Raw genomic sequence first — 142,040 nt, 5'->3', positions numbered from 1 at the left:
TCCTTCTCGTCTTTTGGACGCATGTACAGGGCCTACTGTACATGTATCTGTATGTATTACGAGCTGTGGCAGCAAGAACTTGCTGTTGTGGTTTTATTTGTTTAGGTGTTGGCAGATGGTACTAGCAAGTCTCACTTTTGTCACCCCCAACAAAAAGGGTGATTAAAACTTGTTTGAAAAGCTATCACAGGCTTACTGCAGCAACATCAGGTCTTTCCGGAATGCATTGCTGGCTTAAATAAGAATCCTCCCTGCTGATCACTCTCTCACCCACCTGAAGGCACAACTGGCAATGAAAAAGTGTTTGGTAGATAGAATAAATAAACACAAAACGTGTCCTGAAGAAGCACTTTTTTTTTTGTTTCAGACCTTTTGTAAAAGAAAAAAATGATTCCAGACCAAGTTGACATTATATGAAATGCCTCCAGTTCCTACTTAGGTGCTGTCACTAACCATCACACTTGCTGCCCGAAACATCAGTTGGTCTCGAACTATTATTGAATTATACAGTTGGACCGAATTCCATAATCCACACCACTGATTGAGGTCAGTGGATCAGATATCCTGATCGAAGACCTTAATCTAGCCACATATACATAGCTTATTCTAGGGTGGTTCGAACTAATTAAATTATAGCCGAACAAATTTGGATGCACCACGAAGCATGTATGTATGGTGATAGAATATAATCGTTTGTTATTTGCCAAATCATCATCAAGTGGTATTTAGTTTAGGAGAAGCAAGGAATAAAGCAGCTAGCGGGGCTCTGAGAGGTGAGAGAAGAAGAGAGCATCAAGGAAAGCCACCTCTGTTGAACTGGACTGTACGGAAGGGAACCAAACTTGGGTGCTTAGGGTTCAAGCTCACTTGGACATTGTCTACACTAGGCCCTATTAGGCTTGCTGAATCTTGGCTGAAACTAGCTGAAAAATACTGTTCTGGCTGAATTATTGTGAGAGAAAAACACTGTTCCGACAGAAAAAACAAACCGAACAAACCGAATATGAGGTAAGCCGAACGAGACCTAATTAACAAATCGCTCACTAGGAATGCTTTAGTTTAACAAATGCATGGACAGGAAGTGCCATCTGTTGTTAATAAGAACGGAGCAAGTACATGAATGCTCCTATTTTTTTCTATCGGATTTTAGTATAACCATCTACAGTACACACACTTTTTTCAAAATTTGTTCCAGAAAAGTACATTAAGTCGCAATCATTAATGCAAAGAGTCCATCTAGAACCGTCAACAATCTATATCTATATCTATATATGTCTTCAAATAGTAAACTGCACAGAATCAACATACAAACTATCCACTTAGCAACCCATAATTATAGTCCAGTAGCATGCGCAATTTTGATATACATGTTAGCACGACACATAATCCACTAACATGCATTTAGGACCTGTTGTGAGCTGTGCCAAACAGACCCTTAGTTATCCACATCAGCGCAGTACGCGCATTGAGTAATTATATGTATAGTTTTCTTTTGAAACAATAATTATATGTATGGTCTAATTTCATTTGAAATCATCTGCAATTCTCGCAGCAAAGCATGAGGTATGTTTCTTGTAGCACTACTACAATAAACTTAATGGAGGCGGTCGTTTTGTATTTTCAGAGGCAGGCAAGGCAACCGCCTCCGTCGAAAGTTCACGATTAATCCGACGGAGGCGGTTGCCTTGCCCGCCTCGGTTAATTAGTTAGCGGAGGAGGGCGGTAAATCGATAAAAAAAATCCAAGCCCGACGCCGAGCCCACTCTCAGGCCCAACACTGAGCCCGCTTCCAGGAACGTCGTGCCGCTGTTGGTGATCGGATCCACGCCCACGCCGCCGCTAGTTGCAAGATCCGTGTCGGTGGTGGCCAGATCCGCGCCCTTGCCGCCGTTGGTGGCCGGATCCGCGAGCCCTGACGCCGGATCTAGCGGATCCGCGAGCCTCGACGTCGGATCTAGCGGATCTGCGAGCCTCGACGCCGGATCCGCAGCCCAGCCACGCGCTCGGGCGTCGGAGCCCCGCGCCACTGTCGGAGGACGGGAGCCGTGCGCCGTGCCGACGCCGGAGAGAGACGAGCGCCTCCAGAGGCCCCTCCCCGCCGCCGCCGCAGCCTAACACAAGTAGCCCGTCGTGTGCGAGCGCCTCCCACCACCTCCAGAGAGCGCCCAATGCGAGAGGAGAGAGGGAGCGCCCGCCTGAAAGAGATGAGAGAGAGGGAGGGAGCGGGCCATATGCATCCACGAGAGAGACGAGAGAGAGAGAGCGGGCCATGCATGTGCGAGAGACGTGAGAGAGACGAGCGCCACCTCTCTCGTGAGGACTGAGCTGAGAGAGGAGAGAGAGTGGTGTGCGGCGGCGGGTGAGGGAATGAGAGATCGCTGTGGATAACACACACACACACATATATATATATATATATATATATATACACACACACACACACTATGAGTGTTGGGCCGAGATGGGCTGCTTGCTGGGCCACCATTTTTTGAGGCGGGCCTTACTACGTAACCGCCACGGTTAATCGATTAACTGAGACGGACGTCTTATAATAACTGCCTCGATTAATATCGATTAACCGATGCGGTTATGTTAGGGTAACCGCCTCAATTAATCGACATTAACCGAGGTGTAGGCGGTCGCATTAGGTTGTCCGCCTCCGTTGATGATTAATCGAGGCGGTTGCTGGGCCGCCTGCCCGGCCATCGAATAACGGACGCGGGCAACCGGCCCGACCCGTCTCCGAGCCGTTTTGTCAAACGCCTCGGTTAAGTTTTATTGTAGTAGTGTAGTACTCTAGTTTAATCTCTAGAGAGGGAGGAAATTTTCAACGCTCTCGAGACATATACATACTCCTTCCGTCCAAGGAAAGAATGCAATTATGGAATCCGTGTCAGTCAAAGTAACTCAAGTTTAACCAATTTTATAGTAAATATTATTAGCATTTATGTCTTCAAACAAAATTTATTATAAAAAAATATTCTATAACTAATCTAACGGTACGTATTTTATATCATAAATGATAGTGATTTTTTATTCAAATTTAGTCGAACTTTAAACTGTTTGACTTTCTCGAAAACGAGAATTACATTTTTTTTTTTCGTGCACGAAGGGAGTACACAGTACACATCTGATATTCTGATGTGCCGGACAACGTTGTTCTTCCCTTGTCCAGGGCACGATCTGGCGGACCACCTGATCGATGGATCGATCTTATATTCTCATCCGGCCTTTGGCAAAAGCCAAGCAAGGAACAAATAAAGCCTGCTCATCATCAGCAACGGCAATGGCGCTTCTCGAGCAAGCTGCGCGCCGCCGAGAGCACACAGATACAGACAGCTTGTAAAATGCAACGCCCATGCATGCATGTAAAGAGCCACGGACGGAGCGAGCCACCCGTTGGGCTGCGTCAGTAACGCTGGGATTCCGCTAATCCCACGTGATTTGGACAGCAGCGCGCGGGCAACCCGCAGCTCATTTAGCCCCTGCATAACCAGGAGATCTCCACATCGGTCGGTCGGTCGCGGATGTGCGTCGGCAGGTCGGTCTCGTCGCCCGCCGGCAGCGCTGTTGAATGCACGCAGCCTAGGCAGGTCGCGATCCGGCAGCGGCTTCGTTCGTTCACCTGTGCTGTGCGGCCGCGCCGCCAGCTGCAGCTGGGCGACAGCGACGGCCGGCCGGCCGTCGATGTCTCGAGGGCGGACAGGGCAGGGGCCAGGGATGTGCGTGACGGCGACGGTGATGGCTCGGCGCGCGCGGTCGGCGGCAGAGTGTTGCCCTCAGCGGTATGGCGGCGTATCCGCACTCACATCTACAGTAGCCTGCGCTGCGATGTACACAGCACAGCACGTATTCCTGTTTATTGGTACTCGTACATCTCTCCTGAGAAAAACGTTTCCTGGACAAGTTGCATGGCATAAGCTGATTTATTTACGGAAATGCCAGGGGAGAGGAGGAAGATGAACAGTTCGAGGCTGCCTGCCTGTGCTGTACTCCTACGTGATGGCGGCAACCTCGTGGTGCTGTGACTGGACTCCTGGCGCGTCAACGTGATCCGCCGCGAGGAGGCCAGGTGACGTCGACCGCTTGCTTGGTGGGCGGCGGCGCGGCGGGCGCTGGGCTCGGCATGCAGAGCAGAGCGGCAAGAAGGATCTGGATTCTGGAAGGCAAACAAATCCGCGCAGCGCACGCACTTTCCCCCCAGCCCAGGAAAAAAGGGGCAGGCAGGTCCACTCTACCCGTCCTTGCGAGACGACCCTGATCCATGACTATACTGCGCTTGTTTGTTTCTGGTAGAGACTCTTTTCCTCTACTCCTGCAACTTTTTAACCGTTTGGTGAGTGTTAGTAGAAGTACTACTACGAGTAGTAGTTAAAAATAATGCTACTACGACTCTACGAGGACCAACGGTTTGGTAAAAGACACGATGCTTCCCCCACCTGCCCTGCTCTGCGCCTTTGGAACCACTGTTGGGCTTTCACCACGCCTGGGCTGATCTGGATCGGGCAGGTGGTGGCTGATCATCGATCGATCTGGGAAATGCATTGTTTACACCAGGAGGACGGACGGCCCGAGCCGTGTGCCCGTATCCACTGCCCATGGCCAAGTGCAGCTGGATCGGGGAACTGGAGCACCTGCGCCAGCGTCGTCGTCGTCAGGTCTGGACATTTCTCAAGGCAAAACTCTTAAAAAAAAATCTCAATGCAACCAACCGTGCCTGCCGACGCTCGAAACTGTTTCACGGGACACGGAGGGCGACGTCTTTTCTGGACCAAAATAAAGCGGGCGTAATCGTAATCCAGACGGACTGGCCAAAAGGCAGCGGGAGTTGGAATGATTACCCCGAGCAGTGCAGGTCCCCGGTCCGGCCGCGAATGAGGATGCCGGGGCATGGCGCGCCGCGCACGCGGCACGCCCACTCGCCTCGCCACCAAGGTTGGGTTGGGTGTGGTCGGTCCAGTGGATTGGAATTGGAATTGGAATTGGATTGGATTGGACCCGTCCCTTTCCCTTCCCTTCGCACTTCGCAGTCACACCTGCGGGAATGTCCAGTTTCGTGGAGTGCCACTCGGACGGTCTGTCAATTGCTACGAGTTTTAACGGCTTTGTAGTAGTAGCATTTTTGGGAGCTCAAAAGGTGGAAAACGGAGGAGTACGTCGCAATCCTCGACTCTTGATAATGCAAATGCATAGTCAAGATAATGTAAATTGTCTTTCTTTCTTTCTTTCTTTTTTTTGTTTTCTCGTAGGAAGCCTCCTAAGATTTAGGCCCTCTTTGGAATCTACGGACATTTTAAAACATGTTTTTTCATCTGAAAATCAATTGATTATTGTTAGTGAAAATTTTGTGTTCCAAAGGAGGCTTATCTTTCTTTTTATCCATAGAAACATGCATTGTTAGTGTCAGTTTCGTTTAAGAAAAACGACAACCTGAACTTGTAATAAATACATAAGTACTCGATCATCAAACTTTTACTACTTCATTCACTTATGCTCAATGTATTAATGTATATATAGTAGCACGTGACAAAACCGGGAAAAATTCCAATAATCCAATTTAGATGAGATCCACAGGCGTCGCGCCCGCCGCTGGCCTCCCCTCCCCTCCGGCCCTCCCCCCATAAATAGCCGCGCACCCGCTCCGCTGCGCTCTCGGTCCATGCCCATCGCCTCCTCCTCTCCTCCCCATTACTCACGCCGCGACGCCGACACCAGCTCAGCTCGCGCTCGTCCCGCCTCCTCCCCTGCCGCTGCCAGCACCCACCCTCTCTCTACCGCCCCGCGCCATGTCATACGGCCACGCCTCGCGGCACCGCGGCGGGGGCATGCCCGCCACGACGGTGCTCGCGGCGAAGGTGGCCCTGGCCTCCGCGGCGCTGGCCGCGGCCGCGGCCCTGGCGCGCCTCGCCGTCCCGCGCCTCGTGTCCGTGGCCGGCGCCGTGCTCCCGCGCGCCTGGGCCGTCGCGCGCCTCTGGCTCGTCCCACCCTACCTCTTCGTCACCGTGCACCTCATCATCCTCGTCATCTGGAAGCTCTCCGACCACAGGCACTTCCAGCAGGCCGCCCAGCACAAGGATCCCTGGCCGGTCGCGCAGCCGCAGCACACGGCGCTGGCCGCTCTCCACGGCCACGCCGCGGAGGTGGCTGCAGCACCGGCCGTCAAGGCCAAGGAGGACTTCGGCTCCCCGGCAGGGTACAGCGAGCCCCTGGAGGCCGAGTTCTCCCCGGACTCCGGCGGCGGCGAGTCCTGCGTCACCACGGAGTCCGACGAGGACGCCTCTTCTTCGCCTTCCCCGTCGTCATACGTCGCGGACGTGCGGCGTAGCCTGGCGCCGGCGCAGGAGCACGCCGTCCTCCTGGAGCGGGAGCCCTCGCTGCCGTCGCAGGCCGTGGACGCCGACGGCGACGACGATCTGGACGCCACGTGGAACGCCATCATGCAGAAGACGCGCCCCGCTGCTACCCCTCCCGCGCAGCATCAGCAACCGCCGCAGCAGCTGCCTCCGCCGCCGAGGGCCCGTGACCCGTCGGTCGGCGCGGAGGAGATGAACCGCCGGTTCGACGACTTCATCAAGAAGAACCGCAACTCCTTCGGCCGGCAATAGGCGACCTACGATCCGACCCAGCCTCCCCGCCGCCGCCGCCGTACGATACGTATATAGTAGAAGACACATGCATCTTTGGTTTTTCATCTTGGTGTGCCGCCGAAGAGATCGCCGGAGCGGAGGGAGGTGGGTCATTCGAATCGCCATGCTTAGGTAGGTAAATTAGTAGAGTATCTCTTTTGGTGGAAGTGAAACAGCACAGTAAAAATCCGTCCTTGATCAAGATTAGTCGGCTGCTTAGCCGTGATGAGTTGTCGTTTGCGTGTCCGGAGGTTGGCGACGCCTTGGCGTGGCTGCTTTCCGTAAGAAAGCAAGAAATTGGTCGGCTTCTGCGCTAGCAGTCCGGTCCACTTCTTTAATCTTTCCCTTTCGGTGCCACCAAGATCTAACTGTAGATGCATGCTTGCTTAGTGCTGACTACTAATGCTCTGAATATTTCTGCGAGTGCAAACGAACGACTAATTGCAGTCAAAAGTAAAATCCTCTGACGAAGGTGTAGTCTGAATCTCTGAATTTTCAGTGCCAACACACTTGTTTTTCAGTAAAATATAACATAAAGTGATTCTAATCACAGAAAGTTATGCAAGTCACTGGGTGGAGACTTACATGTCCCCTGAACCCTGATTGCGCTAAAACAAGATGCCTGCAGTCAAATTTCTCCATGAACAAGCGGCCAAAACACTGGAACTGACGAATTTGTTTCGACCCTTTCAGGAATTTGCAGGCTGCGAAGGTTCTGGATGGATTATTGGATGGTGGTGACTGTGGAGAGTAGCTAGATGTACGTTAATGCGCTGAAATGATGGTTTGGGTTGGTACCTGGCTGTTAGGTTCTCCTTTTCAGTTGTTGCCCTTGCTCGCCTGGCATTTGTTCTAGCTTTCCTCTTTCTTTCTTTCTTTCTTTCTGCTACAGCTGTTTTACTGATTATAACAGTGCTAATTGTTCAAGTTCATATATATAATATATGGTGCTAATACTGGTGAAGTTGTGGGTGTGCCTGTGATTACTGATTACACATAAACTGTTGCTGCCACATGGGTTGTGTTTGTGTGAGTGTGGGAGAGGGAGAGGGAGATCCACAGGTTAATGGCCATGCCACCACCTTGTTCCATGATTCTTTCTTATTTTTCATGGAATGGTCAGTAGATGCCTCCCTGTTGTATGTTGCTACAACCTACAGCGTGGGTATGGCCACTGTTTGTCTGACAGTCAGCAATTCTTGACAGCAAAACTTGGGTGCATGTGCTACTGTTGGTTAAAAACACACACACACACATCACATATTCACATATGCATCATGTGCAGATGACAAGACACAGCTATCATCAGGATTCAGGAAAGGTTTGGTTTTGCCCTGCACGCTGTTCCTCCCCCTCTCTCTCTCACACACACTATTCCTCTCCTACCCTCCTCCCGTGTGTAACGAAACGGTTAACGACAAACCAATCATCGTGGTCAAAAAAATCATCGAGATGCAATGAATCAGAGACTCCTCCCTTGAATTGTAAATGCTGCAAATAAACCTGATATGACAACCAACTTGTAGAGTCCCTGTCGGTTGGGCGCAGGCATGATGCGCAGAGAACATTTTTCAGCTTCCAGATACTCTGCAGTCTTGCTTTTCAGGCATGAGAAACAGTGGTAGTACTACGTCTGCGTACTTTGCTGTGAAAACTCTGCAGTTTTGCTTTCAGTGACACATGCAGAATCAGTTGCTGAGTAGTACTACAAGTCAATACTACCTGACGTCATGTTCGAGTACTAAATTCAAAATTTCTGAATGTTTAGAGTTCTGACTAGGCAATAAGTTACTTGCCTTCTGATAATTATACCTGAATATCAAAGGATATGCTTGTGCTGTACTCCTACATGGCCAATTCTTACTGTAGTGAATTTTCTGGAGATGAGACTGAAGTGGAGTGTGTCCCCCCTTGTGCTCCTGAAAGTGGCATCCGAGCTGCTTCAACAATCAACAGGATGCATGGCTCTTCACATCGCACTGCGAAAAGGGCCATATACTGAACCATCCCGGCCTTCCACTACTCCCAAACACAGCTGCATGATTGTGATCCGGCCGGTGAAGCAGGGAGTGCAGGGCAGGGCATCGCGTTGCTTTGCGTGAAAGGCAGCACCAGCAAGTCCCAAAAAACCAGCCCTTCGGCTCTATCGCAATTTCGAAAGCGCATTTCAGGTTTTATCCTCGTCATCCACAATCAACTTATCAATCAGAGCTGAGATCTGTATGGTGGATTCTTTCCTCTGCTGCTTCCCTAGCCTGCATAATGTTATGGGCTTGCATCCATCTCAACATCGAAAGGGGGTGGGTAGATGCACTTAAATTTGTAAAGGCTAGCTACACCCCTGGGTGTGAGTGTGAGTTGCTAGTTTCCTACCTCTGGACAAGAGATGTCACCAAGCTGTGATGGCCATGCATGCTGGCAGGATCAGGGTGCAATGCAACTTAAGACATCCAATCTGGCAGCAAAACCTGTGCCATCCGGCCTTGTTTTGTGGCTGCTCTTTCGTTTGAGACTACTAGCTAGGGTCTTAGCACCTCCTCCCTAGGCTTCAATTATGACACCTAAACTATCCATGAACAGGGTCTAATCACCACTTCCACTGACCCTGCAACAGCACCAGGGTATTGTACTGTTGTGGTGGTTATGCATGGTGACAGGGCAACAACCACCCCCATCTCCATGCATGGAGTACTTGCAAAACATTTTTGCATGCATGGACGATGGCTTGAAGTCTCTTCTTCACCTGTGGCCTGTGGTCCTCATGCCACTCACCACACACAAGTGTATTTTTGTTGTATATATATAACACTATATAGGAGTATTAGTATATGCTGATCATGATCACCACAATATAAATGCCTTGGCAATCTACCGTGCTTCTTCTTCTTGTATATGTGCTTGCCGCGCCTATATATCCTATCCGGCTGAAAAAGACGGGCGCGGCAAAGTGCAGCGAACAACGCCGGTCGCGAGCAGGCAGGTACATGTACACATGCGCAATGGTGGACGCATCGGGACACAGCAGGAAGGGTGACGTGAGGTGAGGTTGCTGAGAGGAATCGGCAAAAGCGCCGTCGCCGCCGGCCCCCACCACCGCCGGCCTAGCTAGGCTTGTCGCCGTCGACGCCCCCGGAATAAGAATCACGGTGGCCCGTAGTCGTCAGCAGCAGCCATCCGTCTTCCGATCCACCACCGGTCGGTCGGGGCGTCGGGCTCATCCCGCTCGTGAGCAACTGAGCACGTCGTGTTCGTGTCACAGGTCAGTCGAAAAGGCATTCATGCGTCTCTCTAGCTGTCGGGTCAGCACGAAGGTAATCTCATTCTCAGGGACAGGAAACTGTTAAAAATGGCACAAGATGAAGGCTCTAGTGGCATTATTTCAGCTCTTCCTGCACATTCTCCAAAGATTAAAACAGAAGGCAATAAATAATGCTGTGTGAGTTTTTTGGAGGTAGGAACATAGGCCTCGTTTAGATTGCGAAAAAATTTCAACCCGATGAATAGTACCACTTTCGTCTTATTTGATAAATATTGTCCAATCGTGGACCAACTAGGCTCAAAAGATTCATCTCGTGATTTCCAACTAAACTGTGTAATTAGTTATTTTTTTTACCTACATTTAATACTCCATGCAAGCGGCTAAAAATTGATGTGATGGAGAGAGAGTGAAAAAACTTGGAATTTGGGATGCATCTAAACAAGGCCATAGTGTGTACGTCAAGAGCGGTGCTATTGTCGTACGTACGTTTGGTAGGCGTATAGGCCGGGGTTGTCGTTGTCAGGCCAGGTTTGTGTGATGGTAGCCCTGACAACATCATGGCGTACTTGTCAGGTTAGTAGTACCTGGATTAGATTTTGGGTCACCAAGCAAGCGTCAGATTTTTCTTCGGCTCCACCTCTTAACAGCTAGTCAGGCGCCCTGGTCCAAATGCAAGGGCTGATGATCAGGGGTACCATAACTGTAGGATCGGAGGTCACTGTTTTTTTTTAAAAACTTAAGAAGGTCATTGTTTTATGTGAGCTTTGCTGGGACTTGGGTCACTGTACATTTAATATACCTGCAGAGATCGCTGAAATGCCGTTTGCCAACCTGAAATGGCATTCCATGTGTGTTAACTGTCAGCAGATTAGTTGGTCACCGAGGAGGAATAATCAGCTGGAGTATTGAAGGTATATATAGTGACAGCATATATACTACAGCATTGAGGAATAATCAGCTGGGAAAGTTTGGGTATGTTTTGTAACACCCCAGGTGTTTGTCACCAGTTAAGCAATGCGTTTGAGCTCAAACATGACATGTTAAGTGGTGATGAAAGTGTCAAGATCAAATCTACAAGAGTGAGCTCCAACTTAAACTGGGACAACACACCTTTACTTACATGTGTACCCTTGTTAAGATTATGCAAGAGTAATATCAAACATGCTTATTTCATGTACATTACATCAACATGCATCCATCTTGACCAGTGAAAAAGTGTCATGAAGTTTGGAATCAAGAAGTCATATGAAATGATAAGTTATAATCTTTCTTGAATTGCTTTATTAAGTAAATGGGAATATGAGATATCGACCAAACCTTGCTACCTTACCCAAATGACTCTAATTGAACTCTACCATAAAAGTCATGAAGGGTTCGCATTGAGCAGAAGTCAAGAAAATGCCTCAATCGGTCTAAAACTCTAATTTAAGCTTTATCGTGATGCTACTTTGACTTTGTTTGAACTATAGCTGAGAGTCTTTGCATGGCAGTGTAACCTAAATAAAAGTTGAATTTTGAGTGTAGAACAAACTTTGTTTTTGTACCAAGAGCTAGATCAGCTTGTAAGCAAGTCAAACCGAGCCCTCAAGTTGGAATCCATGGCTGTTTTGGGAGCTCGAAATTTTGCTAAGTCTGGGTTAACTGAAAACTGATTTTTCAGTTTCATGAGCCCTACTTTGAAGCTCTCTATCTTCCAATATAATCCTAGTTAGACCAAAAACATTTAAGAAAAGTTTTAGTACTTATATAGATATACAACATTTGTTACTATCGCTTATGCCAAAATTAAACGGATTAGGAGATACGAAGGGACAAAGATTGATGTTTAGTCGCATTTTTTGGGTAGAATTTGAGTTTTGAATCTGATCGAACAGAACTGACCGTGTGCAGGACCGAACGCCACGTGGTCTCGCGCGCTCGCTGCATGTGCGCCACCTCGCCGTCACGTGTCGTTTTGGAGAGGCTGAGCCCGAGCCCTGCCCCTGCCCTCTCCACTCTCTCCCTTCCCCTTCCCTTTCCTGCTCTCTCCTGGCCGGCACCATGCCGCCGGCCAGCTTTCGCTGCCGCTCGCGCAGCCTGCGGCCGGGCCGCTGCTACCCGCGGCTGGCCGAGCCAGGGCCCCGGCGCGGCCACGGCCCTCCTTCGCAGCGAGCCAGCCAGCCAGCCGGCCAAGCCCCAGCGCGTTCGCCCTCGCCTGCTGCCACCGGCGCGCCGCCCTGCCGTCATCTCTGGCCGTTGCCGCCGCAACCACGCCGCTGCTGGCTCCAGCCGGCCGGGCTAAAGCCACAGACGGCCACGGCAGAGCCGGCCGGCCCTTTCCCTGCCACCGCTGGCCTCCAGCCAGCTAGCCCGGCCACCTCCCTGGCGCCTCTGCCGCGTGAGGTTGAAGAAGAAGAACCGAATCATAAATAGAAGCTTTTTCATGTGTCCACTTTGCATAAATGCCAGACACATATATTTATATATATGCGCTTAGTTGGTTTCTGAGATCTCCAGGGTTCCCAATGCAAAAGTATTTCTTTTTTCGGTTTAATCTTTTCTTTTGCAGATTTCGGTGCTGAACTTTGGAAAATTATAGTAATTAGTATAAAAATCTTAAAACAACAAATATAGACTTTTTGGAATCCTTGTGAAATTATCTATGCAGAAGATCTATAATATGACATGTTTTAGTTTAATTATTTTGCTGTAAAAATAGATTTACGTAGGTTAGGTTTTGAATACTAGTTGTACTTGTCTTTTTCATAACTGCAGTTGTATTGCTAAAATAAATGTGAAATTTTTATGGAATGCTACTCAGGCGATGGTTGATGTTAGGTAAAAATTTCAGGAGTTTAGGATTGATAGTTTAAGAGCTACAAAAATAACAAATGCCATATGTTGCTTTACTCCTATTCTGAATAGGCCTGCATGTTTGTATTAATTGGCTCAGTTATGTTATGAATAATGCCTTGATGATAATAAATGAGTTGTATTACTTTTCTTAAGCTTTTCAAAAAGCTAAAAATCATAATTTTTGGTTAAGTTGATTTTTAGTTATAGTTGCTTAAATGTATGTGACTGTTTCTGCCTAAACCCAAATAGGGTTGCCTTGTTGGTACTTTTGGGACTTTTAATAATATAATTAGCTCTAGGTGTTTATAAAAACGTTGTTTAGAATTTGCTAAGCTTTCTAAAAAGTCTACAACCATATTTATTGGACATGTAGAACTCTAGTTATAGCTATTTAAAGTGGCATGACAGATTCTGTACATGTTTTGGATAGAGATACATTCATTGGATTAATTGACCTTATTAACTATAGAATCATCTTAAGATGAGAATAATAAAGTTGTAGGTAACTTCATAAGCTTTTCAAAAAGTTATGATTCATATTTATTGGAGGTCTAGAACTCTAGCTATGCTTCTCTGAAGTTCCTATCAGTTTTCTGTTTGGGCTTCATGTGCAGTTTTGCTTGTGCAATTATTTTCGTGGTGTAAATGATGTTTGATGTGGTTTTAGTGAATACCAAAGTTGTAGCTAATTTCATAATCTTACTTGTGTTCAAATTGCATGACCATAGGCCTGATAGTTTCGGAGTTATGAATTTGACAAATGATCTATCATGTTTGGTCTATGCTCTGTATAGATTTGAAGGATTTCATTGTTTGACCTAGTTAAGTATGAAATCATGTATTAGTGATAATATAAGTGTTATAGTGATTTCCTTAAGATTTCCAAATTATCCTAGATCACCCCTTTTGGTGTTGTAGAGCTCCAGTTACAAGCTTGTGAAGTTGCATAGCAGAATCTGTCCAAGTCTGGATAGAGGTGCTCAATTGTGTTTGATTGACCTTGTTAATTGTGGAATCACCTTGTGATTATAATAAACATGTTTTAGATAATTTAATAAGATTTCTATAAAGTTAAGTCTCATGCTTGTTGGATGTATGTAACTCCAGTTATGCATTTTTGAAATTACTACTACTTTTCTGTCCTAGTTCTATGCATATCTGAAAAATGGTATGTTTGATCTAGTTAGCTTTGGAATAAGCTTTTGGCGATATTAACAATATTGTAGTTAATTTCATTAGCTTTCTAGAAAGTCTAGGATCACCTTCTTTGGATATCTGGATCTCCAATTATGGATAAAACAAGTGACTACTGTGCTGCTATCCAGATTTCTATACATGTGCTATGTGATTGCTTTAGCTTGCTCTTGTTTTGGCTAAATATGTTGGTTAGTTCTTGATCAATGCATGAGTGCAATATCTGAACTTAAGTTCACTTGTGTGCCATACTTAATATGCTTGCTATCCTTTTATAATAGGTTGTGTGATGTTTAGTTAAATAACTCTAGGTGTCTATGTCTTACATGATCTTATGTTTGCCTTGAATGCTATTATGTAATGCATCTCATATTACCATTCTTCATGTTCATGTACTTACATCTTACATCTCATCTAGGTATGCTAGATGAATCACGTGAAGGACGTGATGTTGGAGCCAAACCCAAAAACGGTGTATGGTGGATCTATCCTGAAGATGGAAGGACTAAGCAAGTGTCGAGATAGGAGATACTCGCCTAGCGAGTGTCATCTAACAAACACTGACCTAGTGTTGGATCTCAGGCAAGCTCCAGAGTATTCTAAGCCTCCTACATTTTTATAAATATCACTTGAGTTCTTTATGTTTGATGCATTAGGTTATAAGAGTTGATTGGAACCACTTGATGCCTAGAACTACCTTGTCTAGAAATATACCTTGAACCCTATGTAGGTCCAGGATCGAATGTATGCTTAGCGATGCTTAGATCGATAGAAGTCGGGTGATTTCCTGTCACCTACGAGATATAGGTGGATACCAAAGCACGGTTTGCTATATTTGCTATCGTGGAAATAACCATATGTTAATAATGAATGGAGACCGGGCGGGATGTCGATAGAGAAGCAATAAGACATTGAGGTCTTGAGTGTGGATCTATCCCCATCTGTGTCGGTTAAGGACCGATTCGCTGTACGTCCTCATGTCATGTTGAACGCATGCCTATCACTTAGTAGGCCGGATAACTCGTTCCACCCGCGAAGCCGAGTAGCTCAACTCAGGCCGAAAGCCAGGAAGTGAAAGTGCGCACTCTAGCGGTAGTAAGGATGTGCGGGGAGCCATTAGCGTAAGTCCAAAGGGCAGATTGACGTCCTGGCAGAGTGGATTCCCTGAGAGTGCGGCACTGTTCAGACCCACGAATTTGTTCCTGAGATGTACCAAAGGTGACCCGAGGCGACCACTGATCAGGTTGCTTGGATGTGTGTTAGGAATAATTCCCTAGCTAGGTAGGAATCAATTCAAATCGTCGTCTCTTTCGGATAGTGAGAACTTGACTAAGCAGCGGCAACGTAGAGTAAGTTAATGGAAACTTGATGGTTATGATGATGATACTCACATTACTACACCGGCTATGGTTACTATTGCCTGTTACTAAATGATATTCCACATGTTTGGCACAGGTTAGTTGCTAATCAAGAGATGGATAGCTATAATTAACTTGGCTACCGAATTATAAAATGTATAGCTCAACTAGTGGCTTTTATGTAAAATTTTGCCAAGCTAGCTCCACCTATAAAGCCTTGCATACTCTTTGGTGTTACTTTATTTCTGTTTTATGACGGGTAAGTCTAGCTAAGTACATTCGAGTACTCAGGTTTTATCCCACCATATTGCAGGTTGAAAGGATCAAGATGCCCAAGAGGAGGGGTGAATTGGACTAATTTTAAATTTTCTTGCAATAATCAAATCCTACGGATAGCCCAATTAACCCCTTGTGCCTAGAAAAGTGTTTCTATCAAACTAACGCACAAAGGACTTGCAACCTATGTTCCAAACTTACTCTAGCATGGCAATTCTATGAATGTAAAGACAAATATTGAATTGCTCAAAGTAAATACTCAAAGTAAATGCTCAAAGTAAAGAGAGAGAGGAACGCGGCGATGTTTTGCTGAGGTATCAGAGAGTCGCCACTCCCCACTAGTCCTCGTTGGAGCACCCGCGCAAGGGTGTAGCTCCCCCTTGATCCACGCAAGGATCAAGTGCTCTCTACGGGTTGATTCTTCGATACTCCGTCGCGGCGAATCATCCAAAGCCGCTCACAACTTGAGTTGGGTCACCCACAAGCTCCGCCGGGTGATCACCAAGCTCCCAATCACCACCAAGCCATCTAGGTGATGGCAATCACCAAGAGTAACAAGCACGAACTCTCACTTGACCACGCGAAGCCTAATGAGAAGATGGATGCACACTTGGCTACTCTTGATTCACTAATGAGGTTACTCTCTTGGATTCTCAAATCTCAATCACCTCACTAGGACCTTGCTCTTCTTGGCACTCACAAACGTGTTTCTCAGATGTTGGAATGAGCAAAAGTGACTCCACACACGAGTGGAGCTTCTATTTATAAGGCAACCTGAAAAACGAACCGTTATGAGCTTCTGCGGGGTGACCGGATGCTCCGGTCGTGTTGACCGGACGCTCCGGTTAGTTCAACCTGTGAACCAATAACAATGAGTTGATCAGACGCTGGCAGGGTTCGGTCAGCACTGACCGGACGCGTCCGGTCGCATAAAACCCTTACTGGTACCTTACTGGACTCGACCGGACGCTGAACCCTCAGGGTCCGGTCAGTACTGACCGAACGCGTCCGGTCGCAGATTCCCTTCTCTGGAACCTTATTGGAGTCGACCGGACGCTGCCTTTCAGCGTCCGGTCACTTGACCTCTTCAGCGTCCGGTCGCACCGAACGCAGACTGCTGATCAAATGAACTGACCGGACCCTGCGGCCAGCGTCCGATCAGCATTTGACCCTCCATTCACTTCCAACTCTCGATCATATGTGAATGAAGTTTGCTCCAAAGGATCTTAGGCATTCATAGGAGCTACCTAGAGCTAGTTTTAACAAGTGTGCACCACACCTAACTCACTAGACTCAACTAGGTCAAGCTACCCGTCCATACCCCCCTTAATAGTATGGCCAAAGGAAAAACAAAGTCCTAAACTACTCTAAGTGTCATTTCAACTCCAATCGACACTTAGAACTAGTCATCCTTAACCTTGTCGTCCATCCTTTGAAAACTGAAACGATTTCCATCGTAGGGGCATGACAACTTTGATTGCCCAATCGATCTCCATTACCATGACCTAACTTAATTGCATCTGCAAAACACACGTTAGTCATAGTAATCTTATATTGTCATTAATCACCGAAACCCAACTAGGGGCCTAGATGCTTTCATAGGTGAAGTTCTCGGCCTGCTGAAGATGGTGGCTAACCACCGGTAGGCTCGGTGACTCTATATTTATTTCTCATCTATATGCTTTTGTCAGAGGATGTCACTTATGCTAGCAATGTATTTGAAACTTATATTAATGTAATCATTTGAAAGCTATGTTGTTTTCATTAATCGGTTTTGAAACCCAAACTTGTACTATTATTTGTGAACCCAATTGTAATATTATTTTCGCTACAACTCTGCGTATGTGATGTGTATTTGCTTAATCATACGATCTTGGTTGTGATGTTGATTTACCGAGGTACTTCGTGACACTCGGCGGACTACCGGGTTTATATAAGTGAAAGTATGCGTATGTCAACGTGTTAGCGGTGACAACCATACTTGATCTTGTATACATTGGGCGGTTCTGTCACATGTTTTATCAGAAAGTGATGGTCTTTAATTTAATTTAATCCTACTACCGAGCAAGGATAAACCTTCTTCACTCAGGTGTCTCCTTGAGCAGTTCAATTATTTTTCATGTACTACAGCTGGTGGCTAGCCTTTTTCTAGACCAACTAGTTTTCCGAAAAAATAAAGTAAACTAAAATACAACTCCACATTTCCCTTATTAGAAAGATGACAACAACACATACATGATTGGTTCTGATCATAGATGCTACTGCAGGAGTAGGTGCGTAGTCTCTAGGTGGTGTGGGATAGATTATAGCTCCAGGGACTGATGAGCATGCTTTACATGCTTTCCCATGTCCTCCCATGATACTTTTCATTCCGTGCTACTGCACCTATGTGTCTCGTGTTCAAATAGGTCGTGATTAGGTCACAACAACTTCAGCTAGATCTCACTAGAAGTCTACAACCTTTAGCCTATTCCTGCTGGACCGAAAAGATTTAACATACTAAAGCTACTAGGTCCAATCACAACATTAGCTGTCCTGAATAGTGAGCCCACTTGATCTTGATGCCTTCACCAATAATAACCCATGTTCTTACCTGCTTGTCTGATATGAAAACCTTCACTGCTCAAGTGCTTTTCAGGACCGTCGGTGTCGTTGCTTCAGGAGGCGCAAGAGCAAGGACACCTCTGGACCTTGGCGGGAGCTAAAGATTAGCATGCAGCCCGCGTGCTTTCGGCCCGGTCCGAAGCACGGTTGCATGGCCCGGTCCGAAAACGGCCCGGCCCGTACGCGACCGTGCCTCGTGCCGGCCCGGTGCCCGCTGCAGGCCGTGCTTGGGCTGTCAACAAGGCACGCCGTGCGGCACGGCCCGGCCCGTTTTTCTAGGGTTGGCCCGGTAGGGCCCGGTAAGCCGGGGGGCTATATAAGCCAGCCGGCCGTCCCCCCGCGCGGCCGCGCCTCATTTCCCTCCCCCGGCCGCCGCAACCGTTCCCCACCGCGAAACCCTAGATCCCACCCCACCTCGCCTGCTCGTCCCGCCTTGCGCCGCCGCCCACCGCTCGCCGCTCGACGCCGGCAAGGACTCCAAGATCCACCGCTCGCCGCTCGTCCTGCACTCCGACAAGGTCTCCACCGCCGGATCTTGGAGATCTTGGAGCTCTCCCTTCTGAGCCGTCTCCACCGCCGGATCTTGCTCTCCTTTCTCGTCATCTTCCTAGTCTCCGGCCGTATCCTGAGCTCTCGTACTGTCTTCTTCCTTCTCCCTCCCTCTCTCTCTCTGACCGGCAAGGTCTTCACCACCGTGCAACTTGTTTGTCACCGTCTGTCGGGGAGTGGTGCCGCTGCCGCTCGTCTTCTTCTCCGTCTCTCCGGCGCCGGGCTCCGGCTCCATGCAGGTAAGCTGATCTCCACGCCTCCAGCCCTCCACCTCCACTCTAACCCTAGATCTAGCCCGTAGCCTTGAATCTTGATCTATTCTAACCTCTCTGCTCTCTCTCTCTCTCTCTCTCTCTCTCTGACTCTCTGTTTTCTTTTTGCATTGCAGGTCACCGGCGTTAGCTGGTGCCGCTAGATCCGTTGAGGAACGGTGCCGAGAGCTGAAGAAGAGGCTGTGCGGTAGCCATGGCCGGCTCTGGTGACGACGATGGTCCAACCACCAATGACGAGCTCAGGTCGTTGGGCCAGATCCCCGACGACGAAGACGACATGGGCGATGCTGCTCATCTCTTGTTCGGTAGGAGTGCTCCTCCGACCAACCGAGATGATGGTGCTGATGGTGGTGCGCCGGCGGCTAGTGCTGCTGCTGGTGCGTCGGCGGCGGCCCCTAGTGATGCAGCTTCACTCGCTTCGTCCACCACTGGTACTGGTAAGCGGCGCTCCCCTGTGTGGGCTGACTTCGAGGAAGTCAAAGAGGTAGTGGATGGTGAGCAGGTTGTTTCTGCTATTTGCAAGCTTTGTCGTCATCGTTTGTCTGGTAAATCTGCTAATGGCACTGGTCACTTAAAAAGACATCTAATATCCTGTAAAAAGAAAGTTGATAGGGCTAATGCTGTTCAAAGTAGGCTTGCTTTAAACCCTGATGGATCTTATAGAAACTGGGAGTATAAGCCTGATGTTGCTAGGCATGAGCTGATTCGTTTGATTGCTAGATTGGATCTGCCTTTGTCTATTGCTGATAATGATGCTTGGGATGATTACATTCAGCGTGCTCACAATCCTAGATATAAGAGGGTCACTAGATTTAGCACAGCTAGAGATCTGTCTAAGCTATACAATGAAAAAATGTTGCACCTTAAAGCTGCTGTTATGCCTGGTGTGTCTTCTGTTTGTTTGACATCTGATATCTGGTCTGGTAATGCTAAGGAAGATTATATTGCTGTTGTTGCTCACTACATTACTTCTGATTGGGAACTTAAGAAATCTATTATTGGTTTTAAACTGATTGAAGTGAGTCATAATGGCATTAACATTGCTGAATGTATCTCTGGTGTGCTTAGAGATTGGGGCCTGCTTGACAAAGTTTTCTCTGTTAGTCTTGATAATGCATCTTCTAATACAACTGCTATGCTTGCTTTGACCCCTTTGCTTGATGGTTACCTGGGCTATGATGTTGATCCTTCTGATCATACTAAAAAGGTGTATCATGTTGTGCATCAGCGATGTGCTTGCCATATAATTAACTTGATTGTTAAATCTGGTTTGAAAAGGCTTAAACCTTGCATAGAGATTTTTAGAACTGCAATTAACTTCCTAAATTCATCTAATCAGCGCATTGCTCAATTCAAGGAATACTGCCAAGCTAAGGGGATGCGTCCTCGTAAGTTTTGTTTGGATATGGATGTTAGATGGAACTCAACCTATCTTATGCTTAAACATTTAATGCCATATAGAACTGTATTTTCTGTGTTCATTAATCTTCAGTTTGGCTATCCTCTGTTGGTTGAACAGCACTGGTACATTGCTGAAAAGGTGTTGCAGTTTCTTGAATTGTTCTATGATTCAACTGTTGCTCTGTCTGGTGTTTATTACCCTACTAGTCCTTTGGTACTGCATCACATACTTGAGATTGCTAGCCACCTGCATGACTATGAACATGATTCTAATCTATGTAATGTTGTTGCTCCAATGAAGGCTAAATTTCTTAAATACTGGAAACATGTGCCACTGTTATATGCATTTGCTTTTGTTCTGGACCCAAGGGCTAAGATGAGAGGTTTGCAGAATGTGCTTGACTTGCTTGCTCAGAGTAACAATATGAGTTACATTGATTATCTTGCTGAGGTCAAATTTGAGTTGCATAAACTGTATGACAAGTATGAATCTAAGTTTGGTGCAGCTAGGCCAGCTAGGACCACCCATCCATCTGGATTGACAGGTAAGAGGAAGCAGGCATGGGGCAAAATATTTGGAGGATCAGTTTCTTCTGGTCCTTCAAGTACTGCTGGATCATCTGCTGTGCCTCCTGGTCTCTCTGAGCTCACTGTTTACCTTGACAGTGACAATGTTGTGGCCTATGATGATGATTTTGATGTCCTGAATTGGTGGCATGAGCATAAACTAACCTTCCCAGTTCTCTGTACAATGGCTAAAGATATTATGTCTGTTCCTGTTTCAACAACTTCTTCGGAGTCTTGCTTTAGTCTTACTGGCAGGATCATTGAGGAGCGTCGACGTCGATTGGGACCAGACACTGTGGAGATGTTGATCTGCGTGAAGGACTGGGAGCTTGGTGAAGAGAAGGGACAGCATACAGTGGAGGATGAGGAGTATGAAGACTACTTCAAGAATCAGTTTCTAGATCATGACTCTGGTGCTAGTGGAATAACCACTTAGGCAGTTAGTGAGAGTGAGGCATTGAGTCTGAGTGAGAGAAGACATTTGAGACACTTGGTTTGTAATAACTTTGAACAATTGAACCATTCAATAATGAGCTGGCCGTACTCTTTTCCTTTGTAGGGTTTTATCTCACGAGGTGTGAGTTTTACCTACAAAGGTTTTTAATGAGGCGGCATTGCACGAACAGCTCAAGTTTAAACATATTTGGCTTCCATTTGCTCTATTGTGAACTGATGAAATGTGATTATGTGAACTTGTGACTTGTGAGCTATAGCTATGATATCAAGTATGAAATGTGAATTCTGAAATGTTTTTGTGATTTGTGAACTTGTCAATTGTGAAAATGAATTTGATACATGTCCTGAACTGTAGATCTGTTGAAATGAATTTGAAAAAGGTGTTTTTTAAACAGCGGGCCACGGGCTGGCCTGATGTCTTAATGGGCCCCGTGCTGAACGGGCTGGCACGGCCTGTAAATCGGCCCACGGACCGTGCCTGGGCCTGCAAGCAAACACGGTGTCCCATTGGGGCACGGCCCGGCGGCACGCCGTGCCAATCAGGCCCGTGCCCTTACGGGCCGTGCCTAGCCCGGGCCCGGGCCGGGCCGTGCCGGGCCGGCCCGTTGCTCAACTTTAGCGGGAGCTAAACCGCTAGGCTTGTTATAGGGCCACTGAGCGGCAGAGGCTAGGTTTCTAAAGGTTCAAGGAAATCACACCAAACCATGGAATTGGACCGGCCATTTTCTATCTATCAGTGAAATGAAAAAAGGCAACGACTTCAGAAATGAAAACAAATATATATCTACGGTGAAAGCATCTAGGCCCCTAGTTGGATTTCGGTGATTAATGTCAATACAAGATTACTATGACTAACGTGTGTTTTGCAGAGACAATTAAGTTAGGTCATGGTAATGGAGATCGATTGGGCAATCGAGGTTGTCATGCCCCTACGATGGAAATCGTTTCGGTTTTCAAAGGAATGGACGACAAGGTTAAGGATAACTAGTTCTAAGTGTCAATTGGAGTTGGAGAGACACCTAGAGTAGTTTAGGACTTTGTTTTTCCTTTGGTCCGTACTATGAAGGGGGTATGAACGGGTAGCTTGACCTAGTTAAGTCTAGTGAGTTAGGTGTGGTGCACACTTGTTAAAACTAGCTCTAGGTAGCTCCTATGAATGCCTAAGATCTTTTGGAGCAAACTTCATTCACATATGTTCGGAAGATGGAAGTGAATGGAGGGTCAAACACTGACCGGACGCTGGCTCCAGGTGCGACCGGACGCTGGCCGCAGGATCCGGTCAGTTCATTTGACCAAGGGGATCAAGTCTGGTGTGACCGGACGCTGGGAGATCATGTGACCGGACGCTGAGGGCCAGCGTCCGGTCGACTCCAGTAAGGGTCCAGACTTGGGAAAGAGTGACCGGACGCAGTCCGGTCAGTGTGACCGGACCCTGAGTATCCAGCGTCCGGTCGTTTACAGTAAGCATCCAAGAGCGACCGGACGCGTCCGGTCGGTACTGACCGGACCCTGACAGCGTCCGGTCATCACTTGAAAACTGGTTCACGGGTTGAACTGACCGGAGCGTCCGGTCATCACGACCGGAGCGTCCGGTCATCCCGCAGAGTCTCATAACGGTTCAGTTTTTCAGGCTGGCTTATAAATAGAAGCTCCACTCGTGAGTGGAGCATCTTTTGCTCATTCCAACAGCTGAGAAACACGTTAGTGAGTGCCAAGAAGAGCAAGGTCCTAGTGAGGTGTTTGTGATTTGAGAATCCAAGAGAGTAGCCTCACTAGCAAATCAAGAGTAGCAAAGTGTGCATCCATCTTCTCATTAGGCTTCGCGTGGTCAAGTGAGAGTTCGTGCTTGTTACTCTTGGTGATCGCCATCACCTAGACGGCTTGGTGGTGATTGGGAGTTTGGTGTTCACCCGGCGGAGCTTGTGGGTGACCCAACTCAAGTTGTGAGCGGCTTTGGGTGATTCGCCGCGACGGAGTGTCGAAGAATCAACCCGTAGAGAGCACTTGATCCTTGCGCAGGATCAAGGGGGAGCTACACCCTTGCGCGGGTGCTCCAACGAGGACTAGTGGGGAGTGGCGACTCTCCGATACCTCGGCAAAACATCGCCTGCGTTCCTTTCTCTCTCTATTTACTTTGAGCACTTACTTTGAGCATTTACTTTGAGCAATTCAATACTTGTTTTTACATTCATAAGATTGCTTGCTAGAGTAAGTTTGGAACTTAGGTTGCGAGGTTGTTGTGCATTAGTTTGATATAAACACTTTTCTAGGCACAAGGGGTTAATTGGGCTATCCGTAGGATTTGATTATTGCAAGAGAATTTAGAATTAGCCCAATTCACCCCCTCCTCTTGGGCATCTTGATCCTTTCAATTGGTATCAGAGCCTCGTGCTCACGTTTTTAAGCTTAATCGCTTAGAGCAAGATGTCTCACGGGGATGGTCCTCCTCCTATCTTTGAGGGAGATGATTTTCCATATTGGAAAATCCGCATGGAGGCTTACTTAGAAGCTCTAGATGTTAGGAATTCTTAAAGTCGCCTCTCAAGGGTTCCCAGCACCTAGGAATGCCGCACAACTTCAAGGCGATGAAGTGAATTATGAAAAATGGAATGCAAAGGCTCGCAACACCATCTTTAGAGGCCTTTGCAAAGATGTGTTTAATCGTGTAAGGAACCACAAAGACGTCCATGCACTATGGTCGGACGTTTGTGCACTCCATGAGGGAACCAAGAGTGAGCGTGAGGAACGCTATCATCTTGTGATTAAAAAGCTAAATTCTTTTGAGATGTTTCCCAAAGAAAGTGCTAATGAGATGTATTCTCGATTAAATGTTCTTGTAGAGGAAGTCAATGGGCTTGGACTCACTCAAATGTCACCATCCGACGTTGTGAGAAAAATCTTGAGTGTCCTCCCCATTGACAAATATGGGCACATTGTGACCGTGCTACATCAAGGTGATCTTTCCGCCGCTACACCGACACAAATCTTGGGAAAGATCAATGCTCATGAGATGTACATGCACATCACACCACAAGATGGCTCATCCTCTACAAAGAAGAAAGAGAAAGACTTAGCATTCAAAGCTAGCCAAGACAAGGGCAAAGCAAGACTTGAGTATGAGAGCTCAAGTGATGAAGATGATGAAGAAAGCCTTGCCCTCATGGTGAAAAAGACCACCAAGATGCTAAAAAGGCTAAACAAGAGTGGCATCAAGTTTGATGGCAAGAAGAAGAAGTTCTTCACTAGCTCAAGAAGAAAGCCAATCTCCGAGATGGATTGCTACAATTGTGGCGAACTTGGTCATCTAGCTCATCAATGCACAAAGCCCAAGAAAGACAAGTTCAAGAACAAGGGCAAGAAAGATGATTCAAGTGATGAAGATGAAAAGAAGAAGAACAAGCCATACAAGAAGAGAGATGGCAAAAAGAGGGAGTTCTACAAGAAGAAGAAGAGTGGCAAGGCCTATATTGTCGGTGATTGGCTCACGGACATTGATTCATCAAGTGGATCATCCGATGATGATAGTGACGATGAAAAGGTGGCCGCCATTGCTATTGATCTTGCATCTTCACCGCCATCATCGCCATCATCCTCTACACACCTATGCCTTATGGCCAAAGGTGAACGCAAGGTAACTAAGAGTGATGATAGTAGTGATGATGAACATGCTAGTGATGATGATAGTGATAGCGATGATGATGACTCACCTACATATGATGATCTTGTCAAAATACTAAGAAAATATACTAAGATCATTAGAAAAAGTAGAGCTACAAATGAAAAACTTGATGCTAAAAATGATTCACTCTTAGCTAAGTGTGATACATTAGAAAAGGCTAATGATGAGCTCAAGGAAACAAATGATTCTATATCATCCAAACTCAAGGAGCTCAAATCTTCTAAGAAAGAGCTTAAAGATAAAAATGATAAACTTGAGTGGGTGCACAATGAGCTTATCACTAGTCACAATAAGCTAAAAGATGAATATGCAAATCTAAAGATCAATTATGATACTCTTATCATTGCTCAAGAATTCTTACCAAATGAGCCACATGATGCTACTAACCATGTTGTTAAGATTGATATAGCTACCTCATGTGATGATTTAATTGATGAAAGCATTGAGCATGGACCTAGTAGCAAGGGCAAGCAAGTGGTTGAGTGCAATGACTATGATGAGTATGTCAAGCTCAAGAGTGAAAATGAGAAGCTCATGAAAGATCTTGAAGAAATGAAAAGTCACAACACCATTGTGCTAGAAACTCTTGATCATGACAAAGAGATGATCCTTGAGAATGAGAAGTTAAAAGAAGAAATCAAGAAACTCAAGGAGGAGAAGAACAATGATATTCTCAAGGAAGAGAACAAGAAGCTCAAGATGGAGAAAGAGCATCTCAAGGTGGGATTGAGCAAGTTTGCTAGAGGCAAGCATCTCCAAAGTGAGCTACTCATGAATACCGTCATGAAGATGGATAGAAGTGGCATTGGATATATAGCAAGTGTAGAGAAGAAGAAGGCTCAAGCTCAACACCAACAATCAAAGCCAAAGCTAAAGCCAAAGAGATGTTTTGAGTGTGGACAAGAAGGCCACTTTGCTCATGAGTGTCAAACTCCACCACCACAACCCTTGCCCAAGCATGCTAGACCCTTTGCTTTCAATGCTCACTACATGCTTAGAAAAGATTCGAGTGGAAAGATGAAAGTCATGTTCTTAGGTCCCCCCAACAAGAGTAGGCCTAAGAAAATTTGGGTGGCTAAGTCACTTGTTGAGAAGGTGAAGGGCCCTCAACAAGCTTGGATCCCTAAAGCTTGAATCTATTGTGTGTAGGTGAACTACAAGACCGGTGGAAGTCATTGGGTTATTGATAGTGGTTGCACTCAACATATGACCGGTGATCCTCGTATGTTCACCTCACTAGATGAAGAGGTAGATGGACAAGAGAAAATAACATTTGGAGATAATTCAAAGGGCAAGGTCAAAGGATTGGGCAAAGTGGCAATATCAAATGATCATTCCATCTCAAATGTGCTCTATGTTGCTTCATTGAGTTTCAACTTGCTATCCGTTGGACAATTGTGTGATCTTGGCTTCCAATGCTTGTTCACCGAGAAGGAGGTGGTTGTATCTAAGGTAGATGACAATCAAGTGATATTCAATGGATTTAGATACAACAATTTATATCTAGTTGACTTTACCTCCGAAGATGCAAACTTGAAGACTTGCCTATTCACCAAAACAACACTTGGGTGGCTATGGCATAGAAGGCTTGCTCATGTTGGGATGAGCTCACTCAAGAAGCTTATGAAGAATGATTTGGTGAGAGGATTGAAGGATGTGAAGTTTGAGAAGGACAAACTTTGTAGTGCATGTCAAGCCGGCAAGCAAGTTGCAAACACTCATCCAACCAAAGCTTTCATGTCAACCACAAGAGTGCTAGAACTCCTACACATGGATTTATTTGGACCAACAACATACAAGAGTTTGGGAGGAAATCTCTATTGTCTTGTGATTGTGGATGACTATTCAAGATATACATGGGTGTTCTTCCTTCATGACAAATCCGAAGTTGCATCTTGTTTCAAGAAGTTTGCCAAGAGAGCTCAAAATGAATTTGAAGTGAAGCTCAAGAAGATAAGAAGTGACAATGGCAAAGAGTTTGACAACACAAACATAGAAGCTTATTGTGATGAAGTTGGAATCAAACATGAAGTCTCCGCAACCTATACTCCTCAACAAAATGGTGTAGTTGAGAGAAAGAACCGGACTTTGATCACTCTTGCAAGGACAATGCTAGATGAGTACAACACCCCCGAAGCTCTATGGGCGGAAGCAATCAACACCGCATGTTATGCATCCAACCGCCTATTTCTTCAAAAGTTCCTTGTCAAGACACCATATGAGTTGCTCAATGGGAAGAAGCCGGACGTCTCCTTCTTTAGGGTGTTTGGTTGCAAGTGCTACATCTACAAGAAGCGGCAACACCTAGGGAAGTTTCAAAGGCGTTGTGATATAGGTTTTCTTGTTGGTTACTCATTGAAGTCCAAAGCATATAGAGTATTTAATCATGCCACCGGCTTGGTTGAAGAAACATATGATGTGGAATTTGATGAATCTAACGGCTCCCAAGGAGCACATGAGAATCTTGATGATGTAGGTGATGAACCATTGAGGGAGGCTATGAAGAATATTCCGGTGGGAGACATCAAGCCAAAAGATGATGAAGATGATGTACAAGTCATTAACCAACCCTCTTCATCAAATGTACCACAAGATGGTGATAAAGTTGGGAGAGTAGAAAATGAAGATACCCATATCTCCCATGAGCAAATGGTGGTACAAGCACAAGATGTTGATGCTCCACAACCTCCTCCTCAAGTGGTCAATAGAAGAAATACACCTCTCCTACAAGATCATCCACAAGATCTCATCATAGGGAGTCCAACAAAGGGGGTGATGACTAGATCTCAAAAACTTACCTCATTTATTGCTCATCACTCTTTTGTCTCTTGCTATGAGCCTACCAAGGTAGAAGAAGCTCTAAAAGATCCAGATTGGATCAATGCCATGCATGAAGAGTTGAACAACTTCACTCGCAATGAAGTTTGGAATCTTGAAGAGCGACCAAAAGGTGCAAGAGTGATTGGAACAAAGTGGGTGTTCCGCAACAAGCAAGATGATCAAGGTGTTGTTGTGAGGAACAAGGCAAGACTAGTGGCAAAGGGGTTCTCTCAAGTTGAAGGTTTAGATTTTGGAGAAACCTTTGCACCGGTTGCAAGATTAGAAGCCATCCGTATCCTTCTTGCATATGCATCACATCATGAAATGAAACTATATCAAATGGATGTGAAAAGTGCATTCTTAAATGGCTTTATTAATGAACTAGTCTATGTTGATCAACCTCCCGGGTTTGAAGACCCTAGATATCCTAATCATGTTTATAGGTTGTCCAAGGCACTATATGGGCTTAAGCAAGCCCCAAGAGCTTGGTATGAGCGCCTTCAGGATTTCCTTATTGAGAAGGGCTTCACCATTGGGAAGGTCGACACCACACTATTCACCAAGAAGCTTGATGGGCATATCTTCATTTGTCAAGTATATGTTGATGATATTATCTTTGGATCATCAAATGAAGACTCATGCAAAGAATTTGGTGAATTGATGTCTAAGGAGTTCGAGATGTCAATGATTGGTGAGCTTACATTCTTTCTTGGTTTTCAAGTCAAGCAAATGAAAGAAGGCATCTTCATCTCTCAAGAGAAATACACAAAAGATCTTCTCAAGAGATTCAAGATGGATGAATGTAAGCCAATCAAGACCCCAATGCCTACCAATGGACATCTCGACCTAGATGAGGGAGGTAACTCGGTTGATCAAACTCTCTACCGTTCTATGATTGGTAGCTTGTTATATTTAACCGCATCTAGGCCCGACATCATGTTTAGTGTGTGTATGTGTGCTAGGTTTCAAGCTAGTCCTAAGGAAACACATTTAATTGCCGTAAAAAGAATCCTTAGGTATCTTAAGCACACGCCAAGCATTGGCCTTTGGTATCCCAAAGGAGCTTTATTTGAATTAATTGGCTATTCCGATTCGGATTACGCCAGATGCAAAGTTGATAGAAAGAGCACATCCGGAGGGTGCCATTTGCTTGGTAGATCACTTGTGTCTTGGTCCTCCAAGAAACAAAATAGTGTGGCTTTGTCCACCGCCGAAGCGGAATACATTGCCGCGGGTGCTTGTTGTGCACAAATATTATACATGAAACAAACTTTACTAGACTATGGAGTAGTTCTAGAGAAAGTACCTCTTTTGTGCGACAATGAAAGTGCGGTAAAACTTGCAAATAATCCGGTTCAACACTCTCGCACCAAGCATATAGATATCCGCCATCACTTTCTAAGAGATCATGTAGCTAAAAATGATATATCACTAGAAGGTGTAAGATCCGAAGATCAATTAGCAGGATATCTTCACTAAACCGCTAGATGAGGCTACATTTTGTAGATTGCGGAACGAGCTCAATGTACTTGATTTTAGTAACTTCACAAAAAATTGAGCTTGTGTTGTCCCTTGCATTCATTGTAATTTACAACATGTTTAATTTGTGGAAATGCATATAGGGCTTGTCTAACATGGTTAAGATAACCGCCGAAAAGCGTGTGAAGAAGCTTAACCTTGGATCAAACTTGACAAGCAACTAGATTTACTTACAAGTATTACATATGCATGAATTTTGTTTTGTCGTTTTGTTCCATTTGCCTTCTTGTTGCCTATTTTCTTAAAAAGAATTATAGCCTAAGGCAAAATATTTTGAAAAATATGAGGGTTTGAGAGAGGTCACTCACATCAGTCCCAATTGGTGTTCATTTGGATCTTATTTCAAGTTGGGACTTGATTGGGAACAGGCAGCGCGAAGGAAGTTTGAAGATTTGCTGGAAAAGGTGCACCGGACGCTGCACCGGACGCTGCTGTTCAGCGTCCGGTCAGTTCACAGGAGGTGAACTGCTGTTGAAGGAGTGACCAGACGCTGCGTCTGTGCGTCCGGTCAGAAAGGGTTCAGCGTTCGGTCGATCGGAGGAAGATCAAATTGTACTGACCGGACCCTGCCTGCGTCCGGTCATGGACCACCGGACGCGTCCGGTCCCGATTCCAGAGGATTTGGACCTCTCTTGAATCGACCGGACGCTGGGTGGTAGCGTCCGGTCGCTACCACCGGAGCGTCCGGTCAGTGGATCTCGCGCTGTCTTCAGAACTCTTTTCGATTTCCTTTTCTATCGCGTTTGGGGGGTTATTTATCCGAACCTTTCCTCTTCCTTGACCTAACCAGCGCCGCCGTGACCTAGCCCAAGCCGCCAAGCCACGCCGCCGTAGCCTCGCCGAGTCGCCGCCGTCCCTTGCGCCACCATGCTCGGCCCCCTCGCCAGCCACGCGCCACCGTGCGCCTCTGCAGTGCCCCCGAGCCCGCAGCCGAGCTAGGCGCCCCAGCCTCGCGCACCACTGAGCCTCGCGCTAGCTCATCTCGGAGCACCATCGTCCCGCGCGCCACCACGCCTGCTCTGCACCTCGCTGGCCTCCTCGCGCCCAAGCTCGTTGCTCCACCGTTGCCAGGGCTGCCAATCTTCGCCAAGTGCTCTTGCCCTATCCTCCCATTGATTGGTAAGGCAAATCTTGTGTTTCACTCTTGATCTCCACAATTGTGACCTTGATCATATTCTAAACGCACTGATTCCCAATTGCATTTAGGGCGTTTGACCTAACCCTAGCCCGGTTCCGAGGATCCCCCGCGTGACATCTTATCTCTTCTTGGTTCGCTGATCGTTAGGTAGAAAGCCATTCGATTCAATTTCGCATCTACATTGCTTTCTCTATTAGGATTTCGCATCTATTAGATATATGGTATTTATTTGTATATCCATCTATTCTTTCGTGCAGCGAGTCGGTTCTGTTGTGTTTCGTCTGGCAGTTGGCAGTTAACTCGGAGCCAAGCTCGCGAGTAAGGATCGAGGCCAAGCCTCGAAAGCGGCAGTTTGACAGTTGATCTTCATCAGCGGCAGTTCACCATCTTGTCAGTTCAGATGGCTCGCACCAAGAATAGTTGGTGGTGGCCCAGGTGATGATGATAGGAGGCCCCCGCCTCGCCAGCCAGATGGATCTAAAGGCAAGTCAACCAAGCAGGTAACTATCCAAGAAGCGGAAGTACCCCGACGCAGAGACAGCGAGAGCAGTAGCTATTGCAGAGGCCGTAGAGCGTGCCGAGAGAGGTGGTACCCGCAGCGGAGTTGTCATTGCAGATCAGCCAGTTTCACCCGCAGTCAGAGCTATAATTGAGGAGGTTGAGCGTCATCACGGTAGTCCAGCCGGGACTGCCACGCTTGCAGGACGACGGGTTGCCATTGAGGAGGGTCCGTCAGCACAGCAGCAGCCCCCACCAGTAGAGCCTCAGCCAGCCCAGGAGACTCAGGAGAGTCAGGAGACCGAGCCGGCACCTCAGCTACGCCGCTCAAGTCGTACCAGTGCTGTAGTTCCACCGAGGCCAGTTACACAGCGCAGGGGTTCACGCCCTCCGCCCAGACCATAGGGTCTGCCTCCAGTGGTTCACCTCGACTTGAGGGCCGCTACAGCGAGGCAGGTTCAGCAGCTGCGGTTTGTTGAGTTTGAGGTTTGGTTTCCTCTGAGGAGGGATGAGAGAGCTGCTGAGGGGTTCTACACGCCACTGTAGGAGGATTTCTACAATGCATATCTTAACAGTGGGGCAGTGTTCAGATCATAGAGGGTCTATCAGATAGAGTCCATTGTGGCAGCAGCCGGAGAGGGCATTTGGCAATACTTGTCATATTTGCCAGGACTATCGGATCTGATTAGACGGACAGGAATATATGTACCTTCTTGGGTCCGTCAGTTTTATGCCTCACTCTTCTTCGATCCACATCACAGATTCATTCACTTTGATTTCAACGGCAAAGACTATAGAGTGACGAGTAGCAGGGCCAGAGAGATACTGAGACTATAGGAGCAGCCTGTAAAGATGCATGAGGTTTGCTATGGACATCAGGAGCCTCCCAGGCGTCCTCATGGAGGGCAGGTGCCCCCTACAGATTTAGTGCGGCATTGCTTTAAGGAGCCTTTTGGTGAGGGGTCGAGCAGGAACCCCAGTGACTTGACTCCCACAGTGAGGATACTAGAGGCCATCATCAGGAGGACACTGCTTCCCAGGTTGGGATACAGGGAGGGCCTAACTCGCTTACAGCTCTGGCTTCTCAATGCCATCATGCAGATGACAGTGTTTGACATCTGGGACCTCCTTCTTTCAGAGATGGAGGATACTATAGCTGAGGGATTCAAGGGTCATAGGCAGCTTCCCTATGCTCACTGGATCACGTTCCTCATCCGCAGAGTTGTGATTGATAAGCCCCCTGGCATGATGGATGAGTATACAGGTGCCACTACAGAGTTCCCAGCTTACAACCTGTCACAGAGGATCAGACACGCCACTCCTCAGGCACCCAGACAGCCTAGCCATCGTCTCGACGTGCCAGAGTCCGCAGCTCAGCAGGATGAGATCATCAGAGGGATTGCAGCCACTGAGGAGGAGGAGCTAGAGGCACAGCAGGAGGTGAGCGAGTACAGTGACAGCTCTGACGACGACTACCAGCCTATACCTCAGATGCCTCCACGAAGACACGATGTAGAGGCAGGTAGCTCCAGTTCTGCTCCACCTGCTCCACAGACAGACCCCGCTCTCATTGCTATTCTTGAGCGGATGCAGCAGGATCAGACACGACAGGCACAGGAGACAGCTACAAACTTCGCACAGTTTCAGACTCGTCAGGACGAGTTTCAGCGGCAGCAGCAGCTCCTTCAGCACCAGCAGTTACTTATGCAGCAGTAGCTCATGGGATTCATGCAGCATGTAGTGACAGCCATTGGGATCCCACTGCCACAGACTTCGCCCCAGCTTACACAGCCTCCTACCACTTCGACGACTCCAGCAGTACAACCCTTCGGGCTTCAGAGTCAGGGATAGCCTCCAGCTCAGTTTCCTTCACCTCCTGTACAGGTGTCCTAGTGGTTAGCCTCACCTGGTGTAGCCCCGCAGTTCACTCCTTATCACACGGGTTTCTCACCAGAGCAGACTTCCTCACTATTCGTGCCTGAGTCGTCAGTCTCCAGGAGTCTTGGAGCATCATTCAGTGAGTTGACCGGCATGCCTACTCCGCCTCATATGCATACTGCCGGTCCGTCTACAGCAGCTCTAGCTATCATGACTACTCAGAGGCTCCCCTCGTCTGTCGCCTCGTCAGATCCTACGACAGACATACTTGCAGCTTCACAGGCAGCACCAGCTCAGACCCAGACCGCTTCAGTGACACTTCCTGCTTCAGAGGGTCCGTCAGTTCAGAGCTCAGGGTCAGATGATGATGGCGCCTAGTTCCATCTTGCTCCACGTACTTCAGCGCCTGACTCGTCCGCTGCAGCCCCGCCGTCCGACCCCTAGGTTTTGGTGTTTGACGCCAAAGGGGGAGAGGGTTTGAGTATGTAGACTTAGGGGGAGTGAGTTTTAGGGGGAGCTAGTTATCTAGTATTAGCTTATTATATACATTTGGAGTTTTATTTGTGTGATACACTATTACTTATGCATTCGTGTGTCTACTTTCATGCATACTTTTATATATATGTGATAGTGCTATCTACGTGGTTGTGATATTTGACATGTGTGACTTCTACTTTACTTTATCTATATGTCATATCACCTGTGTAATGCTCATTTGTTTTTGCTTCCGCGTTTACACTTCGAAGCAAATGAGCTTTATTTATTTGTACTCATGCTTAATTCATATTCTTTGAGTACATTGTGTTGGCTTGGGTCATATAAGCGTGACTAACTCTTTTGTTCTTATTGACAAAAGCTTATATGAACCAAGCCCGTCAAAAACCTCACTCCATAACATACTCGAGGTGGTATTGTCATCAATCACCAAAAAGGGGGAGATTGAAAGCATCTAGGCCCCTAGTTGGATTTCGGTGATTAATGTCAATACAAGATTACTATAACTAACGTGTGTTTTGCAGAGACAATTAAGTTAGGTCATGGTAATGGAGATTGATTGGGCAATCGAGGTTGTCATGCCCCTACGATGAAAATCATTTCGGTTTTCAAAGGATGGACGACAAGGTTAAGGATAACTAGTTCTAAGTGTCAATTGGAGTTGGAGAAACACCTAGAGTAGTTTAGGACTTTGTTTTTCCTTTGACCGTACTATGAAGGGGGGTATGAACGGGTAGCTTGACCTAGTTAAGTCTAGTGAGTTAGGTGTGGTGCACATTTGTTAAAACTAGCTCTAGGTAGCTCCTATGAATGCCTAAGATCTTTTGGAGCAAACTTCATTCACATATGTTCGGAAGATGGAAGTGAATGGAGGGTCAAACACTGACCGAACGCTGGCTCCGGTGCGACTAGACGCTGTCCGCAGGGTCCGGTCAGTTCATTTGACCAAGGGGATCAAGTCTGGTGTGACCAGACGCTGGGAGGTCATGTGACCGGACGCTGAGGGCCAGCGTCCGGTCGACTCCAGTAAGGGTCCAGACTTGGGAAAGAGTGACCGGACGCGTCCGGTCAGTGTGACCGGACCCTGAGTATCCAGCGTCCGGTCGTTTACAGTAAGCATCCAAGAGCGACCGGACGCGTTCGGTCGGTACTGACCGGACCCTGACAGCGTCTGGTCATCACTTGAAAACTGGTTCACGGGTTGAACTGACCGGAGCGTCCGGTCATCACGACCGGAGCGTCCGGTCATCCCGCAGAGGCTCATAACGGTTCATTTTTCAGGCTGGCTTATAAATAGAAGCTCCACTCGTGAGTGGAGCATCTTTTGCTCATTCCAACAGCTGAGAAACACGTTAGTGAGTGCCAAGAAGAGCAAGGTCCTAGTGAGGTGTTTGTGATTTGAGAATCCAAGAGAGTAGCCTCACTAGCAAATCAAGAGTAGCAAAGTGTGCATCCATCTTCTCATTAGGCTTCGCGTGGTCAAGTGAGAGTTCGTGCTTGTTACTCTTGGTGATCGCCATCACCTAGACGGCTTGGTGGTGATTGGGAGTTTGGTGTTCACCCGGCGGAGCTTGTGGGTGACCCAACTCAAGTTGTGAGCGGCTTTGGGTGATTCGCTGCGACGGAGTGTCGAAGAATCAACCCGTAGAGAGCACTTGATCCTTGCGCGGATCAAGGGGGAGCTACACCCTTGCGCGGGTGCTCCAATGCGGACTAGTGGGGAGTGGCGACTCTCCGATACCTCGGCAAAACATCGCCGCGTTCCTTTCTCTCTCTATTTACTTTGAGCACTTACTTTGAGCATTTACTTTGAGCAATTCAATACTTGTTTTTACATTCATAAGATTGCTTGCTAGAGTAAGTTTGGAACTTAGGTTGCGAGGTTGTTGTGCATTAGTTTGATATAAACACTTTTCTAGGCACAAGGGGTTAATTGGGCTATCCGTAGGATTTGATTATTGCAAGAGAATTTAGAATTAGCCCAATTCACCCCCCCTCTTGGACATCTTGATCCTTTCATACGGCGCCATGGGGATCAGAATTATTAAGAAGACGGCACAACGCCCATGACTTGTTTCTCACCGAATTATCCAAACACGAAATATGTACAGGTACAAAGCAAATTCATTTATCTCAAGCTACATACCTACATGTAAGTATGTAACAGCATAGTTGCCAACAACAAGGGAAACAGTACAATACAGTATAGTACAGGCCTAGGCAGGTTCAGGGGGAATTCAGTTTCGATGATACAACCTCGATCACAATAGTTTCCTTGGCTCCAGGTTCATCAAGCGGCGATTCCCGGTGTGCTCCTGCACGGCAACAGCCTACACCATACATTTCTGATTTTTTTTCTTCTTCTGACGCTCAGATTCAGGTACGAAGCTCCAACCATCTACGTGATAACCTTCTTGATCGAAGGACTGACGGAGAAGCCACACTCTTCTCTGGGGTTGCCTGCCTTGATGCACTCGCATCCTGGCGCTGGTATGTGCTCAGCCTTCACCGCGCGGGCAACCTTAGCACAGAGAGGAGAGAGGCATGAGAAGATAGAATAGAGCTGTCAGGAAAAGAAAATGAGAGAATACATACATATTACTCCGTACAATGGAAAGTAACTCTTAATATGATCATAGGTGTCAGGATGCAAGATGGATATGATCAGAGGAACAATAATACTCCGTGGAATGTAGCTGACAGAAGGAAGTGGGTAATATAACTTTTACATACATATCTGCCAGATTTCTTGTTCCTGTAAATGATGAGGATGTCCTTAGCTTGAAGTCCATGCCTCTTAACAAATTCACCTGAGAATAGGACATGCAATTTGTTGACATCTATACAGAATTCCTAAGTTCAGAGTTACTTTTACTCTATTATCAACTTACCAGTAGTTTCCAAGATATACATCCTACTCTTATTATTAGGCCAGTACCTGAAAGAAAATGTATTGCATCAGCATGATAAAATTCAATAGCCGAGCAACAGGCAGATATATCAATCCTCAAAGCTGAGGCTTGCACAATGTAAGCGTTTTACTTTTTAGGCATCTGGAGAAATTACAGGCAAATGTTCACTCTAAACTGTTGATCGTCAGAAACTCTGGCATTTGAGCAACCAATAGTAGTACAATATGGTGAAGATACCTGTACTTAAACTTCCATACAGCTGGGAGCTCAAAGTCGTCCATTTCCAGTATCAGGCCATCCTTATCTTCCAAGATTGGAAGATTAGGCTCTGCATCTTTCTACAGAATTCAGAAAAAGGTGAAATTGCAAGATGACTTGCAGCTCACAGTTAAAAATTTACTTGCATTATAGCTGGGGTTCGTGCTGGAAATATAATGTAGAACACAGTAAACATACCAGAGAGTAAAGCCCAATTAACAGGATATGCAAGTGCAAGTATCTACCTTTGGCAGCACAATTCTTCCAATGTTTCCAACGTCACTGTTTGTCAAGTCCTTGCGCAAGACCATACGGTAATCTTGACAGTTGACCTTTTGTATGTAACAGATTGGCATATGAGAAAAAAAAGGGACTTAGTTCAGGAGGCAGCCATCAAATATGATAGATTGTTTAAGTGGTTAGCAATGAATTTTGGCATACCAGTAATACCTACTGGAGAGTGATACCTTCTATAGTACATTTAGCTACTCCCTCCATTCCAAATTGTAAGTCGTTTTGGCTTACAATTTGGAAAATAGGGAGTACCTAAAATCATGTTAAAATTATTTTAACATGAGTAAAATTATTTTCTTGAGTTAAATAATGTGTTAATCATGTATAGAAAATACTAATAGTATCAACAAAGCACATGATGCATTAAAATGACAACATACTATTTTATTTGTAACATTAATATGGCCATTGCCCTGGATTAGGTCTTCCATCTCCACAGCCGGAGTGGGGTCTGGTTCCTCACTGTTGTTGCTTTCGTTATCCCCACCTCCAAAGACTCTTGAAGAGTCCTGGAGAATCATGACACCATAACTGCTCATATGAACAAAAAAACATTTTCACCATACTCTGAAAGAGTCCTAATGTTACCTCTAAGTTGTTGGTTTCCTCGAAGATTTGAGTGGAAGTGTAGTTGGTTGAGCTTGGAGACATAAGTTGAAAAGGGGATGTAGGTGTCACTGATGGGCCCATGTTAAAGCTATTTGAAAAAACTGCACCTGCGCACCACCAAGTGATAAGTAATGAAGCAACACACAGTACATTTCTCCTTTTATTTCAAACCATATATAGCTGCATGACATGCATATATTTTTTGTCAACGAAATGCAAGGTTTAGAGACTAGGATTCTATATTAGTATCACATATTTATGAAACATGCACTTGGATGCATTGGAAAAGAAATCTTTGGTTGCTGAGGATGTTTATAAATCTATATACTCTTATAAAGCTAAATACCAATGGATGTTTTCTCTCTTCATGCAAGCTGTCCACATCATTCCTCGCTAAGTGTCCCATTAATTTGCAATCCTTTCATGATCATGCCATCCCTTATTAATTACAAAAAAAACATCCATATCGTCTCTATTATGTGCAATACTTTTATCTCTAATCTATTAACGTAAAGTCATTTACATATGCTATTTGTTTCATCACCTATTCTTATATGATGTGATCAAATATTCTATTGGTTTTTCTTCTATTAGTTTACTGATTTTTTACCAGATCCGATACAATAAAATAACATGCAAGTCATATTCATATATACACACACAGTATACATAATACCATATAGTAATACTATATAAAAAACATATTTATTTTAAAAAAAATCCCGCGACAACGCGCGGGGTATGCTAGTTAATCATAATGTAACCCGCACTTTCTATCGCAAGTAAATTAAATGTTCCTTGTTCTTCAAGGAAAATAAAATAAATCTATCTAGGTGCTTCTGGATTTCAATAAAGAACAAGGTGCGGAGCGTTTTTGACTTTCGAGCTGAACTAATTTTGAAATTCAGGCTGTTAGAAATTAACCAGAGTATATAATGCCCCTCCCCCACCAACACCAACCCACTCGTCCCCCAAAACAGCAATCGAAACCTCTCATAGCTGTCCCTTTACATTCTTACAACCCATAGCGTCATGTAATACTCCATGCTATGCCTCTAATTCCCTATGAATTAAGCTCCTTGACCTAATGGACCCCAAACCGTTACTCTAACTTCTCTGAACCATAAAGATAACCCTATCAGACCTCCGCTTCATTTACGATTTTTTAACCAACAACTTATATAACAAATGAAGAAGCATGGTGCCAAGTACTCCCTCCTTTCTAAATTGTAAATCGTTCTGACTTTTCTAGATATATAGCTTTTACTATGTATATAGACATAATATCTAGGTGCGTAGCAAAAGCAATGTACCTAGAAAAGCTAGAAAGACTTACAATTTGGAATGACTGGAGTAGAATCCTTGCAGGGGCTCGTCGATGGAAAAACTTGCATAAGAGTTAGAAAAGAGGTGAGCAACTTATCTAAAATTTCTGCATGTCCTAAGTGGGCTTGTATTTACCAAAAACAGCTGATGAATCTACCTTGACATTTGTAAGACTAAGGGGGGTTGACACGTCTAAATGAGACTGTGGTCTTGGAAGGAATCTCCTAAGAGAAATAAAGACCAATATGCCCCTATTTGACATATATCACTACCCTACTTCACTGTGGTCAACCCTTACGCTATAATGATGAATGTGACAAACCATTTCTACTCCAAACAGCTTCACTCGTAACGTACATTTTCCCTCAAGTTCTCATAAGTTAAAGCAAACCCTTAAGATAGGGTCCCTCCACTCCAAGATAACATAGTGCCAAAATCTTATGTGGGTTTGCATCTATGGTGGCGCCACAAGTCAAACTACGACCACTCAAATAAGAATATTGAGCTAGTTATTTTTGAATCAAGGTAGATCATATCATTAGACAAAATTGTCTTGTTGTGATCAGAAATTTGCTTTGTTAATTTGTTAGAGGTTTTGCTAGAGCCAACAATCTCAAATAAGGAGGAAACGCCATTAATGAATACAAGCAAGCAAAATACTACTCCTATCTCCTTTCTTTATCTACATCATGGCCCCGAGTAGGGGCAACGGATCCATATAGGGCAACATGGGTGCGGGCGTGCGGCCACGTCCACACCAAAACAAAAAATCAATTATTGCTATCAATTATTCACCATATTTGTACCACAGGCCCATCTCTATGCACCCAAAGGTAGGCCACAAGCGCCCCTCCCCACCACCACCACCACACACACACACACACACAATTTTTTTTCTGTAGCTTTGCACTAGCTCCGAGGTCCTCTAACTGACTAGCCCCACTACTTAGAAACAATCCACCAGTGACCAGTCCACTACACAAAGCAAACTCATGCAGATATTCCATTTTTAAGTGCCAAATGTACACGCGCATATATATACCTGACTCTTTTTCATGGTTGTTGCTGTGAAAGGAAGGAGTTTGGAGCATATTCATATTCATTGTTGCAGGAGCATAAGCAGTGTTGTAAGGCCTCTGCACGTAAGTAGTAGTCCATGTATGGGTGGTGTACGGGGATAAATTTTGATGTAATAATCCATTGCTGTTGATATTGTTGCTCCCGTTGGCAAAACTAGTGGCATGAGCCAAGGACACGAGTGCATTGCTGTGCGCTCCCCAGTCTGCAAAACCCCTTGCTGCTGTGTGCTGCAAAGATGCAGTGTTGCCATATGGAGAATAATCCTGGTAGCATCCTGGAAAATATGGGAGCAAAGCTTAATTAGATTTTTACATAGTAATGAAAATGATGAAGAGTGAAGAAGAAGATGAAGTAGCAAGAATTGATAAGTGTAACATAGTAAAGATGCTGAACAACGACATGATCCCTGCAGGAAGACGATGATGCTAATCATATCTAGTAGTACATACATGGTTATCTATCAGAGATAAAAAAAGAATCACTATATGAATGGCTAGATATAAATGGTAACTGGTTGAAAGATTTTCTCAGTGATCGATCACTACCACCTGAAGTGAGATTAAAATGGCAAATGGAGATCTTAGAATTGCGTGAAAAATGGCTCTGAACCCGTAGAGCAGATAACTTCAACGATGAAATACAGCTGGCCAATCATAAGTTTTTATCAAAACCGGGCCGGGAGCTAATTATTACGAGACCATAAAACCCGCTAATATAAGAACAACCGGGGACAGAATCAGATCGCCCCACATGTAGCGCGAGCCGACGCACAGATCCGAGCGCGCATCAAAACCCTAGAAGCATCATCGAAGAAACCCTAATAAACTACAAGATCACGGAGACTCCAACGCGTAATTCGGCATGCGCGTCGTCCGGGGTACTGACCGGTAGGCGGCAGGGAGTGCAGGCGGTGGTCTGGTGGTGGGATGAGCGGCTGCGGCGGCGGCACCGCGATCTGGGCGGAGTACGGGGTTTGTGACACCGGTACGTGAACCGGCATTGCCACCGGCGCTGGGATCAGGCCGGCGGGGTACTGGTGGAAGTGCTGCTGGTGCACGTTCGCGGCCCCCGGGGCGGCCCGGTGCACGGAAGCCATCATGAACGCCTGGTGCTGCTCGTGAGAAATGGCCCTGCCGAGGTCGGCGTGGCCTGCGCCGGCGGCGCCGGCGGACGAGCCCTTCGCGTTGGCCATGCGGAGCAGCGACGTCTGTGTATGGCCTGCAAGAGAAGGGAGGGACGGGGCCAGGTGGTGGTGGCCGCGGCTGTGGCCTTGAAGAGGTCGTCTCTCTGTGGGTGCTGCCTGCTTTATTTCGGGCTTTGGAGAATTTTCCTTTGGGAGATCGAGGACGGGGTAAAATATCTTGTGACAAAAAGAAAGCTGTCCTGCACTGCCAAACAAAAACTATAAATGGAATGGCAGCCGAAAAATATGGCATCTGTTACATGCTTATAAGAAAGTGATACTGCCTAGATTCTACCATAGTTTAGAGTTAAATCATGTATTGGAAATTGTGATAGACACCCTCTATGTATATATCACGTGGAATATCACTACGTCAGATTTGCATATCGTCAGATTTGCATATCACTGCCGGCATCATCACTGCTAGATTTGTGAGAACCGTCGGTGATGTACTTTCACTGTAAGTTATGAGCTTCAAAATAAAAAAAAATGATTGGGGCTGGGCTAAAACCGACAGTGAAGGACCACATCATTGCCGGTTTGTGGCTTGAACCGACGGTATTTTGACGGCCACTCATCACTGCCGGTTTAATCCAAGAGCCGACAGTGATTAGGCTCTATCACTGTCGGTTCTAGCCAAGAACCGACGGTGATAAGCCTACAACATAAAAAGGCTGTAGCCGTCCTCTTCTTCCTCCCCTCTTTCATCCCGAGAACATAGACGTGCGTTTGGACCCTTTCCTCCATTATTGTGGCTGCTCTTCACCATGAAGCTAGTGCTTGGATTTTAAAGAATTGCTTGATCTTTTTGCTTTAAGGTTAGTAACAAATATCCACTCTTTTGACTTTGTTGCTTAATTAGCTTCGTTTTGATAGCTACATTGCTTGATTCTCATTCTAGTTCTTTCTCCATTCTAGAGAGCACTTTTTCAATTGAATATTTATGCAAGGCTCAAATTATGGTGAATCCATCATCCAAACGGTTGGTGTCTATGAACACATTTAAATTCCTAGCTAATTATTCCATGGTGGTCAAGAACATCATTGTTAGTATGTGATGTTATAATTAGTTCTTAGAAGTAGAATAGAATAGATGTTCTTCATTATTGCGCAATAATTGTTTTTTACTATGATTTTTAATTTACAGGGCCGGGGCTACCAATTTTAATTTTTCAATAATTAGTGTACAATAATGTTTTCCAAAAATGGTACTTTCGAGCTACAATTATTGTTCACGAAGCTCAATTTCTTATTAATTCTTTGTAATTATTGTCTCATTATTTTTTTGTGCAGAGATGGATCCAGAGTGGATGCATCGGTCCCGAACGGACAAGCGGTACATGCATGGCGTCAGCCAGTTTATCATCGATGCCAAAACCCATGCTGGGAATGGGAACCATGTCTTCTGCCCATGCAAAAATTGCAAGAATCATAGGAACTTTCGTCAAATTGAGTCTATACGATCGTACTTGATTACCAGGGGGTTCATGCCAAACTATACGATATGGACTATGCATGGCAAGGTTGATGTGAATGTTCTGCAGGAAAACGATGATGATGTGGACATGCCTGACGTAGCCATCCACGATGCTGACGAGGAACCCGATGTCAATACGGAACCTATGGCCATAGTTAATAATGTGTTTAGGAACACGCTAGCTGACGGCACCGAGGATAACGATGGTATTTCTCAGCTGCTACGTAATATAGAGACCGGATGTCTTAGTGAAAGACAGCTGAGAAAGCTAGAGAAAATGAGACAAGATGGCAAAACACCATTGTATAGGGATTGTCCAATGAGCAAACTGGAAGCTGACATCATGCTATTTGAGTTTAAATCGACAAACGGATTGAGCGATAAATGTTTCGATCAGTTGTTAGGTATAATAAGAAAAATGCTCCCAGAAAAAAATGAGTTGCCAGAAAAGACATACTTGGCCAAGCAAATAATCTGCCCCATCGGCCTCGATGTTGAAAAAATCCACGCGTGTTCCAATGATTGCATATTATACCGTGGAGAAAAATACAAAGACTTGGACAAGTGCCCCAAGTGTGAAGCTCCACGGTACAAGGAAGGGCTGTCAGATGAGGGTACCAAGACCAGAGGAGGTCCTGTAAAGATCGTTTGGTATTTCTCTATAGCTCCCTAGGTGCATAGGCTGTTTACATGTGCAAAGTCAGCCAAGCTGTTGCGCTGGCATGGCAAAGAGCGTAAGAAAGATACAATGATGAGGCACCCTGCCGATGGGCATGACTTGAGGACTATCAATACTATGTTCTATAAGGACATCGGTGGAGAGGTAAGGCACCTTTGGTTTGCTTTGAGCACAGATGGGATGAATCCTTTCGACCAGGTTAGAAGCAATCATAGCCCCTGGCCAGTGATGCTCTGTATATATAACCTTCCACCTTGGGTCTGTACGAAGCGGTTATATATCTAGATGCCACTACCGATCCAAGGGCCAAGACAACCTGGGAATGACATCGATGTGTTTCTAGAACCTATGATCGATGAACTAGTAGAGATGTTTGAAAAGGGTGTGCCAGATGTTTGGGACGAGTACAAAAAGGAACATGTCACGATCAAGGGAGTACTTATCGCTACAATCACCGACCTGCCAAGTCGAGGTTCATTGTCTGGAGAGAAGACAAAAGGCTATACTGAATGTGTCGAGTGCTTGGACGACACCGATGCGGTAAATCTACCAAATAACTCAAAGATAGTATATATGTGACACCGTAGGTTCCTACCTAAGGATCACCCTTACCGTAGGAACAGAAAAATTTCAACGGTACTATTGAGAAATGCTTAGCTCTAAAATATCGAGACGGGCCTGCGATACTTCGAGAACTCAACAAACTGGAGGTTGTCCTTAGGAAGGGGCACAATGCAGTAGCAGCGCCTGATGGGAGCGTTTGGAAGAAAAAATCTGTATTCTAAAAACTACCTTACTGGCCATTTCTGAGTGTACGCTACTGTCTTGATCCCATGCACATCACTAAAAACGTGTGCGCTAACACTCTTAACACCTTGATGGACACCAGGAGGGCATTGAAGGATTCACTAGCCACACGTCTGGACATGCAACACTTGGGAATCAGGAAGGAGCTGCATCCTGTGGAGCTAGAGAATGGCCAGTTCAAACTTCCGGTTGTGTAATGGACATTGAAGGAGGAAAAGCATGCGCTTATTTCTTTCTTCAATGAACTCAAAGTCTTGATGGGCTACTGTGTGAACCCAAAGAGGCTAGTGAACATGAGAGAACTCAAGTTCAACTATGGCCCTATGAAGGCCCATGACTGTCATGTCATTATGACTCAGTTGCTCCATGTTGCCCTATGTGGTATCCTTTCCCCAAAGGTCTGTGCCCCAATCATAAAGCTTTGCTCGTTCTTCAATGCGATCTCAAAAAAGGTCATTGATGTGTCCATGCTGGAGTAGCTATAGCGGGACATAGCCAAAACTCTCGTTAGGCTTAAGATGCATTTCCCGCCAACTTACTTTGATGTCTCATTGCATCTGCTCATTCATCTTGTTGACCAAATTAGAGCCCTTGGCCCAATGTACCTGCATCAGATGTTCCCTTTCAAAAGATTGATGAAAGTTTTCAGGAGATATGTTAGGAGTGGTTTAGGCCAGAAGGGGGCATGGTTGAAGGATGGTCAATGAAGGAGGCCATTGAGTTCTGCACATATTATCTGGACATCAAAAGGGTTAGTGTTCCAGAATCTCGTCACAAGGGAAGACTACGTGGCAAAGGAACAATTGGAAAGAAATCTGTTACAGTAGACGACCCTGTTTCTTTCAGACAAGCACAGTTCATTGTTCTCCAGCAAGCCGAGGGTGTGATGCCATACATTGACGAGCACAAGCAATCGCTGTAAACTCTATATCCGAGCAAGTCACAGGCTTGGCTGGATAAAAACATAAGGAGGAATTTATCAACTAGTTGCGACAGTCGCTTGCTTGAAATAAAGTTGGGTAATCAACTGGATGCCTTAGCCAAGGGACCTTCGAGTACATATCTTAAGTACCGAGGGTATGAGATCAATGGATTCACATTTTACACAAAAAAGTAAGATGGAAAGAGCACATACCAAAATTGTGGTGTTCGTTTTAATGCTGACGATGAAAACAGCAATGTGCAGGCGACATACTATGGTTTCATAGAGGAGATATGGAAGCTAGCCTACGGTCCATTGAAGGCAGCTCTTTTTCACTGCTAGTGGGTCCGGCTCGAGGAAATCAACACTGATAGCGAAGGGTTCACTACCGTTGATCTCACTAAGACCACATACAGAGACGACCCCTTCGTCCTTACAAGAGATGTTATGCAAGTCTTCTATGCAAGGGACAACAAGACAAAAGGAAGGCTAAAAGTAGTCCTAGAAGGGAAAAGGAAGATTGCCGGTGTCAATGGAGTGACGGACGATGAAGACTACAGGGGCTATCAGGAAATACCTCCATTCGGAGTGAACGTACCCCTACTTATTATTCAAGAGGGTGACGAACCTGCTTACGTATGGCTTGATCACAATGAGGCCCTCATTGTTGATGCACCTAAAGATAGTTAGATTATTGTTAACTATGTAATCATTATGCACATAACCGTGAAGGATGTTTGATCCTGATGAAACTCTTATCTCCTCTCTCCTCCTCGTTAATACTCTGTCAACTCAGCAAATATGCCAACGTATCATTTCTAAACTTTACTCTCTAAATTTAAACACCAGCTAAATATAAATATAAATATATATGTCTCGACTTCCGATAGAAGGACATTGGGGCGGCCATTCTCTTCCGAGCTACTACTAGTAGTAAGGGATCCATAGCTCCTCAGCGCCATTGGTCCCCAACCAGTTTGTAGTCCCTGCTCGCAATACTCGAAGGAGCTCAGCCCGACGCCGAGCAGTTGTGGATCCCTCACTACTAGTAGTAGCTCGGAAGAGAATGGCCACCCTAATGTCCTTCTATCGGAAGTCTAGACATATATATTATAAAATTGAAACAAAAAAATTAAAATTTGGGTCGTCTAGGACTCGAACATGGGTCTCGGGGGCTAAGTTGCGGAGTCTTAACCGTTGAGGCAGTCGGAGGAATTCGAAATGAAGGGAAAAGTTATACTACTTAACCCCTAACTGGTATAGCCACATCACTGCCGGTTTGAGGAATGGCCCGGCAGTGATGGTTCCTCATCACTATCAGTTTAGAATCACAACCGACAGTTTGGGCCGCCTAGGACTCGAACACAGGTCTCGGGGGCTAAGCTGTGGAGTCTTAACCATTGAGCCAGTGGGTGGTATTCGAAATAATTGGAAAAGTTATCCTACTTAACCATTTACTGCTACACCCACATCACTACCGGTTTGATGATTCACCCGACAGTGATAATTCCTCATCACTGTCGGTTTAGAGTTAAAAACGACAGTGATAACTCCATCCACTATCGGTTTTTAAACTAAAACCGATAGTGATGTGTAAATGCTCCTCACATGCCAATAGTGCTCCCACTGACCACAACAGTTGGAACACTGCTCCCACCTACCCCGACAACTTTAGTTCAGAAATAAAAATGTACCACAACTGCTAGCCCCTATAAAATGGCCCTTGGCTAGGAGCTAGCCTCTCCATGCATTTTGGTTTTAGCCAGGCCTTATCAGCCATGATACAATATTTTTCTCTCACAGCAAACCACAGATACCGTTATGCGTCGTAGTCCACCAAAATAGTGCACACAAGAGGTACTAGAAGAATGCTACTGAAGATAGAACAACGCCAAAGATTGAAGATGCCACGAGGTTCACAGAGCCATCCGTTGCGGTGCACATCTGGAAAAGGCCATGTACAGACAAGGCGGATTCATCGATGTCACCTTGTCATCTCCAACCGGTATAGCTCGTAGACCACCTCAGTGCTACTATTTTCTCCTAGTTGGTGCTAGAAGAATGCTACTGAGGTGGTTACATTATAATGTGTTGATACACATTGATTGTAACATTGACCTGTACGCAAATAGGTCTTTGTTATCGTATATGTAATTTATTTCTAATATTTTTGTTATTTTTTGATGTATTTTATTACTATCTAAATAAATATATCGTTGTTGTTAAAACTTTCCCACTGTACTATCTAAATAAATATATCCTTTACATATATGCACCTTCACTGTTGGTTCTACTTAAAAACCGACAGTGATGTCCATGCCCCCTATATAAAATAAACCATCGGCCACATACATCGATCCTACCCACCCACGAACTCTCACAGTCTTATTTCTCACGTTTCACTCTTACTTCTCAAGAAATCCACTCTCTCTACGTGATTTGGTCATGGCTCCTGCATTTTTCAATGGTATTGATATATTGTCTTCTTCAATATTCTATCTATATTCATTTGATCTATATTTATATTCATGTTTCTTTGCATTCTACATTTATATATATTCTTATTCATTGCATTCGATCTATATTTAATTATGTTGCCACATTTTACTTGGAAGAATTTTTTGTGCATATATTTTATGTTTATATTTTTGGCATTTTATCGATCAGGTGGTATAAAAAAATGGATCTCCCCCACCACAAGAACCAGGTTTTCACCCTGGCGATGAGCCATTCGCTCCTAATATGGCCATTCCACGGTTCCCTGTTTTAGCTATTGTATGAAATATTTTCCAACATCTTTTGTTTTTTTATACTAACAAATAAGTGTAATTAGTTTAATATCATTATTGCATACATATATGTCGCGGACTATATCTCCAATAGATTGGCTGCGAACATCACTTAGCTGGTTCTTTATCTCGAACATCGTTGAGAACACAACATCTAATGCAAGTGGTCGACTATGGACGTGTGAACTCAATTTTTCCATCCCTTTGAGGGATGCAAATCATCAGAATCATATCCACGAGACGGGAAGACAGTCCGGATGTGATAAGCGCCCAATTCAGTGTCGTGCGCATCTGTTTAGAGGCACTTTGATGTGTTTGCTATGATATGCCTGATTTCTCACACTTTAAGGCACTTGCTTTGAATGTTGGTGATATCCCCGTCCCACAAGCAAGTGAATGGTTTGCGAGCTACAACCGTGCGGATATGGTAAAATAGTCATTTATACCTGAGTCATGGTTATTTATTGTTTATTATTGTAATAACATTCTCTAATTTTTTTTCTTTTTCTTCGCACGCAGATTGCACTCCAGGACCTTACCTATGCTGCATGTGGCTTGTGGGCCGTTCTAGACCAAGCTACGGAGTAACTCGGGTACGATTATGACTTCTACAATGGTAACCTTGGCTAGCTCACTGTAGAAGGACGCCAGTACTGCATAAGGATTACTAACAGGGGCAGTGGTCGTTCAGTAGGTTACATCTATGGCCGACCATTCTTTCGGTATTGTGAGGCACGAGAGAATGCACTCATACGGGCATTGGACTTCATCGATACAAGCGGATACATAATCTGTGACATCAATTACCATATATGGCTATAGAGGCATGTTAGTGTGCATGGCCCGATCGAACCCGGCAGTGATTCCAATAGTAATTAATGTTTATTAGGTTGATTTCAAGGTTGTAGTTTAATTGGATTCTAATTTTAATTTGTACGGCGTTGTGTGTTTAATTATTATCATGCATGTAATTCGTGTAATATTTGTTGGGCAACTAGAAATATGCATTTCGGTGTCGTATTCATCTCAACCTTTTTTAGGCTTCCATGTGCCACATGTGAAGAAAATACCAAGTTTAGGATTTTTCGGAGATGGTTTGCTACTTTCTGAGGTTTAATTGAATTTCTGCGTGACGACACCGATTAATTATAGGTTGAACTGAATCTACCCACGAAAAAATCTGGAATGGTGCCAAACTTTTACATAGGCTCTAATGTGGCCTAGGGATAATGATTTTGTGGAGGTGGATGATAAAATCTATTGTGTCTAAGATGAAATTCATCCTCTTTTGTCTCATTCGGCACAGAGAAAAATATAATAAATAAATAAACTGATCAGAAAAACCTCAGATCTTGTGTGGGGTCTTAATTTAGGTGTACATGCTTGCTAAAAAATTTTTAAGTCATTTTGATATAGGTGAAGTATACATGCTTCACAGAGGTACATGTGCCTTTTCATCGAACCATGACTATACACATAGGTTATCAAGGTTTCTGTGGTACATAGGCATTTCGGTGTCGTATTCGTCTCAAACTTTTTCTTAGGCTTGCACGTGCCATGTGTGAAGGAAACATAAAGTTTGAGATTTTTCGGAGATGGTTTGCTACTTTTTAAGGTTTAATTGAATTTCCACGCGACGACATCGATTAATTATAGGTTGAACTGAGTCTACCCACGAAAAGATTCAGAATAGTGTCAAACTTTTACACAGGCTCTAATGTGCCCTGGGGATAAGAATTTTGTGGAGGTGGATGAAAAAAATCTATTGGGTCAAAGATGAAATTCACCCTTTTTTGTCTCATTCAGCACACAGAAAAAATATAATAAATAAAAAAACTGATCAGAAAAACCTAAGATCATGTGTGGATCTTAATTTGGGTGTACAAACTTGCCAAAAAAAATTAAACCATTTCGACATAGGAATACATATGCTTCTATTTATTCAGTATATAAAAGAAATTTTTTAATATATATAAACATCACTGTCGGTTTCAAAAAACCGGCATTGATGAGAATAAACCGTTATCACTGTCGGTTTATTTTAAAAACCGGCAGTGATATATAAAAAATTAAAAAAAATTATGCCAGCCCTCGAGTTCGAGCGCGGGTCTCGGGCTGCAGATTTGAGAGACTTAACCGCTGCGCTAGTACAGGATGTGTGCGAAGGGTTATTTACTTTTTTTTGACCTTTAGGTCGCTTAAAAAATTATAAAATAGAACAAAAAATTTTGGGCCGCCTCGGTCTAACCATCACTAGACAAAGGCTGGTGATCTAGAACTATGACTGCCATGTTGAGTTAGTCTCCTACAACTAACTACTATGGAGCCTGTAGGTCAAACCATCAAGCACTATGATGTGGCCGAGGTTCTATCCTAGGATTGCCGAGAACGAATTGGCCAACGGATTGTTAGGGTGGTGGTTGGTTTCTACATGTAGTGAGGAAGGTCTAGAGGGCATCTAACCACACACATTTCTCAAACAAGGGGCTAACTAAAATCTAGTTTATCCATGGCTATCCTTTTCAATAGCTCTGATAAAGGGTTTCAACTTCATATTAGGAAGGATTCAAAGTAGATAAGGTCTACCATGAAGTGAGTAAGCTTGCTCTAGGGCCCTAGGTTGGTATATAGGGGTGCTTGTGTAGAGCTTGCCTTTGTTCTTGCCAAACTTATAGAGATACAAGGAGGGATCTTAGGATTATGGTTATGATCCTAATCCCCTTACATAGTGAGTGTAGGGAGGAAGATCGCTAGGGTGGTGGTGCTCTCGTAGGTCTCCTTCATTCTCCACTTTCTTAGAGTGAGAGTATTAGCTAGTGAGAGGGGGTTGGGAGGGAGTGGCGAGTTGAGGTTCTGCTGGATGCAATGTATGTCTAACATGTGGGACCATCCAGGATAGGAGTGTTATAGGTCTCGAGATGGCTTGGCGATAGAACCACGAGAGCTTGTTGTCTAACCGCCAAACACTGGTGTGACTAGTTTGATTGGTCAAGCTGGTTGAAGTTAGACTAGATGACCATTAGAAGCATCAATCTAACCGTCAAGCATGAAAATGCTAGGATTAAACATATTTCACTGTTTGATTTTGAAAAAAAAAAGCATTTTGATGAATGCAAAAACTATATGGTTCTATCCCCTTCAACCAAATCCTAGTCGGGAAGGTCCCATCTCAAAAATCAAGGATATGGAACCATTCCATCTCATTTTATCTCTAGACTAAAGACATGCTTAAGAACTCACTTAGGTACTAAATTCAGTTGTTAACATTTAGTAGTCACGAGTTATAGAAAAACATTGAGTAATTGCGCGTCTAAGAGCGGGAAACAATTAGTTCTTTTTGTGTGGGGTAGTGGATCAATGTTTTTTTCAATATTTCCACAGTGGGCAAAATACTCCCTGTTCAAAGCACATGTCTTCTACTCTCTGCCTGCTTAGAGAAATTGAATTTTATACTTCCTCCTTCAAAATACTTATCACATTTCACTTTTGCATGGTCTTTGTTTTGTTAGGAGAGGCTACTACTCGTTGGTCATTATGGTTAAATAGAAATGACATTGTTTTATAAAAAAGAAAGAAATATTGTTCTCCTACATAGGTTGTTTACTCAATTATTCATTGGCCACGCGCTTGGTTTATAGTTCATAATCACTAGGGTTTGGTTGTGGCAATCTCATAACTGTTGGGACATGTAGCCAGTTTTTTTTAAACACATCAATGATGATTTTATCTATGGATTTATAGCCATTGGAATGTGTTGGTTCTTCTATTTTTAAGAACATCTTTTTTTAAGAAAAATGCTTCACATATATGTCTACTTTTTTTTGCAAATGTTTAAAAATCCACTAACTTGTTCTATAATATCATTTTTAGAATTATTCAAGTTTATGAAATTTATGGTTTTTCAATATAATCCTACAAATGTAGCTTGCTTGTTTTCAACTAAATAATTTAAAAGTTATTTATTTTTATAGTTTTAAAGGTTTGATTAAATCTTATCCTATATAATGTCTTTAGGACGAAAGAAGTATACTTTAAATAATGTTTTACCATACAACCCTTAAGGCCATTTCGAGTGCTAGATTTGATTATACAGTTTCTAAGAGTGAGGAATGGGTGATTGAAAAAAAAAACTATAAGACCTACAACGCACAATTTCATAGGTCTACGCATTTAATTGTTGCCTGGTGTTAAGAAATGAAATGTTTCTAGTAGACTTTCACTCAGTTTCCAACACATGGGAATGAAACAAAAGTTTCACTTAGTTTCTAGTGCAATGGAAATGGTGTGCGCTATGACTTTCATCTAGACACAAACACAACTCATTTCCTCTTGTAAATCCTGTTCCTATACCTTGTCATTATTTTCGCTAACATGTCACCTCATTTAAATAGGAACAAAATTCCAACTGTAAATGTCACATCATTATTTTTATTTACTGATATGTTACCCCATTTAAATTCCCACCAAAGCAAGGCTACCGATGTCAGAAATGAAAGAGCAGGCACACGCTAAAATCCGATTTTGAGTTTCTGAACGATAAAACACGTCCAACAGTCTAAAATCCCGGGTCTTCTATCCCGGCTTTCTCGGTCGCTAGAGAAAGCGAGCGGGCACCCGCTCGCCATCCGCTACCTGCGCGTACTTCGCGCATCCCACGCGTGCGGCGCGAGTACCTGGGCCTTTGCCCCCCGCGCGCCGTCATCCGATGTTCACAGCTATGGCGGAGAGGGCGCCGAGGATGACAACCAGGAGGAGCTTGAATCTTGCACCAACAAGACGGCGTATGACGCGCTGGCGCGGGACGTCCCCGAGCAGCGACACGCCGGTGCGGGCTAAGCTCTCGTACCCTGCTGCAAGGTGCGCGGACCAAGAACGGGGCAGCGAGGCCTCCACCTCGTGGAAGCGGCCAGAGATGGCGAAAAGCGCCCAAGCAGCACGACGGCAATGTGCGGGGCAATCCAAGCTCTCCTTGTGCTGCTTCATGTACATTGCTGTCCAGGTAGGATTTACAGGCTTCAGTAAGGTGTGGTATGAGGCTATGAGCCTTGCATTTCGAGTTGGCAAAAAGGAACACGTGATAATCAACAAAAATAAATCGGATGTGTTTCCCAGGTTAAATCTTTTGACTGCTGAACTTCAGGCTTTACCCATCGCCATCTTCTCAGCCTCAAGAAACCTTCACCAATTTCTTCAGAGCAGCTCCGTAGGTGGCTGCGAGGCGATGGAGACGGAGGCGGCACGCACCAAGGCTCAGAACGAGGCGCACGAGAAGAACGAACGGTGTTGTCCCAAGCAATAGATATAGGGAATGAACAGAGAATTGACTTAATTTATGGAGAGGCTGTTGGGGGTATTATAGTTTTTTTTGGAGGGTTATCTATTTTGAAGATCCTCTAAATCCTAGTTTTTAGAGATCTTTTTTACAGAGACTCTTGGAGATGCTCTACCAACACTTAACTAGCTACACAGTTTGGTAAAATGGACATGAGAAACAGGGGGTGTATCTTACTCTTGTTGCAGCTGGTATACAGTTACAAATCACAGATACTGTCTGAAGCGCAAGCTCCATCCAGCCTGAAACGCTGCCACACCAAGACACTTGGCAGCACCAGTCCTGAAACACTTGGATTTTGGAGCAGGTGTAGATGAAATAGTTTGCATGCAACACAAAGTACATAATCTGCAATGTCCTCAATGCAACATGTAACAACAGTTTGTAATGTACAAGGGTTTATTGGTATTGCTTTATTGAGACATGGCAGCACACCCGCTAAACGCTGATATAGGGAGATTATGGGCTTTGTTTAGACGCCACGCAGCATTTGAAATGTGTCCCTCACCCATGAGATGATGGGGGTGGCATTGGATAGGGCATCAGAGCAATGTTTACGGGAGCACCAGGCACTACGGCTCCCGGTACCGGGGCATGCATGCTATAGGCCAGATGAGGTGGAGCAGAAACAGGTAGTGTAACGGGAGTTCCAACAGCTGAGACAAGGGGGCCACCAACTGGCTGTCCAATTGTTGTGCCATAAGCATCAACGCCTGGCGGTGTATTCACTGGCTGTGGGGATTGCTTAGATGGTTTCCCAGGATTTGCAGCCTGACCATTTGTTTGACCTGTGATTGGACCCTGTGCAGTTGATGCATCTCCATTGTTCACACTGGTGATGTCATGTATACTTGAACGCCGCCTCTCTCTGTTCATTGAGTTCAGACGGATAAAGTACTTCTGTGCATGACTAGCTACTTGAGTTGGTGTCCTTGAGATCACAAAGTTCCGTGAGATGCTCCGCCAGTCACCTTTTCCATACTTTTCAAGTCCAAGGAGAAACAATCTGCAAAATCAAAATCAAGTTAAAGAGTATTCCAATAGCAATACAAACTCTGGGTGGATGAAGCTTTTGAGAGTAAGTTATACTGTATTTCCAGTCTCCAGAAGAAAGAAGCAATGGTTAAAATAAATTATTCAACTCTTGTATACAAGTTACTTGAAGGGCAGGCCTGGTGCAGTGGTGAGAGCTGTCTCACTGAGTCACCAGGTCGCGGGTTCGAAGCAGCCTCTCCGCAGATTTTGCGGGGGGAAGGCTTGCCTCGGTTTTTCCCTTCCCCAGACCCCACTCATGTGGGAGCCTCCGGCACTGGGTCTGCCCCTTTCTTGTATACAAGTTACTTATGTTAAATAGTCACCTAGAACATTGAGATTTCAGGAGGAAAAAAATATACAAGTTACTTATGTTAAATATAGTCACCTAGAACATTGAGATTTCAGGAGGAAAAAGAAAGCTGAATGTGTCATCTATGATATGTCGCCACTTGAATTGTTCTTGAAACATAATACTTGATGGTGTGCCCATGTCAGTGATAAAAACATCTCTTTAACTTTATGCATGATATCAGATACTTGGGAAATAGCTGCATTCTCAAGCCATTTGTTTTTGAACGTAACTACTATTTACTACGACTACTTCCACCCAATGCTTCTGCTTAATCATTAGCAGTATGTATTTTCACCTTATGACATTGGCTCAACAAGCTAATTACATTCAGATGCAATTTCAGTCATTTAACCATTAAAATCACAAGTGTTGGACCCATCTTTTTTGTTTGAGAAAAAGGAACCCATCTTTTGCTCTTTTTTCTGTCACCCTTGCTCACACAAATGTCATCTTTATCACTCACACAAAACGAGGTATATTGAATTGAATTTATCATCTACCTAACAGAAATACTATCAACAAGCCAACGACAATGGGGTCGTACATAAAAACAGGACTACTTGTAAAAGGTGCCTATAGCACCAACACCACTACACGCACATATGAATGCATGATAACTTCAAACTTAGCAAGTTAATACTGAATAGAGCATTCTCTAAAAGGTGCCACGTAGCAAATATCAGAAGGCGGTAAGAACAGCAATCAAAAACAGAGGGAAGAAAACAGGAGTATATACCAAAAAGCATGAAATCATGCATATAGCAGAAACACCTAATTTCAAACTTTATAAAAGCAAGTCAGGTAGAGGAAAAATAAGAGCTATATTGTACTTGACTTTTCCTTTCATTGGTCGTCTGGCACAATAATTTATAATTATATCATGGGCGACTAGTTTATTAAAGTTCATTTAGCAAATGTAGGAGGACAGTTTGGTCCCCAAAAGAAAATAGTGCACTGGAACAAGATAGATGTATCCAATATGCTTTTGTTGTCGAAAACTTTGATGCTTATGTAAATTACAACCAATGTTTGGAAACACTGATTTTAATGCAGAAGTAAAAAAAAAAGTGCCACTAGTACCATCCATCACCTATACAATTAAAACCAGTACATACAGAGGATGTAATTCCAATATAATACAGTACACTTATTCAGCAAACTATCAATGTATAGATTACAATAATTGCAAGCGTTGAGTCAGGCAAACAGAGCTCACAGTATATTATCTAATCCACCCAGAGGGGAATGCCAGCTGAAAAGAATCATGCACAACATACCAAAACTGCCAAAACGCACAAACCGACACTCGTCCCTGCAATGAGCTTACATGTTGAACAACAGAAATTGACTATCTAAATAACAGAATTCAAAATCTCCAGGCCACCCAACAGAGCATGCACCAATTCTAATCCACCAATAGGTGAATAACAGCTGAAAGAATCATGACACACATACCAGAACCGCCAAATCGCACAAACGGACAGACACTCCTCAGGGCACCCAGCTTAGCCATTTAGCAGCAACGGCTAACTATCTAAGTAACGTATATCCAAGTCACCAACGGAATATGACAAGGGCACAAATAAATGAACATAAACCCAAAATAAGGTTGTAGGATCCTAGCTCCTAAGGCATGGAATGCACCTGCTGAAATGTAATTTGACCCTACTCGTGTGCGTCACCAGCCCAACCAATAAACATTCATGCAGGAGGAAACAGCCTAAACCTAGTTACCGGACATACAAGGTGCGGTGTTCGCATACCCAGTGCCCTACCCAGTAGGCAGTACTCACACCCAGTTTCGCTGCCAAGAGCATCAGGTAAACTACCTAAACAAATAATTTAAAAAACTATGACAGCTATGCAGAATAATAAATTAACATAATCCCCAATAAAACAGTAACGTTCAACATAGTACCAGCTTTCCCCTACGAGGAAACACAGGCAATTCAGCAACCAATTATCAAGCATCACTGCAATTATGGAGAATCAAAGCTGGAAGTAGAAGTCAACCTGTGCTCGTCCTCTGTCCAGGCGATGCCCTTCCTGCGCTCCTGCTCGGCCGACTTCGCCGACCCCTTGTCCCCGTGGGTCCCTCCTCCCCCACCTCCCTTCTTCCCGCCGCCGCCGCCACCCCCTTCCTCGGCGGCGCCGTCAGCCGCGTACGTCGGAAGCGGCACGCGGCCCGACTCGATGCCGTCGACGTCCTCCACCAGCAGCTCGTAGTGCCGCCTGACCTCCTCCGGCGTCTTCCCCTCGACGGCCTCCGCTAGCTTCTCCCACCTCGCGTCCCCGTCCTCCTCCCCGCCCATCGTCGTCGCCACCGCGTTCTCGAACGCCTTCTCCTGCTCGTGGGTCCACGCCCCGCACCCCTCCTCCCCACCGCCGCCGCAGCCGCTGCTGCTCGCCTCCTCCACGGCCATGGGGTGTAAACCGTAGTGGATGAACCCTAAGCAAGCGGCGGCCCCCGCGGAATCCCGCGAGTAGGGTTTCGAGGTTTTGGGGGAGAGCGGAAATGGAGCGGCGGCGGCGCGGCGAGATAAGAGGAGTACCAATTTGGCTTCGGCAAGGCTGCGGGATTACGGGGAAGGGAATAAATTGGGGGCTTCGAGAAAGGAAGGCGGAGGAGCAAGCGGGGGAGATCTACCGGCGAGGTGGTGAGCTGTTAACCGCGGGGGATATTTTTGGTTGAGAAAATTGGCGGTAGCACCGAAATATCACTATCTGCGTAAAATACCTTACGTTTTTGTCAAATATCATCAAAAGATTAAATTATAAACTGAAAATAGCATTCCTATCCGTGTGCCCGTAACCTGTGTGGGATGAAGAAGGAGGAGGAGGGCCCTACAGCGAGACGTCCTCAACCGCATCGATGACATCAAGGCGCTTGGCAGCTGCGCCCTCGTCTCGCGCGCGCTTCCACGCGCTCGTGCTGCTCGTCGACTCCGTCTTCGTCCGCATCATCCCGACGACCCGCCGCCCTCCTCCTCCGCTGTACCGGGCTCCCCGCCGCACCAGACGCTAGCTGCGGGCGCAGCGCATTCGTGCACATCGCGCGCGTCCTGGTCGGCAGCATCGCCAAGCGCTCGGCCTGATCCTGTCCCCTGCCACGGCGGGCGTCTCCTGACGCTCTGAGCCACTGCCCGCGCCCATCATGGACGTCTCCCACCAGTCCACCACTCGCGCTCCGAGGTGCTCCGCTCAACTGCGGCGCCTCCACATCGAGCTGGCACTGACGATGGCGTGCTCCTAAAGTGGAAGGCCGACTTCGACTCCACCCTCGGCAGCTGCGTCATCCTCGGTGCCTCGTCGGTCTCGTCCAAGCCACCGACAGGGTCATGGTTCGGCGGTGGCGAAAGGCGATGCGCTGCTTCTAGCTGTCGGAACCTGCCGTTAGACGCGTGCTTCCGACCGCTAGACCTGCTAGCGCTGGTGCAGCGGTTCTACAAGCCCACGTCCTAGCGCGTGCTCCTATAGTTCTATCTAGCAAGGACGTGCGCAAGCACAACCTGCAGGTGCTGCACGTGGTGGAGGGGTGCCGCAGGCTTTTGTCACTCTCATGACTTCATTTTAACAGAATGCTACTCTCAGTTCACGGTTTAATTTTTCAGTAGTATTTTATGAAACGAAAAACTTTCGGTGGCATTTTACGGCGATCTTTGAATGCCACGCAACTCATTTTCTCTTTTTGTTTAACCACGCGGCCGCGTCTGCGCGAGAGAGGCACGGGGGCTGTCGGCCTCGGCCTCGGCCACCCTCCCCTCTTGTGTTCTGTGTGGAAGGAGGGAGGAGGCATGGCACCGTGCTGGCCGTGGCCGCCGCGGCCGCCCGTGTCCTGGCTCCGGACACGGACCCGCTGCCGTGCGTTGGATGGTCGGAGCCGGTTAACTGGTCTCCATCGCTTCATCGGCCGCTAATCATTGAGCTTTACCAACAAATTCCTCTACGTTTTCTTACCTTTTTTATGACATGATTTGATTTTCCATCATATCTGCAGCCGTGATCCGTTGTCCTCAGCTAATCTGGTTGCGGCAAGTTCCCACTAGACTAGCTTAGCAAGTCATGGGGCAAACACAATCATAAAAAACTAGCACTATAACTATAATACCGAGTTTTATATGTAGCCAATCATAAAATGAGCGTCAATATTTAAATAGACTTTTCCCTAGATAATGGAGATAATGATACAAGCCTAGTTTGCTATCGATGTTATGAACGACACAATGAACTTATAGAATCAACTCAATAGTACGTGAGACTTAATCGTGGTATAAATTTGTCTAGTAGTTTGATCATCAACCGGTAGCACCTATCAATCACAGTATAGATCAAAGACAAGTTGTTCTAGTGTCGCTTGGTAATTACATATAGCAAATATGTTAGTGCTGCCCAAACCCTCTCTAATAATATATTGATATAAATCTAGACTTTGCTATTACTACCGTGCTACTGAATAAGCAACATAAGAACAAATAATAGATAATAAGAAACATACGCAAACACATAAATAAGTAGGTTTCAGTTAGGGAGACAAAAACTACTAACCGGACACGTTATGAGTGGACTGAATTATGATCTTGTTGCCTTAGTTTTGTATAATTCAATATAATCTGGTGGTGACTCTGGTATGGGAGTGTTGGTAGAGACATATATCAATCCCAATCAAGTGAGATCATGTTGCGTTGTTAACTGGTGTATTAGCTAAAGCAATGTGCTTCGTTTGATTCCTTGAAGGGTTTTATCTCTTTTAACTCAATATTAACTAACAGCACATCTTGTTTCATCCTATACTTTTCAATAACACTATAACGTCAAAGCAATAGGAAAATATAAATGTTTTTTCATAGCACGAGAAAAGCTAAAGTTCCTATCACACTTGTTCTTACCAAACTCAAAACAACATGGAAAACTTATAAAGTAAAACAAGTTAAAACAAACCTAACAAAAATACAAATTTATATAAAACATGTAATTGAAAAGAAATATAAGCAAACGATATTGCCGTCATCAGTTGCCCTCTCTGATAGTCGTGTCATGTTTAACATAAAAACAAGTAATAAGGTTATCTATTAAAATCACACTACAAACATACCAAGTGGTGTGGATTTCAACTTTTTAGCCAAATGAGAGGTTTCACCGCGCGTGTCTGTATATGAGAGAGTCGTGGGTTGTTCCTCCCTCTATTTTTTTGCGTGAGGAGAGAAGCATGTCCCGTGTTGACCACCGGTGTCTCGGTCTCCGTTTCATCCTCTAAGTAGCCATTAAAGATGTATTTCTTACCCTTTCTGTATATGGTAGTTTTATATACTTTCTATGATAAGACTTATTTCCCATTATCGTCAATAATTTTTAAACAAATGATTTATATTTGTTTATTTTTTTAGCTTATTCGCTAATTCGTTCTCTACCAAACCACTAATGAAATTGGTGTGCACCAAAAACAACTTTCTCAAACATTGGCCCACCTAAGTTAAACACTTCCAACTCGATCATCAATACCTAAATGATTATAACACAAGTTTGATTACTATTAGATTTATTTAGAAACTATGTATTAAACTGGTTGATGTGTACTTCCTCTATCTAAAAAGAATGGAATCATAGAATAATGCAACGTCAAAGCTTATCCGGTTTGATCAAATTTACATAAAAATACTAATATTTATCATGCTATGCTAAGTAGGCATTATTAGATTCATCATGAAACCCTCATATATTTGTATAGTAATCGTTATTGGGTGACGTGGATTTCAATTCGTCACCCAAAAAGCCTGCCTCCGAAATCCGGAAAACCACCCGGCAAGGCAAAGCTAATCAAGTTCGGCCTTCGGCGCAGGGAGCCGAACGCCCGGAGCCCCCGGACCGTTGAGGAGAGCAGAGCCGAGAGCACGTTCCGATTCCGCTCAGAAATCTCCACTCCAATCTCCCTCGCCTCTCCGCCCTCCTCACCATTTCGCCATGCTGCCGTCGCACCTCAACGGCCACTCCGCCCTAGGGCGGCGCCGCCCGCGCCTCTCCGCCGCCGCCGCCGCCTCAGGAGATTCCGCGGCAGCGGGGGTAGGGGCGGCGGCTCCGCTGGAGGAGCACGACCGCATCTACTTCCAGTCTTACTCCCATCTCGGCATCCACGAGGCTATGATCAAGGTAAGCCGCTGCGCCTATGCTCACATCCGCAGCTGCGTACCCTAAACCCCTCCTAATAAACCCTAAGTAGCGCAGCCTGTCGACTCCGTGGGCGCCGCGTTTTGAATCCGAGCAGTGATTCGGTGAAATGGCGTCTGTTGACGTTTTCCTTTTGGCAGGACCGCGTCAGGACTGATGCTTACCACACAGCGATCATGCGCCACCAGAAATTTATCGAGGGGAAGGTGAAAACTGCTAGCCAAACCGAGGATGTACCAAGTGCTTCACATTTTTTTCAGAGATCTAAATTTAGTGTCGGGTTCTGACATATTGCAGGTCGTGCTGGATGTCGGGTGTGGGACTGGAATACTCTCTGTGTTCTGTGCTCGTGCTGGTGCAAAGCGAGTAAGCTATGAGAATGTTTTGTGGCAACAACTGCTCATTGGTAGTTATTTACTTCAGGTTGCTTAGATAATGTAAAAGGAATTTGACATTGCACTCTGTATCAATTGCACTCTGTATCAGTTGAAGGAACATAGCAGTTAACATTTCAAATTCTATTGTACAGCTTACAATGTATTTGATCCAAATGTAGTTTACACTTAGTTTTGCTTGCAAATTAGCAGCTTAATCCAATTGCATGTTCTAACTGAAAGTACTAAAAGTTGTAAAATACGGCTTATATTTTGTTTGTGCTATCGGAAAGGTAGAAACAGTTTAAGTGTATGTGTTCTGTTCCTTTTTAGCATACTAGTTCTGTTTTTCTGTTTGTCCTGATTATAGTGGCAGGAATCTAGGGTAACTAAAAATATTGATAAGAGTTGCGAATGTTGTATCTAGCAATGATTTGTTTTCACTAACCCATTAATTTGGCACACTAGCATTGATTTTATCCCCCTCCCTCTTTGTATACTCTTTCAGGTGTATGCTATTGAAGCTAGTGAAATTGCTGTTCAGGTAATATGTCACTTCTGAATATATGTTCTAATGTCAACTTGTATGCTTTATTTCTTTTTCTCTATTGTGGACGTCTATAATTTATGTTTATACTGTTCTCATTGTGGTATCCAATTTGGTTAGTTATCCACTATGTGAACATAGTTTCAATTGACAAATACATGTTTGGAAAGTTACATACTTGGTAGTAGCATTTAGTTAAATTTGTCAAGAGGTCCTTGAATGATCATTTACCAGTTCATATAATCAGGCACGTATATGGGAGTTGAGAGCATGGGTATGAATAACATATTGATCACTGCATATAGTATGACACCTTTTGGAGGTAGTTTTCTGCATTTGATGTTGTACCTACTTGGTGTTAAGTTGTTTGTCGTTAATATGTCTAAAATGGCCCAATTTAAGGTGGTTGTTCTAGAAATGTAATATTATTTCCATATTAAAAAATGATTAAATTCCTATGCAGGCTCGTGAAATTGTAAAAGCAAACAACCTAACTGATCAGGTTGTGGTCATCCATGGACGTGTTGAGGTGAGGTTACCATTTTATGTTTATTCTCAATTATTATTGCTGATTGCATTCTTCAATATGTGATGTCATGTTGGTAACTTGGCATTGTTGTTTTTTCATGTTTAGAACAAGTTTTTCACCTTTTCTATTACGTTTAATTGTTGTTATCTGCATTTGGAGTGAGCATATTGTTTTTTCATGCTTTAACAAGCTTTTCTATTCTGTATATTGGTATGGCGTAATCTCTTCTTCATTAATACCACTATTGTCTAAATAAAAAAAGGGCAGCCCCAGTGCACGTAGCTCCTGCTTGCGCAGGGTCAGGGGAAGGGTCCGACCACTTGGGTCTTTTGTACGCAGCCTTTCCCTGCATTTCTGCAAGAGGCTATTTCCAGGACTTGAACCCGTGACCTCATGGTCACAAGGCAGCAGCTTTACCACTGCGCCAAGGGTCCGACCACTATTGTCTAAATGCATTTAGTTTTTTATTCCATACACTTTTGCTCTTCTTCATTAATACCACTATTGTATAAATGCATTTATGTTTTTTATTCCATACACTTTTGCTTTTGATCTGCATTATATTTTCGTTGCTGTTGAACTGACAGTGTAGGATGTCGACCTTGAGGAGAAGGTTGATGTGATAATATCAGAATGGATGGGCTATATGCTTCTCTATGAGGTTTATATTTCAATGCTGTTTCTTTTCATTGCATTTCAATGTTCTCTTACTTTTATCAGTTCTAAATTCTTCTGTTTTTTTTTCCCTGTAGAGTATGCTGCCAAGCATCCTATTTGCAAGAGATAAATGGCTTAAGCCTGGGGGTCTTATTCTTCCTTCTCATGCTACGGTATAATTAGCACACAAAAATGTTACACTGCTTTTACAGGACGTACCTCATCTATTTGCTTGTACAAGTCATTTACTAATTTTTAGTTTACATAGGCAGAACTAATATCTCTGATAACTCTAAATACTAAATGTTTCAAATATAAAGGCCATATCATGTGATGTGAGCCATTAATGGTTTCTGGCTCAAAATCTTGATTTACCATTTTATGGAATGAGAACCAATGGTTTATGATATATCATTGTCCAAAGCTGAATACTTGTCCATGATCCTTTCCCATAGCTCTTCATGGCTCCCATAACAAATCCCGAGAGATACGAAGGCAGTGTTGATTTCTGGCGTGATGTCTATGGCATAAACAGTAAGCTACTGCCCTATCTATTCTAGAGTTTCAGTATGCATTGTGGGTACTGTCAGATACTCAGATCTTGTATGGTGGCTTCTGATGCTATATTTTGATCATAAACCTTTTCTGCTGCAGTGTCTGCTCTTGTGCCACTTGCCAAAAAGTTTACATCTGAGGAACCTTCCATTGAAACAATTGGCGGAGAGAATGTTATAAGTTGGCCAGCTGTGGTGAGTCTTGGTAAAGCTTTTCTGAATCATAAAATGTCGAGCAATAATCATATTTACTCATTACAGCCTTTTGTGATTGAACTCTAATTGCATTTGTCCCATTCTTTATGCCCTGGGGTGCACACTGTGTACAGTTCAAGCACATCGATTGCTATAATTTTACAGCTGAGGAATTCAAATCTATCACCACGAAATACAAAGTTTCGTCAATGATGTTAGGTGAATTCTGTGACTTCAATCATAATCTCTATCCCGTGTTCTGAATTTGCTATGTTAACTTCTCTGTATTATAGTATGATACTATCTGTTTTTTTTTTCAAGGACTGTGATATGTTACCTAATGCTGAATGACATGAATCCTTGTAATACACAGCATCTTTTCTATTTTTGAAACTACTATATCGACGTTCACACGTGCTCCTTTCTATGACGGGCTTTTAGGAGCAATATTGGCCAATTTGGCAAATCCCTTAAAGAGAATTAAGATGGTTCACTTAATGGGCGGTGCAGGATTATTTCACTAATGTAGTTTTTCAACTATTATATATAGGGAACTAAGCTGGTTTGTCAACTACTCAGCTGTAGCATGCTTTTAGATTCTGTTTAAACTGCTTTTCTGTAAATATCAAGTTCAACCATAGGTAAAACTACAATGTCAACTGTTTGGTAACGATATTTGTTATCACTTATGACTTTAGCTGCGAAACAAAAAAATGTGGGTTGATCTTTATCATACTACGATTGGTGATAGTTTTCCCATGCCCCACTCTTAGTTTGTTCTATGTTGGCAATGGTATTTTGCCATTAGTTGAGTTAACACCTATTACAAACACTATTTGCTCATTAATTATACTAAATTAGTTAGTCTCTATGCACTATATGTTATGCTGTCAACTCATTTAAAGCCTAATTTCTGTCTGCTATTTTTATTATGTTACTTGGTCCATTCTCACCATATTCGGTCCTACAATGACAGCAGTTGTTAAAGTTGAATAGATTAATTTCCATATCATTTTGTAGACCGTTTATTTGCATCCTCCTTCATCTAAGACTTAAATAAACTATAGGAGACATCAGCAACCTTCTGCTATGCCTTTATTTACGTAGCATTCTTATAAGCTTGTGCCGAGTAGATGCACAATTTCTTAATCTATCTTTTAAGTAAAATAATACTTAAATTTGTACCAACTGATGTCTGATTGTTAACCATAGACAAAAGAACTAGAATTGATCTATACAGGAAATTGAGATGGCACCATTTCTCCCTTTTTCTTAAAAAAGGGGGCAGACCCAGTGCCGGAGGCTCCCACATGAGTGGGGTCTGGGGAAGGGAAAAACCGAGGCAAGCCTTCCCCCCGTAAAATCTGCGGAGAGGCTGCTTCGAACCCGTGACCTGGTGACTCAGTGAGACAGCTCTCACCACTGCACCAGGCCTGCCCTTCCATTTCTCCCTTTTTCTTATGATCATTAATTGTTTCTTTCAGTTCAATCTAAAGTTTGCAGTTGTACTTGTTTACTCTACTTGCAAAAATATGTGGAGTCTAGGATTAATATTTTTCTACTAAATTCACATGATAAATGTCTTATATAAGTTCCTGAATAAGAAGTCTAAAATTTCTGTTTTGCCTGTGTGAAGCTCCTATTCATGGCTTTGGTTTCTGGTTTGAGGTGGAGTTCAATGGGCCTGCAGAGTCCTCTCATAATTTTCCTTCCAATTTGGATCCACTTGAGATTATTCAGAAGAAAAGGAGACGATCATCAGAAGATACAGTTTTGTCCACAGCCCCAGAGGATGAGCCAACCCATTGGCAACAGGTTTGATTTGTAATAATGGCCTTTTCCATCACGAAAGAACTTATTTCAGTTTTCTTGTTCTTTTAGAGTAATAATATTGATCTTGGGTCATCTTCTGCAGACTATTTTGTATTTCCCAGATCCTATAGAGGTGAAGCAGGATCAAATTATAGAAGGTTCTGTAACAGTATCCCAGAGCGAGGAGAACCCACGTTTTCTGAATATTCATCTAGAGTGCACGTAAGTTCCTCTGTCATACTTCGGTAGTTCCATCCAAGTTATGCTGCTGCTTGAATGTTGTTTATAGCAATAGTTGCTCAGTAAAACTGTCGCTGTCTGATTTTTTTTTATCATGGATAACTTTGTCCTCGCAAGAAGAAAGGACAAACGAGTATGCTTGGATTGCAAGGTGATACCAGGGGAGTGTGTTGTTTCTCAACATAAGCTTTTGGTGACAGATTTTCGTTTTCAGGTGCGTGCCCGTAGGGATAAACAAGCTTAAGATTGAAAGAACAAAGTGGTGGAAACTGAAAGGGGAGACGTCAGAGGTATTTAGGGAAAGAGTTATCAAAGAGGGCTCTTGGAAGGAAGAAGACGACATAAACAACATGTGGGACAAGATGGCAACCAACATTCGGAAGGTAGCCTCAGAGGTGTGTGGAGTAACCAAAGGAAGGGGACGCGAGGCTAAAGATACTTGGTGGTGGAACGAGAAAGTCCAAAGGGCTATTAAGGAGAAGAAAGAATGTTATAGACGCTTGTACCATGACAGGAGTGTGGACAACATAGAGAAGTACAAGGTGGCAAAGAATACTGCAAAGCGAGCTGTAAGTGTGGCAAAGGGTAGAGCGTACGAGGGTCTTTACCAACATTTGAGTACGAAGGAAGGAGAGAAGGACATTTATAGGATGGCTAGGGTTCGTGAGAGAAAGACACGGGACTTCAACCAAGTTAAGTGCATTAAGGATGAAAGGGAGCATCTCTTGGTGAAGGAGGATGAGATCCGACATCGATGGCAAGAGTATTTTGACAAATTGTTCAATGGTGAGAATATGGACACAACCTTTCAGTTGGATGACTCTTTTGATGACACCAATAGGCGCTTTGTGCGAAGAATCCAAGAATCTGAGGTTAGAGAGGCGTTGAAAATGATGAAAGAAGGTAAGGCGATGGGACCGGATGGTATCCCAATCGAGGTGTGGAGATGGCTCGGGGACATAGCTATAGTATGGCTAACCAAGCTGTTCAACCATATTTTTCGATCGAACAAGATGCCTGATGAGTGGAGAAGTATATTGGTACCGATCTACAAGAATAAAGGGGATATTCAAAGTTGTACGAATTACCGGGGAATTAAGTTGATGAGCCATACTATGAAGCTATGGGAGAGAGTTATCGAGCATCGCTTGAGAGCAATAACACGGGTCTCTATGAACCAATTTGGTTTCATGCCCGGAAGGTCAACCATGGAAGCCATTTTCTTAGTAAGACAAGTTATGGAGCGGTATAGGGAGAAGAAGAAGGATCTACACATGGTTTTTATTGACTTGGAGAAGGCTTATGATAAAATACCAAGGAATGTTATGTGGTGGGCTTTGGATAAACATAAAGTCCCAACGAAGTACGTCGGGCTCATTAAGGACATGTACAACAATGTTGTGACTAGAGTTTGAACAAGTGATGGAGACACGGATGACTTCCCGATTAGGATAGGACTACATCAAGGGTCAGCTTTGAGCCCTTATTTGTTTGCTTTAGTGATGGATGAGGTCACAAGGGACATACAAGGGGGCATCCCTTGGTGTATCCTTTTCGCGGATGATGTAGTGCTAGTTGATGAAAGCCAGACAGGAGTGAATCAGAAACTGGAGTTATGGCGGGAGACTTTGGAGTCCAAATGTTTTAGACTCAGTAGAACTAAAACTGAGTATATGAGATGTGACTTCGGCACTACTACTCGGGAGGAGGAAGATGTTAGTTTGGAAGGTCAAGTAGTACCTAGGAAGGATACCTTTCGATATTTAAGATCAATGCTACAGAGGGACGGGGATATTGATGAAGATGTTAGCCATAGAATCAAAGCAGGGTGGATGAAGTGGCGGCAAGCGTCTGGTGTCCTATGTGACAAAAGGGTACCACAGAAGCTAAAAGGCAAGTTTTATAGGACGGCGATTAGACCTGCTATGTTGTATGGTGCAGAATGTTGGCCTACGAAAAGACGACATGTTCAACAGCTAAGTGTCACGGAAATGCGTATGTTGCGTTGGATTTGCGGTCATACAAGAAGGGATCGAGTTCGGAACGATGATATACGTGAGAGATTAGGGGTAGCGCCAATTGAAGAAAAGCTTGTCCAACACCGGTTGAGATGGTTTGGACATGTGCAACGGAGACCTCCAGATGCACCGGTGCGTAGTGGAATCCTAAGTCAGGATAGTAACGTGAAGAGAGGCAGAGGAAGACCGAAGTTGACTTGGGTAGAGGCAATAAAAGGAGACTTGAAAGGATGGAATATAACCAAAGACTTAGCCTTAGATAGGAGTGCTTGGAAGACAGCTATTCACGTGCCTGAACCTTGATTGCTTCTGATGGGTTTCAACTCTAGCCTACCCCAACTTGTTTGGGACTTAAAGGCTTTGTTGTTGTTGTTGTTGTATGGATACAGTTTGGGTGTGGTTTATCACAATAAGTAGCATGTATCCTGTTCCGAAGTTGTCTATTGCCAGTCTAGCATTCCATATAGGCATAGAGTTGCAAGGATGAACAGCGACATAAGCTGCCTAATCCATGGAGCATTCATGCATGTTTAGGAAGTTCCAATGTTTTGGGACATAGGAAAAGTCAATCGGTAAGTCCTTCCAGTCGTTCATGCCACATGTATGGTTTAGTTTGGGAACAGGATAGGTCGAAGTCCTTAGAATGAACCACGATTTGATCCAAAATGTCCATGCATCAATCTAGCAATTTGCTAGCTGGCATGTGTTATAGAGGACGTGAAGAAGTTTGATACTATCAAGTTTGCATTCACGCCACTTGTGCTGCACTGTATATTGATATCACACTTTTTAACACTAGTTTTGCATTAAGATATGAATAATCTGCGCATAACCTTTGTATCTTGGTTATAGATTAATCAGAACTCTTGCTTCACTTCCTTATGCTCTTGTCTTGGTCCAACAGCACAGGAGGACAGACATTGGTGAAGGACTGCGCCATGCGATGAACTGGTGTTTTTATACTTTTATAGTGGCTCGAGTTCCCTTCCAAAGATCATACAACTTGCGAAAGGGCATTGGCAGTGAGGAGCTGAAGACAGGATTTCAGATTTCTTTAATGGAAGCGGAGAGTTTGTACTATTTATGCAATTTTGTCGTCTAATATGAGGGCAGGATTTCAGTAATTGCACTTCGTCTTACTCTGTAGAGTATATAGACTGGTAGTTGATTTTGCATCCGAACGCTGTGATCATGCCTCAGTCTCCCTGTCTAGGAGTTTGGGATGAGTTGAGAGAAGGATAAAGTAGAAAATGGTGGGATAAACTGAGATAACCAGTTTTTCCTCGTCTACCAAAAAGGATACTTTTAACTGCTGAGACATTGATGATTGAGCCTTTTCTTTGTTGAGAGGATTGTACTTTAGTCATGGTGGAAAAGCCTGCAGAAAGGCGAGACTTTGTTGATGGTGTTCTCCAATTGCGAGTCAAGTGAATCTCTTACCGCTCCTTTTTGCTGCAGTAAAACACAGATTTGGTGTGCATGATATTAGCAGAAAGTAGCAGGCGTACATGTCGCCATTGCGGTTCCAGATTGCTTTGAAAAATGGAACCCTGCATGTGGCTGAAACTGGCCTTACTTTATGATGTTTTTCCAATATGTTTCGCTTGAAACATTCATATAATGCTAAGGGAGAAATGTGGGGGTCATACATATCCTGAAGCCGCATTATTGGTCCCTGGCACTGTTGCACAAGCCAAGTGAAACATGTTCATTGCATCGCAGCCTTGGCTCCTTCCACAGGCCAAGTGAACGTGTTCATGACATCCCATCACAGCGATGCACAAAGTGAACATGTTCATTTTCCGCTCTATGCAGAGACCATCACCCACGGTTTCAGTGCAGGCGCACGACACCGATCATGGTGCTGGACAGGCATCTCAGTGGTATGGCTACTGCCTACGCACACTGCCTTGGAAGGTGAGCAGGTGCGTGCAGGTCAAATGCTGAACTCAACGTCTCAACATATATGATATATGTTCTTGCCAGGACCTTTCTCCTATAACTAAAAAGAATAAAAGTAAGACTATTTTTTCGTGCGACTTTTTTTGGATCGCTCCTCCTTCCCGTCCGTACGATATCGCGTCCCCCGCCGTCAGCTCCCTCCCCTCCCCTCAAATCACGCTCCATTCCCCTACAATCACGCTCCCTCCCTTCCCCATACGCACACCCAACCCGCCGCCGCCTCTCCCATGTTCCCTCCCCCTCCCCTCCCCTCCGCAACGCCACCGCCCGCTCCCTGCTCTCCCGATCCAGTCCGCCCTCCGCGGCTACGCAACACGGCCGTCGCCCCTCCGCGGCCACGCAACTCGGCCGTCGCCCCTCGGATTTTCGCACTTGGGTCCTGGCGCCCGCCGCTGCTCGTCCACTGCCACGGCCTTCCTAGCCAGCCAAGCTACGACGCCGGCGGCCGCGGCGGCCCCTTCCCTCCATCCGTACTCCACAGAAAAAGAGCAAGAAAGACGGCGATGGCACCGAGGTCCTCCACCGTCCCTGCGACCTCCGCAGGCTGCGGCGTCCCCCCGTCGGAGTGCAGCCCCTCCTGCGACCTCCGGCCGCCACACGCCGCGGCTGCACGGCCCCGCAGCAGCACCACCGCACCCCTCCCCCTGGGGTTGCGACGCTGGCGCTGGTCGCTACGACGCCGGGAAGCCGCAGCTCTGCCCGCCTCGACTTGCTAACGCGCTTCGTCTCTCCCAGCAGGTTCGCTCCACCGCTCCCTCCTCCCGATTCTGGAGGCCCGATGCTGTGCCACGCCAGCACAGGAGGCCTGAAGTGTGCAAACCATAACGGCGCACCCCGGCTGTCGGCGCGCTCGATGACGGCCACGTCAACCTCTAGCATCCCAGCCCAAGCGCAGGCGACCCAGCAACCAGTTAGCGCGTGCGACCTAGCGACGCAGCCCAGGAGCTGGCGACCCTACCACCGGCGGCCATGATGCCTCCAACCCGAGCAGATCCAGGTATTGCTTATCTTAGATAGAGTTATGGTCAACAGTTCCCCTCATGTTGTACACTCTTCTTCACAAGTTTCCTCTGTCTTTCATTAAATTACTATGTGCTCATTTGCTGATGGAGAAGACCAAAGGGAGATGATGCGTGTGTACAAGCTGCTACCACAGTCGTCAAAAAAAAAAGATCAGTGCTAGGTGGGGCTTCTCGGTTCTCCTTCCTTGATCTATTCCATAATTTTGGTTACTTTTAAGGTTAAAAGATACACATATATCACAGTCAAATTAGTTCTTTTCATAAGTTATTGAAAAGATCATTGCTTGCATATGGCGTGCCTACCTACATGTCCTCTAACGAGGATCACATAATTCAATTTTATACGTTCTTGAATAAATTAAATTTGGCGTAGTGCTTACGGTTTTCCTTCATTTTTAGAGGTGTACTTATTCAGGGTTTCATATCCAGTTATGTCAAAGTGTGATCATCCAATACCGTCACAACATACCAAGGTAAATTATCTAGGTGCAATATAGATTTAATTTACTGTCATAATTTTGTATTGCACAGTTTATCTTTACACAATTCCTACTGTATTAGGTTCCTTACTATATTTTAATATGGGCTATAAGAAATTTGTGCAGCCTTAGATTCCACTCAATCTCCCAATTTACAAATATTTAACTTACTGCCATAATTTCCGGGTGCGTATTCTAACTTTTACATAATGCTTCGTGTATTAGGTTTCTTGCTTAGTCCTTCCATGATTACAGTCGCATCACGACTTCATTTCTCTGGTAAAATGCTTACTGTTAATAACAGTTGTTGTTCAGTTCATGTAATTCCTGCTGGTGTTAGCTTCTGTGCATCCCACATAACTCTGATAGGTTGTGCACTATATCATCTACCATGACATTTTACCTTCTGCCAACCTCTTCCTATACTAGTTGTCTTAGATTGGGTTCACAGTTACGAGAACCTCTTCCTATATTGATGATACAAATTATACGAGTTTATGATACTTTTCTCAATTGTGTTTACTTGCTTAATACCAGTAAGCGGGATTCAGAATGATGCAAATTAGATTCTATCCCCGCAACTTCTAGGGCTCTCATATGAATATGATGTTTTTTAGATTATTTGCTTCAATTTTTTATATGATTTGTACGGATTTTAGTACGATGCAGAGTAGATTCTAATATAAATCCTACCGATTCATGGATTTTCCCTTTCTACATCTAATTATGACACTATTGTTACATATACATTTCAACAACCCCTTCATATCAACAATACATTTCAGATTGGCTGCCTATAACTTTCTAAAAGTGTGCTGGTGCTAATTAAAAAAGGATATGCTGTTGTAAATCTAAAAAAAGAAGATATGCTAGTGTTACTTAAATAGGATATTACATATGGTTTCCAAATTTCAATGCCATGCATACACTAAATTCAGCAGGCTCTTCTTACTAACAATATATTTCAGATTGGCTGCCTATAACTTGCTGAAGGTGTCCTGGTGCTAATCCTAAAAAAGGGTATCCTGTTGTTAATCCTAAAAAGAAAGGTATGTTGGTGTTACTTAATTAGGATTTGGCTGTGCGATTTGTATTTCTCTATGCCATGTCAATCATCTAATTTGTGTTTCTTAAATGTACCGTAGTTTCCTGACCCTCAAACTCTATACGAACCCAGCTAGGCTCCATGGTACAAGCCAGGTATCCATGCTGACCACCTCGCTTGAATACGATTTATCAGAGCCTTCTCATGTGGATCAAAACAACAAAACACATGTAGTTTAAAATTTGGTTCTACGATGCCAGCTTACCAATGCTTATACCTAATAAAAGCATGGATTCCTTTCCGCTGTCAGGCACCATTTTATTGTGTAATTAATAAAAACAATATATGTAATTGTTATATGTCCCTTTAGTCTGGACATGCTTGGTACGAACATAGTTCCCTTATGCTGATGTCCACCTAAATTCACCTAAATTCTTCTGCAAATGCTGCAAACAGTAGTAATGCCTAAATTTGCACAGGGATGGTAGCCCGACAGGTCAACATGTCAACGCCCATCGCCCACACAAGACATAACAGTAAATGATATCCCTTTACTCTACTATGTTTTCAAACACCTACTGAAACGTTTAATTTTTTTAATTCATCTACATGTACATCCAAGCTAGCCCGACAAAATGATGAGAGGACTAATCCTTTTAATTTATATTGAGCAGCTCATTCACTAAACTTCACCCTGTACAGAAAACATTGACAGTACTATAACCAAATTGTTATATCAGGATTTAGAGAAATTCTCCATGGGACTAATGCCTTCTTTGTGGGAAACAAGCTCATGTGTTCCATGCCAAAATATTCCGTGGACATTGAACTCTTTGTTTGACCTTTATGCCACTCCATACTTTAGTGCAATCTTCATGTAAAAGTTGGAATAAATCAGACATATTTGTAGAAGTTGTAATGCTCAATTGAAATTTCAACCATCAACATAGTACTTACAATATGCCATCACACTCAAACATGACTGAAGTTAATAATCAAATATCATTTTTTGCATCTAGAACCAATTCTACAGCCTATGCAACGATACAAGGCTGGTGGTGCGGGGGTTCCGAAGAAATACAATCGACGCTGAAATCGTGGTGGGGCAGCATGCTGGGAAATGGGTATTCCTTCCTCAAATACCGCTATGCCCGTCTGATGACGAGATGTTCCCGTTCCAGTTTAAGAGGAAGCAGTTTCCTATCAGGCTTAGCTTTGCCATGACAGTCAACAAGTCACAGGGCCAAACTATTCCGAACGTGGGTGTGTACCTACCCACACCGGTGTTTTCTTTCGGTCAGTTGTACGTTGCGATGTCTAGAGCCACGTCAAGAACCAATATTTGTTGTTGTTCTTAGGTATTTTTAAATGGTTTATCAGACTGTACACGGAGATGTTGTATATACACTTGTGTGGTGGCATAATGAAAATTGAACATGTGTTATATTATTGTTATAAAAATGACACTTTGAGTGTTTTGTTCATAATATTTCGTTTTGTAACCATTCATAACTATTACACGTGTATGTTCTCAAAACCATGAGTTTTGTCGACTTTTCCTACTTTTCTCATAGGCCAATGTGGGATCAACCGAATTAGCACCTGCATAATTACCAACATAAAATACTTGAATAAAACCAACGAAGCAAGTTAGCGATAATAATGAACAATAGTGCTAAACAACACCGTACCAGTGGTCGTGGGATAGCACGATCGTAGTGGCGTTGGTTCCGCGCATTCAGGAGGATAGCTCTTTTGTATTTCCCATTGTTGCACCAGGGTCATTAGTTTGTGAGCACGAAAGAAATGGATATCGTAGATTTCTTCCTGCCAATATAAAACATTATCTTAGCCGCATCACGGAAAGGTCTATAAAGTAGAGTTTGTAAGCCTACGATGTCGCGTACTCCGTGACTGTGTTAAATTCATAAACTTTGCTTTTTGGATTAAATGTTATTTTAACGTTGGTATTTAATTTTTACAGTATTGTTATCTTATCGTGCGATCCGTGTGTTTTTAGTATAAAATGTTAGCTATCTCGTAGTAACGCACGGACACACTCCCTAGTCCTAACACAAAGGAAAGACATTTTTCTTCTTGACACACTCTCTGTTACCTCTATTTACGTACTACTAGGGGGTACTTCCGTACTTGTGTATATACATTGTCCAATACATTCTCATCCGCCTACCGCCTACGTTTAAAACGCAACGCATGCATGTGTACGCCCGCCACTAAGCAAAGTAAAAGCAAAGTAAGCTTGCTTTTAGCTAGACAGATTGATCTAGCAGGTGGCGGGTCCAAAACCAATGTATCCGTTGGCCGAGTCGACGGTGATCTGGATCCCTCCCTGCTGTATGTTTCCCAAGATGGACAGGCCCGACGACGACGGCGCGAACGCGAGGCAGTATATGCCGCCGTCCACCTCCAGCAGCAGGTTCCTCGCCGTCAACGTCAGCGTGGCGGCGCCGTCGAAGTAGAAGGACACGGTGGGCACACGCACGCTGGTGTACCCGCTCAGGTCGTAGCACGTGTCCAGCAGCGACACGCCCAGCGCGTGTTAAAATATGTTTGTTAGAGGGCCATGCATCCGTGCATTGTAATAGACATATATAGATATGTATATTGGCTGTACACTAAATATAGATAGACAGATCTTTTTGTATAGCAAGTATTGTAACTTACCTATTGTACAAGCCACACCAGGGGCGTTTCCTGGACTATATCAACATGCAGCCTAGAGCCCGAGAGGGCAATCTAGTTCCTCCTATTCTTTCATGGTATTCAGAGCCGTCATCCTAGCAGATCGATCCCATGGCTTTTCACGCACTCGCATCATCCTCCGGTGGCTCATCTGCTCCAGCCATCATCTTCCCCATCACTGAAAAACTCACGAAGGGAAATTACCCAACATGGCGCATGCAAGCCCTATCCACGCTTCGCGGTGCTCAGATGGCATTGGTTATTGAGGGAACGGCAGCGCCGCCGTCGCCGTTTCTGGCGCACACCAAGGAGGAGGAACAGAAGGGAGAGACCAAACCGAACCCTGATTATGAAGGGTGGTTTGCAAAGGACCAGACGGTTCTCAGTTTTTTGTTGAACTCCTTGTCCAAGGAGGTTCTTGGGCAGGTGCCTACGACAGTCCAATCTGCAAAGGATGCATGGGCTGCGATTGAGGCCATGTATGCCTCATCTTCGCGTGCTCGAATTATTAGCACGCGGATGGCGCTCACGACGGCAACAAAGGGGTCGTCTACCATCAGTGAGTACTTCGCCAGGATGAAGAGTCTTGCGGACGATATGGCGTCTGCAGGGAAGAAGATAGAAGATGATGAGTTCGTGTCCTACATCTTGAGTGGACTCGATCTCAGCTGGGACGCCATCGTGACCGCCATCAGCACAAGGACGGAGCCCATCACGGTGAGCGAATGTCTGACCCAGCTTACTGCTTTTGAACAGCGTTATGAGATGAAGAACGGAGGCTCTAGTTCCTCTATCAATATAGCGGCCCGTGGTGGCCGTGGAGGAAACAACTACAACCCATCTCGTGGCCACAATGGTGGTGGCCGCGGAGGTGGGGGGCGTGGAGGATTCCAGCGAGGAGGAGGTGCCCGTAATGGTGGCGGCCGCGGATCCAATTTCCAGCCAGGAATTTTTTGCCAAATCTGCAGCAAGGAAGGGCATCCAGCACATCGGTGCTTCAAGAGGTTCGATCAGAACTATTCTGGTCCTCCACAGAAGACTGCAGCATCAGCAAACACCAACTCGTATGGCATAGATACGAATTGGTATATGGATACAGGAGCAACAGATCATGTTACTGGAGAGTTGGAGAAGCTCACAACTCGAGACAGATACAATGGACATGATCAAGTTCACGCAGCAAATGGTGCAGGTATGGACATACATCATGTTGGATCTAGTACTTTGCATTCTCAAAACAGTGCTATTCATCTTAAGAATATTCTCCATGTTCCTAGTGCACATAAGAATCTATGTTCTGTGAATCGTCTTACACGTGACAATAATTTCTTTCTTGAATTTCACCCTGATAATTTCTTTATCAAGGAACGAACCACGAAGAAGACAATTCTGGAAGGCAGATGTGAGAGGGGGTTGTATCCTCTCAAGATTGATCACAATAAGCAGGCGCTAGGCATCACCAAGGCGTCTTCTTCCATTTGGCATCATCGTTTAGGTCATCCGTCGAGTCAAGTAGTTCAGCAAGTTTTGAGTCGTCACAAAATTCCTTTTGTCAAAGTTTTGAATAAACACGGTGTCTGTGATGCGTGTCAGAAAGGGAAGATGCATCAGCTTCCTTATTCTAGATCATCTAGTGTGTCATTGAGTCCTCTCGAACTTGTTTTTTCCGATGTATGGGGACCTGCCCCAACATCAGTCGGTAGACATAATTATTATGTGTCTTTTGTTGATGATTATAGCAAGTTCACATGGATCTATCTTTTGAGACACAAATCTGAAGTTTTTGAACGATTTCGTGACTTCCAAAACTTAGTTGAGAGACAATTTGATAAAAAAATCCTATCACTCCAAACCGATTGGGGAGGAGAGTACCAAACACTAAATTCATTCTTCAACCGCATTGGCATCACCCATCGTGTCTCATGCCCTCATGCTCACCAACAAAACGGTGCAGCAGAACGAAAGCATCGCCATATAGTTGAAGTTGGGCTTACCCTCCTTGCTCATGCTTCTATTCCTCTTAAATTTTGGGATGAAGCCTTTACCACGGCTGTGTACCTCATCAACCGTGTTCCTTCTAGAGTTATTAATAATGAGACACCTTATGAGCGTCTTCTCAAACAAACACCAGATTATTCTTTGCTCAGAGTTTTTGGGTGTGCCATGTGGCCCAATCTGCGCCCTTTCAATACACGCAAGCTTGCGTTTCGATCCAAACGATGTGTTTTCCTTGGTTATAGTCACCAACATAAAGGCTTCAAGTGTCTTGATCCCTCCGAAGGGAGAGTCTATATCTCTCGGGATGTGGTGTTTGATGAGCAACTCTTCCCTTTTAGCACCCTTCACCCCAATGCTGGTGCTCGACTCCAGGCTGAGATTAACCTTTTGCCTGAACACCTTCAAAATTCTAGCACTGTTTATGAGGATGCATCTACTGATTCACATGCATGTAGTCTGGCTAATACTAATGGTCTAACATCTGGTGATCGAGTTGTGCGAGAAAATGCAGGAAATTCTGAAGAAAATGGATCGGGATGTCATGGTGGGCGTCAATATCATGTGTGCCCCCCCGACGGGAGTAGCACGGATGTCGGAGATGCTTCCCCTGCCCACCGTACAACTGCAGTGAGCGGGACAGGGGCGACAGGATCATCCTCGGGCGCTGTTGTGCCCACGTTGCCGGATGCTGCTGCCTCGTCAGGACCGTCTACGCCTACTACTGCGGCACCACAGCAGCAGCCACAGCTTGATCCAGCCCAGGGGGAGACAGCGTCTGCCGCGACACAGGGAGATCTCGGCCCTGGGTCATCTGCGGCTACCCATTCAGCGGCTGATCCTGCACCTCTTCGGCCTGTCACTCGGTCTATGCATGGTATACATTAGCCAAGGATATTTACAGATGGAACTGTGCGATGGGGAATGTTTTGTGCTTCTTCTGTAGAAGAACCTTCAACTATTTCAGCAGCACTTCAAGATCCAAAATGGGCAGATGCTATGAATGCCGAGTATAATGCACTTCTTCAAAATAAAACTTGGCATCTTGTGCAAGCACCAAAAGGGAAAAATATCATCGGTTGCAAATGGGTATACAAAATCAAGAAGAAGGCTGATGGATCTATTGATAGGTATAAAGCAAGACTCGTGGCGAAAGGGTATAAACAAAGATATGGGCTGGACTATGAGGATACATTCAGTCCGGTGGTGAAAGCAGCTACTATCAGACTTGTGTTGTCTATTGCTGTATCCAGGGGTTGGTCACTACGACAACTCGATGTTCAGAATGCTTTTTTGCATGGCATCTTGCAGGAGGAAGTATATATGTATCAGCCACCAGGGTATGAGAACAAGACAAGGCCGAATCTTGTGTGCAAACTCGATAAGGCTCTCTATGGATTGAAACAGGCGCCAAGAGCCTGGTATGACAGATTATGCAAGAAACTGCAGTCTCTTGGCTTTATCCCTTCGAAGGCAGATACTTCACTTTTTTACTATAACAAAGGTGGTCATACTATATTTGTTCTTGTTTATGTTGATGATATAATAGTTGCAAGCTCTTCACAGGAAGCCACACAAGCATTGCTGAAGGACTTGGAGAAGGAATTTGCATTGAAGGATTTGGGAAACTTACATTACTTTCTCGGTATAGAGGTAAAAAGATCTACAGATGGTTTGATCATGACACAAGAAAGATATGCTGCTGATGTAGTAAAAAGAGCAGGAATGAGTCTCAGTAAACCTGTAGGGACTCCTTTGTCAACAACTAAGAAGCTCAGTGCAACTGAAGGAACCTTGTTGGGACCTAATGATGCAACAAATTACAGAAGTGTGGTTGGAGCCTTGCAGTATTTAACATTGACACGTCCTGACATCTCATTTGCAGTGAACAAGGCATGTCAATTCTTGCATGCACCAACCAGTGCTCACTGGAGCGCAGTTAAAAGAATTTTAAGGTATGTACATGGTACACCTCGGCTTGGACTGAAATTGAGAAAGTCTAAGTCTATGCTTGTAAGTGCCTTTACAGACGCAGATTGGGCAGGAGACGTTGATGATCGACGCTCTACAGGAGGTTTTGTAGTATTCCTTGGCTCGAATCTGATCTCTTGGAATGCAAAGAAGCAGGCCACGGTGTCAAGATCTAGCACAGAGGCTGAATATAAAGCGTTAGCTGATGCAACAGCCGAGGTAATGTGGGTTCAGAAATTGCTATGTGAATTGAGAATACCACATCCTCGAGCAGGGAGACTTTGGTGTGATAATATTGGAGCAACATATTTATCAGCCAATCCAGTGTTCCATGCTAGAACTAAACACATAGAGATTGATTTTCACTTTGTGAGAGAAAGAGTTGCTCAAGGCTTGCTTGATGTCAGGTTCATAAACTCAGGAGATCAGATTGCCGATGGATTCACAAAATCGGTGAGTTTGCCAAAGTTGATTAAGTTCAGAAACAATCTAAACCTTGAAGAAGGTTAAGATTGAGGGGGAGTGTTAAAATATGTTTGTTAGAGGGCCATGCATCCGTGCATTGTAATAGGCATATATAGATATGTATCTTGGTTGTACACTAAATATAGATAGACAGATCTTCTTGTATAGCAAGTATTGTAACTTACCTATTGTACAAGCCACACCAGGGGCGTTTCCTAGACTATATCAACATGCAGCCTAGAGCCCGAGAGGGCAATCTAGTTCCTCCTATTCTTTCAGCGCGCGCGGGAGCGCGCCCACGAACGCGTCCCGCGGCGCCGCGTACGCCTCCTACGGCAGCCGCGTCACGGCCGTGCCCGTGTCCATCACCACTCCGCCGACGCCGTCCTCGGTCAGCTGGAACAGGCCGTCCTGCAGCGGCAGCCTCTCGTAGTAGAAGCTCGGCGCCTGCGGGTTGCGCACGAGCGGCATCCACACGGCGCCCTCCCGCACCGCCTCGCTCCGCCCGAGCACCAGCGGCCCTGCATCGTCGTCGGCGCCGGAGCCGCCGTGGCTCGCGAGGCAGTAGCTGAATGCGCCGCCGAGCTGCCCGACGAGCGAAATGGGGCCCCAGCCGAGGCCCAGCAGCCCCGACGAAGAGGCCGCGGTTGCGGTGGCCGCAGCCGATGGCGACGCCCTCCACCGCCGTGCCGCCCAGCGTGAGCGTCTCCAGCGCGAGCGCGCCCTTGGTGTAGGACTCGTCCCTGTAGGACACCTCGTACTCGCAGCCGCCCGAGTCGCCGCACCCGTAGGTGCGCAGCGTCCGGCAGATGGCCGACCCGCACGACACGCCGGAGAAGGTCTCCGACGTGGCGGGGTCGAAGAGCGGGTCCGCCTGCGCGTAGCACTCCAGGCACGGCTTGCACTGCACCCAGATGATGTCGTTGCCGGAGTCCACCACGAGGTACTGCTCCGTGGGCGGCGAGCCGATCCCGACGCGGACGAAGTACTTGTTAGATAAGCCTAGTGTCTTTATCGTTTTAGCATGTTTGTTTCAGTTTGTTTCAGCATGCACGAGCGCCAACATGTGGTGGCCGTGCAAGTAGGAGTCATGGCCGAGAATAGCTCCCATGAACTCGAGCATGAAAGCCATGGCCGGCTGTTGCGGCGCATGGGGATGGACGTGCGCACTCCACGCAATCGTGGGCGCCGTGGCTGCATCTCACCTGCATTTGTATTCCAATAAATAGCAAACCAATCAACAGAAAATGTTGCGCTTTTCAGGCAGCACAAAATCCTTTGTGTTCAAGTGTTCTTGCGTTCCAGTTCGCAATCACCACCGGCCGCCGGCGTACATCGCCGTTCGGTTTCTGACAAGTGGTATCAGAGCTAGGACAAAGGAACACGCGGCCGCCATGGCGTCACCACCCAAGCCTCGTGGCCGCTCACCCGCCGGGAAGAAGAAGGACGGCGCCAGCGGCTCCGGCACCGAGACGCCGAAGCGCACGCCGTCACCAAGCCGCTCTCCACCACGCCGTTCGCCGCACCGCTCGCCGCGGCGCTCACCGCGTCGCTCCCGGGTACCACGCCGCTCACGCACCCGTCGCGAGGTCATCGTCGAGCGCATCGTCTGGGAAGGCGGCGGCGGCAGCAACTGGCCGCAGCTGACCAAGAACAACTACCACGAATGGTCGCTGCGCATGCAACTGAAGATGCAGGCTCGTCATCTCTGGGACGCCGTGGAGTACGACGACGTCGACTACGACGACGACCGCGCCGCGCTGGACGTGATCTGCAGCGGCGTTCCAGGGGAACTCATCCCCATTCTGCTGGCCAAGAACTCCGCCAAGGAGGCCTGGGAGGCCATCAAGACCCTTCGCATCGGCGATGAACGGGTGCGGAAGGCAACCGCTCAGAACCTCCGCGCCGAGTACGAGTCCATCGCCCTCCGCGACAGGGAGCCGATCGAGGACTTCGCCTTGCGCCTGACCGGCATCGTCCAGCGCTTGGCGACGTTGGGCGACGTTGGACTTCGCCTTCCTCCCGCAACTCGCCATTCAAGAACGCAGACTTGACGTCCATGTGGTGGACAGCCCAGCCCTCGTTCGCAGCATGTGCAAGGAGAAGGCGCACGGATTCCAGCCGCGCCACGGGTGCGAAGACTTCGTCGAAGTCGATGCCTTGGCGTTGCACGTAGCCCTTCGCGACCAGCCGGGCCTTGTACTTGGAGATGAGCCCGGCTGCGTCCTTCTTCGCCTTGTATACCCACTTGAGGCCAATGGGTCGAGTTCTCGGCGGTGGGTCGACGAGTTCCCATGTACCATTTGCCTCGATCGTCGTCATCTCGTCGAGCATGGCGTGGCGCCAGCACTCGTGCTTCAGCGCCTCGTCGAGACTGGTGGGCTCGGTGTCGCAGGCGAGCAGGAGATGCTCCTCCAGGTCCCGTGCGGCGAGTCCAGGTGTCAGTGCGGGACCGATCACGTTGTCCACTCGGCGAAACCGGAGCGGGGCGTCGTCGTCGTGGTCGTTGTCGAGGAGCTCGCTGACGGAGGATCCTGGTGGAGAAGCAAATTCGACCCCGTGTGAGGGGTCCGAGCTCGACGTCGTGGCGCCCGAGTCCTGCGCTGGTGTTCCCGCCGTGTACTGGTCCGGCGGTGGAGTTGTGGGCGTTGTTGGTGAGGCAGATCGCGTTGGTGTTGAGGAAGCAGCGAGTGGCGCGGTACTTGAGATGGTGCTGATGACGTCCACCTCCGCTGGTGCCTCCACGGTGAAGTCTCCTGGCTCGCCGTCGTGCTCAGCAGACCATGTCCACTGGGTTGCTTCATCAAACACAACGTCCCGGCTTATGTGCACACACCGGGTCGTCGGATCATAGACTCTATAAGCCTTTGATCCAGGCTCATAGCCCACGAACACCATCTTGCGGCTGCGATCATCAAGTTTGCGAAGGTTAGGTGTGTTCACCTTGACATGGGCGACACAACCGAAGGTGCGGAGGTGCGACACATTGGGGGCGCTGCCGGTCCAGAGCTGGTACGGCGTCTTCCCTTGGATGCTCTTGGAGGAGGAACGGTTGAGCAGGTACACGGCTGTGGAGACCGCCTCCCCCCAGAACACTCCGGGCAGTCCTTTCGCCTTGAGCATACTCCGGGCGGTGCCAACGACGGATTGGTTACGACGCTCGACGACGCCGTTTTGCTGCGGTGTGTACGGCGCCGTGAGCTCGCGCCGGACTCCGAGGTGAGCGCAGTACTCGGTGAAGTCGGTGGCGGCGAACTCGCCACCCCGATCCGTCCGGAGCGCCAGGAGCTTCTTGCCGGTCTTCCTCTCCGCCGCCGCCTGGACGCGCTTGATGGCTTCTGCTGCTGCGTCCTTGGTGGGAAGGAGACACACCCACATGTAGCGGGAGTAGTCGTCGACGAGGAGGAGGAAGTAGCGATTGTCGCTTGGTGTGGCCGGCGTGATTGGCCCGCAGATGTCGCCGTGGAGCAGCTGGAGCGGCTCGGTGGAGTGCCGCTCGGCCTGTTGCGGGAACGGGGCGCAACGATGCTTGCCGGCGAGGCAGGCCTCGCACACTTGATCCACCTGAGTGAGTTGGGGAAGACCGCGGACAAGCTCCTCCCTCGCCATCTTGCGGAGCGCGGTGAAGTGGAGATGCCCGAAGCGGGAGTGCCATCGCCACGCCTCGTCGTTGGTGCGCGCCGCGAGGCAGACCGGACGCGCCAGCGTGACGTCGAGCACGTACAGTCTTCCGGCTCCCCGGGGAACTTTGGCGAGCAGACGCCGCTCCTCGTCGCGGATGCGCATGATGCCGTGCTCCACGAGCACCTGGAATCCGCCCTCATCCAGCTGCCCGACGGAGATGATGTTGGCGGTGAGCTGCGGCAGGAAGTAGACGCCGGTGAAGGAGCGGTGTTCCCCATTCTTGAGGGAGAACAGGATGGTCCCTCTCCCCTCGATCCGCACCACGGAGCCGTCGCCGAATCGCACCGAGCCTGTGACGGCGGTGTCGAGGTCGGAGAAGGCAGCGCGCGATCCCGTCATGTGATTTGACGCCCCGGTGTCCAGGATCCATTGATTCAGACCCCGGTCCACCTCTTCGTTGAGATTGGGGACGACTTTCCGCTCGACGAGGTGGAGCTCAGCAGTCGGCGGCGGTGGAGCGGTGTGCGCCGCCGGGTGTGGGGGCGACGGCGTTGGTGGTGCGAGGAAAGGAGTCTCCTCCTGGGCCGAGCCGATGGCCAGCATTAGGGTTTGCTCCTGCTCCTCTTCTTGGGCCAAGTGGGCCTGATGGGCCGGCTCCTCCTTCTTCTTGCTGCGACAATCGCTGGCCCAGTGGCCCTTTTTGCCACAGCGTGGACAGGGTGAGTCTGGCGGTGGGCGAGACTCGCCGGAGCCACGTCCCTGTCCTTTGCCCCGGCCTCGCCCGCGACCGCCGGAGCTGGAGCCGCCACGAGAGGACTCCTGGCCCTTCTTCTTGTACCTCTCGACCCACTGCTCCTCTGTAAGGAGTAGTTTGCCGCTCGCGTTCTGAGGCGGGGACGGCTCGACGTCGTCGGCCGCTTTGAGTCTCCCGGTGACTTCCTCGATGGAGAGCTGTGAGATGTCAAGGAGAGTCTCAATTGAAATGACCAACTGCTTATACCGTGGACGGACGACGCGCAGGTACTTGGCCACCACTTTCCGTCAAGTCTGCGTTCTTGAATGGTGAGTTGCGGGAGGAAGTGTACGTCGAGCAGCCGCCCGGGTTCGTCCTCAAGGGGCATGAAGGCAAGGTGCTGCACCTCATCAAGGCGCTGTACGGGCTTCGTCAAGCACCTCGAGCCTGGTACGCGAAGCTTGACAGCTCGCTGCTTGGACTCGGGTTCCAGCGTAGTGACTCCGAGCACGCTGTGTACCTGCGAGGCGACGGCGTACACCGTCTCGTTGTGGGCGTGTATGTTGACGACCTCGTGATCACCGGTGGCAATGCAAGTGACATCGACAAGTTCAAGTCACAGATGAAGGCCACATTTCAGATGAGTGATCTGGGGCTTCTCCACTACTACCTCGGTCTGGAGGTGAACCAGTCAGCAGATGGTATCACCCTGGGCCAGAGCGCGTACGCGGCGAAGATCTTGCAGAACGCCGGTCTGGCTAGGTGCAACCCCAGCTGGATTCCCATGGAGCCACGCCTCAAGCTGAGCAAGGAGAGCACCGCACCTGCCGTCGATCCCACAGCATTCAGAAGCATCGTCGGCTCGCTCCGCTATTTGGTGAACACAAGGCCAGACTTGGCGTTCTCGGTGGGCTACCTGAGTCAGTTTATGCAAAAGCCGACCACCGAGCACCTTGCAGCAGTGAAGAGGGTGCTGCGGTACATCAGTGGCACGCTGTACTATGGCTGTCACTACACAAGGAAGAAGGAGGAGGCTCAGCTCGTGGGGTTCAGCGACAGTGACCATGCCGGAGACATTGACAGCCGAAGGAGCACCTCCGGCATCCTCTACTTCCTCGGCAACAACCTGATCACCTGGCAAAGTCAAAAGCAGAAGGTAGTGGCCCTCTCTTCATGTGAAGCTGAATACATGGCCGGTACTACTGCTGCTTGCCAGGGAATTTGGTTGGCGCGGCTGATTGCAGAGCTCAGGGGCAAGACAACCAACGCCGCCAATCTGAAGATCGACAACCAATCCGCCATTGCCCTCAGTCACAACCCTGTCTTCCACGATCGCAATAAACATATTGATGTCAGGTATCACTTCATTCGGGAGTGCGTCGAGGATGGCAGGGTGAAGATCGACTCCATCGGGACAGAGGAGCAGCTGGCGGACATCGCAACCAAGGCTCTGGCGCGGGAGCGGTTCTGTGAATTACGTTCTCGCATTGGAGTCCGAAGTGTGCAGCGTCAACACAAGGCTTAGGAGGAGATTTGTTAGATAAGCCTAGTGTCTTTATCGTTTTAGCATGTTTGTTTCAGTTTGTTTCAGCATGCACGAGCGCCAACCTGTGGTGGCCGTGCAAGTAGGAGTCATGGCCGAGAATAGCTCCCATGAACTCGAGCATGCAAGCCATGGCCGGCTGTTGCGGCGCATGGGGATGGACGTGCGCACTCCACGCAATCGTGGGCGCCGTGGCTGCATCTCACCTGCATTTGTATTCCAATAAATAGCAAACCAATCAACAGAAAACGTTGCGCTTTTCAGGCAGCACAAAATCCTTTGTGTTCAAGTGTTCTTGCGTTCCAGTTCGCAATCACCACCGGCCGCCGGCGTACATCGCCGTTCGGTTTCTGACAGTACTCGCCGCTGCCCTCGTCGAGCCCCGACACCACCTTCGACTCCGAGCCAAAGAAGTCCGTCGGCTGGTACTTCGGGGACAAGCGGCTCGCGAGGTACTCGGCGCGCACATTGTCGCGGGCCACGAGATCGAGCACCGCGTGGCGGCGCGAGGGGTACGTTGCGCCGGTGACTGCGTCGCGGCGCACTAAGGCGAACGAAGGGCGGCGGTCGTGGCTGCCGTGGGCAGAGGACGACGACGACGGGGACGATGAGGTGGTGCTCGTCTTGGTGGTGAGGTTGTGATAGTTGATGTAGTGGAAGCATAGGGATGAATGGATGATGCATGGGAGATGATCACCATGGATGTGAAGACGAACACGAGGAGAAGCTTGGTGGCCGCGGCGGCGTGCATGGCTCTTTTTCTCTAGCTGCTTCGCGCTTCCACTGCGAAGTGAGGTTGGATGAGTGAGGGGGTGGATTTATCTGTGCCTGCTCATGCCATGCGTGTCACACTCAGGTAGCTTACTCTTGTCCACAGACCACAAGTTGTTATTGCACTTGCACCTGCTCTCTAGTGCAGCTGCAGTGTACCTGCAGTAGTGGCAGAAGCAAATGGTGTGGTTGGTGCACAAGAAGTGCAGCAGCATAGGCGTGTTCCTACTTCCTACATGCATGCTTGCCCACTTACCTTTCTTCTTCTCACGACATACTTACTGATTTAAAATTGCAAAAATATAATCACACCATATCAGACTTTATATAGTTTGAAAGATTTCACCACATAAGCTGTTTTATTGTAGAGTAAGGTCCACCTCCACCCCATACTAAGTTTTTGTTGCAAAAACCACCTTACCATACATGCACTAAGCATGTTTCGCCCATCTAGAGCCCCTACCGTGTTCTTTATATATCATCAAATTCAGATATAAATATAAAAATGCCTTATAAATGTAATATCCAAGTCCAAGTGACATACTATGAGTTGGTTTCCAAAATCTTTCGTTTAAACTTTGATTTTGAAGTGGGAAAGCTTTTTTCAGTTTTCCCTTTAAATATAATATCTTAAGAACATGTTTTGTTGATCAGTAGTCATGCATAATTCACGACTAAAGCCAAAATACTATTTGTTAACATGCATGTGCGTGCTTGCAGAAGTGAAGTTGGATCAGAGTCAGTTGGATAGCAAGGCAACATGATTCAGATTTGTCAGTTTTTGGCATTTTGAGTCCTTTAAGGTGCTCACTTTCCCTCCTTAGCTTTTCCTTGAATAAAAATACCTTTTGCTAATAGATTCGATCTTGTCCTTTACTATCTTTCATGCTACTTCTTTAATTTTCTCAGAGCCAGTTAATTAGATATATAATTATTGAGCAGTACTGAACAAATAATGACGATCAGGGATGTTTAAGAGCTTTTTGCTAATTATATTTCCACTTTTTGTAGAACAAGTATGCAAGGCATATTTAGTACTGTTAACACACAAGTATCTACGTATATATCTGCCAGCAACACTCCGGTACAGTGAATTGAACCTAGACTCCAAAGAAGTATTTCAGTATGTTAAGGAATCTACAAGATCTTGCCAATCTGTACCTGTGGTGACGAGGATCGTACCATGCCGGCCATATGTTTTTGATGTGCAGTAGCTATCAAATGTATTGCTGGCCTTGTTACCAAAGGTATGCAGGGACCACATAAATAAAGCTCCAATCCTTGCACGATCAGTTTGGTCATGTTGATCAGTGATCACTGCACATCTCTCTCTCTCTCTCTCTCTCTCTCTACGTGTAAAGACTCGGGTTCTTGATCGATGCTGATGAAACTCCAACTTGACCAGCATGCATAGAGATCAACACATAACTTCTTTCTTTGTATAATTTGGAACCTCAGCTCAAGTAGGAACTGTGCTAGCTTTCACGGTTTCACCATATAGTAGAAGATGTATATTTGGTGAAAAAGGAATATTACCCAGCCCACACAAGGCACTTGCTTGTGAACAACATGAGCTCACCAGAAAAATAACATAAACATAGCCTCAAGTATATAGCCTAATTAAGTTAACACTTCCATGCTATATGCACACTACTCCACATAATCTAATGCCGTTATTACAGCATAATGATGTCCCTATATATGCATGCAAAAATTTTCAAGTAGTACTAATAGATCTATCTATCTATCTATCTATCTATCTATCTATCTATCTATCTATCTATCATCTAGAAACAAAACGCATGCAGTGCAGAGATCATCTTGATTACATGAAGAAAGTTACAATCATCATTGTAATCTTTTACAGACTAATTATTATTTGACACTGAGTGGGGTGAGTTAGAAAGCCAAGCTTCTTTTGGTTAGATAAATGGGCATGCTAATGCAGCCTCAACTTGCAGGGGGGCGGAGAGGAACCGCCGGACCGGCCACGCCGCAGTGCAAACACATGTCATTGGGTGAAACATGACATCTGAGTCGGCTGTCCTTTCGTGCTTTAAAATCCTTTCCATCTAACCCTTTTGCGGCCAATTCAAAATGGCGTGCTCACCAGTCACCACCGGCCACTGAACCACACACACACACAAAAGAAAAAAAAAGATAAAAGAAAGGGTAGCTATAGTTCGAGTTAGTAAGTGTTGAACTCTAGGTTGGCAGTTCACTCCTGAAAGATTAGCGTATGATTTGCTCTCTCTTGTCACTAGTGCTGCAATACTTTAGTAATGTTTGCAATCACCTGCATGCGTGCATGCCCGGCCACGAAAAGGTAGCCTACATATACTACCAGAAAGTAGTAACTCATATTGCTAACCTGTACGGAAGAAAATGACAGTTTACTGTTTCTGTAGTCTCTAATGAGATCACCATGTTTTTGGACTTGAAGGCAGGGATGGACTAGTATGAAACTACAAACCTGACATTCTTTTTTTTTGTAGTGTAGTAGTAGGAACCAGTTATATATTCAGTGGTTAATCATAAATGCATGTCTTGTTTTTCTATAATTAGCGTACAAAACAAGCTGCTACTACTTTGGCTGCTTATTATTACTCCCTCCGTCTAATAAAAAACAACTTATGGAGTTGTCTTAAGTTAAACTTTTATAAGTTTATTAATAAACTTTATAGGAAAGAATATCAATATATCTATGACACCAAATAAGTACACTATGAAAAATATATTTCATAGTGTATCTAATATAATAATAATTTTGTGTCATAAATATTTCTGTTATTTTTTTATAAACTCAGTCAAACTTACACAAGTTTTACTTAAGACAACAGTAAAAGCTGATTTTATTTGGGGACGTAGGTCCTGTTCGCTTTGCTGAAAAGTCATGACTGAAAGTACTGTTCGCTGATTTGTTGTGAGAAAAAAAAACATACTGAAATAGTACGGCTCATAAGACAAGCGAACAGGGCCGTAGCGGGTGGTATTGTGATACTAATAACAACTAATGTGTGAGATCATTCATATCATTATCGTCCACACACAGCCAAAATAGAGATTATTAGTGTGATAACAACGTTTGAACCGGCACAATTAGGAGCGCAGAGCTTTACGACAAAATGCGACAAAATGTGGTTAGGAGGAGATGAAAGGATTGCTTAAACAAATGAAAAGGAGGAAGGCATGCTTACAAGCGATGCTATGCTGAGGCATGCATGCAGCATGCTACAGGCGACTGCTGAAATAATAGAGGGCATGCAACAACGCGACACTGATGGCGCTGTAGTGGAGTTGTCACCACTCACCAGCGCCGGCGGCCTTGCGTTTGCGTACGTGTTCATGTTCCTGGTGGGAGACGCACGCAGACGATGCCAGACACTTTTGGATCGGAATTATTGGGGGAGTAGTAGTCAGGCAATACCAGATCAGCAAAAAACAACTGAAAAGAAACCGTGAAAGAACAGAGAGGTAGAGAACAGGATCAACCTGATTCTGGTTGTGTCGTTGTGAACAGTGACTTGAGTGGCCTCCAGACTCCAGTCCGGCCGGCGGCCGGCATCAATCCGGTGACATGGGGCAAGAGCTGATCAAAGACGAGTTCGGATCGGGCAAAAAAAGAAAAGAAAAAACGACAGGCTAAAATTTAGCATACACTCACCCAACGGATACGGCGCCTATTCTCTATTTTCTTAGAGATAATTTTTTTAATAGAGTTTATTTGGAATTTTTATTTTCATATCTCTTTTTTCGAACCGAGGGGATTTCTCGTTTCCATTGCATCAGAACGGAAATACAGCAGAGTTTAAGAGTGCTAAGGCAGCACAGATACAAAGACATTTAGACAAGATGAGCAAAAGGAGTCTATCTTCGGCGCCTGACAACGCACATCACAGGGAGCAACCAACTAGACAAGACAAAAGGCTCAACATCCAGAAGCGAAGCTAACGTTAACTCCTAGCAAACCTTTCACAGTGCCGGGCCCTTCTTCTTCTTCTTCTTCATCATCATCATCATCATCATCATCAACAACAACAACAACAACAACTGTGATAATGTCTTGCAACAGATTGGCCTACACAGCAACTTGGCACGGTTTGGTCAGCAGCTGGACAACGATCTTGAGCATAGTGTCGAGTGTCGACTCCCTTGATCAGCGCCTCCCTGTCACCTTCCTTTTGAAGACCTGCCCAAAATTTCATGAGTGCACATGCATGGCATATGATTTCAACTGATTGTGTAATATTTTTTCATTAAAGCAAATTTTGTTTCTCATTTTTCAAATTGACCAACATATTGCTGCAATCCTAACAATAAAGAATTGTTTCCCATTGGGAATCCATTTCTCACACCATTTCCAGCTTTGAGAGAAAGAAGTAGGGATATCATTAGCATCCAAGCAAGAAGCTATTGTAGTCCAAACAACTTTTGCAATAGAACATGTGAAAAGAAGATGAGGTACAGATTCATGCTGGTTACAGAAGTAGCAAGATGGGGCCTTTCCACTGTCTCTTAATCATATTGTCCTCGGTTAAAATGGCATTGTTCTCCATTAACCATAAGGAGATCTTAATTTTGGCAGGGATCTTCCCTTTCCAAATGTGTTTAAAAGTAGGACCTCCTTCAGAGCTAGTTAAGGCATTATATGCGGATTTTACTAAAGACTTGCCTTTGTTCTCTAGTTTCTAGAAAAGTTGCCTTTGGTTTTTCATATCTCAATCTATCTTTATATTTTTTATAGAATTTTTAGGAGCTTATAGACATCTTACATGGCTTAAATTCTTATCGAGTATTTACTATATCTTTTTAAGAAAAAAGGACGACACCGCTTTCAGAATTGCTTTGAATCAGGCCAGGAAGATAATTTGAGAGTTTAGGTTGCAGGGTGTAAGGCGAAAGGGGGCATCTCCTTACAACTCATGCTCCTTCTGACATGAGTACTGTAATGTCACTGTTCACAAACCTCATTTTTTCTCTCATTTCCGCCAAACCAATGTGGAGTTGGTGAAATCATGTTCTCTGGTTATTATAGCACAGATCCGAACTCCGAAGCCTGAAGAAGTCCTCCCAAATAATGAACTCTACGATGTCTGGTTTTGAAATTTGATAATGCTATTCTCAGGGCGTCCATCTAGATGGACCGATCTGCACTGCTGTAGGGTTGACATGGCGGACTAGAGGGGGTAATAGTCCTTTTCTAAAATTAATCGCACCGGATAACCAAAACAAATACAGAATTGAAACTATCGGTCTAATCAAGGCTACACCCCTCTATCTAAGTTCTCAAGCACCTTAAAAAGATCCTAATTAGGCAACAAAGTTATCGGGATAGCTAGAACTCACCTAACCAATCTAGCTTGCAAGGTCACACAAATCTATGCAACTAGTACTTCACACAACCGAGGAAGCTTCTACACAATCTAGTAAGCAAAAGCACAAAGCCACCTAAGCTCACTAGCAATGTACAATAACAAGGCAACTAATGCCGAATTAGAGAGCACAAAATACTTAGCTACACAAACTAAGCAATGTAATTAACAAGGTTACTAAAACCAAATTAGTTATGCAAGGGAGCTACTTCTATGCTACACAAGCAAGAAGGTAACTAGCAAGCTACACAAGCTAACTAATTACAAGAGCAACTACACAAGCACAATGTATATAAAAGTAATTACAAGGTTGTGTCAGGAGGATGCAAACCAACGGGAAGATAAGGATGATACGATGATTTTATCTTGAGGTTCACGTGCTTGCCAATATGTTCGTCCCCGTTGTGTCGACCGCTCACTTGGTGGTTCCATGGCTAATTGGCATCACCCGCCAAGCCCACACGTCGGGCACCACAAGAACCTATCCCAAAAGTGAGGGTAACTCAATGACACGCTCTACTAGAGTTGCTCTTCGCGATCCCCACGGGGCGAGCACAATCCCCCTCATAAATCCTCCTCTAGAGCACCGCATAATCTTCTTGTGTGTTTCAATGGAGTCACAAGCCAATAAGTCGTCTAGGAGGTGGCAACCTCCAAGAGTAACAAGCACCACCAACTTGCAACTCGATCACCTACTATCACTCGATGCAACACACTAGAATCACTCACTCACTCGATCGGATGATAACTATCAAGTGCAAGTGAGTTATAGGGCTCCCAAACACACCTACACAAGCCACTAAGGCTCAAGGGTGCTCAGCTACCAGCTCAAGGCCGGCCACAACTTCTATTTATAGCCCACGGGCTAAACTAGCAGTTACCCCTTCACTGGACTGAAATCGCAGCGACCGGATGCGTCGATCGTGATGATCGAACGCACCAGGCCCTGCATCCGGTCACTCATGGCCGACCACGTGTCGCCTGGATTCAACCAGGGCCGCTTGATCCCAACGGTTGGCTCTACGCGCCAACAGTCTAAGAGTGACCGGACTTGCCGAAGGATGACCTAACGCGCGCAACCGGCATCCGCTCGCGCGCCCCTGCGTGCCACAGAGCCAAGGACTGGACACGCCTCTGCCTTGACCTGACGTTGCGCCACGTGGAGTCAGGTCAACTCTAGAGACTACCCCAAGAGGGATTTTGACGATCGGACGCGTCCATTCGCATATGATCGGACGCATCGCGGCGTCCGCTTCTCTCTACCTCGCATGCTAGCCCTACGTCAGCGTACGTCAGCAATGATCGGACACAGGAGCATCATGTTCGATCACCTCCAGGCTCCAGCGTTCAATCATCAAGACCGAGGCCACGCCACTTTAGCTAACACTGACCAAACGCGCAGGTCCTGCCAAGGCCAGCGTCTGGTCACCTCCAGAGACCTCTTTTCGCCTCTTTTTCTTCATCGAGTTGATCCACAATAACTCCAACTTCTTTTCTTTTGTAAATGTGCCAACACCACTAAGTGTACACCACCATATGTATGTGTGTTAGCTTTTCACAAACATTTTTCAAGGAGTTAATCACTCAATTCACCAAGCCACTCAATCCTAACACGTATACAAAGTTAGATCGCTCAAGTGGCACTAGATGATCGATATGCAAACAAGTTTGCTCCTCTTGATAGTACGGCCATCTATCCTAAATCCGGTCATAAACTTCTCTACACACCTATGACCGGTGAAATGAAATTCCCTAAGGTTACACATTTGCCTTGTGCATTCTATTCTATCTCCTCCGATGTTGATGCAACACATACACCAACCAATCACAAGTGATATGATCCACTTCATATCATCACGTGATCGTATTGGTTCATCGATCTTGACCTCACTTGCTCTTCACTGTTACTTTGGTCCATCGACGCCAAAGTCATCACTCAACTTGTCATTCACACTTATAACCGGTCCGTCGAGCCAAGCCTCATCATGATCTTCTCCACCTTGGTCACTTGACTCAATATCATGTCTTAAAGGTCCTAATATGGCTAGAGGGGGATGAATAGCCTATTTAAAAATCTACAAATCGACTAGAGCAATTTGATTAGTATAACAAATAGCAAAATGCAAACTTGCTCTAGCTCTACAAGGGTTACAAGCCACCTATCCAACAATTCTAGTTGTTGTGATCACTAGGCACACAATTTACTAGGTCACTACTCACTAAGAGCTCTCACAATTATTATACTAAAGAGCTTCACTAGATGAACTTAATCCACAAAACAAGCGCTCAATTTTAGCTACACTAAAGAGCTTGTTATAGCTAGTTTGCGAAAATGTAAATGAGTAAGTGAGGTGATTATACCACCGTGTAGAGGAGTGAACCAATCACAAGATGAATACTTTATCAATCACCGGGAGAATACCAAAGAGCAAGAGACAATCAATTTTCTCCTGAGGTTCACGTGCTTGCCAACACGCTACGTCCCCGTTGTGTCGACCAACACTTGGTGGTTCGACGTCTAAGAGGTGTTGCATGAACCTCGTCCACACAATTAGATACCACAAGAACCTATCCACAAGTGAGGTAACTCAATGACACGAGCAGTCCACTAGAGTTACCTTTCGGCGCTCTGCTAGGGAAGGTACAAACCCCCTCACAATCACCGGAGATGGCCACAAACAATCACCAACTCGTACCAATCCTCCTCCGCTGCTCCAAGCTGTCTAGGTGGTGGCAACCACCAAGAGAAACAAGTAAATCCCGTAGCGAAACACAAATATCAAGTGCCTCTAGATGCAATCGCTCAAGCAATGCACTTGGATTCTCTCACAATCTCCCAATGATGATGGATCAATGATGGAGATGAGTGGGAGGGTTTTTGCTAAGCTCACAAGGTTGCTATGTCAATGCAAATGGCCAAGAGAGTGAGCTAGAGCCGGCCATAGAGCTTAAATAGAAGCTCCCACAAAATAGAGCCATTGTACCCCTTCACTGGGCACAACACGGGGTGACCGGACGCTCCGGTCAGATCGACCGGACGTAGGACCCAAGCGTCCGGTTGCCCGATGCTTGCCACGTGTCATTGGCTTCAAACGCCGATTGCCCGATCTCAACGGTCAAGTGATGACCGGATGCGTCAGTTAGAAAGGGACCGGACGCAGGACCCCAGCGTCCAGTCGTTTCCAGTAAGGTTCCAAACGTGAAATTTCACGACTGGACGCGTCCGATCATGCTCGACCGGACTCACTCGGCGTCCGATCACTCAATGTTTCCTCTGTGCGCCTCACGTCAGCGTACGTCAGCACTGACTAGACGCACCCGGCCAGCGTCTGGTCACTCTTTGCGCCAGTGTCCAGTCACAAGACCGAGATGCGTGCTCACAGCTGCTACTGATCAGACTCAGGACCCAACGTCCGATCACTGTGCTACCAGCGTCCGGTCACTCTGTGAACCCATGTCTTTTCTGTATAGGACGTCGGTGGCACCGTCGTACTATCCGCACTCTACGGGCAGACACTCCATCGGTGAAGTTTCTAACCCTTGCTCAAATGTGCCAACCACCAAGTGTATCACCTTGTGCACATGTGTTAGCATATTTTCACAAAACATTTTCAAGGGTGTTAGCACTCCACTAGATCATAAATGCATATGCAATGAGTTAAAGCATCTAGTGGCACTTTGATAACCGCATTTTAATATGAGTTTTACCACTCTTAATAGTATGGCTATCGATCCTAAATATGATCACACTCACTAAGTGTCTCGATCACTTAAAATAAAATGGCTCCTACTATTTATACCTTTGCCTTGAGCCTTTTGTTTTTTTTTCTTTCTTCTTTTCCAAGTTCAAGCATTTGATCATCACCATGCCATCACCATCATCATGATCTTTACCATTGCTTCATCACTTAGAGTAGTGCTACCTATCTCATAATCACTTTGATAAACTAGGTTAGCACTTAGGGTTTCATCAATTAACCAAAACCAAACTAGAGCTTTCAATGTCTTATATGCAATGAGCTCATTTATCACGTATGTGAGCCTTGCAACATATCCAAGACATTTCACCTCTATGGCATAGATTGCTTATACATGATGTACTTGTGGACTAATCACCTGTGTATCTCAATCAAACACATATTAGTCCACCTAAGGTTGTTACTCAATTACAAAACCAAACAAGGACCTTTCAACTGCTCACCTATGTTGCGCGTCGCACGCCCTCGCCCCACTCTGCCTCGCTGCTGCCGCCTTCCCCACTCGCAACCGCGCCTTGATAATCATGTGTGCGACCATGCCCGTAGCGGCCACCCCAACATGCTTGGGCCTCTAGCCAGCCTTCCTTCCACCAGATCCACTTCATGGCGAGAGATCTGGCGGTGGCAAGGGCTATGGCGCTAGCTGCGAAGGTTGTGAGGGCTCAGTCTCGCATGGAGCCTAGGATACCGATGGCCACAAAGGGGGTTCCTGTCGGCCTCGCGGTAGGCAAAATAGATCTGGTCGATGGTGGTGACGTCGCGGCTACTTCCGGTGAACTCCACACGCCAACGAGCCTCCACTCTCATAAGCAGCAAGGAGATGTTGCGCTGAAAGCGAATGTTGCAAGCGTATGTTTCAATTGTTTTAGATGTTTCAGATGTATGTTGCAAGTGTTTTGTATGGATGTTGCTATCAACGAGATATCGTCGATAGTCCACCGAGGGGTATACCCACAATGGTAGATTGTGTGCTGGAGGTGCGCGTGATCAAGAACTAGATGGCTACAGAGACATGATTTAGACATGTTCAGGTCGTCAATGCGATCTAGCACCTTATGTCATGTGTTCTGCTGGATTGTATTGATTGCAATGAGATGAGATTATGAGATCATTCTAGGCTAAGCTCAGGATTTGTATCTAGGTGCCGACTAGGGGACCCCTGCCCCTCCTTATATACTCTAGAGGGGTATGGTTACAAAAAAAATATCTCAGTCGACTTTATGGTAGATATTCTATTTGGATTACAACATCTATAAGAGTCCTAGTAAATCATATCTTCTACCATCTTATGGTACCCGGGGATATATCCCCCACAGTTGCAAAAGTAGATCAGGATTTTGCACATGTTGCAATGGCTATACACTTATGTTGTAAGCGTTTGTTCTCAAAATGTTTCATTTGTTTTTTTACGCACGTTGCAAGTGTGTTTATCTGGATGTTGCATATGTTTCACACATATGTTGCAAGTGTTTCATCTGGATGTTGCATTTGTTTTTGCAATTGCTTTTTTTAAGTGTTTTTAAGTATTTTTGTAAGTGTTTCATATGCATGTTTTAAGTGTTTTACCTGTCTGTAGACGTATATTGCAAATGTTTCATCTCAATACTTTAAAAGCAAATCAGATACCGAACATGCTGCAATGGACCCACCTCTCGTAGCAGCTGCATGAGAATTAGATGGGGGGAGAGTGCTCCCCGCGCCTGGTATGGCGGCGCGGATGACGTCTGGGCGCGCGAAAACGCTGGCGCAGGGCGAGGCCGTGCTGGCGCTGGCGCGGACTGCAGGTGCGCGCGGGAAACGAAGTGTAGGCGCCGGCATCTGTTTGAAATTTGAGGCGGCGAACCACGACGATCAAAGAGGCAAAAGATGCTCTTTCCTTGGGTTGGTTGGCCGGAAGTCTGATGTGGCAGCAGGGCAAACCGCGTTGGGTTCTCTATTGGCCTGCTGTGCCAGAAGCACACTAGAGCAGACGCGGCTGGCCCAGCCGGCCAGGCCTGCCAAGTGGAGTGGGCTGAGAATGCATACACGCTACACGACCATGTAAGTTTCGGCCCATTGTATCCGATGCTTATGTGCCAAAAACCAGAGCGTGGTTTTCAATTCAAAAGAACCTCGTATTAGTCAAGCAAGGCCAGAAAAAAAAAGGTTTCTTCCCGGATTAGCACAAGCACAACACAGTGGAGCTAGCATGAGTGTGTATCAGGCCATCGCTAGCTTGGTCACAGTTGAGGCCAAGAATACGAACACGATGCTTACGAAGCTGATCTGAACAATCGTGTCTAGCACTTGACATAAAACGGCAACATAATCCTGCAAAAGTTGTAACGAGACGTGATGATTATTCAAGCGCGTATTCCCCGAGACTCGGAGCTGCATGTAAAGCCTATGGAACTGCACGACTCCATCACTATTCACCATCACTCTTGTACTCCGATCCCGAAAAGAGTGCAATTTCTAGATTAAACCAAGTAAAAAAAAATCAATTAAACTAAATTTATAGAAAATAGTACTAATATTTATGTTTCCAAATAGATAGATAAAAATAAGTTTCATAATTAATCTAATAATATTTATTCGATACGATAGTATGTTCTACATAGACTTAGTTGACTCGTAAAAACAAGAATTGCACTTTTTCGAGATGGGGGAGAGTATATTATATACTATTCCTTCTGTTCTAAAACAAATACACATATCGCATTGTATTTCGAGGAGTCAAATGTTTTCAATTTTGACTAAATATATTAGAAAATGTTCGAGATGTGATGATGATTGAAGCTCTAACTCCCCGTTATCTGGAGGCGCCGAAGCTGCCTGTAAAGCAAAACTACACATCGTTTGACTCCATATTCACTGTCACTAGTGTACTCCTTCCAATCCAAAAAAGAGTGCAATTTCTAGATTGAACCAAGTTAATTCTTTTGGATTCACTAAATCTATAAAAGAATATACTAACACCTATGTCTACAAATAGATTTATATAAAATTAAATTTTATAACTAATTTAATGATACTTATTTGGTATGATAGTATTTTTTTACATATATTTAGTTGACTCGTCTAAAATGAGACCTGCACCTTTTTTATACAAAAGGAGTATATTATATACTACTAGATCTGTCCTGTCTAAAGTGTGACTAAATGTATTAGAAAATATACTTATATTTTATGATAACAAATAATTATCATTAAATTAAGATTAATCATGGAGTGTATTTTTATAGTAAATTATATATTAGAGATACAAAGATCAATGTTTTTTCTATAATTTTCTAAAAATTATTTACTCCACCTAAAACGAGATATGTATTTATTTTGTGATGGATGGAAGTGAGGTGCTACGTCCATTGGGCGGCGGCACTTCCGTCTGCGGCCAGCTCCCTCCCGCGGGGCCCTCTGCCTCACCGCCGCCGGAATAGCCAGCTGGACCCAGGTGGCCACGAGAAGGGCGGTGGTAGGGCCTTTCTCCGACGGCGTTGCGGATTTGGCAGAGCAGCGCGGCTTCGGCGCAATGGGGCGAGGCGGTGGGCTCCCAGAGCGGCACGGGCGCTGCTCCGACTCTCTAGTGGCCCCAGGAACAGTGGTGGAGCTTCGGCCAGCGGATCTAGTTCTCCCCTGGACGGATTTGCGAGGGGCGGACGGATCCGGTGGTCCAAGCCTGATGGCGGTGCAGGCTGTCTCCAGTGACGAATCCGGCAGCCTGGTGGCCTGATCCATCGATATGGTGGCCGGATCCGGCGATCGGCGGTGGATGCGGCGTTTCTCCGACGTGATGGCCGAGACGGAGGCGTCCGGACTTGTGCTCACGGCCGCGGAGGCCGAGGAAGCGACCGAGGGTTTGGCGGTTGGTGGTGCTGATCTGCTTGTGAGGTGAAGGCGTCGCAGAGGGAGAGGTGGGTGTAGGGCTTCGGCATGCCATCGCCGTTGCGCGTTCCATTCCTCGACGACAACGACAACATGACTAATTTTGGAGGACCGTGGTTTGATTTGGCAGGGCATTCCTTCGGAGCGGATGGTCGGTCTGCTTTCGTCTTCCGGGCGACTATGTGCAGGGAGTTTGGCGACATTTGGTAGGCTGCGGTCATTCGGGACTGGCGCTGCAGTGGACGGTCACGCGTGTCTGTGACTTATTCGTTGCGACTGTGACTACCATCTGGAGGCAATCTTCTCTGATGCGCCGTCTCGGAATGTTGGTGGTGTGGTCTAGAGCCTCGTTGAATATCTTTGGTCTTCGACGGCAGGGGGTTGTCCTCATTCTTTGTAGCTTCTTGGGGGCAACATGTGGAGGCTGGTGTCTAGCGGGTCAGCAACGACCTCTGGCCGGCGCTGCAGTGACAAGCCACGCATGCCAGTGGCTCGATCATTGCGGTTGCGATGTCCTGCTAGCCGCTGCTCTTTGCAGTCGCTGTCTCAGTGACAGGTCTCGATTGGCGATGGCCTCTTCGGTGCGACGGCGGTGGCCCTTCTATGGTGAGGTAGTGAGGTGGGCTTTCAGGTTAAGGCCTTGCTTCGTGGTGAAGCTGACATTGGCGATGTCTTTGACGCCGTTTTTCTCGTTGGGGGCTTTGTTGTGAAGTCCATCTCCATTTCGCTTAGGGTCTTCGATTGAAAACCTCGAATGGATTTTTTCGTTCAGCGTTGGCGACATCCGAGGACGCTGTTTCCTCCACGGAGGCATCGTTTTGGAGGATCCCCTTCCCACCATGGATGTTGCTACAGCTTGTCTGGTGGCCCTTACTGCTAGTGCAGGGTTCAAAGCTTGTTGGGGTGGTTCTTTTGGTTGTCGTTGTGGCTGTGTGGTGATGTTTTTGTGTGTTTATCTTCTCTGTCAATACATAGACCGACAGTTAACCTGTCGGTTCTCTTTTTTTTTTGAAAAAAAAGTCGACTGAAGGCAGCAACGGCTAACCACGACAGCACATCGAGTGCCCCCTCCTCTTCGTGGCGACCATCGAGTGCCTTTCGCTGCCCACACCCAACACGCACCCCGTGCTGCGCGGCGCGTAACCACCGGCCGGCCCGTTGCCCACGGCGACGTCGGCGAATTCGAAAGCCGAGCCCCTGCCCTCCTTAAGTCCTGAGCTCATGCGCCGGCCGCGCCGCAGTAACTGTGAGCTGCTTGGCTCGCTAGGCTCCCCGCGAGGTGCCCCGGGCCCCTGCACATGAACACAGTGAATGCACGCGCGAGGCTCCCGTCCCCGTTCGTCCTCCGCGCTCGGGCGGCCGCGCCACGACGTCGCGCGCTATAAATACTCGCGCACCGACCACGTACCGCACTCGCAGCTCCACGGCCAGGCACGCACCATCATACACACTCACTCGTGCTCGCTACGTCAAGCCACCGTTGTCTTCCCTACCTCTCGGGTGCTTTTTCGTTCTGATCCATGATCACACGTCGATCACATCATCACCGGCGCCAGTGACATGATAGCACTAGTGCAGTAGTGTTCAACCGCGCCGTCAGCTACGAGAACAATGCAGCTTTCCGCCAGGCTCCTGCGCGTCCTCGCCTTCCTCCTTGCCGCCCTGCCGTCGTACGCGGACTCGGCCGCCGCGATCGGCACGGCGCGTGGCGGCGACGACAGTCCGTCCCCGCCGTGCTCGCCGGCGGACCGGGCGGCGCTGCTGGGCTTCAAGGCGAGCGTGTCCGAGGACACGACGGGCATCCTGGCGACGTGGGCGGGCGGCGACTGCTGCGGCGCGTGGGAGGGCGTGACCTGCGACGCCGCCACGGGGCGGGTCGTGGCACTGCAGCTGGAGGCGCCGCCACCCAAGTCGCGGCACTACATGCAGGGCGCGCTGTCGCCGTCCCTCGGCGGGCTCGAGTTCCTGGAGTCCCTGGTGGTCCGCGACATGGCCAGGATCGGGGGCGCCATCCCGGCGGCGCTGTCGCGGCTGCCGCGGCTCAGGCAGCTCTACCTTGAGGGCAACATGCTGTCCGGGCCCGTCCCGGGGAGCCTCGGCGGGCTGCGGTCGCTCCAGTACCTGTCGCTCGCGGGCAACCGGCTGGACGGGCAGCTGCCGCCGGAGCTCGGTGCCGTCTCCGGCCTGGAGCAGATCAACGTCGCCCGGAACTGCTTCTCCGGCGCGGTGCCTCCAAGCTACGTGAACCTGTCTAGGCTGGCGTACCTTGATCTCGGCAGCAACCTCTTCTCCGGCGCCGTGCCCGGGTTTCTTGGCCAGTTCAGGAACCTGGCCTTGCTGGACCTCAGCAACAACAGCTTCTCCGGCGAGATACCGGCCTCGCTCTGCACCCTGCACAGCCTGACGGATCTGTCGCTGAGCCATAACAAGCTCGGTGGCCAGATTCCGCCGCAGATGGGCACCCTCCGGTCTCTGAACTCTCTGGCCATGGATGGAAACATGCTTGTAGGCTCCATTCCGGCATCACTCCTCGGCCTGCAGAAGCTGTGGTACCTGAACCTGTCAGGAAATGGGCTCTCCGGTCCACTCCCCACCGGTGCTGGCAACGCCTTGCCTTCCATGGTATCCATGGACCTCTCCCACAACCGTCTCACCGGTGACATTGGCCAGCTGTTCAGAAGCTTGTCAACAGCAGCTAGCCACGGCAACAGGACTACTACTCCACAGATTGTTCTTGCCCAGAAGCTAGAGCACCTGGACGTGTCGAAGAACAGGATCACCGGTGCACTGCCTGACTTCGCCCGCGGCGCCGGGCTCAGGTGGCTTGACATCTCGAGCAACGCCATGGGCGGCCAGATACCGAGCTCGGTCTCCAAGCTGAGCGGCCTGGAGAGGCTGGACGTGTCCAGGAACCACGTCAGGGGCACCATCCCTGCGTCCATGGCGGAGATGGTGCGCCTGCGGTGGCTGGACCTGTCGACGAACGAGCTCGTCGGGAGGATACCGGACAACTTCACGAGACTGACGGGTGTGCGGCACGCGAGCTTTAGGGGCAACAGGCTGTGCGGGCAGATACCGCAGGCCAGGCCGTTCAACCTGTTCCGTGCGGCCGCGTACGAGCACAACCTGTGTCTGTGCGGCAAGCCATTGCCGCCGTGCAGGAAGATACGGTGACACGGGATGGCATGGCAGGATGCAAGGTGACGAGCCAAAAGAAGTCGTGTCCACTGCTGGTGCAGCCTGCGAAGGGCGTGGATGGAAAGATGGAAATGTTCGGTTGTTAAATTAGTTTGGATTAGAGTACCTCTGTGTGTTTTTCTTTCAATGCAAAGTCCAGTTCATCAGAGCATTTCTTTGTGAGTCTGAATGCAAAGTTGTGTAATCGTGTTAGGAAAGAAGTGCAAAAGAAGACAAGCTTTGATATGTACGTAGCGTAAGTCTGAGGGTCATATTTGTTGCAATTCTAGTCAATTTTCGTTATAATTTAATTCAGAAAAAAAACACAACGCGGGTTATAACATGGTTCTTCCTAATCCACCAAAGTCATCAAGTCAAATTCCTATACTTAATCATGTCCCCGGAGCTCCCGGTATCGATTTTAATTAGACTTTGAATCGGTTTAAAGATAAATTGTCTAAATCCACCGAGGAGAGCTTGGGACGTAGCAGGACCACATATCGTAAGCCGTACCCATACCCTTCACATTTTGATTTCACGAAAGCACCTGATGATTGGAGGGTACTGGATTTTTATAAATTCAGTGGTGATGACAGTAGATCATCTATGGAGCATATTAGCACGTTTCTTGCTCAAATAGGCAAAGTTAGTAATTTAGATTTCATGAATGTTTGTCATTTTCTTTTCTCTCTTACTGGTACAACTTTTACATGGTTTACTTCATTACCGTATTGTTCTATTGGTTCTCGCGGGCTCAATTAGAAGAGAAATTCCGTGCTCACTTTATAGTGGAGTCCATGAAACTAGATTGTCTCACCTTACATAGGTTTGTCAAGAGCGTGATGAGTCCGTTCTTGATTTTGTTAAACGTTTTAGAGACATTAAGAACCGATGTTTCCATTTGATGATTTCTAAAAGAGACCTCACTGATTTGTGTTTTGCTGGTTTCCATTCTAGCATTAGAGAAAAACTTGAGCATTATGAGTTTCTTAATGATAACCAATTATTGTCAAAAGGCTGTAGCGGTTGAATCTCGTTTAAAAGAATCTCGTGACGTTCATAGGTCTCATCGTTCAACTATGCATGTCGTAGAAAGCTATTTTGATAGCTCGGACGATGAAGATAAAGAATGCTATGTTGCTGAATTTGTGTGGTCAACGCAAAACAAATTGGTTGTTCTTCTCTCAAGCTGATTCACAAAAATCGGAACGAAGAAGTTAAATTTACTTTTGATTTTTCTAAATGTGATCGAATCTTTGATGAATTGCTTAAATTCGGTTATCTTAGAATTAATTATACATTGCCATCAGCTGATGAGGAGTGGAAGGGCTCGTGTCCCCTTCGTCGCACCACTGGATCTACCCCTGTTGACGCTGCTAAGGTCCGTGCAGTTCTGACAGACGAACCCTGAGTCATGGCAGATTCGATCAGATCATTAGAAGGAAACACATTCAGGATGTCTTCCTATCATGTTTGATCATCTACATTTCATGGAAGCGCCCAAGGTTGAGAACTGTGAAACTCCTTCAAATTTTTGTATAATTCTTGCGAAGTTTGTGTGTTCCAAAGGGCTCTTAGTAGGGAATTTATGGAAGATCCCATTGTTTGCTCAAGTTGAAAAGGGAGTGTTTGTTTGAAACATGACCTGAATTTTCTTTTGCAAAGTGCTTTTCCCTCGAATAACCCGGCCATAACTCATACTCGCATCCGTTAGATCAAATCCATCATATGAAATCCGATGGGAATAATCAAATATAAATATATTTCAAATAACAACGATGCGTTATTGACACATATAAATAATTTCATACCAAGTTTTTTTTTAAAAAAAAATAATGCATATCGAATGATATTACAATCAAGCTATGAACACACATGCCGAATAGAATGGAGCGAAATTGTACACCTCTATACCACCCATGTTGAGGCAGAGCTCAACCGGTGGATTCATCATCATATACAAGGAGATGTAATCTTATTGATATAACTAACTAATGCAATGTAGAAACATGACAAACAATTTGAACAAAATATGGCCAAATTCATAAAATTAAGGTATCTATCTATCTAGATCTTAAGCTTAAAACTGCAGGCATTGGATCGGATGCTCAGCTGCGTGCCTGCCTGGATATTGTCGACCACCAGGTTGCAGTTGGCCTTGCCCGTCATCTTCCACAGCCTGATGGCGCCGAACTTGATGCGTATCGGCACGCGGGCGCGCACGGTGAGCGGCACGAACCCGACCTGCTGCTGCTGCAGCAGCTGCGCCGCGACGTCGCTGTCGAGCCGCGTCTCCCCGGTGAGCGAGATGTGCGGGCTCACGGTGGTCCGGTGGCCCTGGTACAGCGCCGGGAAGGCGCCGCGGCACAGCACGGTGCCGTTGAAGGACGCCGTGACGTCGCCGCCGTCGTAGTAGATCCCGATGCGGCGGTTCGGGTTGGTGGCCGTCACGTCGACGTCGAACGCGTCGGTGACCGTGGCCGTCGTCGTGTTCACGTCGAAGCGGGTGACGGTGAGCCGATCCACGTGGAAGGTCGGGATCTTGGGCCGGAACACGAGGTACAGGATCCCCGCGGTGGCGCCGAGCGCGACGGCGAGCAGGACGAGGGCCAGGAAGGTGCAGCACACGCACCGGCAGCACCGGCTGTGCCGCCGCCGGCGCCGCGGCGGGGGCAGCGGTGCTGGCGCGTACGGCGCCGGGGCCGTCACCGGCAGCAGCTGGTCGTGGCTGGGTTTCTTACCATGCTCCGGCGGCGCGGACGGCGTCTGTGGCGGCGGCGGCGAGCCCACGGTCACCGGGTGGATCCTGTGGTAGTCTGCCATGCTTGTCGCGTGCTGCTCTCAAACCTGCTGCGCGGCCCTGTACTTCTCTCCGGTGACCGGCCGGTGGCTCCGGTGTGGCGGAGTTGCCTGTACGGAATGCACGAACGCCGCAGCTGCAGGACTGGATAGTTAAATGCTTAAAGCTATTGTCGTCTCGGTGCTCAGTCGTCTATATATGTCGTCGCCATGTCTGGTTGGTCTGGCTTGGCTTCTAGACGGCGGCCCTTGACTTGTTCGCGCCATGGGCCATGGCGGCGTGCCGGCGTGGGTGTCGACTTCCACGCTTTCCCCTTCTCTCTCTCCCCTGTGTTTCGTGGAAGAAGAAATCACATGCCTTTGTGTTCTCACTCATGTGATGCTCGTGGCCTATAACAGGTCTTTGACTCCTCGCCCCCGCGTCCGGATGCACCTACGCGTTCTAGTGAGCATGCTGCTGCTGGAGGCAGGTGAGTCGTGTGGTCAGGTCAGACCATCCGTTGTCGTGTCGCAGTTGGACACGACACGCATCGCACCACCAACGGTACGCGCTGCGCCCGCGCCTGCGCGGCGTCTGCACTGCACGTAGATGCAGGTGAGTTCACGGCTCTGCCGGCGTGTTGAATGGTTGCAGGCTCGCGTATAGGTGGGCCTTCTCATGCTTCGTGTCGACCTTCGCACTGGTCGTTTGGGTGTATAGGTGGGCCTTCTCATGCTTCGTGTCGACCTTCGCACTGGTCGTTTGGGTTTGTTTGGCTGATAAGCCATGACTGAAAGTACTGTTGGCTGATTTGGTGTGAGAGAAAAATATTATTTGTTGACTGAAAAAGTACTACTTATAAACTAAAAAGTCTAAACGAACAGCGCCCTCAGGCGTACTGACACACTGGTCTACACGTACGCATCCCAATGGATACAGGTCGTGTCATGCACGAAAGTCCAAGCTCAGGCTTGCGATCGTCGCCGGTTCGCCGCGGGGCATGATACGGAAGAGTCACCGTCGGCATGAGACCACCAGGAGCATGTACAGACGTACCGTTCAGATTTCAGAGCATCGCCGTGTCGTCGGCCTGAATGAACGGACGGTCGGTGTGGCGACAGCGATCCCCGGCAGGCAAGCATGCTTCATTTGACCACTGGCGGGTTGTTGTTGATGCGTTGAACATTCAGAGGGCCGGGGCTGCATCCGGAAGCCCAAAGCTTTAATCATCCGTGACGTACTGACGTGATCAACGGTTGCCCGCAAACTTTCCCCATTTCATCTTTGCACGGCACGCGCCTTCCTGCCTTGCTGCATTCACCCAACTAGTAGTAATAATTACGTGTTACTACTACTAAACTTCGATTAAACTGAGTTTAAACTGAGCCGGCCTGCCTCGACCCCAACTTCGCTTCTCAAAGAAATGTTAAACACCTGGGCGATGTGGGCCCCAGCTTGCACAGAGAGAGAGAGAGAGAGAGAGAGAGAGAGAGAGAGAGAGAGAGAGCTGGACACTTGGGCCGCACACGTGGCGGGCAGTTGACGGGTCATTCATTGCCTCATTGGCAATGTCCTGCTCCGGGTATATCTTGCATTGGATTGCAGCCGGGGCCGGGCATCATGTGCTCCCTTTGACTTCAAATTTAGTATCTTTTGCAAACAAACTGATAAAGTTTGACCGATTGAATCGACCATATTTCACATGAATAGTATTTCACTACTCATGCTGGGACTACTTTGTATCTTAAACAGATGTTGTTCTAAAAGTGTAGTCAATTAATATATAAAATAAAGTAGATGTGATCTCGACATCCTCGATTCTAACTAAAATGGTTTGGCATGAAGATGTTAATCGCCCTGTTTGTTTGGGCTGGTTTGGCTTATAAGCCATGGTTGAAAGTCCTGTTGGCTGATTTGGTGTGAGAGAAAAATATTATTCGTTAACTGATAAGCCATGGCTTATAAGCCAGATACGAGCAAACGAACATGCTGTATATATCACAGCTTCAGAGATCAATTGCAACTTGCAACCGACAAACAGGTCATGACATAAGATTTAATTCTTTCATCTATTCTTTTTTCCTAAGACTTTTGCTATTTATCTGTTGACAGAAGTTTTTGATACTAAATCTGTCAGATTTCAATACGTTTGATTGTGCTTTAGTATTTATGCTACAATTGTTGTCTACTGGGTCGCATTTGTAAAAATCTGACACTTCCTTTCCCTAATCTGTACCGGTCATACCAGGAAAAACTATATATGTTTGCTACAATGAATAATACATGGTTCTTCATCTATTTCCACTTGTTAAAATCAGGCCTAGCTTACACCAAGGTATTTCTTTCATTTAAACACTTGTCTTGACGGCATGATACCAATATCTCTACCGCTCAAAAGAATGTGCATGGAACATGGCGTAAAGCAATCAAATCAACATTTTTTGACTTGCTTATCTTATCTCAATCTCGATCTCCATCTCCTAGTGTCCCGAGGCTTTAGAAGTTGTACAGGCGCAGCTGGAATCCGGAGCCACCACTCCCTTAACCTTCTCACCAACTTTTCACTACTCTTCTTCCTCAATGGCATCTGTCTTGTGTATGCCTCCAGAAGAATCAGTAGAACAATGGTTCTCAATGGCATGAATGTGAATATCGTGGCCACAACGACCAATGCAGCTGCAACTCTGTTGGTGCTCTGAATTCAAGCAACAAATTTCACTGGTCAGGATGGCAATGTTTCAAACAATATGGCTACATAACAGAAGAGATCAAGAGACACCTGAGGAAATGCTGCAAGCATGAGGGACCGGAGCTTGAGGAGAAAAATGTTCCCTGTTTGCACGTGTGCTTCCAGCTGCGAGATGGCCTGTTGCAGAGCTAGGAGTTGTTCCACGGTTCTTCTTCGAGGAGGAGTTATGATCTCAAATGCTTCTACCGAGCGCCCATTCCCGTAATGTTTGTTCCATAGCATGAAGAGAGTAGAACCAAGCAAAAATCCAGGAAACATGAACCAGATCCAACCACTGCAGTAAAGGACGACAACGACTTATGGAGTACTAAAAAACAGGCAACTTTAGCTACTTGCACAAAGACCTTTTTTCTAACCAAAATTTGTGATAAATAACTTGAAGGTATTGTAGATTATAACAATACCTGTATGCCATGTAGAGGAAACATAACAAGAAGACAAAAGATTTAAAGGGCTCTTCCCACCCGGCCAAAGTGAGCAACCTTTTGCCTATTTCAATCAAAGGAAATAGTAGTTCCTGGAAGGAGTTAATCAGTGTTATTACATTAATAATCCTTAAATAAGCTTAGATTATGAGCTACCTGGATGACATATGCTGAAAGCCTGAAATATGCCCTACTATTTAGTACAGTAGTTCAATAAAAGTTTAGATTCTACCACACGCCATAGTTTTAGTTTCAGATTTACCTGAATTAAATTCTATGCAAGATAATGAACTTTTTTAGAGCAAAAAACAATACCTTTAGAACAGCTACATTAGTGTCTATGTCTTCCACTTTGACCTGATCAAGCGTAGCCCTTGCCGCTTCCACTCTACCTGAATACCCAACCGATCGCTCTAGAGCCATCTGAACTGAGCTAGTTCCTCCAATCTGCACGTCTCGCACAGTGAAATCCCTCTCCTCAGCGGTGTCCTCCTCTTTCAGTTTTAGCAAACCCATTGTCACCATGGTATATGCAGAAAGTGGGAAGGGGTCAGCACGCATCAATTCATCAGAACTGCTCTGACCAAAATCCTGGCTTCCTCTGAATCTTGGGCAATGCTGCTTGAGCTGGCCATACAATGCCTCCAAAATCTTGTCCCCTTTCGGCAATTTCTCTGCCAAGTTGAAGGCAAGGATGGTCTTGAAATGTGCTGGTAGTATGTTGAATCCCTGTTTCACAGTGCGGTACCGCAAAATCCCTAATATTGCGATGGAGAGCGCCTCCGCCTTCTGGAAACTACCAAGCCTGTACTTCCTGATGAACTTGTGTGCGTGCAGCACCTCTTTGATGGCTGCAAACCAGTAGTCTCGGCGAGTGTGGCCTTTCAATTGTGGGAATTCAAAGAAGATGGGTTCACTTCTGTCGGCAGTAAACATACGTTAGTTAGTCTAATATGTGCACATTACAAGTATGATAAAAGGATTTCCTTTTCTTAGCATAATAATGTATTGCGGTGCAGCTACTCACGTCAGGCTGGACTTGTACATGACAGCCTTGTCAAAGAGGTGAGCACCCCATGGCCCAGTGGACTCACGTTTTACTGATTGTTTCAAGTCCCTTGCCAGATCATACACAACAGCCTCGCCGTATGAGAAATCAACACCAATAGCCTCAAAGTAGAGTGCGTGATTCGTCAGCGTGAGCCTCCCTGCAGAATGTGCAGTCCATACACATTAAGAACCTCGTGAAGAAGCACAGGTCAGCAGCGCTGATCAAAATTACCATAAGGAGGGTGCTTAACCAGGCCATGTGGACGTCCCGATGTGCTGAAGAACTGGCTTGGTTGTCGCAGCCCCGTGGATGTCAAGGATCACCTCATCAGCAGAGAGCTGCAGGGCAGGAGCTTTGTGCCCCCCTAACATACGTTTTGCGGAGCAGAACGCCCTAGCGTCAGAGATGATACAGACATACAGTGAGTGATGCTCGTAATTCAGAAGAATGTGATAGCTTACAACAATGTGAACATGGTGAGGATGGATCGATGCGTATATATACGTACTCGTCTAAGCTTCTGAGATACTTGTGGTAGATAAGGAAATGCAGCCGTCCTCCGGTGGAGTTGGTGAGCGCGTCAAATAGGTTACGGACGGTGATGGGGTGTGCCATGGCAGGGCAGGCAGGAGCAATCTTGGTAAATGCCTCGGGTCCAACCGTCCTCCTGCCATCAACCTAGCCATTGATATCACGCAAGATCAAGATCAGGCAACGCGAAGGAATCATCTGATGGAAGGGCTTGATCAAGAACACAGTCATATACAGGAGAAACAACCGGGAGACCTGAATTGCCATCTGCGTTGGGCTTGAATAGAAAATGGATGCACCGTCGTCGTCGTCCGCGTCGTCACGGAGAACGCTGAATGCCGTTTTCTGCGTCGTGAGAAAACCAATGAATCCTGATTCAGTATCTACATGGTCTGTTTGTTCTAACAGGGAGAAGACAAGAGCCGATCTGACCTCGAACACGGCGTCGGTCTCCTCGTCGGGCGCCTCCCAGGCGAGCATCATATCATAGGTGAGCGTGTGGAACTCCCTGTCGCCGAGGTGGTCCGGGCGCCTGGCCTCCACGCGCAGGGCGACGTGGGAGCAGTACTCCACGACGCTCCTGGCGTACTCCAGCGGCCCGCCGGCCTGCTCCTCCGCGTCCAGCCGCCGGAGCAGCTGATCCACCGGCACGCCCGCGATCCTGCCACGGTCACGCAGAATGTAATGCGATGAGATGCAATGTTGTGTCTGTCTGTCACGGTGAACGGAAAAAGAAACGCGCAATGTCGGGATGGACGGACCGGGCGCATCGGCAGACTACGGAGGCAGCAGCGGCCGAGAGGGGAGGGATGGCGGACGGTGGCGGCACGTCTGACCCCATGGCGGCCGTATCGGCGCCGCCACCGCGCTCCTGGTCCTCCTTCCCCCTGCTGCGATCGCCGCCGAGGAGGAGGCGATCAAAGAGACCCATCCCTGGTGGCCGCCGGACACGGATGCATCTCTTTCCCTTTCCGTGGACGGATGGCTACGCCTACGCGTGCATTCCCCGCCGGTGTCGGACGTCCAGTGAAGCGAGGAACCGCGCACACGCCGCGAACCTATACCTATCCGTCCACGGTCACTTGCCAGCAAAGTAAGTTCCACGTTCCTGTCCCTAAGTCATCGGTGAAATGGATTTCACGTAAAAGCAACTAATCGGACTGTTCGTTTATTGGTTTTAGCCAAATCTTATCAGTTAACCAATAGTGTGTTTTCTTCTCAAAACAAATAAGTACCTGTCGGATTTATCAGTCCAGAAACCAACCAATGAATAGGCTGAATATCTGTCCAGTTCGTTTGGTTAAAAAGCCAGGCTGACAAGTCTTCGTTGATTTCTTGGGAAAAAAAAACACTGTACCTAAATTGCGATCTCCGTCCAAAGATGCAATTTAGCTCCAGTCCAGTCCAAACCAAACTATCTTTATGTTTAACTATAATTATCAATATGCATGACTCCAAATAGATATACTATAAAATTATTTCATAACAAATCTAAGTAGATATACTATAAAACTATTTCGTAACAAATTTAATGATACATATTTAATATAATAAATATTATTATCTCTTTATATAAACTTAATCAAACTTCTAATCATTTGACTTAAAATTGCATCTTTTTTTGACAGACTGGTGTAGCTCACAGTTTGTATCTCTACTTCGTATTTTTGCAAGATTTGCTATCCCCAGGAACAGTTATAAAAGAACATAATGTTTTACACTAAAATACGGGCATGGACTCCGGAGCACGTTCCACCATTTTCATGAAAAAGCCTTTTAACTGAACTCCGTAGATACAAATCTTATTACCACTAACATCAATGGAGTCCTCTCCCTCCTCATTTACCAGCTCAAAATCTATGTGAACAAAAAACATCCTGCAACTGCAAAGAACAGACGCAGGCTTACAACATAATTATCTGTCCCCGAAAAATGCGGTAAAAAGGAGGCAGAAACATGGATCCCAGCGGTGAGAACCACCCTGGGGACTTAGGAGTCAAGTCATGGTGATCACTTCACGATGCAGATCTTGATGACAGAGGCGACGCCGATACGGTGAAGAGCCACGATGGAATCACCAGGCTTGCAAAGCTGCTTCTGCACAGCCGACTTCAGCGCGGCCTCCAAGATCACCTCCGTTGACTCTGAATCTGTAGCCTTTGCAGAGCCCTCGGCAAGGAGGGGAATGAGACCTCTGTAGATCAGGCTGTGCCTAGCTGGGCCCTCGGAGCTGATGGTCCAGTCGAAAGAATCCGTCGTTAGCACGGGTACGACAACAGAGAGGATGGGAACCCTGGGGCGGTACTTGGCGACCAGCTTGGCCGTGGTGCCACCGCGAGTCAAGACAACGATCAGTGCGGCCTTGGCCTTGTTGGCAGTTCGCACAGCAGATGATGCAAGAGACTCCAGAGGGCTCATTGGAAGAGGTGCGGACCTGATCATCGCCTTGAAAACTGCCTCGTGGTCCAGGGAAGATTCTGCCTCAATGCAGATACGAGCCATGATCTTCACAGCCACCTCGGGGTAGGCTCCAGCAGCACTCTCACCACTGAGCATGACACAGTCAGTTCCATCAAGAACGGCATTTGCAACATCAGTGGCCTCAGCACGTGTTGGCCTAGGAGATTTGATCATTGACTCGAGCATCTGGGTAGCAGTAACAACAGGTTTGCCAGCAATGTTGCACTTGTAGATCATCATCTTCTGCGCAAGGAAAATCTTCTCAACTGGAATCTCCATTCCCAGATCACCTCTAGCAACCATAAAAGCATCAGTCTCCCTCAAGATCTCATCAAAGTTTACAACACCCTCTTGGTTTTCAACCTGCATAGCAGAACCATATCATTTAAGAAATCAGATCCATGACAGCATAACTAACATGATCATAAGTTCTATATGTCCATTATCATCATGTAATATGAACAACACTATAGCAGGAAACCGATTCCAGACATTGCAGTGAAAAAGCAATATATGACACGAACTAGTCTGAACCATAAAGGAATTATCCAGTATTTCGGAGAAGGAGTAAAACAACCTAACAGGTGGAAACGTAGAGTAAAAGTAACAGAATTGCATTTTGCTAACCAACTGTTAAGTAAAAATTCTTGTGAAGTCGTAGCCTGGGCAAGCACTATATCCTAGTTGGTAAAAGAGTACTCAACATACTACTTTCATATGTTACTGATAAATAACATAACATGGCAAAAACTGGTCATCAAGTTGTTTACAGTAAAACTAAGATGAGAAGGTTTCATACGAGAGATGCAAGCAAATCATGTCATGCAAAATTATGGACAGAGAAATAGCTGATATAATCCTTTGAAGTAAGACAGTGATAGTATATACAAACCTTTGACATCAACTTAATGCGCTTGGCATGCTGCCCAAGAACCTGTCTGACAGTCACCAAATCTGATCCTTTACGGACAAAGGATAGAGCAATCATGTCAATATCATTTGGAACACCCCAGCCCAAAATGTCTTCTTTATCTTTCTCAGTCAATGTAGGAAGATCCACAACAATTCCTGGCAAATTGCAGTTCTTTCTCTCACCAAGCATTGCAGTGTTCTCACACCTACACCTCACAGTTCCAGCATCAGGATCGCAAGACAGAACGGCCAGAGAGATAGTACCATCTGCGCAGAGTATGACATTTCCAGGCTTCACGTCAACAGGCAGTTTCTTGTAACTCATAGCAATCATATTTTCATCACCCTTGATATCATAATCAGTGGTGACAGTGATTTCTTGACCCTTGGTTAGCTTAATTGGTTTACCATCCTTCAAAAACCCTGTACGAATCTCAGGACCCTGCAGCAACAAAAGGTTGGTTAAGAACACTTCATATAACCACCTTAAATGCCATACAAAGAAGAATACAGTCAGAAGTTTTGCAAAATATCATGGAGTGACACATGACTACATAAGCAGCAAAGAGCAGGTATAATATATATGTACTCAATTTTAATGATGAAGCCAAACCAACAAATATGACCATGCGAACCATGAATTGAAACATAAGAAAATGAAGAGGTAGCAATTTAGTGGCAACTGACAAGAAACTAAGGAATAAAGACCCCTAGAAGTTCCTTTATTGATCAGCTCTTGTGTCAAGAAAATGAAACATCAATTGAAAATTGACTGACCCTGAATATCTGGGGAGGCTGAATGCTTTGGCATTGCAACCTCAGACGACAACCAAACCATTCCAAATCCAAAACCAGAAGTAATACATTAATCCCTGGACCATTAAACGCAGAACCATAACCAGAAGTGGCAGAAGTAATCTAAACAAAACATAACAAATTTGGAACTGAATTCAACCATTCACATGGAGAATTGTTGACACAAGAGTGAACAATGGCAACAAGGCAAATATAGAGCCATAGGCAAATCTAATCCTTGGCACTATTGTGTCACGTCACAAATCAGTATCCCATTACATAAGAAAGCAACTAATGTAATCACAGGTGTTAATCATATATGTAGCATTCATTTTGGTCAAGATGAATGTCTAAATACTGAAACCACTGAGCTCAAAACAGCAATGTCCAAGAAAAATATTTTGGCTTACAATTTGCCAATCTTCAAGTCTAGTGAAGGAATTGATTTCTTAAAACCTAACTTCCACAGCAGCTAAAGTAGGAGTACTCGACATCCACCAACTTTGCAGGACACTCTGGGTAGTTAAAGCTAAACATACAACCCAAAGTGCTAATGTACAAAATCTGAAACTAACTTTAACCAACATGGAGTATCGTTTCCTTTTCACAAACACGATAACCAACAGCATATATTGACTAAAGTAGCAGCAACTGTCAATAAATCAAGGAATAAAGACCTTGGAAGCTCGATGCAGATGAACTCCATAGGAAGCAGTCAATCAAACCATTGAAGTCCAAAAACATTCCAGACTTGCAGTAACGTGAACAACAAGCAGACAATCTGAAACTAGCTTCAACCAACAAGACGTGCAGCTTCTATTCTATATGGAGTATTCAAGGCACAAACAGCTCCTCTTTGCAAGAGGGCCAGTATAGAGCCGCATGCAAATCCCTTGGCACGATATGTCAAACTGCCAAAAGTCAGCACAAGTTATTTAAGGAAAAAGCTACTTGCACGCATTAGTTTTGGTACTATCACACGCGTTAATCATATACTGTGTATATGTAGCATGCAGTAATTAAGTTAAGATCTAAACCTTCTACCAAAAAACCATTGAGATCAAAATACCAAGCTCCCTGAGTGGAAACCATATTGAGATAATACCAAGCTCCCTGAGTGCCGTGAGTGGAAACCATATATTGAGATAAAAACAGTCCCCGTCAGCCCCGAAAAGATCACTCTAGCTCGTCCCACTGAACAGATCACTAGATCCCTCCAGCGGCAAACAAAAACAGTCCCCGTCAGCCCCGATCCAACCAATCGGCAAGCATAGCCAACCCAAACATGCAGCTAAAGCAGGTAACGGCAGCAGAGCAAGCACATCCATGACACACAGAAGACAGAGAGAGGGAGACCTTGGTGTCAAGCATGACGGCGCAGAGGATGCCGGTGTTGTGCATGGCCTGGCGGAGGTTGTCGAGCGTCTCCTGGTGGTACTCGTGGGTGCCGTGGGAGAAGTTGAAGCGCGCGACGTTCATGCCGGCGCGGAGCAGCTTCTCGAGCATAGGCACGGTGCGGGACGCCGGGCCGAGCGTGCAGACGAGCTTGGTCTTGGGCACCCGCGCGTCACCGGCGCCGCGGTCCAGGTCCGCCAGAATCTTCGCCATGTCGATGTTCGCCATCGCGCGCCGCTCCGGATCTCTCTCCCTCTCTGCTCCGCGGTCTGGGAAGGGGAATGGGGGGAACGGTGGTGGCGTCGGCGTCGGCGTCGGCGTCGGCGTCGGGGTCGGGGTCGGGGTCGGGGTCGAGCGGCGGAAAGCAGCGAGATGGGATTCGAGATTTGGTGCGGAGTTTTATAGAAAAGGAGGGAGGAGTGTGGGGAATTGCGATTCCGTGGGCGAAGAGGACGACGAGCGGAGATGGAAGGAAGGCGCAGGCAGTAGGCAGCAGTAGGCACCGGGCAGGGGGATGGTCGCCGGACACGTGGTGCCCACTGAATTTAGAAAGAAAAAAATTCTTCCCCTTGCATTCTTTCTTCGAGTGGGAGCGATGGTCCCACTGGCATGAAGAGGCCAAGAGAGCATGGCGGGCCCACCAGTCAGTGGCTCCTGCGTCCACTGGCTACATGATGGTGCGAGCGAGACTTGTTTGTTGTTTCCAATCCATTAATCCAATAGTAAAGCTAGAAAGGGTCTTCTTGGTGAAGAAATTTTGCAATAGAAAGTATCACTCTCGTCAGAAAGAATACATTTTTTAGTTTAGATATATATAGATTCTCAAAAAAAAGAGTACATCTTTTTAGTTTAGAAAGAATACATTTTTAGTTACAGTAATATAAATCAACAGCCTGTTCGGTTGACTGGTTCGTGAAGAAGTACCGCTGGCTGGTTTGTGTGAGAGAAAAATATTGTTCCGGCTGGAAATTTACGATCGTTTACGACAAGCCATAGTCAAACGAACAGGCTGCAAACCATGTAAGTTTTCTTTTCCAAACAACACTAATAAATATCATTAGATGTATCTTAAAATATATTTTTACTATTTGGAATTTAAATTGTTCACATACTAGCAGTCCGATCGGCTGGAGCTGGCTGGCTGGGCTGGCTGACCAGTCCCCTCACATAGATACTATTCACATGAACCAGTGAACAATATTTCTCTCACGTAAACGAATCAGCAACGATATGACCGAAAAGTTCGCTGAGCAGTGCAACTGTAGTGGCCAGTGGGATTCGCACTCGCCCGCCTTCTCGATGCGTGCGGGCGCGGATGATGATGGGGGGTGCGAGGGATGATTCCTGGGCGAAACCAGCATATGCCGCGGCGAGTCGCCGACCGTGGGCGTGGGCGGCGCCGAACGGCAAAACCAGCGACGTCAGAAACCGGGGACCTGGGCCTCTGTTTTGAATACTTTCGCGGTCTAGCCCTTGCCCTTCGTTTTCCTCGACACGACAGCGTTCGTTGGCGGCGTCGCTGCCCGTTTCTTTCGTCACGGTCGTTTTCTGCTCTTGTTTTTATGATGCTGAGATGAGAGGAATAATTCAATTATTCAAGTTCATCCGAATATGTTGTCTTTTCTGATGAGATGAGAGGAATAATTCAATTATTCAAGTGCATGCGAATATGTTGCCAAAAAAAAAGAAGTGCATGCGAGTATATACCGAGCCTGACGTTTCAGCCTGCATGGTCAACTTTATTGCACCAGTGGCCGCTGTCCAGTCTTCCATTCCACAAAGGCATGGACGAGTAGAACAAGAACCTTCTTTTTTTTTTCTCTCCGCAGTTACGTACGTACGTAGTGCTCTGTACTCCTACTCCTATATGTTCTAATTAGAATTAGAAGGTTCGCTTGTTCAAAACCTCCTGGTCCTGTTGACAAACGATGTCAGTCACTTTTACGGGCAGAACCATGGGATCTAGAGACCGAGGAAAGAAAACAATGGTTCTAGATTATTTGAACCTGGATCAAAAGAACATCTGAGTCGTTGCTCGTGAAATTTATTTATACACTCGTCACATGCTAGTATTTTACTTGGATTCATCCACAGCAGGCAGTATAAAAGGGTCATGATAGCGGAGATCTCCATGCCTAATCAGCTTTGCCTTGGGATGACGATCGGGAGACGAAAACTACGTCCTTAGGATCGGGTGAGACGGAGCCCGCACCCAATGGGTCGGCCGAGAGGGAGTCCGTGGCCTTAACATCGGGTGAGACGGAAACCGCGTCTTTAGGGTTGCGTGAGACGGAGCCCGCACCTAAGGGGTCGGACGAGAGGGAGCTCACGGCCTTGGGGTTGGACGAGACGGAGCCCGAGGTCGGGCAAGACGGAAACTGTGTCCTTGGGATTGGACGAGACGGAGCCCACATCCAAGGGGTCGGGCGAGTCAAAAACCACGTCCTTGGGGTCGGGCGAGACGAAGCCCGTACCCAAGGGGCCGGGCAAGACCTTTTAATACGTCTCGAGCCATCCGGGGAAGTGAGCATGGGCGCTAACTTTCTTGCTTTAGGTATCCCTAATATCGATACCCGACAGTAGCCTCAGAGGCTGTGAAAGTGTAGAATACTCCTTTGGTGGCTTTTCCGGACGGAAGGACTCTGAGGGCCTTGTCCTTTTTTTAGTTCACGGCGTGTCCTGATAGGATAGCGATTCCCTTTTGTCGCGATCGGCCTTCTAGGGGGCATACAACCATAAGATTCAGGACATCGGAAAAGATTGTTCTTGATTTCGGTCCCCTAGAATTCGATCGGTCCACCGTCGTACTACGGTCGCACGTTCTTTGCGAGTTCAACTTCCCTCGAGCCCCCGCGCGTAGCAGTGGTCCGGTCGAGGGTCCATCTTTGCGATCGTTATCTATCAAGCATTTTTCGATAAAATGGAGGGGCTGAGCCGTGCCACGTTTTTCCTCGATGAACGAAACATGGTGCTCGGTGAGCTTGTTAACGGGCTAGTCTGAGGGGGGGGGGCCGGCTTCCCGCTCGCGGAGGTCTGGCATGGGTCAACTGGTGATCGACTCCAGACTCTTGGCGGCTAATCCATATAGTTCTCACGTCCGTTCGACCGGTTCCAAGGGCTCGTTGGCTTTCTTCGAGGAAAAATCATGGACTGAGAATCGACCTAAACTCGAACGTGGACCAGGATGCCCGCGGCGCTCGTGCATCTAGGTACTGGCCGCTAGTGGGCCCATCCTTTTCCACCCATCACTCAAAGGGCACCCTGGAGTGGCTGTGAACCCGTCGGAGGGTCAGCCTTCAAACTCCTAGGCCTCAATTGGCCGTAGGAGTATTTCCATCTCCGTATCCCACCTTACCTATGCCGGTTTTCACGCCTGTCTACACCGACGCCGAGCTTTACAATATCACGAAGGAGGTGGCCCCTCTGGCACAGGACTTACCTGTCGAGATAGAGGATGAGATCATCCCTCCAAGAAATTAGTTAGGTAGATGAGCCAGGCGGCGAACTTGTAATAAGTGGATAAGCTCTTTAATTTTGTTATGGCCAAACAGATTTTTAGCTCTTCTTCCATTTTTGTATAAAAAGGTTAATGCGTTCCGACCCTTTCCGTCATTAAGGTTGTAAAGCTCGGGGTGCGTGTGAAAAAACTCTGATCACGCTGGTAAGCAAAAACACCATAGCCGTTGGGGCGTAGATTTCTTGCAGTCTGACCAGTTTTACTCAGTGTTTGTTTTCGCAACCCTTGCTTCTAGATCTTAACGCGAGAAAGGGTCAGACACAGAGAATGTGTGCCGGGTAGATATACTCTTTAATGCGTTCCGACTCTTTCCATAGTTAAGGCTAAAAAGCTCGGAGTACGGGCAAAAAACTCTGATCACGCTGGTGAGCAAAAACGTCGTAGCCGCTGGGGCATAGCTTTCTTGCGGTCCGACCAATTTTACTCAGCGTTCGTTTCTGCAACCTTTGCTTCTAGATCTTAACGTGAGAAAGGGTCAGGCATAGAGAATGTCTACCAGATAGATATGCTCTTATCAACCCCTGAGTGAGGCCCGACCCCTTGCTGTTGCTAGGGTCGGGTGTCACTAAAGAACGAGGAGTCGATAGCGAAACTGATAAGAGAAAGCGTGAGTAAATTAAAGGTTAAAGCAACGTAGTTGTTCGATGTTCTAGGCGTTGACGAAGACTTCGCTGTCGATGGTCCTAAGCCCCTTGCTGTTGCTAGGGTCGGGTGTCACTAAAGATCGAGGAGTCGATAGCGAAACCGATAAGAGAAAGCGTGCATAAATTAAGGGTAAAAGCGACATAGCTGTTTGATGTTCTAGGCGTTGATGAAGACTTCACCATCGACGGTCTTGAGCTTATAGGTGCCTGGTCAGAGCACCTCCTTGATGACATATGGTCCCTCCCACGGTGGAGAGAGCTTGTGGCGGTTCTTGTTGCTCTGGACGAGACGGAGCAGCAGGTCCTCGACGTTGAAGGCCCGACTCCACACTCGACGGCTGTGGTACCGACGCAACGCTTGCTGGTACTTGGCCGAGCAGAGGGGGGCAACATCGTGCGCTTCATCTACTGGTCCATGGCATCCTCGAGGGACGTCGTGGCTCCCTATTCATCGTACGTCCTGACCCTTGATGCTCCATAATCAAGGTCGGTTGGGAGCATAGCCTTAGAATCGTAGACCATGAAGAATGGCGTGTAGCTGGTGGCTCAGCTAGGGGTCGTCCTCAGGCTCCAAAGCACCGTAGGAAGCTCCACGACCCATCGTCTGCCAAACTTGTTCATCCGGTTGAAGATCCTAGGCTTGAGGCCTTATAGGACCATGCCGTTCGCGCGCTTGATCTGCCCGTTCATGCGGGGGTGCGCCAAGGTGGCCCAATCAATGCGGATGTGGTATTCATCGTAGAATCGGAGGAACTTCTTCTCGGTGAACTGCTTGCCATTGTCCGTGATAATGGAGTTTGGGACTCCAAAGCGATGGATGATGTCAATGAAGAACAGCACGGCTTGCTTAGACTTGATTGTGGAGATCGGTCGAGCCTCTATCCACTTTGTAAACTTGTCTACGGTGACAAGCAAGTGCGTATAGCCCCCGGGCGCCCTCTTAAGAGGTCCGACCAGATCAAGCCCCCAGACCACGAATGGCCACGTGATGGGGATCGTTTGAAGTGCTTGGGCCGACAAGTGGGTCTGCCAAGCATAGTATTAACACCCTTCATAGGTGCGCACAATCTGTTCAGCAGTGGCTACTGCGGTCAGCCAATAGAAGCCTTGTCAGAACACGTTTCCGACCAGGGTCCTAGGCGCGGCATGGTGCTCATAGACCCCACCATGGATATCACTCAGCAACTACTTTCCTTGTTCAATGGGGATGCGGTGCTATAGGATCCCAGTGTGGCTTCACCTATAGAGCTCGCCCTCAATAACAACAAAGGACTTGGCGCGACGCATGAGCCGTCGAGCCTCTGTTTTGTCCATTGGTAGTGCCTCATGGAGGAGGTGGTCGAGGTAAGGCGTCCTCTAGTCGGCCAGAGGGTCAGGCTCTATCGCTAGATCCTCATCAAGCTCCATGACTTCAGGGTCGGATGGAGCCACGCGGCTAGTTAGCCCCTGAGCCTAAGGTAGGCGGCCATCACCGGTCTATTCTGGCTCTCCATAGCGGACCGAGGGCTTGTACTGATCGCTAGTGAAGATGTCTATTGGCACCGGCTCTTGGATGAACACCATTTTTGCCAGCATGTCAGCCGCCTCATTGAGACACCTTAGCATATGATTAAGCTCGAGACCATCGAACTTGTCCACTAGCTGGCGAACCTCTCGGCAATACATAGCCATCTTAGCGTTGTGGCAGCTTGATTCCTTCATGACTTGGTCGATGACTAGCTAGGAGTCACCCTAGACGTCAAGCCATTGGATACCTAACTTGATGGTGATGCACAGGTCATTGATAAGTGCCTCATACTCAGCCACATTGTTGGAGGAGGGGAAATGGATGCGAACCATGTACCTCATGCGTACCCTGAGGGGTGAAACAAATTCTAGCCCTACGCCAGTGCCCTTCTTCATCAGTGATCCATCAAAGTACATCGTCCAGTACTCTTGGTCGATGACTACTAGTGGCATTTGGATCTCGGTCCACTCTACAATGAAATTAGCTAGCACTTGGGACTTGATGGCCGTCCGAAGGGCATATGAAATGCCTTGACTCATCAGGTCGAGTGCCCACTTTGTGATTCTTCCTGTGGCATCATAGTTTTGGATGACCTCACCGAGAGGGAAGGACGTCACGACCATCACTAGATGCAACTTGAAGTAGTGATGCAACTTCCTTTTAGAGATAAGGACGGCGTATGGGAGTTTCTAGATTTGGGGTAGCGAGTCTTGGAATCGGACAAGGCCTCGCTAATGAAGTACACGGGACGCTGCACTTTGAGGGCGTGTCCCTCTTCTTCTCACTCTACCACTAGGGCAGTGCTAACCACTTGCGTGGTGGCCGCAACATAGAGCAGAAGGGGTTCTCCATCGATCGGCAGTGGCCACAAGCGAGCCCTCACACCACTGCTTGTTCTTCTTCTTGTTAGGACAGTTGGAGGAACCTTCACCGACATCCTCGTCCTGCTTTGCCTTGCCCTTGGGGCGGTTAAAAATCGCCTCGACCGCCTCCTCGCCCGAGGCATGACTGGTGGCAATGTCAAGGAGCTCCTTGGTGGTTCATGGGCCCTTACGTCTAGCTTGTGAACTAGAGACTCATAGGTGGTCTCGAATAGGAAAGCTCCTATGACATCGGCGTCAGCGACGTCGGGCAGCTCGTTGCACTGTCGATAGAAGTGTCGGATGTACCCACGAAGAGTTTCCCTAGACTTCTGTTGATAGTTTTTGAGATCCCATGGGTTCTCAAGACGTACGTATGTGCCTTGGAAGTTTCCCATGAAGATTTCTTGGAGGTCTGCCCAACTTTGGATTCGGTTGGGCGAAAGGTGTTTCAACCATGTTCGCATTGAATCGCCCAGGAATAATGGAAGGTTGTGGATAATAAAATTATCACTATCCACTCCACCGGCTTGGTAAGCAAGCCAATAATCCTTGAGCCACAGTCCGGGGGTTGTTTCCCCAGAGTATTTTGGGATGTTGGTCAGCGGTCGATATCACGGTGGGAAGACGGTGTTGAGGATGTGTCAGCCAAAGGCCTAAGGTCCTGGCAAGTCAAGGCTCGGGCTTCGGTCCTCACCGCTGTTGTAGCGTCTGCCACGATGAGGGTGGTAGCCGTGGCTAGCCTCCTCCCTCTCATTGTCGTGGGCACACCTACGGGCATCTAGGGTATCACGCACGTCACAATGGAGGTCGAGACGCTCATGCACCGAGACCTTGACGCGTGGCCTGCAGCCTCGCTGCATCTGGTGGACTAACATGTCCATGTCAGGTCACTCTGAGGGGGCACGCTGGCTGGCGTCGAGCTCGCGTTGTTGGGACAGCAAGCTCTCAGCCTACTGCGCCGCTGCACGCTCGAGTAGCGTGCGAATCTCACGATGTGCCCGACGTTCCTCTGGTGTCGTGGGTTTCGGAAGCCCCCGAAGCAAGGCCGACGTGGCAACGATGTTCTGGCTTGCTCGGGTAAAGTGTGGGAGGGCTTTGTCTTCCTCGATGATCCTCTAGTTGACATCGCAGGCCATGGTGTGCGCATGCCCACCGTCTCTGTGGCACTTGATCTCTCACTCGAGCCCCGCGCGTTCCTGCTCGGAGTCATGCTTCTTTGAGCTCTTGGAGCCACACCCTCAGCTGCTCTACCTGCAGTCAAGGTGGGGCCCGCACATCCCCCTCGACCTTGTCATCGAGGTCGTCTGTTGGGGTAGCTCCTCCCTCATGGATGCTTTCGACATATCCCTCGAGGGTACCTGCCATGAAACATTCATGCGAGGGATGATGGCTCCTCCTGCTAGAGTTAGAGTCGGAGGGCGACTCCGATTCTCCCGCAAGGAGGTCGTGGAAAGATTCAGTGATGTATTTGGCCGTCCCCACAAACTTGTCGTTCGTAGGGGATGGGGCGTGCGCTACGCCATGAGGTGGCCAACGATCTCTGTGGTGTGGCACAGACCAAACGGGAGCACTATCGGGGCGCTTCGGATGAGGTATTCCAGGGAGAGCGGCTCTCCTCTGGCAAGCTGCGTCATGACGGTGGCGAACGAGAAGGTGAGATGGCGTAGGTCCTCCTGGGATGGTCGAGAACTGAGGAAGGCGTCAAGCTAGCACTCTAACCGCCCTTAATCGAAGCCAAGGAGCTGGTCGCTTCTAGCGGCACGGGCCTCCGGTACGTGCAGCTGCAGCTCCTCAAGCGCCTCGGCGATCGCGTCGAAGCTGGCGGAGTGGAGAGGCTGGACGGCAGCGGGAGCCTGTGCCAATTCTCCCTCCATCGTAATGATGAAGTCTAGGTTCTCGATGTGCATGTGCACGTCCAGGACCCAGCTGACGCCGTGACTGGCCATCTAAGGCCTGATGTGGACGTCGAGACGCGCAAAAATCCCCTACCTGGTGCACCAACTATCGGTGTTTTTAGACCATCGATGAGTAAATTTGTATTTGCACGTCTAACCTAGATGATGTGCTCGAAGGACACAAGGGTTTATACTGGTTCAGGCAGAACGTCTCTACGTTCAGTTCGCTGTTGCTCATGTTAGCGGCACTTGGTTTGCAGTAGGGGTTACAAACAGGCGAGAGAGGGAGATGATCCCAAGTCTATGGTGGAAGAAGTGAATGGGTGCTGAGAGGTCGCTTGCCGCTCAGCTGTGTGCTCATGTCGTGCTCTTGTGTTCTGATTTCGTTTTTTTTTCGCCCCCCTCCATGAGGTGCCCTGCTTCCCCTTTTATAGACGAAGGGAAAGTGCGGGTTACAGAGGAGGAAAAGTAGAATAACAAGAGAGAGAAGAAGGCTTCCAGGGTTGTCGGGTCCTTCTTCTCCTTCACGCGGGTCCCACTGATCCTATAGATGTCAACAGGGATGGCTCCATGTCGCGGCCCTATTCATCACTGGCGCCATGCGCAGCGTCATCTGCCGGTCATGGCGTTCCACTCCGTCCTAGAGGACGTCGTGGGGAACTGACGTGCCTGTCAGTGTCTGTACGAGGATTAGGCAAAACAGCACTGGCATGTCTGACAGTGTTCTTGATGTGAATCCCTTGGTATGGTCCGTCACGGCCATGTGTTACATCGAGGTGTGCCGGCCTCTTCCCTAGCGTCAAAGTTTTGACCCAGACCCATACGCTTGGACCTAGAGTGGTTGGCGGCTATATGGATCCCCATCGAACGAGACGGGACCCGTGTCCTCGAGGTCGGGTAAGACGGAACCCGCACCCAAGGGGTTGGGCAAGACGGAGCCCACGTCCTTGAGGCTAGGCGAGATGGAAACTGCGTCCTTAGAGTCAGGCGAGACGAAGCCCACACCCAAGAGGTCAGGCGAGAGGGAATTTGTGGCCTTGAGGTCAAGTGAGACGGAAACCGTGTTCTTGGGGTCGGGCGAGACGGAGGCCGCACCCAAGGAGTTGGGGTAGAGGGAGCCCGCGGCCGGGCGAGTTGGAAACCGCGTCTTTAGGGTCGGCGTGAGACGGAGCCCGCACCTAAAGGGTCAGGCAAGACCTTTTAATATGTCTCAAGTCATATGAAAAAATCAACGTGGACGCTAATTTCCTTATTTTGAATATTCATATCGATACCCGAGAGGTATACATAATAATGGAGAAAAGCTCCGTGTTTAATCTCCTCGGTGAAGAGATCGATATATGAATTGTCGTCTTGTTGCAGCCGTGTGCTATGTTATTATATAATTAAGATGGGTTACTGCTAGTCAACGGTGTTGTCTCTGGTAAGGGCATGTCCAACGGTGATTGAAATCGCTAGCAGAAAGTGTATTTTATTAATCACAGAAGAGAGGGAACGAAGAAACTGCACGCGCTAGCAAGGTGTGAAGCGCTAAGCTCGCACGAACTCCAATACCATCTGTGTCACTGCTCTCACTTGCTTTTTATTTCCATGTCACGATGCTTTGAATTTTCTGATTATTTTATGTTCTTTGAGCCGGCGATTTGTAAAGGTAATTGGAGACGCCCTAAAGGCAAAACTTCACTGGTCATCAGTTCATTCGTCGGAGCACGCGTCACCATTGGATCGCCAGGAGGTAGGACTGGCTCAGAGCCCACGTCACCACGTCCAACACCGGCGCCAGGCTTCAGCACCTTGGCACCGCAAGGTCCTGATGATAACGACAATCCAGTCAGGTTTGAGCCAGTCCAAATCAGTCAGCCAACAGTATTTTTCTCTCACAACAAATCAGCACCAGTCAACCCAAACCAGTCCAGAAACTAACCAGCGAACAGGCCGAATGACGATGCTGGAGGTGTGTCATGCGGCAGCAGTAACGTGCCTGCCACTACTGCTTAATGGACACGAGTTGCGGAAATAGTCACCAGCCTCGGTGTCAGACGAGGCGAAGCTCGTCCTCAAAGGTTGGGTGAGACGAAGCATGCGGCCTCGGTGTTGGGTGAGGCAGAGCCCACCCTCAAAGGTTGGGTGAGGCGAAGCCCGCCCCCAAGGGTCGGATGAGGCGGAGCCCACCCTCAGAAAACTCAAGGGTCGAGTAAGGCAGAGCCTGCCCCCAGAGGTTGGACGAGGCGGAGCCAGCCCTCAGAGGTCGAGTGAGGCGAAGCCCGCGGGCTTAGTGTCAGACGAGGCGGAGCCCATTCCTAGAGGTCGAGCGACGTGTTGGACGAGACGAAGCCCACCCCCAAAGGCCTGGCGATGCGGAGCTTGCGCACCTAGGGGTCGGTTGGAGCTGTAGTCGCGCTCTTGACTACTCGAATGAATCAACCTTGATGGTTATTAGCTCCTCCTCTTTGGGTACCTAATTATTGATCCCCAACTGTAGCCCCCGAGCCTGTAGAGGAGTAGAATACTCTTTTAGAGGCTTTTCCGAACGGGAGGACTCTGAAGGCCTCGGCCTTCTTTTGTTGCCCATAGCGTGACCTGGGGGCGGTGATTCCCTTTCCTTGAGCCCCCTCCCGTAGTAAGGGCCCGGTCGAGTATCGGTTTGTCTTTGCGATTGTCTTTCTTCAAGCGTTTTTTTTCGATAAAAATAGAGGGACCGAGCCGTGCCACGATTTTCCTCTAAGGACGAATCATGGCACCCGGTGAGCTATTAATGGGCTAGTTTGAGTGGCCCCCCCCCGACATTCTGTTCACGGGGATCCGTCTTGGGTCAGCTTGGTGACTGACCCTAGATTCTCAGCGGTCAATCCATATAGTCCTCGGGTCCGTTCGACTGGACCCGAGGGCTAAGTACCTTTCTTCAAAAAAATCATGGATCGTAAACGGTCGAGACTTGAACGTGGGTCAGGATGCCCGCAGCGCTCTTATGTCTGGGTACTGGCTACTAGTGGGCCCTATCCCTTTCCACCTCTCACCCTAAAGGTGCCTAGTGCGGTTGTTGAACCCATCGATGGGCCGACCTGCAAACTCCTAGGCCCAGTCAGGCCATAGAGGCGCTTTTAGATCTGTATTCCTCTTACTCATGATGAGTCATGGCCCGTCCAGAGAGGCGAAACATCCGACGAGTTTTCTAAGGGAACAGACAGAGATTGCGTGCGCACGTCCTGTGGCTAGATGTTGTGGTAGATCGTGGCAGGCACGGAGATCTAGGCAGGTGGTTGGTTTCCTCGTATCCATCGCCTCTATAAAACCAAAGGGTTCACCCCCCAAATTCCATACCTTGCATCCTTGCCTCCGCAGCCACAACCACCACTACCAATCGCTCAAGTTTCCTGTCTCCACATCCCCGTCGCTGTCGAGCTCGCATCCACCCGCCCCTATCTCCAATGTTTCCATGGTGCCGCTCTGACATCACCTTCTAGTGTATGGAAGGCCCCGCCCAACGTGGTCTTTCTTCGCGCGTGGACCACGGCCGAGAAGTGAGTGCTGCTCGGCGAGATGGACGTGCCATCGCCGCTCAATGGCTATGTGGTGTCGTTTGCCCACTTCCATGAAAGTGGGTTTGTGACCCTCACCCATATATTTCTTCGAGGGCTACTGCACTACTACAAGATCGAAGTGCAGCATCTCAATCCCAATGGCATCTAGCACATGGCGGCGTTTGTCACCCTGTGCGAGGGGTTCCTAGGGATCAGCCCCGACTTTGATTTGTGGAGGTACTTCTTCGCCGTCACCCTCTAGAAGAAGAGGGAGAAGAGCAATAGGCAGGAGCTGCATATGCCGATGGGGTGCGTCGGCATCCAGCTCCGGAACAATCAGGTCGGCGAGTACCCATCGATGCGGCTATCAATGTCCAACAAGGGATAACACTCGCAGTGGTTCTACCTCAAGAACAATGTTGCTGCCCCTCTACCGGAGTTCACCGGGCGCCTGATCGAAGAGGCCCTGGTGTCGTGGAGGAAGTGGGGCACCCTGGAGAAGGACAAGAAGAAGATCCGGGACCACATCACCGCCATCTACATCCGCAAGGAGAATGGCTTGAAGAGGTCGTCCCTGGCGCTGACGTTAGTAGGCAGCGACTCGCCCGCGTGGGGCGAGCCCTGCTCCGGTGGACAAATCTACAGGATCTGGCATCGACACTCTTCACCCTCGATGACGCCGCCAAGAGCATGGAGCGGGTGAGCCTCAACGTGGGGATCGCATCCATGCTGGAAGCCTTTAACCATGCCAATGGTGCCTTGCGTGATGTTGTCACTCCCTTCGGATGGGTATTTGTATGATCATGCTTCTTGCCCTTTTCTTTCTTTATATACCTTTTGTATTCTGACCATTGTTTCCCTATAGTCCCTTAGAGTTCGTAGCCGGGAGAAGTCTCGGTTCCTTCATCAACAGAAGGAGACCTGGGACCGTCTCATTGAGGAGGCGCAGCTACATGGGGAGGTGACCACTTAGCTTGTTGCCACCTTGTAGAGGGTGGCCGAGCTAACTCCCCTCTCTAAGGAAGTAGACAATCTTCGATCGTGGGTGGTCGAGGCACGTCGAGACGCTGACGAGGCCGAGAAGGCATTCGAGGCCCTATCGGCGAGATCGCAGAGGGACGGCGAGGAGGCCACTCGGGTCAGGAAGGAGCAGAATGAGCTGCTCTAGAAGGACACCGAGACCCACCAGTGGATCCTCGACCGTCTGTCCGAGATTGAGAAGGAAAGGGAGTTGAAGCTGGGGGCTGAGGAGAAGCTCATGGCCCAGGAGAAGAAGGCGAGCTTAGATGCCATGGGGGTCACTCGGCTGTGCAAGGAGCAGGATGAGCTGCTCCAAACCATAGAGAGGCTCCACTCGGAGTGTGGCGTGGCTCGCAAGGAGCACGACCAGGCCTTCATGGAGCATGACCAAGCCTGCCAAGAGTGCGACGACGCGCAACAAAAGGTCGGCTCCCTCCAGGCCAAGCTTAGAAACACAACAACCCAGAAGCTGAAGGCCAAGAGCGTTTCTGCTGGGCTTGCCATGGACCTAACCAAGGCGAGGAGGAATCTTTAGGTGGATGGGACCAGTTTGCTCATGGCCCGTGCTGTTGAGATCACGGCGTGGGTGCGCCAGCTCGAGAGGAATGCCCTTCGTGCTGGGGTCAATCAATCCTTCATGATTGCTCATTCTCACTATGGGGACAACATCAATCTAGAGATGATGAGCCATGACTTTGTGCCTAGCTATGAAGTCCATGAGCTGGAGATGGAAGCAGTGGTAGCTCCCTTTTTGCAGGACCTGGTGAACATGATCGAAGGCATAGTTCTCCCTGAGAGGAGTTAGTTAGTTCAATAGGTGAGTCGGTCATTCTTGTAATCAGCGGACAAGTGCCGACCCTTATATATCATTTAAACAAACTTGTTATTTTGTTTCATTTGACCAAGTCTATTCTTTTGTTTTGTTGCGAATGGATTTATTTTTCCTCCCTTTTTATGTGTGAAAAGGGGTTCATGCGTTCTGACCATTCCATTTGTTAAGACCATAGAGCTCGAGGTGTAGGAGGGAAACTCTGATCACGCTAGTAAGCAAGAGGGCCATGCCGCTGGGGCATATGTTTCTTATAGTCCGACTAGCCTTGCTCAGTCATTCGTTTCCATAGACCTTGCTACTAGGTTTAACGTGAGGAAGGGTGTCGGGCGTGGCGACTATTTCAGAAAGGGTGTATGTGTACCCTTATCAACAGCCCCCGAGTGAGACCTGACCCGTTGTCATTGCTGGGGTCAGGTGTCACTAAAGATCGAGGAGAGGATAGCGAAACTAGTAGGAGAAAGTGTCTCTTGTTTTCATGCGTACCCCCTCCCTAGGATTTGAGCCATCGTTCTATGACCGCATGTTCGGTCTCCTTGTGAGTCCAACTTCCCTTGAGCCCCCATGTGTAGCAGGGGTTCGGCTGATGGTCGGCTCGTCTTTGTGATCATCGCCCCATCCGTGCTTTTTGTGACTGAAGGGGTTGAGCTAACATCACTTGCCTCGATGGCTCGAGTGACGCGCTCAGTGAGCTCACTATCAAGCATTTTCAAGTGGAATCTGGGTTCATCATTCATAATGGGGTTAGCATAGCCCTCATGTGGCATTTCACTACTCCTTAACTCACCTCTCGGCAGATGCGCATGTCGCTCTAGAGAGCAACTCAGGTGGCCCGCTGGCCTCTCCTCAATGGAGATTCCATGGGCTCAGCTTGAGGTTAGGATCAAACGAGAAGGTCAAGATGACCCTGTCCACTTCTGAGCGGGTCAGGCAAAGGCCATTGGGGCTTATCTATGTTTTCTTCCCTAGCTCTGTTTGACATGAGACAGCCTCAAGCCCTTCATGGGCCAGCCTTCAAACCCCGGTCAAGTGGATTCCTGAGTTTGGGTCAGGCGGCTCCAGCCCCCGAGCCCCATGGGGCTCGGTGGGGGTCGATCGTGTTTCATGTGTCACCCTGTCTGTGGTTTTCACAACCGGAGGGGCTGAGCTAATGAAACTTGCCTCGATGGCTCGACTGTCGCACTCGACGAGCTCGCTAACGGGCATGTCCAAGTGGAATCTGAGTTTGTCATTCGCTGATGAGGTCGGCATAGCCCTCATGTGGCATTCCACTGCTCCTTAACCCACCTCCCCATAGATGCCCATGTTACTCCGGAGTGCGACTCAGGTGGTGCGCTAGCCTCTCCTCAATGGACATTCTGTGAGCTTGGCTTGAGGTTAGGATCGAATGAGAAAGGTCTAGATGTCACTATTTGCTTCTAAGTGGGGTCAGGCAAGGCCGCTAGGGCCCATCTATGTTTTTCTACCTTGGCTCTATTTGATAGGAGGTGGCCTCGAACCCTTCGTGGGCCAGCCTTCAAACCTTGGTCAGTCACTGCTTATATCGAATGAGACGACTACCGCTTCGTGACACAACACAATGCGTTGTGATACAACAATTGCATATGCAATGCTTGGATGTATGGGATGAATGTATGGATGAATGAAATGAATGACTAAATGTATGAATGCATGCATGAGAATGGACGAATGAATGATCATGCAATGGAAAAGAAAAGTGGGGGTCGGTAAAGTTACCTCGATGGCTCGAGTGATGGGTTCAAGGAGCTCTTACTGGATATGTCCGTGTGGGGTCTAGGTTTATCATTTGTGATGGAGCTGGCATAACCTACATGGGGTATCCCACTGCTCTCTAGTTGTCTCTCGGTAGTGGCCCGAGCCATTCGATCGACTTTGGGCGATCTGCTGGCCTCTCCTCGATGAAGATTCCATAGGTGGGCCCCTCCAAATCCTTCCTGGGAAGGTGGAGGCTAAAGCTTGGAGTGCGAGCAACAAACTCTGATCAAGTTGGTGAGCAAAAAACACTATAGCCACCAGGGCGTAGGTTTCTTGCAGTCCGACCAATTTCACCCAGCGTCTATTTCCACACACCTTGCCTTTAAGTTTTAGCGTGAGAAAGGGGTCAAGCATTGAGAATGTCTACCGAATAGACACTCTTGCTAGCCCCCGAGCGAGACCTGACCCCTTGCCGTTGCTGGAGTTGGGGGCTCAATAGCGAAATTAATGCATATAAAGTAAGGGTGACCCGTCTATCGACAACAACCCAAATCGTTTGATCGACTTGGGTGACCTGCTAGCACAGGACTTACCTCAATGTCACGAGTGACGGGTTTAGGGATCTCTTACCAAATATGTTCAAGCGGAATCCGAGTCAGTCGTTCGTGACGAGGTCGGCATAACCCACGTGGGGCATCCTGCTGCTCCCTACCTATCCCTCGGTAGCAGCTAAGCCGTCTAGTCGACTTGTATTGCCTTGCTGGGATAGAACTTACCTGCAAAGATAGAGGATGAGAACATCCCACATAAGAATTTAGTTAGGCAGATAAGCCAGGCGGTGAACTTGTAATAAATGGACAAACTCTTAAATTTCATTATAGCCAAACAACTTTTTAGTCCTTCTCCCCTTTTGTATAAAAAGGTTAGTGCATTATGACTCTTTCCGTCATTAAGGTCATAAAGCTCGGGGTACGGGTGAGCAAATTCTGATCATGCTAGTGCGCAAATGCGTCGTAGCCGTTGGGGTGTAGGTTTCTCGTAGTCCGACCAGTTATACTCTGAGCTTGTTCCCGCAACCCTAGCTCCTAGGTCTTAACGTGATAGGGGGTCAGGCACAGAGAAAGTTGGACATGTGGACAAACTCTTAGACATGCACTGACACTTTTCATGACTAAGGCCCAAAAACCCGAGGTATGGAAAAAAAACTCTGATCACGCTGATGAGCAAAGACACCATAGCCACCGAGGCATTGGTCTCTCATAGTCTGACCTTTTGTTTCCACAAACCTCCCTTCTGGGCCTTAACATGAGAGAGGGTCGGGCGTAGAGAATGTCTATCAGATAGGTATGCTTTTATTAGCCCCCGAGTGAGGCCCGACCTCCTACCGTTGCTGCGGTCGTGTGTCACTAAATGTCGGGGAGTTAGATAGCAAAACTAACAAGAGAAAGTGTGTGTTTATTAAGGGTAAAAGCGACGTAGCTGCTTTATATTCCAAGCATTGAAGAAGACTCTGCCGTCGATGGTCTTGAACTTGTAGGCGCTCGATCAGAGCACCTCCATGATGATGTATGGTCCCTCCGATGGTGGAGAGAGCTTGTGGTGGTCCTTGCTACTCTGGATGAGGCAGAGGACTAGGTCTCCAACATTGAAGGCCCAACCCCGCACTCGACTATTGTGCAACTGGTGGTACTTGGTCGAGCGGAGGAGGGCAACGTTGCGTGCTTCATCCAGCTGGTCCATGGCACCCTCGAGGGACGCCTCGGCTCCCTATTCATCGTGCGCCCTGACCCTTGGTGCTCCATAGTCAAGGTCAGTTGGGAGGATAGCCTCAGAACCATAGACCATGAAAAATAGTGAGTAGCCAGTGGCCCAGCTGGGGGTCGTCCTTAGGCTCTAGAGCACCGTGGGAAGTTCTATGTCCCATCATCTGCTAAACTTGTCTAAACGGTTGAAGATCCTAGGCTTGAGGCCCTATAGGACCATGCCATTTGCGCGCTCGACCTGCCCATTCATGTGGGGGTGCGCTACAGTGGCCCAATCAACATGAATGTGATATTCATCATAGAATTGGAGGAACTTCTTTTTGATGAACTGCGTCCCGTTGTCTGTGATAATCAAGTTTGGTACTCTAAAGCGGTGGACGATATCAAGGAAGAATAGCATGGCTTGCTCAGACTTGATCACGGAGATCGGTCGGGCCTCTATCCACTTCGTAAATTTGTCTATGGTGACAAGCAAGTGGGTATAGCCCCCGAGCGCTCTTTTGAGAGGTCCAACTAGATCGAGTCCCCAGACCACGAACGACCACGTGATGGGGATTGTTTGGAGTGCTTGGGCCGGTAGGTGGGTCTGCCAAGTGTAGTACTGACACCCCTCGTAGGTGCACACAATCTATTTAGCATCGACTACTATGGTTGGCTGGTAGAAGCCTTGATGCAATGCGTTTCCAACCAGGGTTCTAGGCATGGCATGGTGACCGCAGATCCCACCATGAATATCGCTCAGCAACCACTTCCCTTGTTCGATGGGGATGCAGCACTATAGGATCTCGGTGTGGCTTCGCTTATAGAGTTCATCCTCAACAAGGACAAAAGACTTGGCATGACGCGCAAGCCACCAAGCCTCCGTCTTATCCATCGGCAGCGCCTCGCAGAGAAGGTAGTCAAGGTAAGGTGTCCTCTAGTCGGCTAGATGATCAGGCTCTGTCACTAGATCCTCGTTAAGCTCCATGACCTTAGGGTCGGATGGAGCCGATGACTGGTTAGCCACCGAGCCCAGGGTAGGCTTCCCATCACCATCTTGTTCTAGCTCCTCATAGCAAACTGAGGTTTTGTGCTGATCGCTGGCGAAGATGCCTGTCGGCACTGGCTCTTGGCCAGACACCGCCTTCGCCAGCGCATTGGTCACCTCGTTGAGATGCCTCAGGATGTGATTGAGCTCGAGGCCATTGAACTTGTCCTCTAACTAGCGAACTTCTCAAGAGTATATAGCCATCTTGCCATCGTGGTAGCTCAACTCCTTCAATACTTGGTCGATGACCAACTGGGAGTCACCCCGAACGTCGATGTGTCGGATACCCAACTCGATGGCGATGCGCACATCATTGATGAGCGCCTCATATTCAGCCACATTGTTGGAGGAGGGAAATGGATGTGAACCATGTACCTCATGCGTACCTCAAGGGGCAAAACGAAGAGCAGCCCTACATCGATGCCTTTCTTCATCAGCGATCCGTTGAAGTACATTGTCTTGTACTCCTGGTCGACGACTGCTGGCGGCATTTGGACCTTGGTCTACTCTGTAATGAAATAAGCCAGCACTTGGGACTTGATGGCTATATGGGAGGCATACGAGATGCCCTGTCCCATCAGCTCAAGTGCCCACTTTGTGATTCTTCCCGTGGCATCCTGGTTTTAGACGACCTTGCTAAGGGGGTAGGACGTCACGACCATCATCGGATGTGACTCGAAGTAGTGGCGCAACTTCCTCTTGGTGATGAGAATGGCGTATAGGAGCTTCTGGATTTGGAGGTAGCGGGTCCTAGAATTGGACAAAACCTAGCTAATGAAGTACACGGAGTGTTGTACTTTGAGGGCATGTCCCTCTTCTTCTCGCTCCACCACCAGGGCAGCGCTGACCACTTGTGTGGTGGCCGTAATGTAGAGCAGAAGCAGTTCTCCATCGGTCAAAGGAACCAGGATCAGGGCCTTCGTCAGGAGCTGTTTGACCATGCTAAGCATCTCTTGAGCCTCGTGCATCCATTCTTAATGGTTGGCTTTCTTCAGAAGTCGATAGAGGGGGAGACCTCATTCGTCGAGGCATGAGATGAAGCGGCTAAGCGCGGTGAGGCACCCTGTAACTAATTGTACCCCCTTCATATTCTAAATCAGGCCCAACCTTGTGATGGATGAGATCTTCTCTAGGTTGGTTTTGATGCCACGCTTGGAGACGATGAAACCAAGCAGCATACCCCTCGGGACCCCAAAAATGCACTTCTCGTGTTGAGCTTAATGTCATTTGCTTAGAGTTTTGAGAAGGTCTGCTCAAGGTCAGCTACGAGCTCGTCAACCCATTTGGACTTGACCACAATGTCGTCCATGTAGGCCTCAATGGTTCTCCTGATGAGGTCTCTAAAACACTTGAGCATACAATGCTGCTACATAGCTCTAGTGTTCTTCAGACCTAACGGCATTGTGACATAGCAGAACGATCTGAACAGGGTGATGAAAGTTGTCATGAGCTGATCGGACTCTTTCATCACAATTTGATGGTACCCGGAGTACACATCAAAGAAGCAAAGGGTTTCGCACCCTGAGTAGAGTCGACTACTTGGTCTATGCGTGGCAAAGGAAATGGATCCTTTGCACATGCTTTGTTGAGACTCGTGTAGTCAACACATATTCTCTATTTCTCGCTCTTCTTTCATATAAGGACAAGAATGGCTAATCACTCTAGGTGGTATACTTCCCTGATGAACCCTGCCACCAATAGCTTCATGATCTCCTCGCCGATGGCCCTGCGTTTCCCCTCGTCGAAGCGACGTAGACGTAGTTCCATCGGCTTGGATCCCGACCTGATCTTTAATGCATGCTCGATGACTTCTCTCAGAATGCCTGGCATGTCTGAGAGTTTTCACGCAAAGATGTCTCTGTTGGCGCGGAGGAAGCCGACGAGCGCGCTTTCCAATTTGGAGGAAAGCGTGGTGCCCATGCGCACTGCTTTGCCTTTGGAGCCACTAGGGTCTATGAGGACCTCATTGGTGCCCTCCACTGGCTCGAAAGACCTAGCCGACTGCTTGGTGTTGGGTGCTTCCATGGCGACCTCCTTCTCGATGGCCACAAGCTCTTTGGAGGTGACGATTGTCACGGCGTGATCATAGCACACAACCTCGCATTCGTAGGAACGCTACAAGGAGGTGCCAATGGTGATGACCCCTCATGGTCCTAGCATCTTTAGCTTTAGATAGGTTGGGGACGGCCATAAACTTTGCAAAGCATAGATGTCCTAGGGTCTCCATTCTATAATTGGACGGATCCCTAAAGGTGATGGGCAGATCGATCTGCCCAAGTGGCATGGCTTGCTTTCTAGGCACGATGCCGTGGAAAGGTGCCCCGATCGATCGGATGTGCGATCGGTCGATGCCCATGGCGTCAAGCATTTTGGCATACATGATGTTGAGGCCACTGCCTCCATCCATCAGTACCTTGGTGAGCCACTTTGTGCTGATGATCGGGTCAACCACGAGTGGATATCTCCTCGGTTGTGGGACACTCTCCGGGTGTTTGGCCCGATCAAAGGTTATGGTAGACTCTGACCATCGAAGGAAGGTAGGCGTGGCTGGCTCAGCTGTATAGACCTCACGACACGTGAGCTTCTGGCAGTGCTTGGAGTTGTTGGCCACCGACCCTTCGAAGATCATGAGGCAGCCATCTAGCATCAGGAAAGCCACCATCCATCCCCTTAGCGTTGTCCATGGTTAGCTTGGGGTCCTTCCCATGCCCTCCCTTGTTGAAGCCTCTGGACAAGAACCGCTTCATGAGGCCATAGTCCTTGTATAGATGCTTGATGGGGAAGGAATGGTTTAGGCATGGCCCTTCGAGCAGCTTCTCGAAGTGGTCTAGGGCACCCTCCATGGGCTTCTAGCCCCCCTTATGGTCGGCAGCGGGCATGAGTGATCCCTCACGCCACTGCTTGTTCTTCTTCTTGATAGGATGGTTGGAGGTGCCTTCATTGGCATCCTTGTCTTGCTTCGCCTTGCCATTGAGGCAGTCGAAGGTGGTTGGTGGCAATGTCAAGGAGCTCCTTGGTGTTTTGTGGGTCCTTACATCCTAGCTTGTGAACCAGGGACTCATAGGTGGTCCCAGATAGGAAAGCTTCTATAACATCGGTGTCGGCGATGTTAGGCAGCACATTGCACGGCCAAGAGAAGCGTCGGATGTACCCACATAGGGTTTCTCTGGCCTTTTGTCAATAGTTTTTTAGATCCCATAGGTTCCTAGGATGCTTGTACATGTCCTAGAAGTTCCCCCACAAAGATCTCTTTCATGTCCGCCCAACTTTAGATTCTATTGGGCGGAAGGTGTTCCAACCATGTTCATGCTGAATTAGCCAGGAACAATAGAAGGTTGCGGATAATGAAGTTATCATTATCCGCTCCATTGGCTTGGCAAGCAAGCTGATAAGCCTTGAGCCATAGTCCGGGGTTTGTTTCCCTAGAGTATTTTGAGATGTTGGTTGGTGGTCGGTACGGTGGCAGGAAGGCGGCGTTGAGGATGTGTCGGCCGAAGGCCTAAGGTCCCGATAGGCTGGGGCTCAGGCTTTGGTCCTCGCCACTATTGTAGTGTCTGCCACAGCGAGGGTGGTAGCCATAGCTAGCTCCCTCCCTCGCATCACTATGGGTATGCCTACGGGCGCCGAGGGTGTCATGGGCGTCATGGTTACAGCTGAGACGCTCATGCACTAGGACCGTGGTGCATAGCCTACCGCCTTGCGATGCCTGGTGGACTGATGCATCCTTATCGGGTCGCTCCAAGGGCATGCACTGGCTGGCATCAAGCTCGCGTCGTTGAGACAATGAGCTTTTGGCTTGCTGCGCTGCCGCACGCTCGAGTAGCGTGCGGATCTTGTGATGGACTCGATGATCCTCAGGCGTCGTGGGCCTCGAAAGCCCACAGAGCAAGGCCACCATAGCAGTGATGTTCTGGCTTGCTCGGGCGAAGTGTGGGAGGGCTTCATCATCCTTGATGATACTCTGGTTCATGTGACGGGCCATGGCACGTGCGCCCACCATGTCCATGGCACTCGATCTCTCGATCAAGCTCCGCGCGTTCCTACTCGAGCTGGAGTCGTGCTTCCTCGAGCTCTTAGTGCCGGGCCTTCAACTGCTCCATCCACAAGCGGGGTAAAGCCCCTGTATCCCCCGTGACATCATTATTGAGGTCGTTCATCAGGGTAGCCTCCTCCTTGTGGATGCTTTCGATGTGTCCCTTGGGGGTACCTACCATAAAACACTCATGAGAGGGGTGATGGCTCCCCCTATTGGAGTTAGAGGTGGAGTGCGACTCCGTTTCTTCTATGAGGAGGTCGTAGAAAGACTCCATGACATGTTTGGTCATCCTCCTGAACTCGTCGTTCATAGGGGGGGTGTGGAGGCGTATGTTGCGCCATAGGGTGGTCAACGGTCTCTGTGGCGTTGCGGAGATCGAATGGGAGCACCGTTGGGACGCTTCGGATGAGGTATTCCAGAGAGAGGGGCTTTCCTTCGGCAAGCTATGTCATGATGTTGGTAAACAAGAAGGTTAGGTGGCGCAGGTCCTCCCAGGATAGTCGAGGTCCTAGGAGGCACCAAGCTGATGCTCTAACCTCCCATAGTCGAAGCCGTGGAGCTGGCCGCTCTCGAGGGCACGGGCCACCAGTGCATGCAGCTGCAGCTCCTCAAGTGCCTTGGCGATCGTGTCAAGGCCAAACAAGTGGAGAGGTTGGACGGTGGTAGGAGCCTATGCCAACTCTCCTTCTATCATGATGATGAAGTCCAGGTCCCAAAGTGCATGTGCACGCCCGGGTGAAAGGTCCTTGTGTGGTTTTGATAATTGAGTAACAACCTAAGTGAACTAATTGTGTTTATGTGAGATACATAGGTGATTAGTCCACAGGTACATATGTGTGAGCAACATATGCCATAAAGGTGAAAATGGCTTGGAGATGTTGCAAAGCTCACACATGTGACGACGAAGGAGCTCATTGCACATGAGACATGACATTGAGTCATGTGATCAAGGTGGAGAAGATCAAGACAAGACTTGGCTTGATGGACCAGTTGAAAGCGTGAAGGGCAAGTCGAAGGCTTTGGAGCGATGGACCGCGTGGCGGTGAAGCTTGAGCAAGATTTGGCATCGATGGACGAAGGCAATGGTGAAAAGCAAGTGAAGTCAAGATCGATGAACCAATATGATCACGTGATGATATGAAGTGGATCATATCATTATTGATCATGTTGGTGCATGTGTTGTATCGACATTGAAGGAGATGGAATGGAATGCGCAAGGCAAAGGTATAACCTAGGGCATTTCATTTCATCAGTCATAGGTCTATAGAGAAGTTGATGACCGGGTTTAGGATAGATGGCCATACTATCAAGAGGGGCAAACTTGTTTGCATATCGATCATCTAGTGCCACTCAAGTGATCTAACTTTGCATCATCGTTAGGATTGAGTGGCGTGGCAAGTTGAGTGGCTAATCCTTTGAAAAATGTTTGTGAAAATGCTAACACATATACACATGGTGGTGCACACTTGGTGGTGTTGGCACATTTACAAAGGAGATGAAGTTGGAGTTGATGTGGATCAACTCGGCAATGGAACAGAGGTGAGAAGGGTTTGAAACTCCACCGGCGGAGTGTCCACCTATAGAGTGCGGACAGTCCGATGGTGTCACCGGCACCCTATATAGAAAAGATAGGGTCTCATAGAGTGCACCAGACTCTGATCACGCAGTGACCGGACGCTGGGTTCTAGTGTCCAGTCAGTGATGGCAGACAGCGTGTAGGTGTTGGTCATCGACCGGACGCTGGCGCTGGAAGTGACCGGACGCTGACTGTGTGCATCTGGTCAGGGTGACATGTGATGATGTAGGCAGAGCAGAGAAGTTGGAAGTGACCAGACACTGGTGCTGCGTCTGATCACGACCGACTGGACGCATTCGGTCATGTCTGGTACCTTACTGGAAATGACCGGACGCTGGGGTTGCTATGTCTAGTTAGTTGTTGCTGTAGCGTCCAGTCGATAGATGACCATTGGGATCCTACGAACAGTGTTTGAAGAAGGGGACATGTGGCGTGCATCGCATGACCGGACGCTAGGGTTCAGCATCCGGTCGATCGGACCGAAGCATCCGGTAGATCGGATCGAAGCGTCTGGTCGTCCCAACTTTTGCCAATGAAGGGGTAATGGCTCTATTTGTTTGTGGGGTTATAAATAGAAGCCATGGTCAGCCTTGGGCCAGTAGCTGAGCACACTAGAGCCTTGGTGGCTTGTGTAGTAGTGCTTGGGAGCCCTCCATCTCACATACTCTTGATAGTGATCATTCGATTGTGTGAGAGAGTGATTCTAGTGTAATTGCATCGTGAGGTTGCATCGAGTGGCACTAGGTGATCAAGTTGCAAGCCGGTGGTGCTTGTTACTCTTGGAGGTTGCCACCACCTAGATGGCTTAGTGATGGTCTCCATTGAAGCCCGCAAGAAGCTTGTGCGGTGCTCCGGAGAAGAGCTTTGTGAGGGGCATTGTGCTCGCCCTGCGGGAGCCACGAAGAGCAACTCTAGTTGAGCGTGTCATTGAGCTACCCTCACTTTCGGGGTAGGTTCTTGCAGTGCCCGATGTGCGGGCTTGGTGGATGATGCCAATTAGCCGCCTAACCACCAAGTGAGCGGTCGACACAACGAGGATGTAGCGTGTTGGCAAACACGTGAATCTCGGAAGAAAAATCATCGTATCAACCTTATTCTTCCTGTTGGTTTGCATCCTCTTTACACAAGCTTATAATTACTTTCATATACATTGTGCTTGTGTAATTGCTCTTGTAACTAGTTAGCTTGTGTAGCTTACTAGTTACCTTCTTGCTTGTGTAGCATAGAAGTAGCTCCCTGCATGGCTAATTAGGTTTGTGTAACCTTATTAGTCACTTTGCTTTGTTTGTGTAGCTAAGTATTTGCGCTCTCTAATTTAGCATTGGTTGCCTTGTTATTGAGCATTGCTAGTGAGCTTAGGTGGCTTTGTGCTTTTGCTTACTAGCTTGTGTAGGAGCTCCATTGTTGCTTGCGGTACTAGTGGCATAGGTTTGTGTGACCTTGTTTCTAGAATTAGTTAGGCGAGCTCTAGCTAGCCCGGCACCTTTGTTGCTTAATCAATATCATTGGAAGGTGCTAGAGAACATAGATAAAGGGGTGTAGTCTTGGCTAGACCGATAGTTCTAATTCCGCACTTGTTTCGGTTAGCCGACATGATTAATTTTAGAAAGGACTATTCACCCTCCTCTAGTATGCCATCTTGACCCTACACCGGGACCTAGCTATTGTTGCGGCTTGCCATCCGAGGCCTTGTGTGGATGTCGAGACACGCAAAAGGCCCCTACCAGGCATGCCAATTGTCGGTGTTTTGAGTTGCCACCGACTAGTAAATTTCTAATATTGCGCATCTGGCTCGGATGGTGTGCTAAGAGTACACGAGGTTTATACTGGGTCAGACAGAATGTCCCTACGTCTAGTTCGTTGTTGTCGCTCATGTTACTAGCACTAAAAGTTCATTGTAGGGGTTACAAATGGTTGAGAGAGGGACAGGTCCTAAGTCTCTGATGAGAGGAGTGAATGGGTACCGATAGCTCGGTCGCTTCCCGACTGTGTGCTTGTGTGTTTTGATCGGTTCGGGGTTCAATGGGTTCCAATCCGAATCGATGCGATGTGTTGCGATACTTCTTATGGGATGTCCTGCTTTCCCTTTTATAGGTCAAGGAAAAGCACGGGTTATAGTGGAGGGAAAAGAGGAGAATGAGAAGGAGAAGAAGTCCTCCAGGATCGCCAGATCCTTCTTTTCCTTCACGTAGGTCGCGCCGACCCAGTAGATGTCAATAGGGACAGCTCCACATCATGGCCCTATCTGTCACTGGCACCATGTGCAGGCATCGTCTTCTGATCATGGCGCTCCACTCCGTCCTAGCGGACATCGTGGTGGACTGATGCGCATGTTAGTGCTCGTACAAGGGTTAGGCAGAACAGCACCGGTACGCCCGACGCTGTTCCTGATGTGAGTCCCTAGGTATGGCCCATCACGGCCATAGGTTATATCGAGGCATCCCGGTCACCTCCCTGGTGTCAAAGCTCTGACCTAGGCCCATTTGCTTGGACCTAGAGTGGTTGGCGGCGGTACGAGTCTCCGTCAAGCGAGACGAATCCCCCGACCTTAGGGTTGGTCGAGGCAGAGTCCCCCCCAGAGGTTGGCGAGGTGGAGCGCAAACCCAAGGGTCGGTTGAGGCGGAGCCAGCCCTTAGAGGTTGGGCAAGATGGAGCCCGCCCCCAGAGGCCGGGCAAGGCAGAGCCAGCCCTTAGAGGTCAGACGATGCGGAGCCCATCCCCAGAGGTCGAGTGAGGCAGAGCCCATGGCCTTGGAGGCCAGGTGAGATGAAGCTAGCCCTCAGAGGTCAGGCGAGGTGGAGCCCACTGCCTCGGTGTCGAGCGAGGCAGAGCCCGCCCTCAGAGGCCAGGCAAGGTGGAGCGTAAACCCAAGGGTTAGGCGAGGCAAAGCCCGTCCCCAGAGGTCGGGCGAGGCGGAGCCTACGGCCTCGGTGTCGGGCGAGGCGGAGCTAGCCCTTA

General features: G+C 47.3%; 8 protein-coding genes, 1 long non-coding RNA gene and 1 pseudogene across 12 annotated transcripts; 4 read left to right on the top strand and 6 right to left on the bottom strand.

Annotated features, from left to right (window-relative positions):
* Window positions 1-5,666: 5,666 nt before the first annotated feature.
* Window positions 5,667-7,590, top strand: LOC136494226 (uncharacterized). 2 transcript variants are annotated; one of them, XM_066490399.1, is made up of 2 exons: window positions 5,667-6,731; window positions 7,320-7,590. In XM_066490399.1, exon 1 carries the CDS (start codon window positions 5,787-5,789, stop codon window positions 6,603-6,605), a length of 819 nt encoding a protein of 272 aa, XP_066346496.1. In that variant the 5' UTR covers window positions 5,667-5,786; the 3' UTR covers window positions 6,606-6,731; window positions 7,320-7,590. The 2 variants fall into 2 exon arrangements, with proteins under 2 accessions (XP_066346496.1, XP_066346495.1); XM_066490398.1 differs by having other exon boundaries at window positions 5,667-6,758.
* Window positions 7,591-35,498: 27,908 nt separating this feature from the next.
* LOC136494357 (putative B3 domain-containing protein Os04g0676650) lies at window positions 35,499-41,247 on the bottom strand. The gene is made up of 9 exons (XM_066490523.1): window positions 40,809-41,247; window positions 39,886-40,197; window positions 37,497-37,624; window positions 37,289-37,417; window positions 36,860-36,946; window positions 36,594-36,694; window positions 36,336-36,382; window positions 36,178-36,254; window positions 35,499-35,965 (listed from the first exon to the last, which is right to left on the bottom strand). Exons 1-9 carry the CDS (start codon window positions 41,113-41,115, stop codon window positions 35,843-35,845), a joined length of 1,311 nt encoding a protein of 436 aa, XP_066346620.1. The 5' UTR covers window positions 41,116-41,247; the 3' UTR covers window positions 35,499-35,842.
* Window positions 41,248-53,466: 12,219 nt separating this feature from the next.
* Window positions 53,467-57,206, bottom strand: LOC136492841 (transcription factor SRM1-like). The gene is made up of 2 exons (XM_066488893.1): window positions 56,513-57,206; window positions 53,467-54,118 (listed from the first exon to the last, which is right to left on the bottom strand). The coding sequence occupies exons 1-2, from the start codon at window positions 56,920-56,922 to the stop codon at window positions 53,617-53,619; spliced, it is 912 nt and encodes a 303-aa protein (XP_066344990.1). The 5' UTR covers window positions 56,923-57,206; the 3' UTR covers window positions 53,467-53,616.
* Window positions 57,207-60,316: 3,110 nt separating this feature from the next.
* On the top strand, window positions 60,317-69,003 carry LOC136492840 (probable protein arginine N-methyltransferase 6.1). Of its 2 annotated transcripts, none has more exons than XM_066488892.1 (13): window positions 60,317-60,643; window positions 60,802-60,867; window positions 60,959-61,027; window positions 61,544-61,579; window positions 62,046-62,111; window positions 62,704-62,772; window positions 62,864-62,941; window positions 63,224-63,302; window positions 63,423-63,517; window positions 63,652-63,736; window positions 65,154-65,332; window positions 65,433-65,551; window positions 68,492-69,003. In XM_066488892.1, exons 1-13 carry the CDS (start codon window positions 60,458-60,460, stop codon window positions 68,532-68,534), a joined length of 1,170 nt encoding a protein of 389 aa, XP_066344989.1. In that variant the 5' UTR covers window positions 60,317-60,457; the 3' UTR covers window positions 68,535-69,003. The 2 variants fall into 2 exon arrangements, with proteins under 2 accessions (XP_066344989.1, XP_066344988.1); XM_066488891.1 differs by lacking the exon at window positions 68,492-69,003 and adding an exon at window positions 65,784-68,464.
* Window positions 69,004-74,379: 5,376 nt separating this feature from the next.
* On the bottom strand, window positions 74,380-85,880 carry LOC136494755 (protein ASPARTIC PROTEASE IN GUARD CELL 2-like; annotated as a pseudogene).
* LOC136494756 (uncharacterized) lies at window positions 85,846-87,420 on the top strand. The gene is made up of 3 exons (XR_010768693.1): window positions 85,846-85,985; window positions 86,621-86,703; window positions 86,912-87,420. It is a non-coding gene; the product is annotated as an uncharacterized lncRNA (long non-coding RNA).
* Window positions 87,421-100,330: 12,910 nt separating this feature from the next.
* On the top strand, window positions 100,331-102,332 carry LOC136494691 (DNA damage-repair/toleration protein DRT100-like). The gene has a single exon (XM_066490860.1). The coding sequence runs from the start codon at window positions 100,506-100,508 to the stop codon at window positions 102,066-102,068; it is 1,563 nt and encodes a 520-aa protein (XP_066346957.1). The 5' UTR covers window positions 100,331-100,505; the 3' UTR covers window positions 102,069-102,332.
* Window positions 102,333-103,810: 1,478 nt separating this feature from the next.
* LOC136494225 (NDR1/HIN1-like protein 6) lies at window positions 103,811-105,216 on the bottom strand. Its single transcript, XM_066490397.1, has one exon. It carries the CDS (start codon window positions 104,892-104,894, stop codon window positions 104,139-104,141), a length of 756 nt encoding a protein of 251 aa, XP_066346494.1. The 5' UTR covers window positions 104,895-105,216; the 3' UTR covers window positions 103,811-104,138.
* A 1,698-nt stretch (window positions 105,217-106,914) lies between these two features.
* On the bottom strand, window positions 106,915-110,662 carry LOC136494224 (uncharacterized). 2 transcript variants are annotated; one of them, XM_066490396.1, is made up of 10 exons: window positions 110,368-110,662; window positions 110,039-110,267; window positions 109,862-109,951; window positions 109,584-109,753; window positions 109,326-109,468; window positions 109,052-109,232; window positions 108,340-108,940; window positions 108,004-108,116; window positions 107,630-107,873; window positions 106,915-107,545 (listed from the first exon to the last, which is right to left on the bottom strand). In XM_066490396.1, exons 1-10 carry the CDS (start codon window positions 110,535-110,537, stop codon window positions 107,306-107,308), a joined length of 2,181 nt encoding a protein of 726 aa, XP_066346493.1. In that variant the 5' UTR covers window positions 110,538-110,662; the 3' UTR covers window positions 106,915-107,305. The 2 variants fall into 2 exon arrangements, with proteins under 2 accessions (XP_066346493.1, XP_066346492.1); XM_066490395.1 differs by having other exon boundaries at window positions 106,917-107,545; window positions 108,340-108,943.
* A 685-nt stretch (window positions 110,663-111,347) lies between these two features.
* On the bottom strand, window positions 111,348-115,645 carry LOC136492839 (pyruvate kinase, cytosolic isozyme). The gene is made up of 3 exons (XM_066488890.1): window positions 115,130-115,645; window positions 112,959-113,420; window positions 111,348-112,429 (listed from the first exon to the last, which is right to left on the bottom strand). Exons 1-3 carry the CDS (start codon window positions 115,394-115,396, stop codon window positions 111,617-111,619), a joined length of 1,542 nt encoding a protein of 513 aa, XP_066344987.1. The 5' UTR covers window positions 115,397-115,645; the 3' UTR covers window positions 111,348-111,616.
* Between the last annotated feature and the right edge of the window lie 26,395 nt (window positions 115,646-142,040).

The sequence above is a fragment of the Miscanthus floridulus genome, chromosome 11, assembly GCF_019320115.1.
Source record: "Miscanthus floridulus cultivar M001 chromosome 11, ASM1932011v1, whole genome shotgun sequence".
Taxonomy (NCBI): domain Eukaryota; kingdom Viridiplantae; phylum Streptophyta; class Magnoliopsida; order Poales; family Poaceae; genus Miscanthus; species Miscanthus floridulus.
The sequence above is the reverse complement of the archived record's forward strand: the minus strand, read 5'-3'. Positions and strand labels throughout refer to the sequence as shown.

Excerpts from the sequence above, each read along its gene's own strand:
- LOC136494226 (XM_066490399.1), top strand. The coding sequence starts at position 5,787 with ATGTCATACGGCCACGCCTCGCGGCACCGCGGCGGGGGCATGCCCGCC.
- LOC136494224 (XM_066490395.1), bottom strand. The coding sequence starts at position 110,537 with ATGGGTCTCTTTGATCGCCTCCTCCTCGGCGGCGATCGCAGCAGGGGG. Across the intron at positions 108,944-109,051 it reads ATGTACAAGTCCAGCCTGAC|AAGTGAACCCATCTTCTTTG; the intron begins GTGAGTAGCTGC and ends TACTGCCGACAG. Across the intron at positions 108,117-108,339 it reads CTAATGTAGCTGTTCTAAAG|GAACTACTATTTCCTTTGAT; the intron begins GTATTGTTTTTT and ends AACTCCTTCCAG.
- LOC136494357 (XM_066490523.1), bottom strand. The coding sequence starts at position 41,115 with ATGGCCAACGCGAAGGGCTCGTCCGCCGGCGCCGCCGGCGCAGGCCAC. Across the intron at positions 36,383-36,593 it reads GTATGGAAGTTTAAGTACAG|GTACTGGCCTAATAATAAGA; the intron begins GTATCTTCACCA and ends ATTTTCTTTCAG. Across the intron at positions 35,966-36,177 it reads ACAAGAAATCTGGCAGATAT|GTTGCCCGCGCGGTGAAGGC; the intron begins GTATGTAAAAGT and ends CTCTGTGCTAAG.
- LOC136492841 (XM_066488893.1), bottom strand. The coding sequence starts at position 56,922 with ATGGCCGTGGAGGAGGCGAGCAGCAGCGGCTGCGGCGGCGGTGGGGAG. Across the intron at positions 54,119-56,512 it reads TGGACAGAGGACGAGCACAG|ATTGTTTCTCCTTGGACTTG; the intron begins GTTGACTTCTAC and ends TTGATTTTGCAG.
- LOC136494225 (XM_066490397.1), bottom strand. The coding sequence starts at position 104,894 with ATGGCAGACTACCACAGGATCCACCCGGTGACCGTGGGCTCGCCGCCG.
- LOC136492840 (XM_066488891.1), top strand. The coding sequence starts at position 60,458 with ATGCTGCCGTCGCACCTCAACGGCCACTCCGCCCTAGGGCGGCGCCGC. Across the intron at positions 60,644-60,801 it reads TCCACGAGGCTATGATCAAG|GACCGCGTCAGGACTGATGC; the intron begins GTAAGCCGCTGC and ends TCCTTTTGGCAG. Across the intron at positions 62,773-62,863 it reads GCTATATGCTTCTCTATGAG|AGTATGCTGCCAAGCATCCT; the intron begins GTTTATATTTCA and ends TTTTCCCTGTAG.
- LOC136492839 (XM_066488890.1), bottom strand. The coding sequence starts at position 115,396 with ATGGCGAACATCGACATGGCGAAGATTCTGGCGGACCTGGACCGCGGC. Across the intron at positions 113,421-115,129 it reads CCGTCATGCTTGACACCAAG|GGTCCTGAGATTCGTACAGG; the intron begins GTCTCCCTCTCT and ends TTGTTGCTGCAG. Across the intron at positions 112,430-112,958 it reads GCATTAAGTTGATGTCAAAG|GTTGAAAACCAAGAGGGTGT; the intron begins GTTTGTATATAC and ends TCTGCTATGCAG.
- LOC136494691 (XM_066490860.1), top strand. The coding sequence starts at position 100,506 with ATGCAGCTTTCCGCCAGGCTCCTGCGCGTCCTCGCCTTCCTCCTTGCC.